This window comes from Lampetra planeri, chromosome 72, assembly GCF_965212315.1.
Source record: "Lampetra planeri chromosome 72, kcLamPlan1.2.h2, whole genome shotgun sequence".
In the NCBI taxonomy this organism is placed as follows: Eukaryota; Metazoa; Chordata; class Hyperoartia; order Petromyzontiformes; family Petromyzontidae; genus Lampetra; species Lampetra planeri.
Genome location: NC_136177.1, coordinates 1,039,292 through 1,161,187, shown reverse-complemented (window position 1 = coordinate 1,161,187; position 121,896 = coordinate 1,039,292). Strand labels below are relative to the sequence as shown.

General features: G+C 51.1%; 2 protein-coding genes across 5 annotated transcripts; both read right to left on the bottom strand.

Annotated features, from left to right (window-relative positions):
- Positions 1-14,638: 14,638 nt before the first annotated feature.
- Positions 14,639-59,592, bottom strand: LOC144737588 (uncharacterized). Its single transcript, XM_078620346.1, has 9 exons — positions 45,775-59,592; positions 44,601-44,762; positions 43,800-44,120; positions 36,986-38,361; positions 33,655-34,022; positions 31,631-31,776; positions 21,093-21,212; positions 20,084-20,335; positions 14,639-19,689 (listed from the first exon to the last, which is right to left on the bottom strand). The coding sequence occupies exons 1-9, from the start codon at positions 45,974-45,976 to the stop codon at positions 18,977-18,979; spliced, it is 3,660 nt and encodes a 1,219-aa protein (XP_078476472.1). The 5' UTR covers positions 45,977-59,592; the 3' UTR covers positions 14,639-18,976.
- Positions 59,593-94,172: 34,580 nt separating this feature from the next.
- LOC144737647 (uncharacterized) lies at positions 94,173-112,642 on the bottom strand. Of its 4 annotated transcripts, none has more exons than XM_078620415.1 (5): positions 112,400-112,642; positions 108,718-108,856; positions 98,733-98,927; positions 97,944-98,270; positions 94,173-95,818 (listed from the first exon to the last, which is right to left on the bottom strand). In XM_078620415.1, the coding sequence occupies exons 1-5, from the start codon at positions 112,625-112,627 to the stop codon at positions 95,175-95,177; spliced, it is 1,533 nt and encodes a 510-aa protein (XP_078476541.1). In that variant the 5' UTR covers positions 112,628-112,642; the 3' UTR covers positions 94,173-95,174. The 4 variants fall into 4 exon arrangements, with proteins under 4 accessions (XP_078476541.1, XP_078476539.1, XP_078476543.1 ...); XM_078620413.1 differs by having other exon boundaries at positions 110,101-112,623; XM_078620417.1 differs by lacking the exon at positions 112,400-112,642 and adding an exon at positions 110,101-110,184 and having other exon boundaries at positions 108,718-108,851.
- Between the last annotated feature and the right edge of the window lie 9,254 nt (positions 112,643-121,896).

The window sequence follows — 121,896 nt, the reverse complement described above, 5'->3', positions numbered from 1 at the left end:
TAAATCGAAATTTAATTGGTTTTCCTGCAGGCAGCTCTGTAGGAAACTCGGTCAACAGGAAGACCACTGAGGGACGTGATCCTTTCAAGGCGCCTCCTGATACGCTTAGCAACCGGGACCCGATGAATGGGCACCTGGAATGGAACAACTTCTGACTTCGTAACAAATTTCACGGGGGGGGGGGGGGGGGGGGCAAATAAACCAATTTCCTTATATATGTGCGCAAAGTGATGGAGTACTTGTTCCTTTTGCAGAAGACCTGGAGATGATAAATGTCTCTGCGGGGTTTGTAGCTCCTTGATTTTCATGGGCCCCCTTTTACAAAGTTGATCAGTCCATCCAGGGCTCGGACCAACTCCTGTTTGGCTGGTGCTGTCGCCCGGCAGGTGATCCATTTTCCCAGTATTGACCCTTCTCACCACCTTTCCCAAGATGAAGACTTCATCCGCTCTTATTTGAATGAGGCCTAGATGCTCACCGTCATGGCTGGATAGAAAATATTTTCCAAACTTTCATCCAGGAGAATCTGAAATGTAAGCATCCCATAGGCACCATCCTGATCATACGGCAGCTGAGTCTGCCCGACTGGCTTGAGGGGCTTCACATTTCCATATGCAAACAATAGGTAAACTGACCGTTTAATTTCGGCTCCCGGGAGGAACAGCCACAATTCCTGCACACATGTATTGCACATAGACAGAGTGTAAATATGAAGTTTGATTGGCTGAATTTTTAACCCGTGGCAGATGGGGATAGATGTGCAAAATACATCTCACCCCCCAACACCCCTCGTGTTGGGGGGTCTCGCACCCTACATGGGCCCCGCCGGGCCCCCGAGACGCCCCGACCCCGCCAGGGGACGGCGCGGACGACGGCCCCTAAACCCCTCCGCTTCTGAGTTTGTACCCCAGCCCGCAGGTACCGAGGTACAGGGAGAGCCGCTGGAGTGGAGGAGGAGGCCGCCGCAGGAGCTGCAGAGGACGGAGCCACCCACCCCGAGACCAGCCACGAGGGCCGGACGGACCCCCCGGACCCCGCAGCGTTTCCTCGTGGGCGCGGCTCAAGCAAGGTGCTCCAGTCAACCCGGGACGGAGACCAGCACCTCAGGGGGCTATGTCATGCCGCCGCCACGAAGCCGTTCAGCAGGCGCCCCATCTAAGACCTCGCCACCACCAAGCGACGGAGCCGACCCCGCGTCCCCCTCACCTCACCTCACACGAACACACCCGCACGCATTCCCCCCCCCCCCCCCCATAGAGCTCCGTGGGGAGGTCACCTGGCCGACCGGTTTTTATCCGAGAAGCCCTTATCGGGATTAAACTTTCACGGTTTCCGGCGACCAGGGAATTGGACGACCTCCCCCGACGCTACTTTGCACCGCGGCGCTGCGACCGGCCTTAAGGTTGCAAGGTCGCAGCGAGGGGCCACTCGGCCACCGCGGGGGAAACGCATCTCACACACCCCACACACGCAAGTATCGACGGGGCAGGCAGAGGGAATAAGCATTGTGATGGAGGAGCATCATTAGAAAACACGCAGGCACCATTGTTAGGGGAGTTAAAGGATAAGGCTGTTAGTATGAGTAATCGGGAGAGCGGGGTCACGCGGGGAGCCGTGCACAAATTCCCACGGCGCACCTCTGTGACGGACGCCGCCGCATAAACTGCGATAATGGGGGGGGGCCTGCGTGAGAAAGGGATTGATTGGAATTTGCGCCGCGCAGGTTGAGCATTAATTAGCATATCAAAAGCGGATTGATTGGAATTTGCGCCGCGCAGGTTGAGCATTAAGTAGCATATCAAAAGCGCCCGGAACGGCGGTGCGCATGCGAGAGGGTCGCGAGCCTATTGTCCAGAGTCGCATTCCCTTTGAGGTAGGGAGGGTAAATGGGGAGCGCAAAGGGGAAATCGCTCTCTTGCTCCGAGAAGCCAACGTCCAGGACTGCCCCAGCTCTGCCCTCCGGACGTCCGTGCGACGTGTCGAGGCAAGCAGCGAGGAAAACCCACGGAACGTCGAGTGCCTCAAACCGTGAGTAAGGAGGTAAAAGTGTTTCGTGAACGATAAATAGGGAATAGGTTCCGGGTTAGTAGAGTAGGCAGCCTCGTCGATTCATACTGACTCAACAACCAGTCCCACGTAGCAGACAATAAATCATTAATAGCTGATCGTGGCCTCGTGTGATCTCGTGTTATAAGTGTGAACGCGTGTGGTACTGTGTATGCGTAAGCTCGCGGCGTGCGTAATCAGCGTACCCCAGGTGCGCGATCATAACGTGAGCGGCGAGCGCGGCGCAGAGCGGCGCAAGAGTGGGTATCGCGTGTGGAGCTGTATGCGTGTGTGCGCGCACGTTCACGACGTGTATAATACAGGTGCGCGATCCTAGCGTGAGTGGTCAGGGTTGAGTGAGTGCCGCGCAGAGCTGTGTGTGGGTGTGCGCGTACGTAATTAAACATGCCTACTACGCGGACCCGCGGGGGAGGGGAATCCTGGAGCGACGGCTCTCACCCCATGGGTGAAGAACGCAGCAGCGGTTCGCCTAGCAGCGAGGGGGCGAGTAATGAGGTTAACCCGGCCGTTAGGGGTACCGAGGGAGGGATCGCGGGGGATAGCGACCCTCACATATTGGTGTCAGAAACGGGACGATCCCCCGCACCCCCAAGGGAAAGAGGCCCCCCAACCCAGATTAAAATCAAATGCACATTTACGGGCAAAGGAATTCCATCATGGAAATCGTTTGCCCGCAGCATCAGAGGGGCTAAAAAAGTTAATGGGTGGTCAGATGAGGAGGCGTTGCAGCAGTTAGAGTTACATTTAGATGGGCGGGCAGCTGACTTTGTGGAAGCTTTGCCCGCAAGCGCACAAAATCAGTGGGAAAAATTAATGTGTGAACTCGAACGGCGTTTCGGCGCCTATGACGAGGAGGATGCGCAGGCGGCCTTAGAGGCACGCCGTCGTCAACCCGGCGAGGATCTGCGAGATTACGCCGAGGATGTACGCATGTTGACCCAGCTCGCGTACCCAGAGTACGAGGCCAAAATAATTGAGGGCCTCGCCGCCGGTAAAATCCAACGATATTTGGCACGCACCCAGTGGTGGCAGCCAAATGTAGACGGTGCACGCCTCTCCTTTAACACCCTCGTCGAGCGCGCGCGAAAATGCGAGAAACTCTCAGGTGAGCGCGCGCAGCCTCGAGGGAGGGGACGAGAGTGCGCCGTGGCGAGCCTACTCTCCGACGAGGAGGAAGAGATCGCCATCGCAGTAAGGGGACGGGCAAGGGAGCCCCAGAGACCCAGCGAGACCACCCCAGGGTGGGTAGCCGGGTTACAGGCTGGCATAGGAGATATACGCGAGGAAGCGAATAAAAATATGACCAAGCTGCAGTCCTCCGTTGAGGCCATCCAGTCCGAGATGGGGGAGCTGCGCGCCACGGTGGGAGGGCTAACGGGAAGGGTAACCCAACTAGAGGTGGAGTCCAGGCAGCGACAAACTGGGAGAGGGAGCGGGCAGGGGGCCCACTACGGAGCCGCCCCCCCTCCCCGGGCATGTTATATGTGCGATCGCCGAGGGCATCTAGTGAGGGACTGTCCTGAAATCACCCGAGCTAGGCAGACGCGGGGGTTAAACTCCAACGCCCCCTAGAGAGCGGACCAACTAGGGGTGCAATCGACGCGGTCCCGATACAAATAGACGATGATGAGAATAATGGCGAGCGAGTGATCTCCACACAGGTTCCAGCAACAACGCCCACGGAAACGGTGACTCCTGGCGACTGGCTACGGGAGCTGGTGGCAGGGATCACGGGGGCCACGTCGCTGGTGGAAGGGGAGGTAAACGGAGTGTGTACCCGAATCCTGCTGGACACGGGGGCGGTGGCCTCGCTCGTGAGCGCAGCGCACTGCAGCGCGATCGGGGTCGACGTGCGTCACCTGCAGGCACCGGACCGCGCGCTGCACACGGCGAGCGGAGCCGGAATGGGGCTGCTGGGGAGAGCCACCCTAGAGGTCCGCATAGGCAGTCAGGTGTGCACCCAGGAGTTCTACGTGTCGAGTGCGTTGTGTCACGAGTGTATCGCAGGTACCGACCTCTTAGAACGGCTAGGACTCAACGTGCAACCCCGCCAGCGATGCGCCACCATGGAGAGCAACGGCGAGCGGATACCGTTCTTGGGATGAGAACCGACGCGCCCCCGCTTCGCACCTGTGGCCGCTATCCTGGCGACGGCAGTCACCATCGGCCCGCTCACCGAGATGCTGGTGCCGGTGGCAACATCCCCCACCGACCCCACGCTCCGACCATCAGGAGAGGTAATGCTAACTCCTCACCCGGAGTTGGCAAAACGGTATGGGGTCGTGGGATCCGCCACGTTGGTAAACGCAGATGGGGACCGATTGTTTATGCGGATGTTTAACCCCCACAGTACCCCAGCGATACTGCGGCGGCGCACCCCGATAGCCACCGTACACCCCCTGCACGCACGCCACTCTAACAACTCGGTGTTCGCACTCTGGGCTGAGGACCCCGGTCGTTCTGAGGGTGACCAGGACCTGGCCTGGCGAGTCGGCCCGACTCCCCGAGCCGAGGTCATTCCCCTGCTCGACGCGTTACATGTACCATGGGCGGATTTACCTAAGGGAGAGGCCGATCGGCTGCGCGAGTTACTGCGGGAGTACGCCGACGTATTCAGTGAACACGACTCGGACGTGGGTCGGACCGATCTTGTTAAGCACCAAATTGACACCGGTGCAGCCCGACCCATCAAACTCCCTGCGTACCGAGTGGGCGCACCCGAACGCGCCCAAATCAAAGAGGCAGTTGGGGACATGCTTCGCGATAACATAATTCAGCCCTCGGCGAGCCCCTGGTCAGCCCCAGTGGTACTAGTGACGAAAAAGGATGGGTCAACCCGGTTCTGCGTCGATTACCGTAAACTAAATGCAGTCACGCTCGGCGATGCCTTCCCCATACCCCGCATCGACGACACCTTCGACAGCCTCGCTGGAGCGCGATATTTTTCCACCCTCGATCTCGCGTCCGGGTACTGGCAGGTGGAGATGGCGGAGGAGGATCGGCCGAAAACCGCATTCACCACCCCGATGGGGCTATTCGAGTTTCGAGTACTCCCGTTCGGACTCACCAATGCGCCCGCGACATTCCAGCGGCTGATGGAGTTGGTGATGCGGGGCTTGCAATGGGAACAGTGCCTGATTTACTTGGACGATGTGATAGTGTTCAGTAGATCTTTGTCTGAGCATTGGTCCAGGCTTCGAGAGGTGTTCCAGCGACTGCGAGCGGCTCATCTCAAGCTCAAGCCACGTAAGTGTTACATCGCACAACGCGAGGTGGGGTACCTCGGGCATCGCGTCAGCGAGGCAGGTGTGCACACCGATCCGGAGAAGGTACGCGCCGTAGTGGAGTGGCCACGGCCAAGGAATCTGACGGAGATCAGATCATTTTTGGGGCTCGCCACCTATTATCGTCGATTTGTAAAGGGATTCAGCGAGATTGCACGCCCCCTCACCCAACTCACCTCCCCTAAGCACCCCTACCAGTGGACGGGGGCCTGCCAGACGGCCTTCACCACTCTCAAAGACCACCTCACCCACGCCCCCACCCTCGCTTTCCCCGATTTTACCACCGATTTTATTTTGGACACCGACGCCTGCAGCAGCGGGCTGGGCGCGGTGTTGTCACAGGTACAGGATGGGACGGAACGAGTCATCGCGTACGCCAGCCGGACCTTGAGTGGGGCCGAGCTTAACTATTGCGTGACCCGCCAAGAGTTGTACGCCGTGATTTTCGCATGTAAGCAGTTCCGGCCGTATTTGTACGGCAGGAAATGTCGCGTACGCACTGACCATTATGCTCTGCAGTTCCTTCTTACATTCAAGGAGCCGCGGGGGCAGATGGCCCGGTGGTTGGCGCAGTTGCAGGAGTACAACCTGCAAATCGAGTATCGGGCTGGCCGGACGCATGCAAACGCGGACGCCTTGTCGAGGCGACCCACGGTGGACGCCGAGACAAGGGCGGAGGAGGCCTGCCCGTGCTTCACGGGGGGACGCTGCCGGCAGGCAACGGACCCCCGAGCGGCCGCGGCCACTGACCCCCCCCCAGCGAGAGAGAGTGCAGTGTGCGCCACAGAGGCCCTCACAGGTGGCACCGAGGATCCCGTCGACCGCACGGCAAGCGCGGGACCCGCGGCTCGGGACCCGATCGGACGGATCCAGGAGGACGTCGGCTGCGCCTTCCCGGGCCTGAACGACGAGCAGCTGAGACAGACCCAGCAGCGAGATCCCGATCTGGCGGCAGTGGAGGCGGCACTGCGGGAGGAAAAGAGCGCCCTACCAGGACCCTGGAGCGGTTTGTATGCCCGGTTGTGTGTGCAGAACGGGGTGGTACGGGAGTTAACCGAGGCCGGCCAGCCGGGGTGCATCTGTGTTCCTGCCCAGGTGCGACCCCAGCTGCTTCGGCTGGTGCATGACCACCCACTCGGGGGCCACGATGGGGAACGACGCACTCGAGAAACCCTGCGTCGCCAGTATCTCTGGCCCAAATTGGCACAAGACGTGGCGGCCTGGGTACAGGGCTGCCGCGCCTGTCAGCAGTGCGGGCCGAAACCGGCACGATACCAGGTACCCCTAAGGCCGTTCCGCGTCAGCCGCACGAATCAGCTGGTCGGGATTGACCTACAGGGGCCATTCCCGCGATCCCATCGAGGCAACCGATATATCCTAGTCGCAGTAGAGTATTTCACCCGCTACGCCGTGGCAGTGGCCATCCCTGATAAAACGGCCTTGGTGGTGGCCCGGGCATTCGTGGAACACTACGTACTTAAGCACGGGATCCCAGAACGAGTCCTCACCGACCAGGGTAGCGAGTTCGAGGCCGAGTTGTTCCAGGCACTGTGCCGAGAGTTCGGAATCCAGAAGGACCGAACCACAGCGTACCACCCCCAAGCGAACGGTATGGTGGAGCGCATGAATCAGACCCTAGCGGGGAAACTCAAACGTATGGCGGCCGCAAATCAACGGGATTGGGACGAACACCTCCCCTACGCCCTTTTCGCCTACGCCACCACCGTACACACGTCGACGGGACAAACCCCGTTTTTAATGATGTTCGGCCGTGAGTCTCGTTTACCCGCAGATCTGCTATTCGGCGTCCCTTCCCCCCAGCCGGAGGAGGGAAGCCGCCCCGTGGAACACCTGTTGGAGACCCTGCGAGAAGCCCGAGGCCGAGCATACCCGCAAGGGGAAGCCGCGCATCGGCGGCAGGAACAGGGCACCCGACCCCGCATGGAACCCCCCTTATTCCTGACAGGCGCTAAGGTGTGGCTACACACCCCTCGCGTCGGGGCCGGGCAGGTGGGGAAACTGACGACCTACTGGCGGGGACCCTGGACCGTGGTGCGACAGATCTCCCCCTGGACGGTACTAATTTATGGCGGGGAGAGGGATCGAGAGACGGTGGTCAACGTCCGCCGCTTAAAACCGTGGAAAGCGGCCCCGGCGAGAGAGAACCCCGTCACTCGAAGGCCCCGTAATCCCGGAGTACCCGCACCCCTCGTGTTGGGGGGTCTCGCACCCTACATGGGCCCCGCCGGGCCCCCGAGACGCCCCGACCCCGCCAGGGGACGGCGCGGACGACGGCCCCTAAACCCCTCCGCTTCTGAGTTTGTACCCCAGCCCGCAGGTACCGAGGTACAGGGAGAGCCGCTGGAGTGGAGGAGGAGGCCGCCGCAGGAGCTGCAGAGGACGGAGCCACCCACCCCGAGACCAGCCACGAGGGCCGGACGGACCCCCCGGACCCCGCAGCGTTTCCTCGTGGGCGCGGCTCAAGCAAGGTGCTCCAGTCAACCCGGGACGGAGACCAGCACCTCAGGGGGCTATGTCATGCCGCCGCCACGAAGCCGTTCAGCAGGCGCCCCATCTAAGACCTCGCCACCACCAAGCGACGGAGCCGACCCCGCGTCCCCCTCACCTCACCTCACACGAACACACCCGCACGCATTCCCCCCCCCCCCCCCATAGAGCTCCGTGGGGAGGTCACCTGGCCGACCGGTTTTTATCCGAGAAGCCCTTATCGGGATTAAACTTTCACGGTTTCCGGCGACCAGGGAATTGGACGACCTCCCCCGACGCTACTTTGCACCGCGGCGCTGCGACCGGCCTTAAGGTTGCAAGGTCGCAGCGAGGGGCCACTCGGCCACCGCGGGGGAAACGCATCTCACACACCCCACACACGCAAGTATCGACGGGGCAGGCAGAGGGAATAAGCATTGTGATGGAGGAGCATCATTAGAAAACACGCAGGCACCATTGTTAGGGGAGTTAAAGGATAAGGCTGTTAGTATGAGTAATCGGGAGAGCGGGGTCACGCGGGGAGCCGTGCACAAATTCCCACGGCGCACCTCTGTGACGGACGCCGCCGCATAAACTGCGATAATGGGGGGGGGCCTGCGTGAGAAAGGGATTGATTGGAATTTGCGCCGCGCAGGTTGAGCATTAATTAGCATATCAAAAGCGGATTGATTGGAATTTGCGCCGCGCAGGTTGAGCATTAAGTAGCATATCAAAAGCGCCCGGAACGGCGGTGCGCATGCGAGAGGGTCGCGAGCCTATTGTCCAGAGTCGCATTCCCTTTGAGGTAGGGAGGGTAAATGGGGAGCGCAAAGGGGAAATCGCTCTCTTGCTCCGAGAAGCCAACGTCCAGGACTGCCCCAGCTCTGCCCTCCGGACGTCCGTGCGACGTGTCGAGGCAAGCAGCGAGGAAAACCCACGGAACGTCGAGTGCCTCAAACCGTGAGTAAGGAGGTAAAAGTGTTTCGTGAACGATAAATAGGGAATAGGTTCCGGGTTAGTAGAGTAGGCAGCCTCGTCGATTCATACTGACTCAACAACCAGTCCCACGTAGCAGACAATAAATCATTAATAGCTGATCGTGGCCTCGTGTGATCTCGTGTTATAAGTGTGAACGCGTGTGGTACTGTGTATGCGTAAGCTCGCGGCGTGCGTAATCAGCGTACCCCAGGTGCGCGATCATAACGTGAGCGGCGAGCGCGGCGCAGAGCGGCGCAAGAGTGGGTATCGCGTGTGGAGCTGTATGCGTGTGTGCGCGCACGTTCACGACGTGTATAATACAGGTGCGCGATCCTAGCGTGAGTGGTCAGGGTTGAGTGAGTGCCGCGCAGAGCTGTGTGTGGGTGTGCGCGTACGTAATTAAACATGCCTACTACGCGGACCCGCGGGGGAGGGGAATCCTGGAGCGACGGCTCTCACCCCATGGGTGAAGAACGCAGCAGCGGTTCGCCTAGCAGCGAGGGGGCGAGTAATGAGGTTAACCCGGCCGTTAGGGGTACCGAGGGAGGGATCGCGGGGGATAGCGACCCTCACAGCTTCAGGTCTCCAGTTGGCAGCTTCGGGTCTTCAAGTATACAACAGCAGCCGGACCCGTTCAGGGGTCCGGCTAATGTAGTAAGTCCCAGCTCTCTCCGTCCCTAGCCATGCCCTCGAATCTTCGAGAAGGAATGGGCTGTGGACACATCATCCCCCCAGCCCCGTCTTGGGGGTCCTGAGGTCCATACCTCCGGTCACGAGCACCGCTGTGTTCAACCTGAGTGCCACGGCCCAGCTCGATCCGGGCACTCTTCCGCCCCCTGTCGTCCTGGGGCTGGCACTACATCCGGGGAGCAGTGGCATCACCCAGTAATGCCACTACACATATACCCACGAAATGGTCGTATCCCTTGCATCGGGAATATTGTTTGCCATTCGCGGGGCATGCTGCCCATAGATGAGCACCTCGTCAGTCGCCACACCAATGGCATAGTCTTGTGTCTTGTCCAGTTGACATGTTCTTCTTTTCCAGAGGTATGACAACTCATAAGTGTATTAGCATCCCTAGCAGTTTCCAGTGCCTTGAGTTCCCCTAACACATCCATCGTGTTCTTCTTCATACTATCCGACTGCAGGTGCATTCTTAGGAGGCTGGACCTAATGGCATCATCCATTAATACAAATACAAACTTGTCCCGACATCTTGCATGGCTCCATATTCACAAAGATGGACTGCCTGCCAAAACCTTTTCTTCCCATTCCTGCACTATATCATATGGTCCATGCATCTCATTCCAAAACTTAAACCTGTCAGCCATCACAGAACTTCCTGCAGAACCTGCGTAATGAGCTATTAACCTCTCCATTCAAATACAGAGCTTCTTCCTGTCTACTTCAGGAACTTGAGGTTCAATAGTGTAGCGAATGGTCTGCAGTACCTCGTCCGACATAGCAGTCATCAAAGCTGCAATCTCCATCTGTGGTTTCTCGTAATGCGCCTCCCGTTTTAGATGGATCCTTGGTCAGGTCACGGTAGTCAATTTGGATGCAATGGTAGTTGAAACCTAAGCTCAACATTTTTGAAATTCTCGTACATGTTCACCTCCAGCTTCAGTTGCAGTCTCTTATCGTTTCTAGCCATCTTATACCGAAGGTGCGGCATGGTGGTAGAATATACAAACTCAATAGATAACAATCTCCTCACGTGGGCTCGTCAACACTTCTGACACCATGTTTCTCAGTCACCTCAAGCAGGAGGGATGAGTCAACGCAATTATATATTTCATATTAAAGTCTCCCTTTTCACTCCCCTGGCTAGGACGGCAATGAAACTGCTGTCCTTAGTCTCTTCCTCTTGCTAACGACCAATACCATTACCAATACCTGCCATTCGCCACTAAGTGACAATGACGTCACCACGGCACCTGTGCCAGGCCAGGTGCACTTGGAGGCCACGTGAAGTGTCGAAGGCTTCCTGACAGGAGTTCCCAGGACAGACCCAGGTACCATGAGTTGGCTGACTGAGATGACTGGCAGATGCACCAGCTGTACCTCCGACTGTGGCTGAGAAGACCTGAAGCTTCGTGCGGAGCGACAGACCAGGTAGCTTCCATTTAGCATTGTGCAGCCGATTCAAAGATAATTCCGCCCTACTGATTCAGAGTGATACCTCTGCTGTCAAACCGGAGCTGGTCATGAGCACACTTGCCCAGGTATGGGAAACTCTCCACTATCTCCACAACTGTAGTCACCCTCTGACATCACCCCCTGGTGATGTCATCCCCTACATGAGACGGGCAATATTTTCGTTTGCCAGTTAAAAAATCGATGCATTGGTCAGTGCTTTCTTTAAAGTCTCCAAGCTCACCCTAGCTTCCTCATCCCATTGAGTGAAATGCGGTTCACCTTTCTTCATCATATGTCGGGTTTTGCAATTTCTGCGACCAAAGGGACACTTTCGGTAGTACCCCACCAACCCTAGAAACAAACTTAGTTCCTTCATTTCGACTATACACGACACTACACTGCTATACACTACACTACTACAAACTACACACACACACTACTATACACTACACTATACTGCTATAGACTACACTACTACAAACTATACACGACACGATTATACACTACACGATTATACACTACACGATTATACACTACACCACTATACTACATCGTAGGCCCTTTCGTTTTTGCAGGCCCTAGGCACAGTGCCTAACTGTGGCCTATTGAATAATATGGCCCTGATGATACTCACCTGACATGGTGGACACCGCGTGCAGCCACGGATGATCACAAAGTCAAATAAGCCCCTCTGATTGGTTACTTCATGGGGCCTGAAAGACGGATTTGGTTAGAGGCAGGCAGTGGGAGGGGGGAGGAATTGATGAAGGGGGATTGGAGGTAGAAATACAAAATAGAAAGAGAGCAGTGAAACAGAGGGATGATTGACAGGGGGAGGACCGTTCGGGGGATCCGTTTGAGAGAGTGGGAAGGCGATTTTGGCTGGAGAAGGGGGAAAGTGGGAAGGTCAAGGAACCTTCGAGAAAGGGGGCTTGAGGGATATTTATAAAGTGGAAGCGTTAGAGTTTGGGACATGCTTGGAGTGAAGGTGGACCCGTGCCTCTGTGTCTCTTGCCTGAGGAAATAAAGACTCCTATTTGTTGAAGACTGCTGCTGTGGTCGTGTTTTCTTACTACGTAAGAGATCAACGGGATCCACCTGCATTTGATTGGCAGCTGCCCGCAACAGAAGCGTGCAAAAAACTTTTGCTTGCGAAAGCTTGACCGAAGGAGGCGTGGAATTGAGCTATACAGAGTCTCCTCTTCTTACGAACATTCGACTTACGAACTTTCAGAGATACGAACAAACCTATCCGTATGTCCAGTTGCCTGTTCAGACCGAGAGTCGTAAGATCAGCCGCCGCGCAATAGACGGCGGTGGTTGTATCTAAATCTGAAAAACATGAAGAACCAGTGGAATCTACATCTACAAGAGATTTTCAACTTTTAAAGTAATTCTCTGTGTTTAGTGTACATGCCATATAACATGTTTGGAATCGACAGGAGGAAAGTTAGTCTTGTGAACAAATGGACTTACGAACAGACCTCTGGAACCTAACTCGTTCGTAAGTAGAGGAGTTCCTTTATGCCATTCATCATCGTTACTCCTTACAAGTGTACTGTCTTGAAATTACTCACACTGACACGGAGTAACAGGTCACCTGCTTACACTGTTTTAATCATACTCTCGCACCTGTTGTAGGCACTCCTATGACTGCCTTCCACTGTCACCACACACTGCTTCTCCTACAACGCACTCTCATTTACTCCGCACCTCACCTACTCTGCATCTCACCTACTCTCTCCCTCTCCTATGCTGCCCCGTACCCACTCACCCGTCATGTTCGGGGCGGGGGGTTCAGCCAACACCCGCCCGGCGACAGCATGAGGGGCGAGGTCCCGTTGACGGCTCAAGTGGCAGCGGCGAGATGTCTTCTCTCTTGGTCCTCGAACACCAACCCCTTTGCTCACGCACACTCCCGCTTATATACCCCTTATTCCGAGTCCTCACGTGCTCTCCACTTAAGCTGTCGCCTCTACGGCGCCTCTCGCACTCATTAATCCCTAATCATCGCCCCCATCTCCCGTCTCTCCGGCGTCAAGCTCATGCCCCAACGTGCACACCTGCTCGTCCTCGATTGCACCCACTCAATGCGCGCACTGCGTACATCTCTCCTCTACACAAGTATAGTCAAGTTGCAATTTAATAATGCGTATTCTGTCTGAAATGTTTTTGTACACGTTAATTATGCCATGTGTTGCACGCAAGTATGTGGATTGCAAATGGGCAGTTTTAAAAAAAAATTGGTGTTGGTCTTCGTATTGTTTGTGTATATGCGTAGTTGCTGGCCATCCACCCACCCCCTCGTGTTCCACAGTGCCAGCCTTCATCGGTGCTGCTACTAACAGCACTTGCCCCAAAAGTCGGTTACGAGCTATACGGAGGATCTTTGTCTTTGGAGTGATGTGGTACAAGAGGATGTGGAGCTGAGTGGACTTGCCGATGACTGGTACCAGCGGTGTCAAGATCGGTCTCTGTGGTGGAGGATCTTGAAGGACGCTACTGGGCAGTTGGAGGCAGTCGTCGTCCAATAACAATGGAGGACAGAGCAATGCTCAACAACGAGCGGAGCGCCGGGTGGCTAAAACACAGCAAGTTGGCACAGTAGGGGGCACAGGTGGTGCATCGGCCAGTCATCTCTGTTAGTCGACCCATAGAACCTGGGTCTGTCCCGTTACCTCCTGCGCGTTTGACACTTTGCGTGGCCTTAACGTGCACATAGCTAGGCACAAGCGTCATGGTGACGTCACCGCCACTTCGTGGCGAATGGCGGTTGTTGTTGTGTATCTGTGTGACTCATTGCGCCCCTTTGGACAAGCATGCGGGACTCAAGTTTTTTTTTCTATTTATGTTACTTTCTTTTATGTTTTATTCATCAGACAGTATTTGTTTTTACAGTATTACATGCAAATGTGCAATATTCCTTACAATTGTTTTGTTGAACCGGAACACATTTCATAACACTGACCGTATGGGTATTGAAATAAACTCATATTATGTTCCGACTTACGAACAGTTTGACAAACGTTACAATTATGTTAGTAAGTCGAGGACTGTCCCATGCACTTCGTTCGTACACTTAACACGCTGTAGACCAGCTCGTACAAACTAACACTGCTGGCTATGTCCAGCGCAATAGAAGTTCAACATAGATACACATACACCACACACTACAGAACACTGTTACAGAATGCACTGGAAAACACACCCTGGCAGACGCACTCATCACATCGATCCTCTACCCTACCGTAACTAACACAATACACAAAGACAATGGTCCCTCATGTAGCCTCTAACAGACTTGGGGCAAGTGCTGTTAGCGAGTAGTAGTGGCGATGTTTACACACCACACCAGGTACTAATTTGAGGCTGAGTCGACCTAGGGGTTGGCCTAGGACCGGTTCAGATAATCGCTATCACCGATGTTGGCCGTGAGCGAGAATCAAACTCGGGTCGTAGCCAGGTTTCGCAGCGCTGCTAACTGCTGCGCCACCACTCCCCAATACACAAGCACACCTATACACATAATCAGAATCTGTATTTTTCCTGGAGAAATCCAACGAGCTATGGAGCTATTTTTCACAGTTGTCCAATAAGGGACGGGTCAGAAAGCCACAACAAATAATAATAGAAACACAATAGGAGTGCAAAGTATAGGGAAGGGAAGCAAATCACAAATAATAAATATACCGCTTGTGTTTCGATCGAAACGTCGTGATTTGTTTTATTTTATTTCTAACTACGTGACTTTACCGAAAGAACCAAACAGTATGTATTCCTGCAGTGACGAAAGCTTCAAATCAAGATCTTTTTTATTTTACCAGGTAAGGCCCTACTGAGCTATCAGCTTATTTTCGAGAAGCGACTTGGCTATCACAAATGACAGCTCAACGAAGTGGGCTTATCATCGTCATGTGGACATTTATAGCAGCAGCCAAATACTCTCTAAATGCGGAGGGAAAAAAACGGAGGATCCCTGAGGAAAAAAAATCCACATGACATGGGGAGAGAGCCGCCGCAAACTCCAAATATACAGCAGGCATAAGGGTCCAGATCAAACCCACGACCTCATGTATGTAGGCGAGGTAGTTATCATCTCTCCACCGTGATACGATACAGCAGACGTCAGGGTCAGGATCAAACCCACGACCTCCTGCATACCAGGTGAAGTAGTTAACATCTCGCCACCGTGAGACATGCAAACAACACTAACACACATACACCAACCTCCTCTGCTTCCTGTACTGATCTGACCCCGAGCTCCTCCTAGGCATCCGGTCTTGTTCTCCTATAACGTGGAGGTAGTAGTAGTTGCATTCCTGAAGAACACTGCGTTATGGAAAAAAAATCGCGTTATGATATATGCTATGATATAGGGGGTAAGCACAGTCCGCGATAATGTGCGTGAGTTGCGTAACGCAGGGCTGGACAAAAACCGAGGTGCGTGGTGGGTAGCATCTAGAAGCAGCATCCAGCAGCATCCCAATGCCTTGTTGTGCGATGATGATGATGCTACGCCGAGGCAGCAGCCGTTACGACCGCCGCTTTTTTCTACTCACGCCGCGTGATGTAGTTCCGTTCACTCCATCGCCTTATATCCAATTCAGCATCCGCGTTATAAGAAAGAAAATTACATGAATCGTGTTATATATCCAATTTGCGTTATGGAAACTACTATGCGTTATAGAGGAGAACAGACTGTAATAAAAAAAGTATGGAATGATGAGGCTTTAGCCTTTCTGGCATGAATACAGCCGTCAAGGTGTTTAACCGCCAAGAAGTAAAATAAAAATTACTTTATCGGTACCGATGATGCTACGACCACTGCTTATTCGTACCCGTGCTGCGCCACGTAGTTCAGTTCGCTCCATCGCATTATATCCAATTTGGCATCTGTGTTATAGAAAAAAATGCGTTTCTTTAATTACATTCAGCGCGTTATATATATATGTTAATTCACATTATGAAAATTTCTGTGTTATAGGAGAACGGACTGTATGTGAATAAAAGCTTCATAGCTCATTGGATTTCCTCCAGTAGAAATAAATATTCTAATTCTACGCTACCATCCCAAGCTACTCAAACACTCGTGCGGTACACAATAAAATATAACTATATAGATATTTATTTTTGGTTTAACACGTAGTAGTAGCAGTCGCGCTTTTACGACCAATATTATCCATAACATAGGTTAGTTTGGGTTAGATCGCGTCAATATAAATGCGTCGTTAAACCCACCACCACCCTGAGACACAGCCAACTAGTAAGGTTTGTCACGTAAACAAAACTCTCTAACACACAACTGGTCAGTGCTAAACTAGTAACGAATTGGCACATTTAGTTTACGTGACAAACCTTATTAATTGGTTGTGTTGGGTGGTGGCGGCTTTAACGACACATTTAGATTGACGTGATCTAACCCAAACAAAACCTCTATTGTGGATATGTATTTCTATTACCACCACGCAAAGGCACTTCACTTCCTAGTGCAGGCGAAACGCCGAAAGAACTCGACACCAAAAAAAAACGATGCGATTTCCCTCCCCATTCGCGCTGCTCTAGAACTGAGGACACCGCTAGTAGAGATTTGCGTTCTCCAACGCACACTTAAGCCTCAATCGGCGAGCGGGGTGGGGGGGGTGGTCTCACCAACGGGGACAGGCGGAAGAAGCGCAAATCGTGTTATACAGGCACCCGCACAAAAGAGGGCTGTTGCGACAATGGTTACGATCTTTCCCCTTTTAAACCCCTCCTTATGGCTCCCTCCCCCCACATCCCCACTTTCACCCTCCGATCGACGTGTCGTACGCACGCGGGTGCGTACGTGGGTGCGGCAGAAGGACAACAACTTGAACGCAGAAAGCATTTCTGAAGAAATGAGCGTAAGCCATCGTCGTCACGCGAACTCCGCTCAGCCTCGCAGCAGCAGCGGCGGTGGTGGCTTTTGGCTGTCCATCGAACAAAGACTGTCACCGCATTGCGTGCTTTCAGATGCTATATACACTACTATACACTGCTTTATATTATGCTATATACTATACATTACACTACACAACTATACACCGCATTATCGCACTGTGCTTTCAGATGCTCTTCTACGGCCGTCTGGAACGCTCTTTCTTCACATATTAGGAAGCCACTGGGAGCTATGCAATTTTCAGATTGACAAACTCATTTCTTTAGAACTGCTTGTTGTTTAGTTTGTCGTCCTTCCCCTGGCACCTCCGATTAGCACGGTTAACTACGTAATGGCGCGAAAGAAGTTCGCCGTATGGGTACATACATGGGGAAAACAACTCTATGCCGAGCCCCACCAGCATTAACGTTTGAGACATGTCTCAGCTCGTCGGATTTACTTTGTTTTCACGTGTTGAGATAGTCAAAAAGAGTATCGGTAAAAGCTCTGATACTTGCATTGTATTTGTGCTGTTCACCTTTTGCCGTTGTTCTCTGGTCAGACGCTGGTAGTGAGACTAGGCCATAAAGAAGGCTGATGTCTATGGTGTAGGCCAGTCAGTTTCAAAGACAACGCATGTATTAATTATCAGAGCATGTTTGTTTGCATGTTCACCACAAGTCCTGAGTGTGGTTAATGCGGCCTTTATTCCTTGCAAAAAGGTATCTATTTGGTATTCTTGGTTCTTTCGCTAAAGTCATACAGGCGAACCCCACGTAGATACGTGACTTTACCAAAAGAACCAAGACTATGAATTCCTGCAGTCACGAAAGTTAAGTCAAAATTTTTCTCTATTTGGTGTTTGAAGATCTTAACACCTCCTCTGTATTGCCAGAAAGGGCAAAACACTCACTGTCACATGGCCTTTCTTTAATATATTATACTTTATCCATCCCATAGAGGGCCTCTCGCGTTGGTCCTTCTCCTCCCTGTGAGTCATCATGTGACACTCAAGCACCGAATTGATTTGTCATCACACAGGGTGGCACTCGAGAAGCCCTATAGTGCCCAGCGTGGGTCATCGCATGCCTCTCTGGAAGTTAAACGTATGAGTATCGGTGGCGATGAATGACCGAGGAAAGATATTCCCGATTTCGATATATAGTAAGGTCTCAGAGTAAGCGGACCCGCTCATACGCGACCGACCACCCCAATTCATTCTTACACTTTGTGACTTTACTTTCGCTACATGCATGGGGTCAAATCACCCCCCGCCATGTGTATTTGAGGGAATGTAACTGTATTGCCCGCGCAAGAAACGTGTCCAAAACAACATCTAGTGTTCTAGTCTCGTGTTAATAATCTCATTTTCTATCTGACTTGGATGCTACCGATGATTAGTGAATCATTTACTGTACAATGCTTTGACTTCAATAAACATTTATGTACATTTATATAAATTTTATATACACTTACATTTTATATATTACACTCATATAGTAGTTTCTAGTGATATAGTAGTATATAGGAGTGTATATATTTCCATGTATATCTATACTCATACAGGCGAACCCCAACTTATGAAAAATCGCGCTTACACGGAGGTACATGGAGCCTACCTACTCCCGCATACTCTGAAACCTTACTGTAGATATAGCAATCTTGTAGTGTTACTCTGGTCTTATAATTTTTCATTTTAATTAAACCGAAAAAAAGCCCAGACTCTCTAAGAATCCACAAATGTCCAACACTGTCACGTGGCCTTTATATTTATACTTTATCCATCCCAGAGGCCGCTCGTGTCGATCCATCTTCCCCCTGTGAGTCCTTACGTGATACTCAAGCACCGACTTGATTTATCGTCACACGGTGGCACCCTGTAGGGCCCCGTGTGGGTCATCGGGTGTCTCTTTGGAAGTCAAATGTAATAGTACTGGTGGTAGTGAATGACGTAGGACTTATAATCCCTATTTCGATATATATGCACAGCAATCTTGTAGTATTGTCTTATCATTTTTTTTTTAAACGAAAGTGAAAAAAGCCCAGGCTATCTAATAATCCACAAATGTCCAACACTGTCACGTGGCCTTTGTTTTACACTTATTCATCCTACCGAGGGACGCTAATGTTGGTCCATCTTCCCCCTGTGAGTCCTCATGTGACACTTGAGCACTGATTTGTAGGCGAAGCCCTTGCCGCACACGGGACATGTGTGCGGCTTCTCGCCTGTGTGCGACCGCACGTGGCACACGAGGTTCAGCTGCTTAATGAAGCCCTTCTCGCAGAAGGAGCACCTGTAGGGCCGCTCGCCCGTGTGCGTCATCAGGTGGTCCTTGAGGAACTTGGCGACGGTGAAGGACTTCGCGCACAGGTGGCACTTGTGTGGCCTGTCGCCCGTGTGCGTCATCATGTGCCGCTGGTAGGGTGACGACTGGATGAAGCCCTTGCCACAGACGGGGCAGACGTGCGGCCTCTCGCCGGTGTGCGTCCGCGCGTGGTTCTGCAGCGACGATGACTGCGAGAAGCTCTTGCCGCACGCCGAGCACCTGTGCAGCTTCTCGCCCGTGTGGATCCACATGTGGCTGCGTAGGGTAGAGGGGCGCACGAAGCCCTTGTCGCACGCAGGGCACTGGTAGGGCTTCACGAGCAGGTGGATCTTCTGGTGGCGCCTGAGGCTCTTTGTCGTCGCGAACGCCTTGCCGCATTCGGGGCAAGCATGAGCCCGCACGTGCCCGCCCTTGGGCGGCGGCCTCCGTCGGGGTTCGTCGTCGTCATCATCGTCGTCGCGCGTCCGTTCGTCGGAGCGCCTCGCGGGTCCGCCCTCCGCTGCTATGCCTCGCGTGGGCGGGTGTTCAAATATAAACGACGACAGGACGAAATACGTCGTGTGTTATTTTGTTGTTGTTGTTGTAAACCCACTACCTACCTGCGCACCGGGCGAGGTAGTTAACATCTCGTCAGGGTCAGGATCGAACCCACAACCTCCTGTACCCCAGGCGAGGTAGTTGAACATCTCATCAGGGTGGGGATCGAACACACTACCTTCTGTACACCAGGCGAGGTAGTTAACATCTGATTAGAGTCGGAATCAAAGCCACGATCTCCTGTGCACCAGGCGAGGTAGTTAACATCTCATCAGGGTCGGGATCGAACCCATGACCTCCCTGCGCACCAGAAGAGGTAGTTAACATCTCCTATGCCACTACTGGCATGCCCCACACACACTCACCATCGCTCTCATTCTCTACCTCCACCTCCACCTCCGCCACACCCGACGAAGGCGCCCAGCCGTCTCCTCGCCAGGCCGATGGGGAGACGTCGTGAACCGCTCGCTCCTCATCGTTCTCCAGGGGCTCTTGTTTGATGCGAAGGCCTCCTCCCACTCCCACTCCGTCTTTTTCGCTCCGCCCCTCCTCATCCTCCTCCTCTTTAATTTGAATGTCAGCTCCCTCGGCTGGGAGATGAATATCACCCCTCACCTCTGTTAACGAAGTCGACGACAAAAATAATAATTATCAAGTGCGACGACGCGTCTACATCGTAAAGGAAGCAAGCGACGTCATCATCGCCGCATAACAGAAGTCATTTTGTTAGGGTTAGAGCGCGTTTAGATATAAGTATAAATGTTGTGTCGTTAAACCCTCCACCACTCGACACAGCCAACCAGTAAGGGGTTCGTCACGTAAACAAAACGTGGGCAATCAAGTTGACGAGTTCAGCACTAAACCGGTAATGTGTGTGTAGGAGAGTGAAATCGACAACACACATTTACAATTCCAGTTCCGTGATGGGTCGCCGGTGTAATTACATCAAAGACATCCACAACAACAACAACCAGGCCTCATCAGGCGATTAGCCAGAATTGTGGAGAAATCCTGCTCCTGTTTCCTGTCTTAAATAAAATACCTCCATTCCTACTATTTCAGAATAATTGGTATCTTTTATTTAAGACTACAGGAGGAGGGGTGGAGAAAGAGGATTAGGAGGAGGGGGGTTGAGGTGGAGAAGTGGAGGAGGGGGACGAGGAGGAGGAGGGGGGGGTGAGGGGGGTGAGGGGGAGTGGGGGAGGAGGAGGGGGGAGGAGGAAGGGGAAGAGGAAAGGGGGGAGGGGGAGAAGGGGAGGAGGAGGAGGGGGGGGGGGGGAGGAGGGGGACGAGGAATCTGATAAACTATAAAGCTCTTTGTCACAAATTGTCTGGGCACGGAGGTCAGAACTTTGCAACAGCAAAGTCACTCACCCCGGTATTCCTCCTCGTCCTCCTCTCTCTCCTCTTTCACCTGGAGCCACGTCTGCCTCCGAGGGTTACGCTCCAAGCGACCACTCAATGCCTTCACGGTCGGATAAGGGACCACTCCTCCTGTACGGGGGAAAAAAATCAAGACACGTGAATGTCAAATCTTATAATTTTATTTTTATTATTATACAAAAATGCAGCATTAGTTTATTATAACTGGAGAAATTAATCCCATGATCTGCACAGCTCTTTTTCTACAGATGTCCAGTAAGGAGGGCACAGGGTCTGAACGTTAAAACAATGCAGGGACTGCTCTACTTACAAACATTCGACTTACGAATTTTCAGAGATGTAATAAAGGACTCTTGCACTGGGTCTGTCTCCGTTGTCCTTTATTGTGGTTCGTACAACTTTGCCCGCACGGCGTCTCGCTCAGAGTCTCCTCCGTCTCCCGCTCGGCAGCCCTACTGCTGCCGTCGCTCCTGCAGACTTGCTGCTGGCTCACTATGCAGCCCCGCTGCTGGCTCTTCACTCAGCCTCTCTGCCTCCGACCTGCAGCCCCACGGCTGCTCTCTATGCAGCCCCGCTGCTGGCTCTCCGTCTCCTCCATGCCCGGACACCGCTGGCTAACGGTGCCGAGTCCCGACCTGTGGCGATCACGCCACTTTCCACCTCCTGCCCTGCGTGGCCTCCTCCTGTCTTTATTCCCACACTCTCTCTCTCTCCCTTCCGGTTCCTGCCCTTAAAAGCTCTCCCTCTCCCCACGTGACCCTAACTCCTCCCACCTATTACGTCACATCCCGCGAGGCCGTTTACGCTCGCATTACACCACCCTCCCCCGTAGAGAAAATTCCAGCCGTCCTCGGCTGAAACAGAACAAGTAATGCGAGCGACCACCCACCCATCAGCCGTGAACGGACAACGGAGAATACAACGAATATAACAATAACAACAAGAACGAGAACAACAATCAACGAAAAGAAAGGGATTTCGAACGCGTGCGGGTCGCCGGCCCGTCCCGGACGAGCGGCGGCCCCCCTACAGACCGAGAACGCGACGGGGTTTTAGGAGCGACAGGATCAAGACCGCCTGTCGCTATTTGAGGCCCGCCAACGCCAAGGTCCCGTTCCCCCGAAGGACCAGAGTCCGGGGTGTCCCGCAACCGTGTCTGTGGTGGGGTTGGAGGGGCGGCGGGGTCAGGTGTCCCCGCAGCCGTGGTAGGCCCACCCAGAGCAGAGTCCGCTGCCTCCTGCAGTGTCACGGCCGGTTTGTCTGTAGAAGGCACGACAGGCGCTCTTGCAGGGTCAACAGGCACAGGCAAGGGTGCGTCGGCGGCAACAGACACCGGCAAGGCAACATCAGGAGATGACGCATCCGTTCGAGGGGCCACGTATGGTTTCAAGCGAGACGTATGGACGTACCAGCGCCGAGATCCGAACCGAACGCGCGCAGACTGCGGGTTAGGAACCTCAATGAGCCTAACAGGCCCCTGCCATGGTTTATGCAATTTAGGGGAGGTTCCTGCTCGCACCTGCGGGCAATGCAGCCAAGCCATGTCCCCCACCTTCCAGGGGCACTTCGCCTTCGAGCGTCGAGCGCAACGTTCGTTTCGGGCCTGGGTTTTGGCAATAGCCACTCGGGCCCCCTCCCCCGCCTCAGCGACGCGGCAAACGGCGTCCTGAATGTAATCGGGGAGAGGCTTAGTAGGTCCTCTCACTCCCGTTCCCAACTGCACATCCATTGGCAGCACGTTTTCGCGACCGTACATGAGAAAAAACGGAGAATATCCTGTGGACGCGTGAGGCGTCATCCGGTATGCCGAGAGTACCCCAGGGATGTGCAAATCCCAATCAGCTTGCTTCTCATTAACCGTGTGACACAGCATGGCTGACAGCGTCCGATTTAGTCGTTCCACCATGCCATCCGTCTGCGGGTGGTAGGGGGATGTCCGGATCTTTTTGGTCCCCAGAGCAGCGCACACCTCCCCCAACAATTTAGAAGAAAAATTCCGGCCCTGATCCGTGAGCAGCCTCTCCGGCGCCCCTTTGTGTCCATGACATATCCAAATAGAAAGGCGTCCGTAATGGACGCCGCCGACTGGTCGGGCAAGGGCCAGGCCATCGGCCAGCGGGAGAGATACTCCACCCCAACTAGCAAGTATTTATTACCCTTAGCGGATGGCGGGAAGGGTCCCAAAATATCCAACGCCACCAACTCGTTAACTTCGAGACACTTGTATAGACTGTATCGGCGGCACGTATAGGTGTTTAGGCAGCTTCCGCCGGGCACACTCGGGACACGCGCGAACGTGCCCGACGACATCCGTCGTCATGCCGTGCCAGAAGTAGTCTCGCTGCAACGTCAACAAGGTTTTCTGCACCCCCAGGTGTAATAGCGTGTCGCAATGCAGAGTCCTAATCAATTCGTACCGTATCGACGACGGTACAACCAGACGCCAGCAATCATGTAACCCCTCCCTCCACATCAGCAGTCCGTCGCGGAGAGCGGCCCCCGGCGTCCCCCCGGAAACCAGTCCCCCCCCTCCCTTTGCAGCCCGACTCCGCAGGGTCCCCAACGAGTTGTCAAGCATTTGTTCACGAATCCACACTGCTCGTGGAAGGTTCAGAACCCCATCGGCCTGTCCCGGGCACACTGGAGCCTCAGGCACCTCGACCGCTAACGCAATAGGCCGAGGGGGCTGCTGGGTCGGCGTACACCTATGCGTACCCGACGCGCAAGCGCAAGGGGATCCTTGCGGTAACCTGGAGAGCGCGTCCGCATTCGCGTGACGCGCCCCCTTCCGATGTTGAATTTGGAAGGAAAACTCCTGCAGAGTGTCCAACCATCGTGCCAGCTGGCCAGATGGTTGGTCTACCCTCAGAGCATATTGTAAAGCCGCATGATCCGTGCGCACAATAAACAAACGGCCGTAGAAATACGGCCGAAATTGGCGGAGAAAATAGACAATGGCCAAAAGTTCACGGCGAGTGACGCAGTAGCGGGTTTCCGCGGGGGACAAGACGCGGCTACCGTACGCCACCACGCGTTCCACACCGCCTTTGGACTGTGACAGAACGGCCCCAATGCCCGTGTCACTCGCGTCCGTGTCCAGAATGAAAGGGTGATCAAAATCGGGATAGTCCAATGTTGGCGCCGTTGCCAAACGATCGCGCAGGCCCTTAAACGCCGCCTCCTCTGCCGGTCCCCAACAGAATTTTCGTCCTTTACCCATAAGGAGGTGTAGAGGCCTAGCGATCGTTGCAAAATTGGGAACGAACCTACGGTAATATGAGGCAAACCCCAAGAAGCGACGCACATCCCCCACCGTGGCCGGGGTTGGCCAGTTGCGGACGCACGCCTTCTTCTCCGGATCCGTGGCAACCCCGTCGGCACTGACTATATGTCCCAAATAGCGCACGGACCGTTGCAATAGGTGACATTTCTTAGGTTTAAATTTCAGATTGGCGGAGCGCATCCTGGCGAACACCGCCTCCAGTCTCTGTAGATGTTCGTCAAATGTGCGGCTAAAGATGATGATATCGTCTAAATATATCAGACATGTCTCCCACTGCAACCCCGTTAATACCAGCTCCATCAACCTCTGAAATGTGGCGGGGGCAGCATTCAACCCCATCGGAAGACAATTAAATTGAAATAGGCCCTGCGGCATACGGAAAGCAGTCTTTTCCCGCGAGGACTCATCGAGGGGAAGCTACCAGAATCCCGAAGAGAGATCCAGCGTCGAAAAGAACTTCGCCCCCGACAAGGCATCGAGGGAATCATCCATACGCGGCAGGGGGTACGCATCCGCCACGGACACTTTGTTTAATTTGCGAAAATCGACGCAAAATCGCAATTTGCCGTCTTTCTTTTTGACCAAGACTACAGGCGCGCCCCATGGGCTGTTAGACGGAGATATTATGTCCGCAGCCAGCATGTCATCCACTGCTCCACGAACATGGTCTCGCTCCGCCGGGCTCATCCGATGCGAGTTCAACCGAATCGGAGCAGTGTCCCCCGTGTCAATATGATGGGAAAGCAGGGAGGTGCGTCCCAAGTCCAAATCGTCGGAGCTAAACACATCGGAATAACTCAACAATAGCGCGCGAAGCGCAGATCACTGTTCCCCGGTCAGGGATGAATTTTCGCCGCACAATTCGGCGACCCAGCGATCATCTTGGCCCGCAGGGCCCGAAACTCCACCAACCACATCCCGGCGGCCCAGATCGTCCTGGGCCGTGAACGCTGTTGTGGCATGGGCCACGACCGTTCCGGCCGGCACTCAAACATTCTCCGTACTCCCATTAAGCACCTGCAAAAACGGCTGCTGGTCCGGCCGGATAATAGTTTGCGCCCCGACCAGCGCCAATCCGCCCGTTATGGTTGCGGACGGCGATAACAAAACCCCAGGCGCTCCTTCCCGACCAGGCACCGGTTTCCGATATCGCAAGGGGATAAGCATCTGTGAACCAGGTGGAATGTCAACAGATATTCTTTGGTTCTTTTCGGTTAAGTCACGTCTAAAAATAAAATAATAAATTAAAATAACATATTACGACGTTTCGATTGCAACACAAGCAATCATCATCAGGCATAAAAGAAACAGCAACAAAAAATCTAACTAGAAAAACTATAGACAGACATACAAGCAGACAGACATCACAACGGCACACAGAGAGAGGACACAAATCGGCACAAAGAGAGGGGTCGTTTCTGTGACGGTCCTTAAATATAGAGAGGGGGGGGGACGGAGAGAGGGAGGGGGCAGAGAGAATTAGCACATCAATGAGTGTACGGCAACGTACTGCTGTGGAACAGGCACGCAAGATTGAAAACTAGGAGGCACACGAAAATGAAATAACCTAGCAAAATATCGAAATGTGATGTAATACAACACAGAGAGTCGGTTAACACACAATTAACGCATAGCCTGGTTGATTACGTGTTTCAAAATTTGCTAAGTTAGAATTTTAAGTGTGAAAATTCCAAAGAGAGGACACAGGCAGAGAGAACAAATAGCCAGAAAGAAAAGGATAAGCTTAAAACTTCCCCGTAGAAGTGGTTCAATCTTAATTTAGGAGCTTTCGTGACTGCAGGAATTATTCTTTGGTTCTTTTCGGTTAAGTCACGTCTAAAAATAAAATAATAAATTAAAATAACATATTACGACGTTTCGATTGCAACACAAGCAATCATCATCAGGCATAAAAGAAACAGCAACAGAAAATCTAACTAGAAAAACTATAGACAGACATACAAGCAGACAGACATCACAACGGCACACAGAGAGAGGACACAAATCGGCACAAAGAGAGGGGTCGTTTCTGTGACGGTCCTTAAATATAGAGAGGGGGGGGGGGACGGAGAGAGGGAGGGGGCAGAGTGAATTAGCACATCAATGAGTGTACGGCAACGTACTGCTGTGGAACGGGCACGCAATATTGAAAACTAGGAGGCACACGAAAATTAAATAACCTAGCAAAATATCGAAATGTGATGTAATACAACACAGAGAGTCGGTTAACACACAATTAACGCATAGCCTGGTTGATTACGTGTTTCAAAATTTGCTAAGTTAGAATTTTAAGTGTGAAAATTCCAAAGAGAGCTCCTAAATTAAGATTGAACCACTTCTACGGGGAAGTTTTAAGCTTATCCTTTTCTTTCTGGCTATTTGTTCTCTCTGCCTGTGTCCTCTCTTTGGAATTTTCACACTTAAAATTCTGACTTAGCAAATTTTGAAACACGTAATCAACCAGGCTATGCGTTAATTGTGTGTTAACCGACTCTCTGTGTTGTATTACATCACATTTCGATATTTTGCTAGGTTATTTAATTTTCGTGTGCCTCCTAGTTTTCAATCTTGCGTGCCCGTTCCACAGCAGTACGTTGCCGTACACTCATTGATGTGCTAATTCTCTCTGCCCCTTCCCTCTCTCCGTCCCCCCCCCTCTCTATATTTAAGGACCGTCACAGAAACGACCCCTCTCTTTGTGCCGATTTGTGTCCTCTCTCTGTGTGCCGTTGTGATGTCTGTCTGCTTGTATGTCTGTCTATAGTTTTTCTAGTTAGATTTTTTGTTGCTGTTTCTTTTATGCCTGATGATGATTGCTTGTGTTGCAATCGAAACGTCGTAATATGTTATTTTAATTTATTATTTTATTTTTAGACGTGACTTAACCGAAAAGAACCAAAGAATAATTCCTGCAGTCACGAAAGCTCCTAAATTAAGATTGTCAACAGATACTTCGGACAGCGCCTGCACCTGGCAGACCGGAGCGGGTCGCCCCCAGGGCGACGGCAAAAATGTAATTTTTCGACCCCCCTGTAATTCAATGCAATTTTGAGTAACTCTTTTTAGAATGGGCATTTTGGCCAGAAAATCAGTTCCCAACAAACACGGAACCGCAAGGGACCTCGAAATCAACACAGTTCCCGAGGCCGACACCCCCCCGATGGATATATTGGCGTCCATCTGGTCCACAATGCCCATACTCCCCCCGTTCGCTTCTACACAGGAATCGTAAACCGGGCGCACTGCGTCCGGCGGGATGCCCAACAGATGGAAAATGACATCCGATATAATCGTCGCGGACGCACCGGAGTCCACTAAAATGCGCACGTCGACCCCTTGTATAGAACCCGGCACAGTGGACGAATCAGTAGCGGCCGCAACAACCCGCCGTGCCAATTTACGCCACTGCGTTACCGAGCGACATAGGCCAGTCGGCGGCCTCCCGTTGTTAACGACACCCGGATCGCGCGGCAACGGTGATGAATGAGGTGCCAAGCCTTGCCGGGTGTCTGGTGCGCACCGACTTGCCTGTCCAGGAGGGTCCTTCCGCGGCACGTCTGTGGTCGAGGCCTCCTGCTGGGGCGGCCCCGGGATACGGGCCCAGCCATCCCTGGCGAAGTGGCCTTTGCGACCGCAGCGGAAACACTCGACGTCATTACGACGCACAGCACTCCCCCCATCCCGACGCTCCCGCGTCGGCGGCGCAGATCGCGGCCCCGGCCCTCCGCGGGCAGGCCACTGCGCAGAGGCGGCCGTCAATTCCTGCGGGCCCCCCCCGTCAGGAACGTACACCGCCTTCTTGGGATCCCAACCCACGGCACCCCCTTCCACGATGGGCCCCCCTGTCCACGCTGTCACCTGCTTCCAACGGCGCAGATTAAACTGGGCATCCAAACACTTCGCAGCAGCCCGAGACGTCAACTTCTCATGGCCGCACACCGGCATAGGGATCCCCAAATCTCTTGACAGCTCAAGCATTTTGCCCAAAATAAGGGGTTCCAATAGGTCAGGCTCCGTCTCAGGGTATGCGGCCATGGCCAATTCCAGGACAGCACCCCTGTATGCCACCGGCGACTCTTCGGGTGCCCGCTGGCGCTTAACGAATCGTCGGTGAGCGTCATCCGGTGGCTCGTACGCATCCGCCATCTCGTCAAAAACCCCTCTCAGTGTCTTCTTCTTCTCGGCCTTGATGGAACAGAAAAATCTGACCGACTCATCGTCGAGAAGAGTTGGCAGAACTTCCAGGGCCTCTGCGTCAGTCCATCTGGCGGAGCGTACCGCCGCCAAAAATCGGCAGGCGAATGCACTCCAGTCGCCTCCAATTGAAAATTCTTTAACTGTTGTCAAGTGACGGCTGCGGGTCCTCGCTCCGCTGTCCTCCGCAGACGGCGCGTCGCGTGGCATGTTCAAGATGGCATCGCACCGCAACGTGTCAAAGATGGCGGCTTCCCGCGGTTCTTCCCCTGCCACGCCCAAGATGGCGTCCTCGTGCCGCGTGGCGGAGGGCGCTGGCGGCGCAGGCAAGGCCCTGGTCTGTTGGTCACCCCCGGGCCTCCCCGAACCCGTCGCCGGCGTGACGAGGTCACACAGTTGCGCCAAGACGGTCTTCAAAGTCTCCAGCTGGGCCGCCATCTGTCTCCATCGCTGGTCAGCGTCCCCCGGCGCGGGCGGATCCACCGAAGCGGCGACCTCTTGCACCCCCGGGCCATCACTCGTTCCCGCGTCGATTTCTCCCTCCATCGTTGGCAGCGCCACTGCCTGAGGAAGGTCGTCGTCGTCGGAAGATGTAGCAGACGATGGTGCGGGGATATTCTTTCTTCTGAGCTGTTTTGACATGCCGTTTCACTTCTGACACCAGTGTAATAAAAGAGTCTTGCACTGGGTCTGTCTCCGTTGTCCTTTATTGTGGTTCGTACAACTTTGCCCGCACGGCGTCTCGCTCAGAGTCTCCTCCGTCTCCCGCTCGGCAGCCCCACTGCTGCCGTCACTCCTGCAGACTTGCTGCTGGCTCACTATGCAGCCCCGCTGCTGGCTCTTCACTCAGCCTCTCTGCCTCCGACCTGCAGCCCCACAGCTGCTCTCTATGCAGCCCCGCTGCTGGCTCTCCGTCTCCTCCATGCCCGGACACCGCTGGCCAACGGTGCCGAGTCCCGACCTGTGGCGATCACGCCACTTTCCACCTCCTGCCCTGCGTGGCCTCCTCCTGTCTTTATTCCCACACTCTCTCTCTCTCCCTTCCCGTTCTTGCCCTTAAAAGCTCTCCCTCTCCCCACGTGACCCTAACGCCTCCCACCTATTACGTCACATCCCGCGAGGCCGTTTACGCTCGCATTACAGAGATACAAACAAACCTGTCTGTATGTCTAGTTACCTGTTTGGACCGAGAGTCGTAAGTTCATCTGCCGGGCAATAGATGGCGGTAGTGGCATCTGCATCTACAGAACATGAAGTGCCAGTGGCATCTACATCTACAAGAGATTATACAACTTTTAAAGGCATTCCCCGTTACTCTTTGGTTCTTTCGGTAAAGTCACATAGAAAGAAAATAAATTAAATAATAAAATACGCTGTTTCGATTGCAACACAATTTAGTTCTACCTGATGACGGTTGTTTGTGTTGCAATCGAAACGTCGTATTGTATTATTTAATTTCTTTTCTTTCTACGTGACTTTACGGAAAGAACGAAAGAGTAATTCCTGCAGTCACGAAAGCTTCAAATCAAGTTTGGCATTCCCCGTGTTTAGTGTACACACCGTACAACATATTTGTAATCGACAGGCGTAAAATCTGGCGTAAACAAATCGAATTACGAACAGACCTCTGGAACCTTCATGCTCTGCAGATGTCATTACACATGTTTAAACTCTCTCCTCAGATTTTCACCATCTGACACTGTTTTAGCCCGATGTATGAGTGTCTTGATGAGAGAAAATTTCTGTGATGATGCGAATATGCATTCAGATAGGCATCAGCGTGCGTTCCCTTTCAGTAAACGCTGTGTGTTATTTTACCATTTAGGCCATGTTCAAGCAAAATATCTAGGAAAGGGAGTGTGTTATTCACATCCCTTTCCATGGTGAACTGGATGGCTGTGTTTTGTGCATTGAGATGATTTAGACATGTATTAAGTGTATCTTTACCATGTGGCTAGACAACCAAAGTGTCATCCACATATCTAAACCAAAAAGATGGTTTTAATGTACTTGAGGCAAGTGTTCTTGCTTAAAAAATTTCCACGTACAGATTCGCTATAGCAGGAGATAAAGGAAAGCCCATTGCTGCTCCTTCCTTTTGTTAAAGAAATCACCTTTCCATAAGAAAATAAGTGTTATTTAGACAATGGTCAGCTAGTTTTGGAATATCTGTTGGTAAACCTGTCTTATTTACTAGTGTGTTAAGTAATTTAAGTGACTAGTTAACTGGAACCTTAGTGAATAGAGAAATTACATCAAAACTCACCAGAATATCATTAGGGTTAAGTTAAATATCTTTAATCACATTCACAGGATATTCTGAATTTCTTATGAAGATGTCCTACCGATGTAGGGCTGTATTTGGTTAGTTACATATCTTGCTAATCGATATGTAGCAGAGCCTATTGTACTTACTATGGGTCATAATAGGATACCGATTTCATGAATCTTTGGTAGCCCATACAGTCTAGGTGGTTTTGAGGCCCTTGGCTTAATTTGGTATTGCTCAGCCTTGAGAATTAATTAATTTGCAATGATTGCAGTAGTCTTACGTTCTAAAGTATTAGTTGTATCTCGTTTAATTTTAATATAGGTATAGAGAAGTGGATAAATCTGATGTCTTCACTTGTGAGAGAATCAGGTGCCAAGACTAGAGAAGAGGGAGGGGTTAATGTATACATAACGTATGCAACAACATCACGCGTGTGTATGTCTAAATTAGCGGCCAGTTTCCTTTCCATCACCGCCCGCATCACCAGGTCGTCTTCTATATACGCGGAACCCTTTTTCTAACTCTCTACGTTGAGTCGCCCCTTTGGCTCCAGCTTAGATGCAGCAGCAGAAGTGGCAGCGGCAAGATCCTTCCACAGCGATAAATTTGGAGTTGCTGATATCTCATCGCCGCCACAGAGCGAGAGACAGCTGTGATAACAATAACGATGATCGTGCGACGCGTCAAACTCACGCCGGTCGACACTGCCGACTCTGACACCCCCCCCCCCAGCGAGAGTTCTGTGGCGAGAAGGAAGCAAAACGCAGAGACACCACTCACCGGGAGCACTAGTAGCAGCAGCGGCGGCGGCGGCAGCGGCGGCAGCAGCGGCGGCGATGTCTTCCCATCGCACGTTGGCTCTGCGTGGCATCTTGCCAGCCCAGGGATCTTCTCTGCAGCTTCTTGTCTGACGGGGGGGAGGGCAACTTCCGCGATCCAAAAAGGGAGAGCCTCAGTGGACGTCACGCGTTTAGATTATTTGGCTGCCATACATTTCTACAAAAGCCACTACTTCGTTGAGCTGTCATTTGTTATGGCCAGGCCGCTTCTGAAAAATCAGCTAATAGCTCAGTGGCCCTTACCTGGTAAGATACAAAATAGCTTAGTTTCATTTGTATATTGTTTTAAGTGATGTGTTTACCTTTCCTATACTTTGCACTCCTATCGTGTTTGTGAGTATTGTTTGTTATTGGTGTAACGTTCTGACCCCCGTGCCCCCTTATTGGACATATGCGAGCAAAGAACTCCATAGCTCATCGGATTACCTCTTCCTGCAGTACAAATACAAGTTTCTGATTATTGAAATTCTGATATCTCTTGGCATTTACATTCTGCCATTCTCTGTCCTCACTTAAACTGACTTATTGGAGTTTAAGTGCGAAAATGTAAATCTTACACAATAATTGCGGTTATTATTAAGTAAAAAAATCTTTAAATTGTGTGGAATATTTTTATGTCTACCGGTCCGAATTGCCCTTTGAACAAAAATAATAATCGTCCTAGCTCAGCGGAGCTTTGCTACGGGAAAGACTCCTCTACTTACGAACGAGTTGGATTGCAAAGGTCTGTTCGTAAGTCGATTTTCTCGTAATGCCCAACTTTACTCCTGTAGATTCCAAACACGTTGTTTGTGGCATATACACTAAACACGGGGAATGGTTTTAAAATTTGTATAATCTCCTGCAAATGTAGATGCCACTGTTTCTTCACGTTCTGCAGATGTAGATGATACTGGTTCTTCACTTTCTACAGATGTAGATGCCACTGGTTCTTCACGTTCTATAGATGTAGATGCCACTGGTTCTTCACGTTCTGTAGATGTAGATGCCACTGGTTCTTCACATTCTGCAGATGTAGATGCTACTGGTTCTTCACTTTCTGCAGATGTAGATGCCAATGGTTCCTCACATTCTGCAGATGTAGATGCTACTGGTTCTTCACATTCTGCAGATGTAGATGTTACTGGTTCTTCACTTTCTGCAGATGTAGATGACAATGGTTCCTCACATTCTGCAGATGCTACTGGTTCTTCACTTTCTGCAGATGTATATGCTACTGGTTCTTCACGTTCTGTAGATGTAGATGCCACTGGTTCTACATGTTCTGTAGAAGTAGATGCCACTGGTTCTTCATGTTCTGTAGAAGTAGATGCCACTGGTTCTTCACGCTCTGTAGAAGTAGATGCCACTGGTTCTTTATGTTCTGTAGAAGTAGATGCCACTGGTTCTTCACGTTCTGTAGAAGTAGATGCCACTGGTTCTTCATGTTCTGTAGAAGTAGATGCCACTGGTTCTTCATGTTCTATAGAAGTAGATGCCACCACCACCTATTGCGCAGCAGTTGACCTTATGACTCTCGGCCAACTGGACATACTGCCAGGTTTGTTTGTATCTCTGAAAGTGTGTAAGTCGAATGTTCGTAAGTAGAGGAGTCATTATAAAAACTCCTGAGAACCTCGGATTCGACACGATTGTCCGCGCAAATAAACCGCAATGGTATTAGGCGTGGGTACACACTGGGAAAGTGCGAGGAGGGGGATGATGTGCAGGAGGAGAGAGATGAGGTGCAGGAGGAACAGAGGAGCAGAATGTGGATCGCCCCCGCGCGCCGCTTGCGCAGCAACAGCAGGAGCAGCAGCAGGAGGATCCGCAGCAGGAGGATCAGCAGCAGGAGCAGGAGGATCAGCAGGAGGAGGAACAGCAGCAGGAGGAGGAGCAAGAGCAGCAGCAAGGGTAGCAGCATCAGAAGTAGGAGGAGCAGCAGTAGGAGCAGCAGCAACAGGAGGAGCAGCAGGAGCCACCCACCGGGTCTCGCCCTCCTCTCGGTTTCCCCGCAGCAGCAATCTCGAGTGGCGACCCCGAAGCGATTGGTAAACACAAGGACGTGACGAGTGGTGGACGTGATGACGTGTGGTGGGTAGATGTGACGAGTGGTGGACGTGATGACGATTATACGTGTTGACTCGGGGACGATGACGATGGTGGGTAGATGTGATGATGAGAGCTGGTAGACGCGATGACGTTGTGGTAGACGCGATGACGTTGTGGTAGACGCGATGACGTTGTGGTAGACGCGATGACGTTGTGGTAGACGTGATAACGAGAGAAGTTGGTGGGAGGAGTTGAGTCTGAGTGAACGATGATGCCCAGCAAGAGGGCGGCACGATGGGAGGCTAAGTTGGTGCACTTGGGAAGCAAAATGCGGAACCTCCAATTAGCACAGCACATACATCTACGATACACTACATTATACACTACTATATACTACACTAAATACTGCATTATACACAACAATACACTACATTATACACTACTATACACTACTATATACTGCACGCTTATACACTACTATATACTACACTATACACTACATTATACACTATAAACTACTATATACTACACGACTATACACTACATTATACACTACTATACATTACATTATACACTACTATACACTACTATATACTAAACTATACACTACTATATGCACGACTCTACACTACATTATACACGACTATACACTACATTATACACTACTATATACTACACGACTATACACTATTCTATGGTTCTTGCGGTAAAGTCACGTAGATATAATTTTTTTAAACAATAATACGTTCCTGAGACCCATTGGTAAGTCGAACGATGGTACACAATTAGGAACCCAACAATGCACCGTTTTAAATGCCCATACGGTCAGTGTTATTAAATGTGTTATGGTTCAACAAAAATGAGAAACATTGTTAAATTGATCAATAAGAAAGTGTACATATGCATGTAATACTGTAATAAAGAATGTATTGTAAAAAAAACATTAAATAAAGTTACGTAAAAAAATAGGGGTTTAATGAGGCGCATAATTGCACACACACAACCGCCATTTGCCACGAAGTGGTGGTGACATCACCACGGCGCTTGTGCCTGGCTATGTGCACTTTCAGGCCACGTGAAGTGTCGAACACCCGCTGACAGGAGGTCACGGGACAGACCCAGGTACCATGGGTTGACTGACTGAGATGACTGGCAGATGCACCAGCTGTGCCCCCGTCTGTACAAACTTGCTGCGTTTTAGCCGGCGCCCCGCTCATTGTTGTGAGCGTCGCTCTCCCCTGCGTTGTTGCTGAAGGGCGACTGCCTCCAACTGCCCAGTAGCGCCCTTGACGAGCCTCCTCCACAGAGGCCGATCTTGACTCCGCTCGTACCGGTCATCGGCGAGTCCACTCAGCTCCACATCCTCGTGTACCACATCACTCCATCTCCTCTCTAGCCCGTGCTGCGTCCGTTTAGCCCCATCTGGCTGAACAAAAGCTGTTTGGGCATGCGGTGACTGGGCATGCGGGCTACATGATCCAGCCATCGCAGCCTTGCCTGCCGGAACTCACCGATGGGACTTTGTCCAGAGCTTTCAAGGAATTGAATTGTGAGCTCCTCACACAATCCAGCCTGGTTAATCCCAGGTTGAATTGTAGGCAGGCCAGCCTGAATGTTTCTAACTGGTAAAGATGTTCCATTAGGGGGGGGTCCACGTTTCGCAAGCATAAACGGAGGGTATGACCATGGCCGGGAAGACCCGAAGCTTCGTGTGGAGCGACAGACCAGGTAGATTCCACACAGATTTACGCAGCTGATGAAAAGATAATGCCGCTCCACTGCCGTTAACCTGGAGCTGGTCATAAGCTCACTGCCCAGGTATGTCAAAAATCTCCACTCTATCCACAATTGCCACATCAGCAATGGGGAGTTGAAGGTGTGGAGTGTGTGATGGCACAAACTACCCAGGTAGGTGCTAGTTTTGGTGGGGCTGATGGTCAGGCCACACCTCTTAGTGGTACACTCCAGGTCTAGCAGCAGTGCCTCCAACTCATTCTCTATGTGAGCAGCAATTACCAGATCATCAGCATACATAACATGGTTAACCAATAGGGAGCCATCCCTCGACCGCACCCGGGCATCAATCATCCTCGCATTGTATCTGCACCAGATGGAGATTCCACCAGTTAGCCATGGAAGGATTCTCAAACTACGTGATTGAAAAATATGTTGAATAATGTGGGAGCCACAGGACATCCCTGTCGCACCCCAAGGTGAACGGAATGGCTCCAACTCCCGGCCACGTAGCTTTACCTGGGCTTTCCCACCATCATGAATGTTCATAATGATTGTGAGCAGAGAGTCAGAGACTATTAAAGCACGAAGAACAACCCAGAGCCCAGGCCTATTGATAGTATCATATGCCTTGACCAGGTAAATAAAGCAGATGTAGGTTTTACATTTTGACTTAAAACTTTCGTGACTGCAGGAATTCATATTATTTGGTTCTATTGATAAAGTCACGTAGATAGAAAATAAGAAAAAATTAAATACAATTATTTTTTTCTACGCCTGCTGACGACCGCTTGTATTGCGATCGAAACGTCGTGAGTTTTTTTTTATAGTTTTTATTAATAATTATTTTATTTTCTATCTACGTGACTTTACCGAAAGAACCAAAGGAGATATAGGTTTTGTTGGAATTTTCTACACCTCTGCTGTTGCAAACAGACAGAAAATATGGCATTGGTACAGGACCGGTGTGATCTCTTGTGTGTTTTTAAGTTGAATCACTATCCCCCAGAACATCGATGTATTTGCTTTAATAGGTTGTTGAGACAGAGACAAAAACAAATTTACGTAGGTTGATACTCGATATTGCATTTCTCCATCGTTATTAAGCATGAGTTGTTCCTTAATACGATGACTTTCCTGTTCTCGTTATGTTAATTTCATGCTATCTTTTATCTATCTACGTACGTACGTACGTTGAACTTCTTTCGCGCCGTACGCAGCCAACCGTGCTAAATCTATACGCATGCACACATACTTCCTCTGAACCGATGGCCTGTACAAGCAGTTTCAAAGACATTGTGTATATATTATGAGGATGTTTGTTGGCATTTTTTGCCACAAGTATGCGTGGTTAGGTGTCTATTTGGTGTTTTAACATCTTAACACACCTCCTGTATTATTACCAGAAAGGATATTATTATTTTTCATCAAAACTTATTTCGTTTGCACCGCGCGAACTTCGCGGAGTCTCGTTCAAAAGCGAGCGAGCACAACAAAACGCTTCCTTCACGATGCCTGTCGGGGGTCTTCATTTTGCCACCTCCTTCGCGTGGGTATCCGCATGACGCTTCAGGACGGATCGGTAGGCGAACCCCTTGCCACACACAGCGCACGCGTGCGGCCTCTCGCCCGTGTGGGTCACAGCGTGGCTCTTGAGCACCGACGCGTACGCGAAGCCCTTGCCGCACACGGCGCACGCGTGCGGCCTCTCGCCGGTGTGCGACCTCACGTGGCACACCAGGTTCACCTGCTTGATGAACCCCTTGCCGCAGAAGGAGCACCTGTAGGGGCGCTCGCCTGTGTGCGTCATCATGTGGTCCTTGAGGAACTTGGGCAGGGCAAAGGCCCTATCGCACACGGGGCACACATGGGGCCTCTCTCCCGTGTGCGTCCTCGCGTGCCTCTGCAGGGCCGACGAGCGTCTGAAGGCCTTGCCGCAGGCGTGGCACGCGTGCGGCCTCTCGCCCGTGTGGATCCTCGCGTGGAGTGCGAGGCCCGACGGGTCCGCGAAGGCCTTGCCGCACACGATGCACGCGTGCGGCCTCTCGCCCGTGTGCGTCATCGCATGGTTCCTGAAGTCCTTGGAGAAGATGAAGCCCTTGCCACAGACGGGGCACACGTGCGGCCTCTCGCCCGTGTGGGTCTTCGCGTGGTCCCTGAGCACTCTCAGGAGCGTGAAGGCCTTGTCGCACACGGAGCACGCGTATGGTCTCTCGCCAGTGTGCATCCTCGCGTGGTTCCGAAGGGCCGATAACTGGATGAAGCTCTTCCCGCACGCCGAGCACTTGTGTGGCCTCTCGCCGGTGTGCGTCATCATGTGATCCTTGAGGACCTTGGAGACTCTGAAACCTCGGCCGCACACATTGCACTGGTACGGCCTCTCGCCTGTGTGCGTCTGGGCATGCTGCTTCAGGGAAGCGGCCCGCGCAAAGCCCTTCCCGCACTCGGTGCACTGGTGGGGCCGTTCCTCCGCGTGCACCCAAGCGTGGCTCTTGAGGGCCGATGGGCGCACGAAGCCCCGAGCGCACACGGCGCACCGGTGCGGCTTCTCCCTCGCATGGATCTTCCGGTGGCGCCCCAAGCCCTTGGCGGTGGTGAACTCCTTCCCGCACTCGGGGCAGACGTGCGCGGGCGACGTCGCTTGCGTGGGCGACAGTGCTTGTGCGGGCATCCCTCCCGCGCCTGCCGGGCTCCGACGCGACCCGTCCAATGCCCGGCGCGTCTCCGTGTCGCCTTCGCACTCCGGATTGCACGGAAAAAGTTCCCACTGCCGCCGGCTCTCGCTGCTGCTGCTGGTGGTGGTCTGTGCAGAGTGGAGCTGCATCCTGGTCTGGTGGTCGTAGTTGAAAAACCCCTTACGCGAATTTTCATTCCGGCGTCTTGCAAGTCCACACTCTGCCATTGTTCCTGCAATAGGGGGGAGAACACAAAGAAGGCAACGTTTGAAAACTCTGTTGCAGTTTCATGCATACGTAGTCGTGAGTAGTTGAGCTTTCGCAACCAATGTTATCCATGAGAGGTTTTTGGGTTAGATCGTGTAAATATAAATGTGTTGTTAAACCCGCCACCACCACACGACATGGCCAATTTAGTTAAGGGGTTGTCACATAAACAAAAAGTGGCCAAATAGTTTACTAGTTCAGCAGTAACCAGTTGTTGTGTTGGAGAGTAAACACACAACACACATTTACAATTCGAGTAGATACGTTTCGTTGGTATGTACAACAACCAGCCCCATCAGGCGACAGCCACAATTGCATTTTGAGATGTTCATGATACTGGACTATTTAAATTATAACAGCCCTTACCAGTTTCACACACACACACCGATTAAAAGTATAGAGTACTTACCTGTACAAACGGAGAGGCAATCAGACACATGCGTGAGCATTATGTGGACTTCAGAGCCGACGAGCAACATGGCTCCCTATTGGCTGAAACGGCACACCTAAGAATAAGCTCACTCACCATTGATGGAGGGAGACAAATTACGTCAGATATACCTCCCGACGCGGAATGTGCGCGCAGCAAATGGGAGATGAGAAGAGGTTGTGACGAGGGACGGGAGAAGAGAATTGATTGGATGGAGAGAAACGGGAGAGAAAGTGTGGGGAAAAAGAAAAAAAGAAGAGGATCAGGGAAGGCTCGGGGCGCTTTTGATGGTGGAAGTTGACATGAACGCACGCTGCAGAAGATAATAACATCTTCTCACACCTTTTCTACAACCAACGTGTTGGAGTCATTACAACAGTATTAGCAGGTAACACGTAAAATTTCTTAACCTTAGGGCGCCAGGGTGGCGAGATGTTAACTACCTTGCTAAGTATACAGGAGGGCGTGGGTTCGATCCCGACCCTGAGTTCTGCTGTATTTTTGGAGTTTGCGTCTCCCTCCCTGTGGTCACATGGATTTTTCTCCGGGTCCTCCGGTTTTCCCTTCACATTTATAATCAACATCAGTACAAGTTTAGAGTATTTGGCTGCCGCTATAAATTTCCGCGTGATGATGATGAAATCACCCACTTGGCTGCGCTGCTATCATTACGTGTGATGGCCAGGTCGCTTCTGAACAAAGTGCTACACACCTCAGTGGCGCCATACACCTGGTAATATTAAAGAAAGTTTAGTTTAGTTTAATTTGAATTCAGTGCTGACATGCCATGGTCATTCAAAGTGCCTTTGCAACTAAACGTGTTGCCGCAAGACACCGATTAGCGTGATTGGCTATGTACAGGGTGATAAGAAGTTCAACATAAGTACACACGTATGTACGGACAAAACACAAATACATTACGGCACGATGTTAAATAGCGCAGTGTCTAAGCGCAACCCCATGTCAAGAAGCTGTACAAAAACGGTGACCCGATTTTATTTTGCAGAGAAGGTTGCAGTCAACCTTGGGGCAAATAAAAAAAGGTAATGTATGTGTGTGTATGTAAAGTAAGGTCTCAGAGTACGCGGCGGGGGTTAGGTTCGGGTGTACATGCACGCAAGCGCGAATTCGCGTAAGTTGTGGTTCGCCTATACGAGTGTAGATATACATTTTATATATATACTACTATACATGTATTACTATATACTACTATACACTACTATATTACTATATACTACTAGCTTCTTACTGGTAGGAACCTCCTGGTTACACCAGCCCACAGGGGATTATTGTGTCCGTCGTGCAGGGAGGGGCTGGGTGGGGAGGGAGGGGCTGGGTGGGGAGGGGAGGGTGGGGAGGGGCTGGGTGGGGATGGTGGGGAGGGGCTGGGTGGGGAGGGGCTGGTCACCCTGTGGTGCCCTTATAAAACTCAACGTTTAACCTATTCACGCCGGCTTGTGCCCGCCCTCACAGTCGGGCATATTTGCGGAATACACCACGCCGCCATTGACCCTGGCCATTGACCGAGCAACCCAACGTTCCTACCAGCTATCTCCTCAGTAATGTGTTGCCCGTCCAAGGACGGTTGTATATTGCAGTAAATCTCAAATATTCAATAGAAATTTTATGTGTCTTTCAGTAAAGCCACGTAGATAGAAAATAATAAAAATATCACGATGTTTCGATCTCAACACAAGCAATTGCTAAAAGGAAAAAATAGCATTCCAGAGTTTCCTGAACTGTTCGGTGCTCGGAGCAACACACACACGCTTGCTTTGAGGCCACCAACACAGAGCCGTCCACACAAGGCTCCCGCTGCTCCAGTCGCTCTCTGTGGCCGACGTGAGTGGACTGTTAAACAAGCGAATGCTCACAAAGCCTGCCGGCCCAGATGGAGAAGCCCGGCCGGCATCCTGGGAGCATGCGCGGATATTTTCAACCCCCTGTTCCCCAGGTCTGTTATTCCCCATGTGGTCAAGATGACCACCATTGTTCCAGTTCCGTAAGTATAATAAAGGTGACTTGTCTAAATGATTACCGCCCAGTAGCACTCATGTCTGTCATCGTGAAGTGCTTTCAGGAGGCTGATCATGGACCACATCAACTCCAACGAACTAGACACTCTAGACCCACTCCAATTTTCATACCGCTCCAACAGATCCACGGATGATGCCGTCTCCATTGCACTGCACACTACTCTACCACACCTGGACAAGAGGAACAACTCACATGTGAGGATGTGATGAACTTACTTACAGCTCAGCATTTAGACACCGTTCCCTCCAAGTTTGTCACCACGCTCAGGGTGCCTGGGTCTGAACACCTCCCTCTGCAACTGGATCTTCGACTTTGTGACGGCCAGACCACCCAGCTTGTGAGGATAGCAGCAACACCTCCTCCACACTGACTCTCAACACCGAATCTCCCCCCCCAAGGCTGTGAGCTCAGTCCACACCCCCTGATGTACTCCCTGTTCACCCACGACTGTGTGCCCCGGCGTGACACCAACTCCATCAGAGTTTGCTGACGGCACCACCCATGGTAGGCCCTGATCGCCAACAACGATGGGACAGCCTACGGGGAGGAGGAAAGAAGAGACTTGGCAGTGTGGCGCCAAGCTAACAACCCTCTCTCCCGTCAACATCAGCAAAACAAAGGAGCTTATTGTTGACTACAGGAGTGGATCAGCAGCAGCTTTAAGTTCTTTGGTGTCCCTATCAAAGACCTGACATGGACCCACAACACCGGCACAGGTTGTCAAGAAGGCATGCGCACCAGAGCCTCCTCTTCCTCCCTCAGGAGGCCGAAGAAGTTCGGCATGGCCCTTCCGATACTCGCTGACTTCTACAGATGCACCATCGGGAGCATCTTGCTGACTGGCTACATCATGGCTTGCTGCTACGGTCAGCCGCCACTGCCCTCTACAGCGGGGTGGTGGCGAAGACTGCCCGGTCCATCTCTGGTGATCGTGCTCCCAGCCACACATGGCATTTAGACTGGGGTGGTGCCGAGGAAGGCCCCCGCAATATCATTAAAGGCTCCAGCCACCCCCATCCACCCCCAGCCACGGACCGTTCTCTCCCTTGCCGTCAGGCAGACGGTACCGGAACTTTCAGCCAACCGCTACGCTAGTGCACACTCCACACACAGACACACATTACACTTTTCACTGACTCTCTGCACCTTACCACACAACACACACACGCCTACACGACCACCAAGACTGCTGCTACTATATTTTACGATATATTCCACTGCTCAATCAAAGCACTCTATTCTCTCCACTTATCCCAATTTATCCCTCTTCCCCCGCATAGTGTAAATGGTATCTACCCTGAATATGTCTATTTGACCATGTTATATTTCTCACCATGGCTTTTGTTATTCAGTGTAATTTTTTTTTATAGCTGCCACGCCATTTGAGAGGAGAGCTTGTGAGTAAGCATGTCATTGTACTGTGTTACAATTCCCTGGATCCTGTTCATATGAAAATAAACTTTGATTTGTATAGTGTAGTGTATACAGTGAGGGAAAAAAGTATTTGATCCCCTGCTGATTTTGTACGTTTGCCCACTGGCAAAGAAATGATCAGTCTATAATTGTAATGGTAGGTTTATTTGAACAGTGAGAGACAGAATAACAACACAAACATCCAGAAAAACGCATGTCAAAAATTTTATAAATTGATTTGCATTTTAATGAGGGAAATAAGTATTTGACCCCTCTGCAAAACATGACTTAGTACTTGGTGGCAAAACCCTTGTTGGCAATCACAGAGGTCAGACGTTTCTTGTAGTTGGCCACCAGGTTTGCACACATCTCAGGATGGATTTTGTCCCACTCCTCTTTGCAGATCTTCTCCAAGTCATTAAGGTTTCGAGGCTGACGTTTGGCAACTGGAACCTTCAGCTCCCTCCACAGATTTTCTATGGGTTTAAGGTCTGGAGACTGGCTAGGCCACCCCAGGACCTTAATGTGCTTCTTCTTGAGCCACTCCTTTGTTGCCTTGGCTGTGTGTTTTGGGTCAGTCATGCTGGAATACCCATCCACGACCCATTTTCAATGCCCTGGCTGAGGGAAGGAGGTTCTCACCCAAGATTTGACGGTACATGGGCCCGTCCATCGTCCCTTTGATGCGGTGAAGTTGTCCTGTCCCCTTAGCAGAAAAACACCCCCAAAGCATAATGTTTCCATCTCCATGTTTGACGGTGGGGATGGTGTTCTTGGGGTCATAGGCAGCATTCCTCCTCCTCCAAACACGGCGAGTTGAGTTGATGCCAAAGAGCTCCATTTTGGTCTCATCTGACCACAACACTTTCACCCAGTTGTCCTCCGAATCCTTCATATGTTCATTGGCAAACTTCAGACGGGCATGTATATGTGCTTTCTTGAGCAGGGGGACCTTGCGGGCGCTGCAGGATTTCAGTCCTTCACGGCGTAGTGTGTTACTAATCTCAGCTCGTTACCTGTATAAAAGACACCTGGGAGCCAGAAATCTTTCTGATTGAGAGGGGGTCAAATACTTATTTCCCTCATTAAAATGCAAATTAATTTATAACATTTTTGACATGCATTTTTCTGGATTTTGTTGTTGTTATTCTGTCTCTCATTGTTCAAATAAACCTACCATTAAAATTATAGACTGATAATTTATTTGTCAGTGGGCAAACGTACAAAATCAGCAGGGGATCAAATACTTTTTTCCCTCACTGTAGTAGTGTAGTGTATAGTATACTGGAAAGTAGTGTAGTGTATAGTGTGTAGTGTACTGTATAGCAGTGTAGTATATCGTAGGGTAATGTGTAGTAGTGTATAGGTTAGTAGTGTAGTGCACAGTGTATAGTGTTTGGTGTAGTGTTTAGGAGTGTAGTGTATACATGATGATTTTAAAAGTGCATTGAGGCTGGCGGGTCCCAACTCGCCCGTAACGACCCCACGCGGGATGTGTCAGTTCCGTCGCCACCCCTCCCTACCGTCGTCGTCGTCCTCCACTTCCACCTCAATCTCGGCCACATCTGACGAGCCCGCGGCCGCGGCCCCTCCTTGGTCTACCAGCGATGGCCTTGACCCTCCGGCCTTCTCCCGGGAACCGCCGTGGCTGACCGCCGGGGCCTGGCGGTCGCCGCCCGAACCGCCGAGGTCCCGCCGCTCGACCTTCGCAACGTACGACGGTTGACTTCCACGGGACGGTCGGTGCGCCGCTCGAAAGTGTGAATGTTTTGCTTCGTCTTTTTCGTCGTCTTCTTCATCGTCCTCTTCTTTGCCCTTTATCCGAATGTCACCCGCTCCCTGCACTGGGGGTGAAAGGTCGCTGAAACCGATGCGAGCGTTTAACTAAAAAATAAAATCAAAACGCGTCGAGGCCTCTGGGTTTTGTCTTCCACCCCGACGGAAATTATGTCGATGGTTGTGCTGTGACGTACGGCATGTACATGCGTGTGTGTGCTGAACTTCTTCTGCAGCACCGTACCTAGCCAACCGTGCTAATCGGAGGTGTGGGGAGGAAGGACTACAAACTAAACACAACAACTAGAAGCAGTTCTACGGAAATTAGTTCTCAATATAGTATAGTGATGTAGTGTACAGTAGTGTATAGTGTAGTGCATAGTGTAGTGTATAGTGTAGTAAAGAGTAGTGTAGTATATAGAAGTGTAGTATGTAGTAGTCAAGTGTATAGTGTAATGCATAGTGTAGTGTATAATCGTGTTGTGACAACAAACTAGGGGTGCTGATGGGCGGCTGTTTGCGAAGGGTTGTCAAGAGATGACACTTACTGCCATCACCACCACCATCACTGCCATCGTCATCATCATCTTCCCTCTCCACTTTCACCTTGGGCAACATCTTCCTCCAAGCCTCCTCCTCCTCGTATTCTTGCTTAATGAATGCCTCCACGGGCAGAGAAGGGTCCACCACCTCCTGCTCCTGCACATTGTCTGTACCAAGTGAAAGACATCAGCAGAGAGCGAGAGGGAGACTCAAGGCAATGGTGCCATTGTTGCTGTCGCTGCTGCTGCTGTTGATGCTGCTGCTCGGACTGCAGCGTCAAAAGGAGCAAATGTGATGCCGCCGCCACGAAGCCGTTCAGCAGGCGCCCCATCTACGACCTCGCCACCACCAAGCGACGGAGCCGACCCCGCGTCCCCCCTCAGCTCACCTCACATGAACACACCCGCACGCATTTCCCCCCCCCCCGATAGAGCTGGAAGGGGAGGTCACCTGATCGACCGGTTTTTATCCGAGAAGCCCTTATCGGGATTGACTTTCACGGTTTCCGGCGACCAGGGAATTGGACGATCTCCCCCGACGCTACTTTGCACCGCGGCGCTGCGACCGGCCTTAAGATGGTATGGTCGCGGCGAAGGGCATTCGGCCACCGCGGTTGAAACGCATCCCCCCACACACACCCCCCACGGGTCGACGAGACAGGCAGAGGAGGGACGGGGCGGCATAGTTTAAGGTGCGCAATTGATAGGGCAGGTGGTGGGGACATGCGGAGGCTCCGCACTTAACTTCCACAGCAGGCCGTTGGAGTGAGCGTCGCGCATAAGCATTGTGATGGAGGAGCATAATTAGAATAAGCACCACACACACACGCCGCACAGGCACTGGAGGGACGGCGTGATTAGCATGACCGCAGGGGCTCTTGCGCGTAGTCGCTGCTGATTGGGATAATTATGCTTGAGCGCGCAGGCACCATTGTTAGGGGAGTTAAAGGATGGAGCTGAAAGTATGAATAATCGGGAGAGCGGAGGCACGCGGGGAGCCCGTACACAGATTCCCACGGCGAGCCTTTGCGATGGACACCGCAGCATAAGTTGCATAACAAAGGCGCCCGGAACCGCCGATTGGTAAAGAAAAACGGGAAGGGGAGCGACGACAGGCGGAGCAACATCCCTTTGATGTAGGGAGGATAAAAAGGGGACGCAAAGGAGAAATCGATCTCACTTCTCTTCAAGAGGCCCGCGTTCAAGTCGGCTCCCAGCTCTGCCCTCCGGACGTCCGCGTGACGTGTCCAGACGAGCATAGAGGAAAAGCCACAGGACGCCGGATACTTTGAACCGTGAGTAGCAAGGTGAAAGGGTATCGTAAGCCGATAAATAGGGAATAGGTCCAGGGGTAGGAGAATAGGCCAGCCTCTTCGATTCATACTGATTTAACATCAATTTCCAGGTTGCAAACAATAAATCATTAATAGTGAATCGTGGCCTCGTGTGATCTCGTCGAGCAGTGTTAACGCGTGTAGTGCTGCGTATACAGCGGCTCGCCTCGTGGGAGCGCTGCGCAGAGCGGAGCAAGAGTGGGTGTCGCGTGTGGAGCTGCGTGTGTGCACGTACGTTCGCTCCGTGTGGGTTGCAGGTGCGCGATTAGGAAAGGGAGGTATCGTGGTAGCGTAAAGGGGGGCATAATACCACTCGGTAACTAACCATGCCTACTACGCGGACCCGCGCTGGAGGGGAATCCTCGAGCGACGGCTCACACCCCATGGGTGAGGAACCCAGCAGCGGTTCACCTAGCAGCGGGGGGGCGAGTAACGATGTTAGCCCGGCCGTTAGCGTTATCGAGGGAGGGATCTCGGGGGCCAGCGACCCCGACAAATTGGTGTCAGAAACGGGACGATCCCCCGCACCCCCAAGGGAAAGAGGCCCCCCAACCCAGATTAAAATCAAATGCACATTTACGGGCAAAGGAATTCCATCATGGAAATCGTTTGCCCGCAGCATCAGGGGGGCTAAAAAGGTTAATGGGTGGTCAGATGAGGAGGTGTTGCAGCAGTTAGAGCTACATTTAGATGGGCGGGCAGCTGACTTTGTGGAAGCTTTGCCCGCAAGCGCACAAACACAGTGGGAGGAACTAATGTGCCAACTCGAAGAGCGCTTCGGCACATATGACGAGGAGGAGGCGCAGGCGGCATTAGAGGCACGCCGCCGCCAACCCGGCGAGGATGTGCGAGATTACGCTGAGGACGTACGCACGCTGACCCAGCTCGCGTACCCGGAGTACGAGTCAAAAATAATTGAGGGCCTCGCCGCCGGGAAGGTCCAGCGATATTTGGCACAAACCCCGTGGTGGCAGCCAAATGTGGACGGTGCACGCCTCTCCTTTGACACCCTCGTCAAGCGCGCGCGCAAATGTGAGAAACTCTCGGGTGAGCGCGCGCAGCCTCGAGGGAGGGGACGAGAGTGCGCCATAGCGAGCCTACTCTCCGACGAGGAGGAAGAGCTCGCCATCGCAGTAAGGGGACGGGCAAGGGAGCCCCAAAGACCCAGCGAGACAACCCCGGGGTGGGTAGCCGGGTTACAGACCGGCATGGGAGATATTGCTGGCCGGGTAGACCAAATGGACGGTAAGATAACCCAAGTAGGTGAGAGGGTAACCCACGTAGGTGAGAATATGACCAAACTGCAATCCTCCGTTGAGACCATCCGATCCGAAATGGGGGACCTACGCGCCACGGTAGGAGGGTTATCTGGAAGGGTAGCCCGACTAGAGACGGAGGGTAGACAGCGGCGTAATGGGGGAGGAGGGAGTGGGCAGGGGGCCCACTACGGAGCCGCCCCCCCTCCCCGGACATGTTACATGTGCAATCGCCGAGGGCATCTAATGAGGGACTGTCCTGAACTCACCCGAGCTAGGCAGACGCGGGGGTTAAACTCCAACGCCCCCTAGAGAGCGGACCAACTAGGGGTGCAATCGACGCGGTCCCGATACAAATAGACGATAATGAGAATAATGGCGAGCGAGTGATCTCCACACAGGTTCCAGCAACAACGCCCACGGAAACGGTGACTCCTGGCGACTGGCTGCGGGAGCTGGTGGCGGGGATCACGGGGGCCACGTCGCTGGTGGAAGGGGAGATAAACGAAATGCGTACCCGAATCCTGCTGGACACGGGGGCGGTGGCCTCGTTCGTGAGCGCAGCGCACTGCAGCGCGATCGGGGTCGACGTGCGTCACCTGCAGACCCCGGACCGCGCGCTGCACATGGCGAGCGGAGCCGGGAATGGGGTTGCTGGGGAGAGCCACCCTAGAGGTCCGCATAGGCAGTCAGGTGTGCACCCAGGAGTTCTACGTGTTGAGTGCGTTGTGTCACGAGTGTATCGCAGGTACCGACCTCTTAGAACAGCTGGGACTCAACGTGCAACCCCGCCAGCGATGCGCCACGATGGAGAGCAACGGCGAGCGGATACCGTTCCTGGGACGAGAACCAACGCGCCCCCGCTTCGCACCTGTGGCCGCTATCCTGGCGACGGCAGTCACCATCGGGCCGCTCACCGAGATGCTGGTGCCGGTGGCAATATCCCCCACCGACCCCGCGCTCCGACCATCAGGGGAGGTAATGCTAACTCCTCACCCGGAGTTGGCAAAACGGTATGGGGTCGTGGGATCCGCCACGTTGGTAAACGCAGATGGGGACCGATTGTTTATGCGGATGTTTAACCCCCACAGTACCCCAGCGATACTGCGACGGCGCACCCCGATAGCCACCGTACACCCCCTGCACGCATGCCACTCTAACGACTCGGTGTTCGCACTCTGGGCTGAGGACCCCGGTCGTCCTGAGGGTGACCAGGACCTGGCCTGGCGAGTCGGCCCGACTCCCCGAGCTGAGGTCGTTCCCCTGCTCGACGCGTTACATGTACCATGGGCGGATTTACCTAAGGGAGACGCTGCCGGCAGGCAACGGACCCCCGAGAGGCCGCGGCCACTGACCCCCCCCCAGCGAGAAAGAGTGCAGTGTGCGCCACAGAGACCCTCACAGGTGACACCGAGGATCCCGTCGACCGCCCGGTAAGCGCGGGACCCACGGCTCGGGACCCGGCGGATCACCCTGCTCCGATCGGACAGATCCAGGAGGACGTCGGCTGCGCCTTCCCGGGCCTGAACGACGAGCAGCTGAGACAGACCCAGCAGCGGGATCCCGATCTGGCGGCAGTGGAGGCGGCACTGCGGGAGGAAAAGAGCGCCCTACCAGGACCCTGGAGCGGTTTGTATGGCCGGTTGTGTGTGCAGAACGGGGTGGTACGGGAGTTAACCGAGGCCGGCCAGCCGGGGTGCATCTGTGTTCCTGCCCAGGTACGACCCCAGCTGCTACGGCTGGTGCATGATCACCCGCTCGGGGGCCATGACGGGGAATGACGCACTCGAGAGACCCTGCGTCGCCAGTATCTCTGGCCCAAATTGGCACAAGACGTGGCCACCTGGGTACAGGGCTGCCGCGCCTGTCAGCAGTGCGGGCCAAAACCGGCACGATACCAGGTACCCCTAAGGCCGTTCCGCGTCAGCCGCACGAATCAGCTGGTCGGGATCGACCTACAGGGGCCATTCCCGCGATCCCATCGAGGCAACCGGTATATCCTAGTCGCAGTAGAGTATTTCACCCGCTACCCCGTGGCAGTGGCCATCCCTGATAAAACGGCCTTGGTGGTGGCCCGGGCATTCGTGGAACATTACGTACTTAAGCACGGGATCCCAGAACGAGTCCTCACCGACCAGAGTAGCGAGTTCGAGGCCGAGTTGTTCCAGGCACTGTGCCGAGAGTTCGGAATCCAGAAGGACCGAACCACAGCGTACCACCCCCAGGCGAACGGTATGGTGGAGCGCATGAATCAGACCTTAGCGGGGAAACTCAAACGTATAGCAGCCGCAAATCAACGGGATTGGGATGAACACCTCCCCTACGCCCTTTTCGCCTACACCACCACCGTACACACGTCGACGGGACAAACCCCGCTTTTAATGATGTTTGGCCGTGAGTCTCGTTTACCCGCAGATCTGCTATTCGGCGTTCATTCCCCCCAGCCGGAGGAGGGAAGCCGCCCCGTGGAACACCTGATGGAGACCCTGCGAGAAGCCCGAGGCCGAGCATACCCGCAAGGGGAAGCCGCGCATCGGCGGCAAGAACAGGGCGCCCGACCCCGCATGGAACCCCCCTTATTCCTGACCGGCGCTAAGGTGTGGCTACACACCCCTCGCGTCGGGGCCGGGCAGGTGGGGAAACTGACGACCTACTGGCGAGGACCCTGGACCGTGGTGCGGCAGATCTCCCCCTGGACGGTACTAATCTATGGCGGGGAGAGGGGTCGAGAGACGGTGGTCAACGTCCGCCGCTTAAAACCATGGAAAGCGGCCCCGGCGAGAGAGAACCCCGTCGCCCGAAGGCCCCGAAATCCCGGGGTACCCGCACCCCTCGTGTTGGGGGGCCTCGCCAACTACATGGGCCCCGCCGGGCCCCCGAGACGCCCCGATCCAGTCAGGAGACGACGCGGACGACGGCTCCTAAACCCTTCTGCTGCTGAGTTTGTGCCCCAGCCCGCAGGTACCGAGGGACAGGGAGAGCCGCTGGAGTGGAGGAGGAGGCCGCCGCAGGAGCTACAGAGGACGGAGCCACCCGCCCCGAGACCAGCCACAAGGTCCGGACGGACCCCGCAGCGTTTCCTCGTGGGCGCGGCCCAAGCGAGGTGCTCCAGTCAACCCGGGACGGGGACTGGCACCTCGGGGGGCTATGTGATGCCGCCGCCACGAAGCCGTTCAGCAGGCGCCCCATCTACGACCTCGCCACCACCAAGCGACGGAGCCGACCCCGCGTCCCCCCTCACCTCACCTCACATGAACACACCCGCACGCATTTCCCCCCCCCGATAGAGCTGGAAGGGGAGGTCACCTGATCGACCGGTTTTTATCCGAGAAGCCCTTATCGGGATTGACTTTCACGGTTTCCGGCGACCAGGGAATTGGACGACCTCCCCCGACGCTACTTTGCACTGCGGCGCTGCGACCGGCCTTAAGATGGTATGGTCGCGGCGAAGGGCATTCGGCCACCGCGGTTGAAACGCATCCCCCCACACACACCCCCCACGGGTCGACGAGACAGGCAGAGGAGGGATGGGGCGGCATAGTTAAAGGTGCGCAATTGATAAGGCAGGTGGTGAGGACATGCGGAGGCTCCGCACTTAACTTCCACAGCAGGCCGTTGGAGTGAGCGCCGCGCATAAGCATTGTGATGGAGGAGCATAATTAGAATAAGCACCACACACACACGCCGCACAGGCACTGGAGGGACGGCGTGATTAGCATGACCGCAGGGGCTCTTGCGCGTAGTCGCTGCTGATTGGGATAATTATGCTTGAGCGCGCAGGCACCATTGTTAGGGGAGTTAAAGGATGGAGCTGAAAGTATGAATAATCGGGAGAGCGGAGGCACGCGGGGAGCCCGTACACAGATTCCCACGGCGAGCCTTTGCGATGGACACCGCCGCATAAGTTGCATAACAAAGGCGCCCGGAACCGCCGATTGCTAAAGAAAAACGGGAAGGGGAGCGACGACAGGCGGAGCAACATCCCTTTGATGTAGGGAGGATAAAAAAGGGGCGCAAAGGAGAAATCGATCTCACTTCTCTTCAAGAGGCCCGCGTTCAAGTCGGCTCCCAGCTCTGCCCTCCGGACGTCCGCGTGACGTGTCCAGACGAGCATAGAGGAAAAGCCACAGGACGCCGAATACTTCGAACCGTGAGTAGCAAGGTGAAAGGGTATCGTAAGCCGATAAATAGGGAATAGGTCCAGGGGTAGGAGAATAGGCCAGCCTCTTCGATTCATACTGATTTAACATCAATTTCCAGGTTGCAAACAATAAATCATTAATAGCGAATCGTGGCCTCGTGTGATCTCGTCGAGCAGTGTTAACGCGTGTAGTGCTGCGTATACAGCGGCTCGCCTCGTGGGAGCGCTGCGCAGAGCGGAGCAAGAGTGGGTGTCGCGTGTGGAGCTGCGTGTGTGCACGTACGTTCGCTCCGTGTGGGTTGCAGGTGCGCGATTAGGAAAGGGAGGTATCGTGGTAGCGTAAAGGGGGGCATAATACCACTCGGTAACTAACCATGCCTACTACGCGGACCCGCGCTGGAGGGGAATCCTCGAGCGACGGCTCACACCCCATGGGTGAGGAACCCAGCAGCGGTTCACCTAGCAGCGGGGGGGCGAGTAACGATGTTAGCCCGGCCATTAGCGTTATCGAGGGAGGGATCTCGGGGGCCAGCGACCCCGACACAAACGCAGAGACATTGCGCAATACAGAAACTATTTTATTTTATTTGATTGCGAGCTCATGTAGATGCAGAGCAGCAATGACTACAACTTCAGGTGGTCATGCCAGCAGATAACCGCATTAGGAGCAGCGGAGCAGTGTATCATCATCGCTGTGATGTCTATTAGTCTATGGATCTATGTTTTTCTATGGGTTTCTATGAGTCTATGGATCTCTATGGGTCTCTAAGCCTGGGTCTATGCGAGTCTCTGAGTCTGAGTCTTCACGGATCTCTGTGAGTCATTATGGGTCTCCGAGTCTCTGTGTGTCTCTATGAGTCGCCGAATCTCTGTGCATCTCTATGGGTCTCTATGCGTTTCTATGAGTCTGGATCTCTATGAGTTGCTGTGTGTCTCTATGAGTCGCTGAATATCTGTGCATCTCTATGGATCTCTATGGGTATCTATGACTCTCTTTATCTTCTGTACGGCTGCTGATGTAGATGCAGAGCAACGACACAATTTCACAATCAGGTGATCAAGCCCAGACTACAACTAGAATCAGGAGCAAGCAGAGTAGTGTATCATCATAATCACCGTAATGTCTCCTTACTATTTGTGGATAGGGCAATGTTATTTTTTGTATTTTACCAGGTGTAAGGCCCCATTGAGCTGTGTAGCTCTTTTATTTCATGAGCGACCCTGCCATCACAAATGATAGTCTATGGGTGGCAGTGCTGATTGTATGGGTGGCAGTGCTGAGTCTATGGGTGGCAGTGCTGATTCTATTGGTGGTAGTGCTGAGTCAAGGGGTGGCAGTGCTGATTGTATGGGCAGTGCTGAGTCTATGGTGCAGTATTGAGTCTATGGGTGGAAGTTCTGATACTATGGGCAGTGCTGAGTCTATGGTGCAGTGTGGAGTCTATGTGAAGTACCGGTAAATACGCTGGACACCCAGGTTGAGGCACACGTATCTTTATTACAAGTTGTCGGTACAGGACAGCACTAGAGGGGGTAGCGGCCCCCTCACCCGGATAACTGGGGATACACTCTAGCTAATCCTGACCTACCCCCAAGTCCTCCACTAACGGGCTAGGGGAGGCTAACTGGCCCGACACTGGTGAGTCGGGCTACAGTCTCCGGAGTCCCAGGGTACTGACCCTGGTTCACGGAACCACGCCTCTGGCTCGATCCTCCGCAGCCCTTACAAGGGCGGCGTCGAGGGGAGTCCAGGGCTTCTAACTAGAAGATCTTCCTTCTTCCTCCTTCGTTCCCAGACTGAGCCACGAGCTCTCTCTGTCCTCCCCCTTTATACCCCCCCATCAGGATCACAACCCCCCAGGCTGCCTGATGCGGACGTCGCTGCGGGCACCCCCCCGTGTACTCCCGGAGCTCCGCCCACTGTGTTTATTCCCCGTTGGATCCTATGCACCTACAGCCCTCCCGTAACAACCCTACATCACTCCCCCCATTACAGCTCGCAGCCGTCCCGGCTGCAACAATTCCAATAAAGGAACATTTACCCCTCGACCCCGTGTGTGCCTCATTTTTTTTCAACAAAATGCAAATTGAACAACAACAACAAGAACAACAACCACACCCCCGAAGGGAATGTCCGACGCACCCCCCCCCCCCCCGTATAAATACGAAATCCGTAAAAGCACGTATATACAACTAGCCAGGAACTCCCCCAGCACACACAGCACACCCACGACACACAACGCACCCACAACACACACACCCCGCCCACACACACAACACAACACACACAATGTGCCAGGAGCGCACCACCGACGCAGCATACAGTAACCATGACACGTGAAATAAATGTTATTTTTTCTTCCTTTCATATATTATAAGAGTCTGCGCATTTTAGCGCGCGTCCTTGCCGCAGGCCCGTCACACGGGGCAACCCCGGACGGCGGACCATCCGGTGGCGGCTGTCCCTTTCGAGATGAGGTCGCGATTAAAGTGGCGCGACCGTCGGCATCACCCGTGTGGGTTGTAGGGCATGAGCCCGTCATTCCCGGTGCACCTGTGGGTGGGACAGCCGGCAACACATCAGGCGAGAGCAGCGACGGACCCTCCGAGTCGGTCGACCCCCCACATGCTTGGCCCCGCGTGTGTGGAGTGGGCCCTCGCACCGCAACAAACGGTTTTAGCCTAGAGGGGTGTACAAACCACCGGCGCCTCCCCCATTTGATTCGAACGCACTGAGGCCTCAACACCTCGACAACCTCGACGGGGCCCTGCCACGGGCGTACGAGTTTAGAGGAGGTCGCGAGTGGTACCTGGGGACAGTGCAGCCATGCCCTGTCCCCCGGCTTCCACTGCAGCACATGCGCGCGAGCCAGCCTGAGGCGCTCGTTCGCCTTTTGACGCCTGTCAGAATTTAGCCTCGCAGCATCCCGCGCCTCAGTCAGTTTGTCAAGGTTAAATTTAACGTGTTCGTCCAATTTAGTTTTACCCAGCGGCGCGGGGATCTGCAGCTGTGCCGGAACAGGTGGGTCGGGTTCGCGGCCATACATAAGAAAGAAGGGTGAAAATCCCGTCGCAGCATGGGGAGCCAATCTGTATGCCGCTAGAACCCCTTGAATTTGTAAGTCCCAATCAGTCTGTGAGTCCGAAACTTGCTGCGACAACATAGACGAGATGGTGCGATGCAGACGCTCGACCATCCCGTCCGTTTGCGGGTGATAAGGAGAGGTTCGAATTTTTTTCGTTCCTAGGAGATCACAGACTTGTTTTAGGAGTTTCCCGGAAAAATTTCTACCCTGGTCGGTCAGCAACCGCTCCGGAGCACCTTTGTCCATGACATAACCCTGGACAAAGGTGTCGACGATGGCTGCTGCCGACTGATTTGGCAGGGGCCAGGCCATAGGCCAGCGCGTAAAATATTCGACCCCAGTAAGCAAATATCTATTTCCACTGGGGGTGGCGGGGAATGGCCCCAGAATGTCCAGTGCGACCAGTTCATTTACTCTGGAGACCTGGATGGACTGCAAGGGCGGGTTCGACTCCCGTGCCGGTGGTTTGCGCTGCGCACACCGAGGGCATGCTGCCAACAGATCAGCGACATCCCTTGTCATGCCCGGCCAAAAAAAATTCAGCTGGAGCAAGGCGAGAGTTTTCTGGGTACCCAGGTGGAGGAGGCGCTCATGAGCAGCCCACACCACCTTACCCCGTAATCCCGAAGGGACCACCAGCCGGTGACGGTGGGATTTGCTGTCCCAATGCATGAGCAACCCTGCGTGCATCCCCCAAGCGTCGGCCTCACCCGTCCCCCGCCCCCTCTCCCCGGCGCGACGACGCAGCGCGAGGAGGGAGGTATCCTCCATTTGGAGGCGCCCCCATTCATTAACGGGCAACCCAAGCAGGGAATCTTTCCCCTGTTCCGCGATATCATTGGTGACCAATGTTTCGTCATTGGCGGCGGCCGCCAGGACCGGAACCATCATGTCCCCTGCTGGCTTGCAACGCCCAGACCCCAGGAGGCATGCGCATTCGGAGGCGGTTGGCATCCGTGACAGAGCGTCAGCGTTGGTGTGGCGAACGCCCTTACGATAGGTGGTTTCGAAATCGAAATCCTGGAGGACCTCCAACCATCGGGACAATTGTCCCGATGGCTGTTGAACCTTCAGGGCGTACTGCAGTGCCGCATGATCTGTGCGGACGGTGAAATGCCGACCGTACAGATATGGGCGATACTGTTGGATGAAATAGACAATTGCCAACAGTTCCCTACGGGTGACACAATATCTTTGCTCCGCTGGAGACAACACCCGACTGCCGTACGCAACCACCCGTTCCACGCCGTCAACCACCTGGGAAAGCACGCCTCCAATACCCGTGTTGCTCGCGTCGGTGTCGAGCAAAAACGGCCTCGAAAAATCTGGGTAAATCAGGGGAGGAGCCTTTACCAGGGCGTCCCGAAGGGAGCAGAAAGCAGCTTCCTCATCCTGACCCCAGTGGAACCGAACCCCTTTAGATGTTAACGCGTGTAGGGGTTTGGCAATCGTTGCAAAATTAGCGACGAAGCGTCGGTAATATGATGCGAAGCCAATAAAACTCCTGACCTCTCCCACCGAGGTGGGAGTCGGCCAGGAGCTGACACACTGCGTTTTGGCGGGATCGGTAGCAATACCCGAGCGCCCTACGATGTGCCCCAAATAACGCACCGACTCGTGTAACAAATGGCATTTCTGGGGCTTAAATTTCAAATTAGCAGCCCGCATCTTTAGGAAAACCGCCCGCAACCTCTGGAGATGTTCGTCAAAAGTTTTACCAAAGACAATAACGTCATCCAAATAAATCAGGCACGACTCCCATTGCAATCCAGCCAAAACCAATTCCATCAATCGCTGGAAAGTTGCCGGCGCTGAGTGTAAGCCCATCGGCAACCGGTTGAATTGGAACAGGCCGTGCGCTGTACGGAAAGCAGTTTTAGGCTTAGAATCATCGTCCAGAGGAAGCTGCCAGAATCCCGAAAGTAAATCTAGTGTGGAGAAGAATCGCGCTCCCGCCAAGGCGTCCAGCGATTCGTCCATCCGTGGGAGCGGGTATGCGTCGGCAACCGAAATTTTATTAAGGCGCCGAAAATCCACGCAAAACCGCAACGAGCCGTCCTGCTTTTTAACCAGGACGATCGGCGCTCCCCAAGGGCTGGTGGAGGGAGAAATGATGTCGGCGGCTAACATGTCATCAACAACCGATTTGACATGGTCCTTTTCGGCGGGACTTAACCGAAACGGATTTTGGCGAATTGGTGCGCTGTCACCCGTGTCAATATGGTGACGCAGCAGGTGAGTGCAACCCAAATCATATTTATTCCGACTGAAAACGTCGGAAAATTCCCTCAGTAGCGTTCTAAGCTGTTGGCGCTCTGAATTTGTCAGGTCCGTCGATCCCGCACAAAGCGCGTCGAGCCACCCTTCATCGCTGTCCGAATGTGGGAGCATCCGGGAAGCAGTGCCAACATGGTTCGCGACAGGTTCCTCGCAGGGCACCGGCGTCGCGTGAGCGAGCACCGTCCCTTGAGGAACCACCACTGTCTGCGACCCCACATTGAGTACCGCGATGAAAGGGTCCCCGTCCCCTCTTACGACGGTCTGGGCCGGAATCAAATGAGGTGCATTAACCCCGGCCCTAGACGGTCCCAGCAAAACACCCTGATCCCCTACGCCCTTAGCGAAGGGCTTACGAAGTTTCAGAGGCACTAGCATTTGAGCTCCCGGCGGCACACGAACTGTTCTGACGACGAACGCCGGTACCGTCGCGAACGCCGTCCGAGCCGCCGCAGGGGAAGGCAGGAACGCCATGCGTCGCCCCGACGGAAGCTCAATGCATCCTTGGTCGATCAAAATACGAATTGGCATTTTGCCTAAGAAATCCGTCCCCAGCAGGCACGGAACCGCCAGCGAGGAGGAAACGAAAATCGGCCCCGACAATTTGATGTCCCCGATACAAATTTGCGCTCGAATCTGTCCCATGATGCCCAGAGAGCCCCCGTTAGCGGCATAGAATGGGACGTTAACCGGCAGTAAAGGCCGGCTTTGTACAGGCAGAATATTGTAAATTAACTCCGAAATGATTGTCGCCGATGCCCCCGTATCGACCAGGATGCGTACCTCTACCCCGTCAATGTGTCCGACCACGGCCGACGACCCGGACGACGCGGCTACCACGCGATGGGCCAACACGGACCACTGTTTGGGCTCGATTTGAGTCCCCGCAGTGATCCGCGTTGGCCCGTCGCAACGCAACATCGGCCCCCCGTTCGTTGTGGTGCGAGAGTGTGCAACGGGTGGGTGCTTTGGCCAAACATGTGTGGTGCCGCGACTCGCCGGATCATGTTGCTGGAGCTTGGGAGGAGGAGGCCCGGCGTCCCGTCGAGGCGTCGTCCCGCGCTGTCGAGGCGAGCGGCACCCCGAGGCGACGTGGCCCCGAACGCCGCAGTTGAAACACCGCGGGAGCCCCGGTGGAGACGATGGACGGTCGAAACGGCTTGAGCCGTCCCGGCCCGACCGTGCTCCTTGCGCCTGTTGCCGTCGATGGTCGACGGCGTAGAGCTCCTCCGTCGGAAGGGTGGCTGCAGCCACCGCACGCCCGGCCGATGCCCTGCTGGCTTTCCGCCGCAGGGACAGAAGGTTGGCGTGAAGGAGGCGCGCCGCCTGAAGAGAGGTCATCTCGGCGTCCTCCTGTGCGACGACAGCGATGTCCAGGTCGTCTGCCAGGAGGAGGATTTTCTCCGTGACCATCGCGTCCACGCCGTCGTCGTCCATACGGGGAAAAGCCGTCTTGGCCAGCGCCAGGAGGCTCGTCCTGTATGCCAGGGGCGACTCTTTTTCACCCCGCTTGCGGTCGTAGAACTGCTGTCTGCATTCTGCTGATGGTCCATAGACCCCAGCCAGCAGTTGTAGCGCCCTCGGCAGAGTAGAACGCTTCTCTCTTGGCGCCGATGTGAGGGCGGCGAGCGCGTCGGCGTCGAGGAGCGCCGGCAGCGCGCAGAGGGCTTCGTCGTCCGACCACCTTGCCATTTCTTGGTGGGCGATGAAGCGTCGCTGGAAGCCGCCCCAGTCGCCCTCCGCGCCAACAAATTCCTTCAGCGGAGGCAGCCGTTGTTGCAGCGCAGCGTTCGCCTTGGAAGTCTGCAGGCTGCTATCCCCAGGACTCGGCTGTGCGTCGGCGCGAATGGCAGATGGAATCGCCTGTCGCAGCCGTGATGACGCTCCCGCCGCTGGCGATGATGCGGCTGCCCCAGCGAGAGCGGTGTCGGACCCAAGGTTGAGCCCGGCCACGCCCTCTGCAGCTGCCGTGGCGATGGCGGGAAATTCAAAGTTGGAGTCTTCCGAAATGGCGGGAAGGCGCTCTGGTCGTCGACTCCCCTCGCCCCGTGGTGGACCACCAGCCCCCAGCCGCGTGATGTTTTCCAGCGTGGCGGCAGCGGCATACAGTAGCTCCGCCAGCCTCTCGTGAGCCAGCCGTAGCGCGTCTGGCTGCGGCCCCTCTTCATGCCGATGCCCCGGCAGGAACGCGTCAGGCCCTGGCTGCACCATGTCTTGGTGAGCCGTCTCGGGCTCAACGAATTCAGCAGTGTCCTCGTCCGGTACTCTGGCTCGAGCTGTCTGACGTGTTTCCATGTCCGTAATTCTTCTGACACCAGATGAAGTACCGGTAAATACGCTGGACACCCAGGTTGAGGCACACGTATCTTTATTACAAGTTGTCGGTACAGGACAGCACTAGAGGGGGTAGCGGCCCCCTCACCCGGATAACTGGGGATACACTCTAGCTAATCCTGACCTACCCCCAAGTCCTCCACTAACGGGCTAGGGGAGGCTAACTGGCCCGACACTGGTGAGTCGGGCTACGGTCTCCGGAGTCCCAGGGTACTGACCCTGGTTCACGGAACCACGCCTCTGGCTCGATCCTCCGCAGCCCTTACAAGGGCGGCGTCGAGGGGAGTCCAGGGCTTCTAACTAGAAGATCTTCCTTCTTCCTCCTTCGTTCCCAGACTGAGCCACGAGCTCTCTCTGTCCTCCCCCTTTATACCCCCCCATCAGGATCACAACCCCCCAGGCTGCCTGATGCGGACGTCGCTGCGGGCACCCCCCCCGTGTACTCCCGGAGCTCCGCCCACTGTGTTTATTCCCCGTTGGATCCTATGCACCTACAGCCCTCCCGTAACAACCCTACATATGGGTAGCAGTGTCGAATGTATGGGTGGTAGTGCTGATTGTATGGGCAGTGCCGAGTCTAGGGAGCAGTGCTGAGTCTATGGGTGGCAGTGCTCAGTCTATGGGTGGCAGTGTTCGGTCTATGGGTATCAGTCCTGAGTCTATGGGTAGCAGTGCTCAGTTTCTGGGTGGCAGTGCTGAGTCTATGGTGCAGTGTTGAGTCTATGGGTAGCAGTGTTGAATGTATGGGTGGTAGTGCTGAGTCTATGGGTGGCAGTGCTCAGTCTATGGGTGGCAGTGCTGATTGTATGGGCAGTGCCGAGTCTATGGAGCAGTGCTGAGTCTATGGGTGGCAGTGCTCAGTCTATGGGTGGCAGTGTTCAGTCTATGGGTATCAGTCCTGAGTCTATGGGTAGCAGTGCTCAGTTTCTGGGTGGCAGTGCTGATACTATGGGCAGTGCTGAGTCTATGGTGCAGTTTTGAGTCTATGGTTGGCAGTGCTGAGTCTATGGGTGGCAGTGCTGAGTCTATGGTGCAGTGTTGAGTCTATGGGTAGCAGTGTTGAATGTATGGGTGGTAGTGCTGAGTTTATGGGTGGCAGTGCTCAGTCTATGGGTGGTAGCGCTGATTGTACTGGCAGTGCGAAGTCTATGGTGCAGTGCTGAGTCTATGGGTGGCAGTGCTGATTGTATGGGCAGTGCCGAGTCTATGGAGCAGTGCTGAGTCTATGGGTGGCAGTGCTCAGTCTATGGGTGGCAGTGTTCAGTCTATGGGTATCAGTCCTGAGTCTATGGGTAGCAGTGCTCAGTTTCTGGGTGGCAGTGCTGATACTATGGGCAGTGCTGAGTCTATGGGTGGCAGTGCTGATTGTATGGGCAGTGCCGAGTCTATGGAGCAGTGCTGAGTCTATGGGTGGCAGTGCTCAGTCTATGGGTGGCAGTGTTCAGTCTATGGGTATCAGTCCTGAGTCTATGGGTAGCAGTGCTCAGTTTCTGGGTGGCAGTGCTGATACTATGGGCAGTGCTGAGTCTATGGGTGGCAGTGCTGATTGTATGGGCAGTGCCGAGTCTATGGAGCAGTGCTGAGTCTATGGGTGGCAGTGCTCAGTCTATGGGTGGCAGTGTTCAGTCTATGGGTATCAGTCCTGAGTCTATGGGTAGCAGTGCTCAGTTTCTGGGTGGCAGTGCTGATACTATGGGCAGTGCTGAATATATGGTGCAGTTTTGAGTCTATGGTTGGCAGTGATGAGTCTACGGGTGGCAGTGCTCAGTTTATGGGTGGTAGTGCTGAGTTTATGGGTAGCAGTGTTGAGTTCATGGGTGGCAGTGCTTGGTCTATGGGTGGCAGTGCTGACCGTATGGGTGGCAGTGCTGAGTCTATGGGTAGCTATGGTGCAGTGCTGAGGATGTGATGTGTCAACCTCACTCCCCGATGCTGCCACTTACCGAGGGTTTGCAGCGCAAAGAAAACTCAGAGAGATACTCACCAGCAGCAGCGGCAGTGGTGTCATCTTCCCATTGGACGTCCACTCCGCACGACATCTCACAGCCAAGATGTCCCATGGCTTCTCGCTTGATGAGCGGAGATCCTTCTTCAGGCAAAGGAGCCTTGGACATCCTGAGCTGAGAGACACAGGGAACCACATACTCACTAATGTAAGGCCCCACTGAGCGACTTAGCTATCACAAATGATAGCTCAAAGAAGTGACTATTATCATCATTAAGTAGTTAACCATACTAAAACTAAACTATTTTCTGTTTTATCAGGTAAGGCCCCACTGAGCTGTGTAGCTTTTTTGCAGAAGCGACCCTGGCTATCACAAACGATAGCTTAACCAAGTGGGCTTATCACCATTATGTGGAAATGTATAGCTGCAGCCAAATACTCTAAAGGTGTGGTGATGTTGATAATAAATGTTCGAGGGAAAAAAACGGAGGACCCGGAGAAAATTCCACATGACCACCACGGGGAGAGAGAGAGATACGCAAACTCCAAATATACAGTAGGTGTCTGGGTCCGGATCGAACCCACTCCTGTATACCAGGCGAGATGATGATATCAGCCACTTTGTTGAGCTGCTATCATTGTGATGACCAGGTCGATTCTGAAAAAAATCTGGTAAAATAAAAATAGTTTAATAGTTTTAATCTTGATAAATCCGACTTTTATAATGAATTCTTTATTTATATTTAGTGACTTGCTTTCCAATTTCTCTATTGCACTTCTATCCTGTTTTGTGTATTGTGTGTATAGTGTGTTCATTCATTCGTTCATTTCTCAGTCCACTTGTCCTGGTCAGGGTCGCGTCAGCAGCATATTGAGGAGGGTGGTCCAGACCTCCCTTTTCCTGGTGACAGACTCTAGCTCTTCCTGGGGAATTCCCAGACGTTCCAAGGCCAGCTGAGTGACATAGTCCCACCAGCATGGCATGGGCTGGCCCCAAGGTCTCCGCCCAGTGGGACGTACTGCCGCCGGTAGAGTGCCGGGGGAAGTCTACCTTACAAGGTGCCCGAACTACCCCAATTGGATCCTCTTGATCCGGAGGAGCAGCTGCTCAACTCCTGAGGCTCTCCCGGATTACAGAGAGTGAGCCCAGCAACCTGCTAAGGAACCTCATTTCGGCCCCTTGTACCTGCAATCTCATCCTTTCGGTCAGTACCCATAGCTCATGATCATAGGTGAGGGTAGGAATGCAGATCAACCTGTAAACCGCAAGCTTTATTGGAGAACTCAGCTCCCGCTTCACTAACATGGAATGGTACAGCGCCCGCAACACTGCACATGCCGCCCTCTTGGAAAGACAGTACCTCTCAATCGAGTCAGGAGACCTTTTTCCGAGCATAGCTCAGATAGTCTCCTTCTTCAACTTGACTGCTTCCCTCACTACTGGTGTACACCAGCAGGGCCTAGAGTTGCCGCCAAGACAGGCACGAACTGCCTTCAGGCCAGTTTCTCGCAGCTGCAACCATAATCGAGGTTCTGAACACCATCCACTCGGACTCAATGTCCACGACTTCCCCATTAGTGCAGGAGAAGTTTTCCCAGAGGTGGGAGTTGAAATTTTCTCCACTGGGTCTTCCGCCAGACGTTCCCAGAAAACCCGCAGTATTTGTTTGGGCCTTCCATGTCTATCTGTTCGGTGCCCCAAGTGCCAGATCCAACTTACCACTAGGTGGTGATCAGTTGACAGCTCTTTCCCTCTCTTCACCTAAGTGTACAAAACATACAGCCTAGTTCTGTTGATACAAGTACACTTATGAGCATCCATGTATTCTAACATGGTATTTGTTATTGATATTCCGTGACGAACGCATAATTCCAATAACATCTCACCATTCTCCGGCACTCTGTCGAGCACTGCTACCACCGTTTCCAAGAAGGCTGAATACTCTGAACTCTTGTTTGGTGCAAAAGCACAGACAACAGTCAGAGTTTTCCCTTCTGAGACCCAAAGTCTTATTGAGGCAACCCTCTCATCCACTAGGACAAACTACAGCATCCACCCAGGGGCTTGTGAGTATCTCCACACCTGCCCCGGGCCTCTCACCAGGGGTTACTCTGGAATAGAAGACCACCCCCGATCGAGAAGTTTGCTTACAATGCCAATGCTGTGTGTGGAGGTGAGACCGACTATATCTAGTTGGTGCCTTTCCACCTCCTCCACTAGTTCTGGCTCCTTCCCCCCCAGTGTCATGATATTCCACATCCCAATAGCGAGTGTCCATTGCCAAGGTCCTTTCCGTCTGAGACCATCCCTCTCCCTGCCATACTGGCATCGCACCCGATGCTCACCCTTCGTCTTGCGGATGGTGCCACCGACAGGACGGCACCACATAGCCATTTCAGGCTGGGCCCGACCGGGTTACGTGGGTCACCTGGCCACCAGGCACTTGCCGGTGAACACTACCCCCAGGCTTGGCTCCAGGGGTGTGTCCCGGTATCCTTTATCCAGGCAAGATGTATAGTGTTTATTGTGTTATAGTATGTATAGTGTATTGTGTGTATAGTGTGTATTGTGCTGCATTGTGTATTTGTGTGGATAGTGTGTCTAATGTATTGTCTTGCACTCTTTATTGTGTGCAGAATACGATAAGCTATAAAGCTCTTTGTCACAAATTGTCTGGGCACGGGGATCAGAACATTTCAACAGCATAGTCACTCACCCCGGTATTCCTCCTCGTCCTCCTCTCTCCTCTTTCACCTGAAGCCACGTCTGCCTCCGAGGGTTACGCTCCAAGCGACCACTCAATAACCTTCACGGTCAGATAAGGGACCACTCCTCCTGTACAGGGGGGAAAAAAATCAAGACACGTGAATGTCAAATCTTATAATTTTATTTTTATTATTATACAAAAATGCAGCATTAGTTTGTTATTACTGGAGAAATCAATCCGATGACCTGCACAGCTCTTTGTCTACAGATGTACAGTAAGGAGGGCACAGGGTCTGAACATTAAAACAATACAATGCAGGGACTCCTCTACTTACGAACAGTCGACTTACGAACTTTCAGAGATACGAACAAACCTGTCTGTATGTCTAGTTACCTGTTTGGTACGAGAGTCATATAAGTTCAACTGCCAGGAAATAGATGGCGCTGGTGGCATCTACATCTACAAGAGATTATACAACTTTTAAAGGCATTCCCCGTGTTTAGTGTACACACCGTACAACATGATTGGAATCGACAGGCGTAAAGTTGGACTTACAAACAAAGCGACTTACAAACAGACCTCTGGAACCTTCACGCTCTGCAGATGTAGATGCCACCACCGCCATCTATTGCGCGGCGATTGAATTTACGACTCTCCGAACAGGCAACTGAACATATGAACAGGGTTTGTTCGTATCTCTGAAAATTCCGAAGTCGAATGTTCATAAGTAGAGGAGTCTCTGTACTCTGTTAGAGTCTTCCTCTCTTTCCCAGTTCCTTCCATTCTTTTCCAAACAAAAACACCACCACTACAGTTTAACACGCAGGAGTAGTAGCAGTAGGGCTTTCGTGACTAATATTATCCATAATAAAGGTGCTTGGGTCAGATCGCGTGAATATAAATGTGTCATTAACCCGCCACCACCCTGAGACACAGCCAGTCAGTAAGGGGGTTGTCACATAAACAAAACGTGCTAATGAGTTACTAGTACAGCACACTAACCGATAGTTGTGTGTTAAAGAGTAACCCACTACAATATTTACAATTCCAGTAGCAGTGACGTTTCGGCAGTAATTACAACAACAGCAACAAGCATCATCAGATGACAGCCACATAGTTGTGGGGAAATCCTCCTGTTTCGGTCTTAAATAAAGAGGGTTAACACGTAGGTTTTCGCGACCAATATTATTAATAATAAAGGTTTTTGGGTTAGATCGTGTAAGTATAAATGTGTCGAAACCCTCCACCACCCGATGCAGCCAATCAGTAAGGGATTTGTCACGTAAACAAAATGCCAAATAGTTACTAATTCAGCCCACCGGTGTGTTGAAGAGTGAATCCACAACAATCTGAGTACGACCTTTTCGCTGGTAATTACATCCAGCATCATCGGGCGATTTGCCAGAATAGTGAAGCCATCCACCTGTTTCCGGTCTTACATAGAGCAGGGTGACGTCATCACTGAACCCAATCAGGTGTAGAGATCAGAGGCAGAGGAGGGGGGGGGGTATTGTAATTATATACTAGATTAGTAATCAGTGAATTACTGTATGTTTTCTTATAAGGAATTGTAATTGTAATACGTATTACTTATTATTTGGGTCTTTCGGTAAAGACACGTAGCTTTACCGAAAGACCCACAGAATATGAATTCCTGCAGTCATGAAAGCTTTAAGTCACGTATTACTTAATAATACGCTTCCAGGCTGAACTAAGCCTGTAGCTGTCAGAGCGGTTAAAATTATTTGTATTTCTCTCAATTTCAATGGATTATCTAATTAGTCTTGGCCAGTCATAATTAATTTTAATTTCAATGTTATCAAAATCAATAGAGTGTCCTTGTTGGCAAGCATGTTCTGCAACTGCCGACAGTTGTGTTTGAGAGTATTTAATATTTCTTTGGTGTTCTTTTTTTGAGTCTTACACGAATGTTACCGCGTAAGAAATTAATCTGATACACAGTCTGTTGACAACTTAGGTAATTCATCTTTAGTACAAGATACTAGTTTTTAAATTTTGTGTACCATACCAAATCTTACTTTAATGTTTTGCTTTTGCAAAAGACGAGCTATTTTGTAAGTTACTTCTGAAATATATGGTATTTTAATTGTTTTAATAATCTGATTTGTTTCAGCAGTATTGCTGTTCGATCTTGGTTTGGCATTCAATGCTCTGTTAATTTGAGCATTATTGTAGCCATTCAGTCGTAGTGATTCTTTAACATGTTTAATCTCTCTCCCTAGACTTTCACCATCTGACACTGTTTTAGCCCGATGTATGAGCATCTTGATGAGAGAGGATTTCTGTTTGGGGTGATGATGCGAATATGCATTCAGATAGGCATCAGTGTGCGTTCTCTTTCGGTAAACGCTGTGTTATATTTTACCATTTAGGCCAGGTCCAAGCAAAATATCTAGGAAAGGGAGTGTGTTATTCACCTCCATTTCCATGGTGAACTGGATGGCTGGGTATTGTTTGTTGAGATGATTTCTAAATTCATTAAGTCTATCTTTACCATGTGGCCAGACAACCAAAGTGTCATCAACATATCTAAACCAAAAAGATGGTTTTAATATACTTGAAGCGAGTGCTCTTGCTTCAAAGTTTCCCATGTACAGATTAGCTATACCATGAGATAAAGGAGATCCCATTGCTGCTCCTTCCTTTTGTTAAAGAAATCACCTCACCATAAGAAAATAAGTGTTATTTAGACAATGGTCTGCTAGTTTTGGAATATATTTTGGTAAACCTGTCTTATTCACTAGTGTATCAAGTAATTTAAGTGACTCGTTAACTGGAACCTTAGTGAATAGAGAAATTACATGAAAACGCACCAGAATATCATTAGGGTTATGTTTAATATATTTTAATCACATTCACAAGATGTTCTGAATTTCTTATGAATGAAGATGTCCTACCGATGTAGAGCTGTATTTGTTTAGTTACATATTTTGCTACGGAGAGAGAGACAGCTGTGACGACGACGATGATTGTGCGACGCGTCAAATTAATGCCGATCGACACTGCCGACTCCGACACACCACCCTCCCAGCGAGAGTTCTGTGGCGAGAAGGAAGAAAAATGCAGAGACACCACTCACCGGTAGCACCAGTAGCAGCAGCTGCAGCAGTAGCAATGGTAGCAGCGGCGGCGATGTCTTCCCATCGCACGTTGGCTCTGCGTGGCATTTCGCGTGCTCAGGGATCTTCTCTGCAGCTTCTCGCCTGACGGGGGGGGCGGGGGCAACTTCCGCAATCCAAAAAGGGAGAGCCTCGGCAGACAACCTAAGCATGCGGATGTGAGGAGACGTGGTCACAAACGGGCATGCACCTGGAGAATGTACGCACGTATGTGTGTATTGCACTTATTTTGCACCGCCGTACGTAGCCGACTGTAGCTAATCAGAGGTGTGGGATGGTGACCCCAAAAAAACCTTTATCACAAATAACATTGGCCGCGAAAAGGTTCCGTGTGAAAACCGAGAACGCTACTGATGTTGAATGTGATCTGTAACCTTTGATCACCTGCCGCGTAGTAGTTAGTAGTAGTCGTATCGATCGTTGAATGTTAATGCTGTGTGTGGTTCTTATCTTGGTGTGGTCTGGGACTGTGTTTGTGGTTATTGTCTTTGCGGCCTTTCCCAATCTTGATAAATCAGATAAAATAATTAATTAAAGTAGTCGACTCTCGGTTATCCGTGTGCGGTTATCCGATTTTGGAATTAACCGCGGCACCTGAGATTTTTATGTAAATTAATAACTCGTGGAATTTCCCTTAAGCCCAAATTAATAATCGAAAAACAGTTCTAAGTTGTTATTCTTGAAAATCTTTAATAACAAGTCACACGGTGCTTAAACCAAACAAATATGTTGCTCCGGTTGAATCCGAAATCCACTTGATCGCCTCTACAGTACAGTAGTTGCAATATATTTACAAAAGTGGGCGGAGTTTGATTGATGTTGATTGGCTGTGGTTCTGCTATCATCCACTTATTGGGCAGAGTCTTCTGCTGGATAGGAGCCAGGAAAGTGTTAATTATCACTGAGCACGCGCATCATCGATCAGTCGATCGTTAGTATTCATTCTCAATCGAAAGAATAACAATCGAAATTGTCAGTTGTGCTTCATTTTGAGCAATTTATCATTTATTTTGTGAGTTTACATTTTTACTAATCTGCGCGATGGCGTAGAAACGTAAACATTATTTGTACCTATATTAATGGTTTTTGGCAAAATGAGCTTTACTATTTTTTCCTGATTCAGAATGAAGAGAAGTCTAACCCCCTGTAAACTAAGTGAACTATCAATCTAATTCGGTAGGCCGCAATTATTGGTGCTAGAAAAACTCGGGTTAAGAAAATATACAATGTCAGAAGATGGATAAAGACATTGAAAGCATCATTCATCACAAATGCTGTTGTTTTTTGTTGTTCTTATTTTAATTATGAACAGCAACTCACACGTTATGTATCTCAGCTTACACAGATTTATATCGCACCTTCTTCTATGTCAAACTATCATGGAAATGTATGGTAGCCAAATAATCTAAATGCGTGATGTTGATTCTACACTCAAAGAAACTCATATAGAACAAGCGAGACCCATACTCATATCGAACTATAGAGACCTACAGAAACCCACAGAGGCCCATAGAGACTCATGCTCATCGAAACCCACAGTAAAACTAAACTATTATTTTACCAGGTAAGGCCTCACTGAGCTGTGTAGCTCTTTGTCAGAAGCGAGCTGGCCATCACAAATGATAGTACAACGAAGTGGCTTATCTGGTGCAAATGTATAGCAGCCAAATTCTCAAAATGCATGAAGTCGATCCTACACTCATAAACTCATATAGAACAATAGAGACCCATGCTCATATAGAACCAGAGACCCACAGATGCCCACAGAAACCCACAGAGACCCATAGAGACTCATACTCATTGAGACCCATACTAAAACTAAACTATTATTTTACCACGTAAGGCCCCACTGAACTGTGTAGCTCTTTTTCAGAAGCGACCTGACCATCAGAAATGACAGCTCAACGAAGTGAGCTGATATCATCATCACGTGAAAATGTATAGTGGCAGCCAAATACTTTAAACGCGTGGTGATGTTTATTCAAAATTTTGGGAGGAGAAAAACCGGAGGATCTGGAGAAAAATCCACGCAACCACAGCGGGAGAAAGACACGCAAACTCCAAATATACAGCAAGTGTCATCAGGGTCGAGATCGAACCCATGACATCCTGCATACCAGGCGAAGTAGTTAACATCTCCTAGCCACTGTGGCACCCATGTATTTGTGTTGATCCCCTCCGATTAGCACGGTTGTTGAAAGAAGTTCAACATACATACAGAATCAGTATTTATACTGCAACAGGAGAAATTCGATGAAATATGAAGCCCTTTGTTGACATGTCCAGTCGGGGCATGGGATAAGAACGTTGCAACAATAAACAGTACAAAGACACGATAGTAGTGCAAAGTACAAGAAAGGTAAACAAATCACCCAAACACATTCAGATAAAACTAAACCATCCTCATCCGACATAGGCAAAGCCCACTGAAGTATTAACTTAGTTTTCAGACGCAACCTGGCCACAAATGATAGCTCAACAAAGTGGGCCCATTCTTTTTACATTTATAGCACCAAAATACGAACATGCAAACTCCAAATATACATGCGTCAAGGTATGAATTGAACCCCCGACCTCCTGCATACCGGGGGAGGAAGAAAACATCTCACCACACCACACTACACACGTACAAACGTATTTAGCACGTGTGTACCTGTCAACCCATACGGTTTACCCGTATTCTTGTACAGAGAATTTTAGTTTACAGGTCCATACAGCCGTTTTAATTATGGGCAGTTTTTTTTATATTTGTTTGTGTTTCTCCCTTGTGATGCCACTTTGTAGGATGAACGTTGAGATTTATAAGGGGCACGGGGTGACCAATAAGGTCTGAATTGGTCTGTAATAAGGTAGGCACTGATAAGGGATTGACAGGTGTGCGTACGTAGCTAATCGTGGCAATAGGTGCGGGTGGGGGGGGGGACAAATTGATCACAAGCGGTTCACATTAGATCAACGTACCAGGTCAGCAACAAGAGAGTCAACAACAAAAACAGTTCTAAAGGTCATTCCGCGATGGGTAAGCGAGGAGCAGAACAGGTCAATTGTGGTAACGTGCGTTTAAAAGGATTTCCACGTGATGATGAGCCCATTCATTGAGCTGCTATCATTTGTGATGGCCAGGTCGTTTCTGACAAAATAAGCTACGCAGCTCAGTGAGGCCCTTACCTGGGAAAATAATAGTTTAGTTTTAGTATGGGTCTCTCTGGTTCTATACGAGTCCCTATGAGTGTAGAATCAACGTCACGCACTTAGAGTGTTTGGCTGCTGCTATAGATTTTCACGTGATGATCAGCCCACTTCATTGAGATATCATTTTTGATGGCCAGGTCGCTTCTGAAAAAAAGGTAATAGCTCAATGGGCCTTACCTGGTACAATAAAAAGTTTCGTATTGGTCTCTAGATGAGAATGAGTTTCCATGGGTTTCTGTGGTTCTATTTGAGTCTGGGTCTCTGTTGCTCTATAGGAGTCTCTGAGTGTAGAATCAACGTCACACGTTAAAGAGTATTTGGCTGCCATACATTTCCACATAAGCCACTTCGTTGAGCTATCATTTGTTATGGCGAGGTCGCTTCTGAAAAATCAGCTAATAGCTCAGTGGCCCTTACCTGGTAAGATAAAAATATTTTAGTTTCATTTGTATATTGTTTTAAGTGATTTTTTTTTTACCTTTCCTATACTTTGCACTCCTATCGTGTTTGTGAGTATTGTTTATTGTTGTAACGTTCTGACCCCCGTGCCCCCTTACTTGACATATGTGAGCAAACAACTTCATAGCTATTCGGATTACCTCTTCCTGCAGTACAAATGCAAGATTGTGATTCTTTAAATTCTGACATCTCTTGGCATTTCCAATCTGCCATTCTCTGACCTCACTTAAACTGACTTATTTAAAAAACAATCACTGGAGTTTGAGTGCGAAAAATGTTAATCTTACACAATAATTGCGGTTATTATGAAATATAAAAAAAAATCTGTTAATTGTGTGGAATATTTGGATGATGTCTACCGGTCCGAATTGCTCTTGAACAAAAAAAGAATCGTCTTAGCTCAGCGGAGCTTTGCTCGAGAAATAGAACGAGTTGGGTTGCAGATGTCTGTCCGTAAGTCGATTTGCTCGTAATTCCCAGCAGGAGGAGCAGCAGCAGCAGGAGGAGCAGCAGCAGCAGGAGGAGCAGCAGCAGCAGGAGGAGCAGCAGCAGGAGGAGCAGCAGCAGCAGGAGGAGCAGCAGCAGCAGGAGGAGCAGCAGCAGCAGGAGGAGCAGCAGCAGGAGGAGCAGCAGCAGCAGGAGGAGCAGCAGCAGCAGGAGGAGCAGCAGCAGCAGGAGGAGCAGCAGCAGCAGGAGGAGCAGCAGCAGGAGGAGCAGCAGCAGCAGGAGGAGCAGCAGCAGCAGGAGGAGCAGCAGCAGCAGGAGGAGCAGCAGCAGCAGGAGGAGCAGCAGCAGCAGGAGGAGCAGCAGCAGCAGGAGGAGCAGCAGCAGCAGGAGGAGCAGCAGCAGCAGGAGGAGCAGCAGCAGCAGGAGGAGCAGCAGCAGCAGGAGGAGCAGCAGCAGCAGGAGGAGCAGCAGCAGCAGGAGGAGCAGCAGCAGCAGGAGGAGCAGCAGCAGCAGGAGGAGCAGCAGCAGGAGGAGCGTGGAGCCACCCACCGGGTTTCGTCCTCCGCTCGGTTTCCCCGCAGCAGCAGCCCCGAGTGGCGAACCCGAAGCGATTGGTAAACACAAGGACGTGACGAGTGGTGGACGTGATGACGTATGTGGTAGACGTGATGACGTGCTGCGGGTAGACGTGACGAGCGGTGGACGTGATGACGTGATAGACGTAATGTGTAGTTGGTGGGAGGAGTTGAGTCTGTGAGTGAACGATGATACCCAGCAAGAGGGCGACACGATGGAAGCTAAGTTGGTGCACTTGGGAGACGAAATGCGGAACCTCCAATTAGCACAGCACATCCATCTACGATACACTACATTATACACTACTATATACACTACATTATACACGACTATGCACTACATTATGCACTACTATATACTACACTATACACTACTATATACTACACTATACACTACATTATACACAACTATAAACTACACTCTTCTTGGTTCTTTCGGTAAAGTCACGTAGAAGGGAAGTAATAAAATAATAAAAATAAAACATAATAAAATAATTCTCACGACGTTTCGGCCACAACGCAAGCAGCCGTTCTCAGATGAAGAATGAAACAACACCAAGCTTGGAGCGTATATTTAAGCTGGGTTGGAGGGGGGAAGAAGAGCGCCTTGACAAAATAATTTGCATATCAAGAGGAATTTAGCATATTTATGGGAAATGCGTAGGAGGTGGGCGGGGGTTTCAAAGTCATATTATGCCCGTCCATTATGCAGGATTAGCAGCATCAAAGGGAGGGGATGGGGGTAGCATTAACAAAGGGAAGGAATGTTAATAGTATGTTACTAAACAACCAAGTAAAAAACTAAAGTATAAACTACATAGTATCATCAGTATACTAAATATACTCTCCAATAAGCTGAGCTACTAACAGTAAGTAATACATTACAATTCTATGTCGCAAAAAATATAATATGCTTCCAGCTAAACTTTTTTCTCTTACATCACACGGGTCTACCCCGTACTATATACTACCATAGACAAACCCAACATTAAATTATATACTGTATTACTATACACCACTCTATACCTTCGTCTATAATATTACCATAAGTATTATTCTACCCACCCTACTGTATACCACACTGCTGTATATTCACTATACAATTACGATACTGTATATTACCTTATACATTGTATTAAACATTACAATTTTATACTATTTATACAATCTGCTATACACTATTCCATTGACCGTCGCGTGAAAGATAATCGAGTCTCTCACCTTTCTGAAGAGATACCGCGACTCTAAGGTAATACCAATCGCATTTACACTAACCTCTGCTGCTGTAACTTCTTCTAATGCTAAACGAATTCTGTCTAGAACTAGCTTAGCTCTTATCTCAGAGAAAATCAGACTTACGCGCACCGAACTAGATCAGTTAGACAAGACACTCTACAAATCACACTTATCTTTGACTGCAACAATGTCCACATCGGATTGGGAACATGTAGACAATATGACTGCCTCTTCAGCTGCCGCTATGTCGACCAAATGTAAGGACAACTTGATTTCCAAATTCAACCGCCTCTCAAATAAGAGACCGGACCCACACACTGAAAAGCTAGACGTTAACAAAGTCGTAATTAATCGCAGTAACGGTTCTATTTCTGATGGTCTGAAATCCGTTTTAGCTAAAGGACTAAACTTTGCAGTCACACCTAGACACATACCAGTTAATGATATCATTGCCCGAGTAGATGTGGCTCTCAAGGGCCTGGGTCACATCGCTGCAGACGTAGCAAGATCTGAAATCGCTGCAACCCTCAAAAACGCTAAGATGCCAGCTAGTAACATCAGCAAAGATGAGCGTTTTGAATTAGCTCAATTAAAAAAGAGGGATGACATTGTCATCCTCTACAAAGGCAATGCCACTATCATCATGGACAAAATAGAATACAACAACAAAATTCAATAACTACTCAACGATGGCAGCTATACAAAAATAAAAAGAGACCCCACCAATAGCCTCGTCATTAAAACCAACAAAATCATTTCTGATTCAACCGCATTAATTGATCAAACCAAACAGTTCTCGTTGAAACCTTCTGCAGCCAGGCCACCAAGATTATATGGCCTTCCAAAGATACATAAAGAAGATACACCTCTTCGTCCCATTGTCTCTACTATCAACTCCCCCACCTACAAACTGGCTCGTTTTTTGTCTGAAATCCTGCGGCCTTTCACTGGAAAAACCACCTCTGCGGTACTAAACTCTACTGGCCTGGTATCGACAATTAAGGGAATTTCCATGTCCCCAGACGACCTGCTTGTCAGTTTTGATGTGGTTTCCTTATTCACCAAAGTTCCTGTACCTAACACCATCGCAATCATTGAAGACTTGGTTCATCAAGGACTGCATACTGGGGTACCCCCCCTGGGGAGACAATGCTTAACCAATACATACTTCACCTGGAATGGAACTTTCTACAAACAAATTGAGGGCACCCCAATGGGCTCCCCCCTATCTCTGGTTGTAACCAACGTTTTCATGGAGAAATTTGAGACTGACGCCATCCAGACTGTCACTCTACGCCCGACCTTATGGAAGAGGTACGTAGATGACACTTTTGTCATCTGGCCACATGGCCGTCCTGCTCTAAACCAATTCCTCGACCACATCAATTCCATTCACCCAGCCATCAGATTCACCATGGAAGTCGAAAAAGATGGCAAGCTACCCTTTTTGGATGTCCTAATTAAAAGGAGACCTGATGGTTCAATGAGCCATTCTGTCTACAGGAAAGCCACCCATACGGATGCTTACCTAAAACCGGATTCCTACCACCATCCATCTCAGAAGAACTCCCTCATCAAGACTCTATACCATAGAGCCCAATGCATCTCCGACCAGGAACACATTGCCAGTGAACTCAAACACGTACGCCAAGCTCTTAAGGCTAATGGTTACTCCGACTACACAATCCGCAAAGCCATCACTCCATCAAGAAGGTTTCTGTTGAGGAGCCTTTCAAAACCATCACCTTACCCTACATTGCTGGGGTCACAAAAAATATCTCCAAAATCCTGATTAAACACAAGATCCAGGTCCGATTCAACACAGTACATAAAATCCGTGATCTGGTCCCGTCTGTAAAAGATGTGGTTCCAGACATACAGTACCCTGGCATCTACAAACTAAGTTGCCTCTGTAGTAGCATACGTGAACATAAAGCAGACTTGAAACACGGTAGGACAAACACCTCAGCCGTGGCAGATCAGTGGGCTCACATGATATTGACTTCTCCAAGACAGAGGTTATCTGCAAGCCATCTGGCTACCATGAGAGATTCGTTCATGAGGCGACCCACATATACAAACACAGAGACAATTTCACCCGAGAAGATGTATTCTGGCTCAGCAATCATTGGAAGGACATAATAAACCATTTCGGATCTTAACTGATTGTGTTCACGTTTACGGTGCCTTTCAGACCGCAGTCCACTCACTGCCATTGACTATATATCTTGTATTCTCCACAGGGAATGGATTCTTTGCTCCGCTGCAAGTTTCCTACCACCACTCTCCCATTGACATTTCGTTGCTTCATCGTAGTATCTTTCACGCGACGGTCAATGGTATAGTGTATAGCAGATTGTATAAATAGTATAAAATTTAATACAATGTATAAGGTAATATACAGTATCGTAATTGTATAGTGAATATACAGCAGTTTGGTATACAGTAGGGTGGGGAGAATAATACTTAGGGTAATATTAGTAATACAGTATATAATTTAATGTTGGGTTTGTGTATGGTAGTATATAGTATGGGGTAGACCCGTGTGATGTAAGAGAAAAAAGTTTAGCTGGAAGCATATTATATTTTTTGCGACATAGAATTGTAATGTATTACTTACTGTTAGTAGCTCAGCTTATTGGAGAGTATATTTAGTATACTGATGATACTATGTAGTTTATACTTTAGTTTTTTACGTGGTTGTTTAGTAACTGTAGCTACATACTATTAACATTCCTTCCCTTTGTTAATGCTACCCCCACCCCCTCCCTTTGATGCTGCTAATCCTGCATAATGCACGGGCATAATATGACGTTGAAACCCCCCGCCCACCTCCTACGCATTTCCCATAAATATGCTAAATTCCTCTTGATATGAAAATTATTTTGTCAAGGCGCTCTTCTTCCTCCCTCCAACCCAGCTTAAATATACGCTCCAAGCTTGGTGGTGTTTCATTCTTCACCTGAGGACGGCTGCTTGCGTTGTGGCCGAAACGTTGTGAGAATTATTTATTATGTTTTATTTTTATTATTTTATTACTTCTCTTCTACGTGACTTTACCGAAAGAACCAAGAAGATGAATCCCTGCAGTCACGAAAGCTTTAAATCAAAATGTATACACTACACTATACACTTCTATATACTACACGACTATACACTACATTATACACTACTATATACTACAATATACACTACATTATACACGATTATACACTACATTATACACTACAATATACTACACTATACACTACATTATACACTACTATATACTACACTATACACTACTATATACACTACATTATACACTACTATATACTACACGACTATCCACTACATTATACACTACAATATAATACACAACTATATACTACATACTGTAATACACTACGATATCCATAAGAGTTTTTTTGGGGTTAGATCGCGTTCTTACATTTACATGCTAATTTCTCACATTAACATCACTAGCCCCGCCCACTTTTTTTATTACCCTTGGGCTACACCCATTTCAAACCTTTAAAGCAGTCTGCCTCAGCAGCAGACCATGCTTTCCCACCTGATGATGGACGCTTGTGTTGCACCCGAAACACTGTGATTTATTTTATTTTATACCGACGTGACGTACCGAAAGAACCACAGAGTATGTGATGAACATGATGAACGCTTGAGAGAACGAGGCGATTCCGTGTTAATTTCCAAAACCGACTATCAAAATCGACTTGGCCCCCACCGACACGACTTTGCCATTTGTTTTGCGACGACGACAATTTCCCATTCTCCCCGCATACGCTATCACAATCAACAAGTCGCAGGGACAGACGTTCGATTACGTTGGTAAGTGCACTATTGATGAATATGATGAACGCTTGAGAGAGAGAAGAGCGAGGAGAGGCCAAGGAGAGGTAGCCCGCTCTTCTCTCTCTATTTGCCTTCATAATGTTCCTTAAAGATTTTTTTAACTTCCAGTAACAAATTATGGACGAGGACGAAGATTCTGTCGCAATAAAGCGTCGAAAGGCAAACGAACAAAAGCAAAGATGGTTGGCCAAGCAAAGTCAGGAGTCGCTCGAGAGAATTCGTGCTGCACATTGTGAATCTCAACAACGTTACATCAATCGACAAACTGCTGAACAATCGCAGTCGCGGCATGAAGCAGATGCCACAGCCCATCGACTTCGAATCGCGGCAGAAACTCCTGAACAATCGCAGTCGCGGTGTGCAGCGGTTGTTCAGAGTCAGCGCTTTTTTTCAGAGCGTCAGAGACAAGCGTTCTGCAATGAAGCCATTAATTTCGACGACACTCAAGTAGAGGCGCACAATTGCAGTCCACTGAACATCATCTGCCAGTTCTGCGGCTCGAGGAACTTCATCTCAGAATGCCCTGTTGATCGGAAATTCACTTCATGATGCCATAAGGGAAAATTCAAGTTGCCAAAGCCAAAGGACATCAACGGAGTTGAGCTGGAATATCCTGAGTTTCTCAGCGCATTGCTAACTGACCCAACTCATCCGAATCACGCTCACTTCCGCGATCACATACGAACCTACAATAGCGTCGTCTCCTTCGCGTCGATGGGAGCGAAGATCATCGATTTGCCAGGACGAGGCCCATATGTCTTCAAGGTCCACAGCCAGACATTTCACCGCCATCTCACCTGCAGCCACATGACAATCAAGCACCGCAGTACGTGCAGCTGTACATGCTTGACAGCACGCAAGCAACGGAGATCCGTCAAGAGCACACCGCAAATGCTCAGTGTCGTCAACCTTTCCTGAACGAAATTGACAGTTTTTTTCCGCCGGCACAACTATTACGCCAACAGCTACCAGTTGATGCGCGAAGCCGAAGCACGAGAAGTTGACCGTGCACTTTAAGCGGGAGAGGAAATTCTGTTGGTCAGCATGGTGCTGAGACGTGATCGTCAGTCGGATTAACGACGATACAACGCACCAACATCAAACGAAGTCGCGATGGTCTTCGTCAATGAGGATGGCGAGCCGCCGTTCGAGCGTGACATTCGCATCTACCCGAGGAATCCACAGAATTCCAATCAGCAGTTCATCAACCTTAATATTTTGAGTCCCAACGCGATTCTGTATCCGTACGCGATTCTGTATCCGTACGGCGAGCCTGGATGGCAACAAAACTGGCAGTGCGAGGCTTACGAGGGAGCACAACTGAATAGAGTTCAGAACAACGTCAGCATGCTTCAGTGTAAAGCAGCTCAAACGGCGATTTGAGGCAACTTCAATCCAGTCATGAGTGCTGTAAAGCTGACTCAACAATGGTTGTTGGATTCGTACCTGCAAGTCGAGGCCAACAATCTCAACTATAACCGCCAAAATCAGAAGTGACTGCGAGCAGAGCAGTACCAAGGTCTCGCAGACCACGTCGCAAACTTAGTCCAAAAAGCAAACATTGCAGCTGGCGTCGCAGTCATCCTCCCTTTGAGCTTCAAGGGATCACCGAGAAACTTGCGCGAGCGATGCTGCAATGCAATGTCGATCTTTGCGAGATGGGGTGCACCCGACATCTTCACCGCAAATCCGAGCTGGCCAGAAATCACCGACAACTTTCGACCGGGCGAGCAGCCATCAGCTCGACCCAACTTGGTGGCACGTGTATTTAAAATCAAATTGGATGCTCTGATCAACGATCTGACCAAACACGGCGTGTTTGGAGAATTGAAGGTGCAAGTCTACACCATCGAGTTCCAGAAGCGAGGCCTTCCGCACACCCACATCTTGGTGACTCTGCGAGCTCAGGACAAGTTCACAACCGCCGAACGGTCGACCAGTTTGTGTGCGCCGAAATTCCAACGTGGGACCATCAACGACTGCGCGAGATTGTTACGAGATGCATGATGCACGGTCCATGCGGCACTGCAAATCTACGCGCCCCCTGCATAAACGACAGAAAGTGCAGCAAGGAGTTCCCTAAAGTTTTCAACAACACCACAATCCCGAATGTGAGCGGCTACCCACTCTACCATCGTCGATACGCTGAGCTGGCAGAAGCCAGAGGCGTTTCGATGGACAATCGATACATCGTGCCGTACAAGCCCTACTTGACGCTCAAGTACAATGTGCACATCAACGTGGAAATGTGCACTTCCCTTCAAGCCATCAAGTACATCTATAAATACATATTCAAGGGATTCGATTGCGCCAACATTGCTCTCACTTTTGACGGACAGCCGGAACTGCGCTACGATGAAATCACCAATTTCATTGATTGCCGGTATTTGAGCGCTCCAGAGGCGATGTGGTGGCTCTTCGAGTCGAAGATGCACGATCGCTCACACATGAGACTGCCAGTCCATCTGCCCAACCAACAGACGATAATATTTGAAGCCGGACAAGAGGAGGAAGTCATACTCTTAGTTCTTTCGGTAAAGTCACGTAGGTAAAAAATGAAATAAAAATTAATAGAAATAAAACAATAAAATCACGACGTTTCGGAGGCAACACAAGCTTCCGTCTTCAGGTGAAACCGTCACAGCAAAATATCTGTACCTTATATAGTGGTTAAGGGGGGAGGAGCCAGGAAGGGCAGCGGGGGAGGAGGAGTTGTGAAGTGGTCAATTACTGCTTTTTGTTATACTGCTGGGTGGGTAAATGAATTAGATACGATTAAGCCGCTCTTTGTTATGCTGTGATGATATCCTCGTTAGTTTTGATGTAGTATCTCTGTTTACCAAAGTTCCAGTGCCTGATACCCTAACAATAATTGAGGACTTGGTCCAACATGGATTGAATTCGGATGTACCTGCGCTGGTTAGGCATTGCCTCACCAACACTTATTTTACCTGGAATGGCACCTTCTACAAACAGAATGAGGGTACCCCTATGGGCTCCCCCTTGTCACCAGTGATAGCCAACATGTTCATGGAAAAGTTTGAATCAGACGCCATCCAGACATCCACCCTGCGTCCTTCCCTGTGGAAGAGGTATGTGGATGACACTTTCGTCATTTGGCCACATGGCCTCCCAGCATTAAACCACTTCTTGGACCACATCAATTCCAGACATCCGTCCATCAGATTCACCATGGAAGTGGAGAAAGATGGCAAACTACCATTCTTAGATATTCTGTTTGAGAGGAGACCTGACGGATCATTGGGACATTCTGTTTACAGGAAAGCCACCCACACAGATTCCTACTTGAAACCGGATTCTCACCACCACCCATCTCAAAAGAATTATCTCATCAAAACGCTATACCACAGAGCTCATGGCATTTCTGACCAACACCACCTGGCCAGTGAATTGAGACATGTACATCGGGCCCTCAGGATGAACGGATACTCTGAACTCACCATCCGCCAAGCTGTTTCTCCCACCATACAGAAACAGCCACTTGAAACTCCGATCAAAACTGTCACGTTACCATACATAGCAGGCGTGACCAAAAAGATCTCCAAAATTCTAAACAAATGAAGTACCGGTGAAGACGCTGGACACCCAGGTTGAGGCACACGTATATTTATTTTCAGCTTATCGGTACAGGACAACACTAGAGGGGGTAGCGGCCCCCTCACCCGGATAACTGGGGATACCCCCTAGCTAATCTCACCTATCCCCAAGTCCTCCTCTAACGAGCTAGGGGAGGCTAACTGGCCCGACACTGGTGAGTCGGGCTACGGTCTCCGGAGTCCCAGGGTCTAACCCTGGTTCACGGAACCACGCCTCTGGCTCGCTCCTCTGCAGCCCTGACAAGGGCGGCGTCGAGGGGAGTCCAGGGCTCTAGCTAGAGGATCTTCACTCTTCCTCCTTCGTTCCCAGACTGAGCCCCGAGCTCTCTTTGTCCTCCCCCTTTATACCCCCCAACAGGATCACAACCCCCCAGGCTGCCTGATGCGGACGTCGCTGCGGGCACCCCCCCCGTGTACTCCCGTAACTCCGCCCACTGTGTTTGTTACCCATTGGATCGTATGCACTTACAGCCCTCCCGTAACAGCCCTACATCACCCCCCCCATTACAGCTCGCAGCCGTCCCGGCTGCAACAATTCCAAATAAAGGAACAATTACCCCTCGACCCCGTGTGTGCCTCATTTTTTTCAACAAAATGCAAATAGAAGAACAACAACAAGAACAACAACCATACCCCCGAAGGGAATGTCCGACGCACCCCCCCCCCGCATAAATACGAAATCCGTAAGCACGTATGTACAACTAGCCAGGAACTCCCCCATCACACACAGCACACCCACGACACACAACGCACCCACAACACACACACCGCGCCCACACAACACAACACACTCAGTGTGCAAGGAGCACACCACCGACGCAGCATACAGTAACCATGACACGTGAAGGAAAATAAATTTTTTTTCTTTTTCTTCCTGCTGTATATTATAAGAGTCTGCGCATTTTAGCGCGCGTCCTTGCCGCAGGCCCGTCACACGGGGCAACCCCGGACGGCGGACCATCCGGTGGCGGCTGTCCCATGCGAGGTGAGGTCGCGATTGAAGTCGCGCGACTGTCGGCATCACCTGTGGGGGTTCCAGGGCGTGAGCCCGTCATTCCCGGTGCACCTGTGGGTGGGACAGCCGGCAACACATCAGGCGAGAGCAGCGACGGACCCTCCGAGTCGGTCGACCCCCCACATGCTTGGCCTCGCGTGCGTGGCGTGGGCCCCCGCACCGCAACAAACGGCTTCAGCCTAGAGGGGTGTACAAACCACCGGCGCCTCCCCCATTGGATTCGAACGCACTGAGGCCTCAAAACCTCAATAACCTCGACGGGGCCCCGCCACGGGCGTACGAGTTTAGAGGAGGTCGCGAGTGGTACCTGGGGACAGTGCAGCCATGCCCTGTCCCCCGGCTTCCACTGCAGCACGTGCGCGCGAGCCAGTCTGAGGCGCTCGTTCGCCTTCTGACGCCTGTCAGAATTTAGCCTCGCCGCATCCCGCGCCTCAGTCAGTTTGTCAAGGTTAAATTTAACGTGATCGTCCAATTTAGATTTGCCCAGCGGCACGGGGATCTGCAACTGTGCCCGAACAGGTGGGTCGGGTTCGCGGCCATACATAAGAAAGAAAGGTGAAAACCCCGTCGCAGCATGGGGAGCCAATCTGTATGCCGCTAGAACCCCTTGAATTTGTAAGTCCCAATCAGCCTGTGAGTCCGAAACTTGCTGCGACAACATAGACGTGATGGTGCGATGCAGACGCTCGACCATCCCGTCCGTTTGCGGGTGATAGGGGGAGGTTCGAATTTTTTTCGTTCCCAGGAGATCACAGACTTGTTTTAGGAGTTTCCCCGAAAAATTTCTACCCTGGTCGGTCAACAACCGCTCCGGGGCACCTTTGTCCATGACATAACCTTGGACAAAGGCGTCGACGATGGCTGCTGCCGACTGATTCGCCAGGGGCCAGGCCATAGGCCAGCGCGTAAAATATTCGACCCCAGTAAGCAAATATTTATTTCCCCTGGAGGTGGCGGGGAATGGCCCCAGAATATCCAGTGCGACCAGTTCATTTATTCTGGAGACCTGGATGGATTGTAAGGGCGGGTTCGACTCCCGTGCCGGTGGTTTGCGCTGCGCACACTGAGGGCATGCCGCCAACAGATCAGCGACATCCCTTGTCATACCCGGCCAAAAAAAATTCAGCTGAAGCAAGGCGAGTGTTTTCTGGGTACCTAGGTGGAGGAGGCGCTCATGAGCAGCCCACACCACCTTACCTCGTAGGCCAGAAGGGACCACCAGCCGGTGACGCTGGGATTTCCCGTCCCAATGCATAAGCAAGCCCGCATGGGTTTCCCATGCGTCGGCACGACCCGTCACACGCCCCCTCTCCCCGGCGCGACGACGCAACGCGAGGAGGGAGGCATCCTCCAACTGGAGGCGCCCCCATTCATCAACGGGCAATCCAAGCAGGGAATCTCTCCCCTGTTCGGCGATATCAATGGGGACTACCGTTTCATCGTCGGCGGCCGCCGCCAGGACCGGAACCATCACGTCCCCCACTGGCTTGCAACGCCCCGACCCCAGGAGACATGCGCATTCGGAGGCGGTTGGCATCCGTGACAGAGCGTCAGCGTTGGTGTGGCGAACGCCCTTACGATAAGTGGTTTCAAAACTGAAATCCTGGAGGACCTCCAGCCATCGGGACAATTGTCCCGATGGCTGTTGAACCTTCAGGGCGTACTGCAGTGCCGCATGATCTGTGCGGACGGTGAAATGCCGACCGTACAGATATGGGCGATACTGTTGGATGAAATAGACAATTGCCAACAGTTCCCTACGGGTGACACAATATCTTTGCTCCGTTGGAGACAACACCCGACTGCCGTACGCGACCACCCGTTCCACGCCGTCAACCACCTGGGAAAGCACGCCTCCAATACCCGTGTTGCTCGCGTCGGTGTCGAGCAAAAACGGCCTCGAAAAATCTGGGTAAATCAAGGGAGGAGCCTTCACCAGCGCGTCCCGAAGGGAGCAGAAAGCAGCTTCCTCATCCTGACCCCAGTGGAACCGAACCCCTTTAGAAGTTAACGCGTGTAGGGGTTTGGCAATTGTTGCAAAATTAGCGACGAAGCGTCGGTAATATGATGCGAAGCCAATAAAACTCCTGACCTCTCCCACCGAGGTGGGAGTCGGCCAGGAGCTGACACACTGCGTTTTGGCGGGATCGGTAGCAATACCCGAGCGCCCTACGATGTGCCCTAAATAACGCACCGACTCGCGTAACAAATGGCATTTTTGGGGCTTAAATTTCAAATTAGCAGCCCGCATCTTTAGGAAAACCGCCCGCAACCTCTGGAGATGTTCATCAAAAGTTTTACCAAAGACAATAACGTCATCCAAATAAATCAGGCACGATTCCCATTGCAATCCAGCCAAAACCAATTCCATCAATCGCTGGAAAGTTGCCGGCGCTGAGTGTAAGCCCATCGGCAACCGGTTGAATTGGAACAGGCCGTGCGGTGTACGGAAAGCAGTTTTAGGTTTAGAATCATCGTCCAGAGGAAGCTGCCAGAATCCCGAAAGTAAATCTAGTGTGGAGAAGAATCGCGCTCCCGCCAAAGCGTCCAGCGATTCGTCCATCCGTGGGAGCGGGTATGCGTCGGCAACCGAAATTTTATTAAGGCGCCGAAAATCCACGCAAAACCGCAACGAGCCGTCCTGCTTTTTAACCAGGACGATCGGCGCTCCCCACGGGCTGGTGGAGGGAGAAATGATGTCGGCGGCTAACATGTCATCAACAGCCGATTTGACATGGTCCTTTTCGGCGGGACTTAACCGAAACGGATTTTGGCGAATTGGCGCGCTGTCACCCGTGTCAATATGGTGACGCAGCAGGTGAGTGCAACCCAAATCATATTTATCACGACTGAAAACGTCGGAAAATTCCCTCAGTAGCGTTCTAAGCTGTTGGCGCTCTGAATTTGTCAGGTCCGTCGATCCCGCACAAAGCGCGTCGATCCACCCTTCATCGCTGTCCGAATGTGGGAGCATCCGGGAAGCAGTGCCAACGTGGTTCGCGACAGGTTCCTCGCAGGGCACTGGCGTCGCGTGAGCGAGCACCGTCCCTTGAGGAACCACCACCGTCTGCGATCCCACATTTAGGACCGCGATGAAAGGGTCCCCGTCCCCTCTTACGACGGTCTGGGCCGGAATCAAATGAGGCCCATTAACCCCGGCCCTAGACGGTCCCAGCAAAACACCCTGATCCCCTATGCCCTTAGCGAAGGGCTTACGAAGTTTGAGAGGCACTAGCATTTGAGCTCCCGGCGGCACACGAACAGTTTCAACGACGAACGCCGGTACCGTCGCGAACGCCGACCGAGCCGCCGCAGGGGATGGCAGGAACGCCATGCGCCGCCCCGATGGAAGCTCAATGCATCCTTGGTCGATCAAAATACGAATGGGCATTTTACCTAAGAAATCCGTCCCCAGCAGGCACGGAACCGCCAGCGAGGAGGAAACGAAAATCGGCCCCGACAATTTGATGTCCCCAATAGAAATTTGCGCTCGAATCTGTCCCATGATGCCGAGAGAGCCCCCGTTAGCGGCATAGAATGGGACGTTAACCGGCAGTAAAGGCCGGCTTTGTACGGGCAGAATATTGTAAATTAATTCCGAAATGATTGTCGCCGATGCCCCCGTATCGACCAAGATGCGTACTTCTACCCCGTCAATGTGTCCGACTACGGCCGACGACCCTGACGACGCGGCTACCACGCGATGGGCCAACACGGACCACTGTTTGGGCTCGATTTGAGTCCCCGCAGTGATCCGCGTTGGCCCCACGCAACGCGACATCGGCCCCCCGTTTGTTGTGGTGCGAGAGCGTGCAACGGGTAGGTGCTTTGGCCAAACATGTGTGGTGCCGCGACTCGCCGGGTCATGTTGCTGGAGCTTGGGAGGAGGAGGCCCGGCGTCCCGTCGAGCCGTCGTCCCGCGCCGTCGAGGAGAGCGGCACCCCGAGGCGACGTGGCCCCGGACGCCGCAGTTGAAACACCGCGGGAGCCCCGGTGGAGACGACGGGCGGTTGAAACGGCTTGACCCGTCCCGGGCCGACCGTACTTCTTGCGCCTGTTGCCGTCGATGGTCGACGGCGAAGAGCTCCTCCGTCGGAAGGGTGGCTGCAGCCACCGCACGCCCTGCCGATGCCCTGCTGGCTTTCCGCCGCAGGGACAGAAGGTTGGCGTGAAGGAGGCGCGCCGCCTGAAGAGAGGTCATCTCGGCGTCCTCCTGTGCGACGACAGCGATGTCCAGGTCGTCTGCCAGGAGGAGTATTTTCTCCGTGACCATCGCGTCCACGCCATCGTCGTCCATACGGGGAAAAGCCGTCTTAGCCAGCGCTAGGAGGCTCGTCCTGTATGCCAGGGGCGACTCCTTCTCACCCCGCTTGCGCTCGTAGAACCGCTCTCTGCATTCCGCTGAAGGTCCATAGACCCCGGCCAGCAGCTGTAGTGCCTTCGGCAGAGTAGACCGCTTCTCTTTCGGCGCCGATGTGAGGGCGGCGAGCGCGTCTGCGTCGAGGAGCGCCGGCAGCGCGCAGAGGGCTTCATCGTCGGACCACCTTGCCATTTCTTGGTGGGCGATGAAGCGTCGCTGGAAGCCGCCCCAGTCGCCCTCTGCACCAACAAATTCTTTCAGCGGAGGCAGCCGTTGTTGTAGCGCAGCGTTCGCCTTGGACGTCTGTAGGCTGCTATCCCCGGGACTCGGCTGTGCGTCGGCGCGAATGGCAGATGGAATCGCCTGTCGCGGATGTGATGACGCTCCCTCCGCTGGAGATGACGCAGCTGTCCCAGCGAGAGCGGTGTCGGACCCAAGGTTGAGCCCGGCCACGCCCTCCGCAGCTGCCGTGACGATGGCGGGAAATTCAAAGTTTGAGTTTTCAGAAATGGCGGGAAGGCGCTCAGGTTGACGACTCCCCTCGCCCCGTGGTGGACCACCAGCCCCCAGCCGCGTGATGTTTTCCAGCGTGGCGGCAGCGGCGTACAGTAGCTCCGCCAGTCTCTCGTGAGCCAGCCGTAGCGCGTCTGGCTGCGGCCCCTCTTCATGCCGATGCCCCGGTAGGAAGGCGTCGGCCCCCGGCTGCGCCATGTCTTGGTGAGCCGCCTCGGGCTCAACGACTTCAGCAGTGTCCTCCTCCGGTACTCTGGCTCGAGCTGTCTGACGTGTTTCCATGTCCGTAGTACTTCTGACACCAGATGAAGTACCGGTGAAGACGCTGGACACCCAGGTTGAGGCACACGTATATTTATTTTCAGCTTATCGGTACAGGACAACACTAGAGGGGGTAGCGGCCCCCTCACCCGGATAACTGGGGATACCCCCTAGCTAATCTCACCTATCCCCAAGTCCTCCTCTAACGAGCTAGGGGAGGCTAACTGGCCCGACACTGGTGAGTCGGGCTACGGTCTCCGGAGTCCCAGGGTCTAACCCTGGTTCACGGAACCACGCCTCTGGCTCGCTCCTCTGCAGCCCTGACAAGGGCGGCGTCGAGGGGAGTCCAGGGCTCTAGCTAGAGGATCTTCACTCTTCCTCCTTCGTTCCCAGACTGAGCCCCGAGCTCTCTTTGTCCTCCCCCTTTATACCCCCCAACAGGATCACAACCCCCCAGGCTGCCTGATGCGGACGTCGCTGCGGGCACCCCCCCCGTGTACTCCCGTAACTCCGCCCACTGTGTTTGTTACCCATTGGATCGTATGCACTTACAGCCCTCCCGTAACAGCCCTACACAAACATAAGATCCAAGTCCGATTCAGTACAGTACATAAAATCCGTGATCTAATTCCATCTGTGAAGGATGTCATCCCTGACTTGCAATACCCTGGAGTCTATAAACTGAGTTGCAGCTGTGGTGACTGTTACATTGGGGAAACGAAACGTCATGTCTCTGATCGTGTCCGCGAGCACAAGTCAGATTTGAAACACGGCAAAATTGAGTCGTCCGCCGTTGCCGATCATTGCTACAACTCGGTGGGCTCTCATGCGATTGTTTTCTCCGAGACTAAGGTGCTTTGCAAGCCTTCTGGCTACCATCAAAGATTTGTACATGAAGCCATTCAGATATACAAACACAGACATAATTTCAACCGTGATGATGGGTACAAACTTAGTAATCATTGGAAAGATGTTATCAACCATGCAAAAATAAAAGATTTAATTACACATTTTTGGACCATCTTATCTGACAGGCACTATTTTACTTCACCGAGTGTTAACATCCCTAACGTTTAACAGTACTCTTTATTGTCAGCCAACACTGGTATAAACATGGGCATTTCCGCTCCTTTTCTATTATGTACATCCACAGTTACTTGCGCAACACGTCCCTGACCACGAGTCCATTCATCCCACAGTGACTTGCGCACAAACAGCATAACAAAGAGCGGCTTAATCGTATCTAATTCATTTACCCACCCAGCAGTATAACAAAAAGCAGTAATTGACCACTTCACAACTCCTCCTCCCCCGCTGCCCTTCCTGGCTCCTCCCCCCTTAACCACTATATAAGGTACAGATATTTTGCTGTGACGGTTTCACCTGAAGACGGAAGCTTGTGTTGCCTCCGAAACGTCGTGATTTTATTGTTTTATTTTTATTAATTTTAATTTCATTTTTTACCTACGTGACTTTACCGAAAGAACTAAGAGTATGAATCCTTGCAGTCACGACGGCTTCAAATCTAAGAGGAGGAAGCTCTGCTAGCAGCACAAACCGGTCGCACAAAGCTGGAATCGTGGTTCTTGCTAAACGGAAGCGATTAAGACGCACGTCAGTGGCTCTACACCAGGGGTCCTCAAACTTTTTAAACAGGGGGCCAGTTCACTGTCCCTCAGACCGTTGGAGGGTCGGACTATAGTAAAAAAAAAACTATGAACAAATTCCTATGCACACTGCATATATCTTATTTTGAAGTGAAGAAACAAAACGGGAATAAATACAATATTTAAAATGAAGAACAAGTAAAGTTAAATCAACAAACTTGCCAGTATTTCAATGGGAACTATGGGCCTGCTTTTGGCTAATGAGATGGTCAATGTCCGGTTCCATATTTGTCACTGCTAGTCGTAACAAGTGATGCAAGTGTGCATCCGTTAGTCTAGATCTGGTTGGAGATTTCAAATGTTTCATTCTGGAAAAAGTCTGTTCACAGACATAAGTGCTGCCAAAGATGGTTGCCATTTTGAGTGCATGGTTCCTGAGATGAGGATATGTCTCAGAGAAGAGAGATGCATATAAATTATGAAGGCTGCTTGACTTGAATGCGTCTTTCAGAGAGTCACAATTCTGCAGTTCAGCCAGTTCCATTTGGTAAATTGTATCCACATTTTCAATGTCAATAGAAAATGGGTTACGGAAAAGCTGCATGTCCTGTTCATGGAGATAAAGCTCTTTAAATCCAAATTGGAACTCCTTTTGCAATTTTTCCAGTGAATCCACACATGTTTTGTTTGGGAATGCAACCAATGGTTTTTCCGCTAACAGATTTTGAGTTGTAGGGAGATGGCAGAAGTTTTCCTCCTTCACTTGTTTGATGAGGAGGCCTAATTTTACTTCAAATGCTTTGACATGTGATTGCATATCACAGATGAGCTTCCCCTTTCCTTGAAGTTGCACATTGAAACTGTTGAGTAGCTCTGTTACATCTGTCAGAAAGGCAAGGTGCAATTTCCATTCTGCATCATTGAGCTCTGGTACTTCTTTGTTTTTTTTAAAGCAGAAAAGCTGTAATCTGTAGAAGTAAGTCATAGAAACGTTTCAAAACTCTCCCTCGACTCAGCCAACGGACATCTGTGTGATACAGAACATCTTCATAGTCAACATTTAGCTCAGACAGAAATTCCTGAAATTGTCTGTGGTTTAGTGCATGAGCTCTAATGAAGTTAACACAAGATACCACAAATTTCATAACATCCCACTTCAGTGATTTACTACACAGCGCTTGTTGGTGGATGAGGCAGTGTATGGCTATTGGATGAGAATGGTTATGTTTGTCCATCTCTTGGTTAATGCGAGCAATTACTCCTTTCTTAGACCCCACCATGCTAGGAGCACCATCAGTTGTCACACTGGCTAGTTTAGCCCAGTTCAGCTCCAAACCATTCACATTTTGGCAAACCTTTTCATAGATATCCTCTCTTCTTGGTTCTTTCGGTAAAGTCACGTAGAAGGGAAGTAATAAAATAATAAAAATAAAACATAATAAAATAATTCTCACGACGTTTCGGCCACAACGCAAGCAGCCGTCCTCAGGTGAAAACCAGGTCTGTCGGGGAGACAGCGTCTGAATGAAACAGCACACGAGTTTGGAGCATATATAAGCTGGGTTGGAAACGGGGGAAAGAGCGCCTTGACAAAAGAATTTGCATATCAAGAGGAATTTAGCATATTTATGGGAAATGCAGGAATGTTATTAGTACTACATATGCAGCACGGGCATATGTAGCACGGGCATATGTAGTACTAATCACATTCCTGCATGTCCCATAAATATGCTAAATTCCTCTTGATATGCAAATTATTTTGTCAAGGCGCTCTTTCCCCCGCTTTCAACCCAGCTTATATATGCTCCAAGCTCGTGTGCTGTTTCATTCAGACGCTGTCTCCCCAACAGACCTGGTTTTCACCTGAGGACGGCTGCTTGCGTTGTGGCCGAAACGTCGTGAGAATTATTTTATTATGTTTTACTTTTATTATTGTATTACTTCCCTTCTATGTGACTTTACCAAAAGAACCAAGAAGATGAATCCCTGCAGTCACGAAAGCTTTAAATCGAAAGATATCCTCTCCTGTAGTTGTTCCTTTGATGCTTTGCAGTGCAGCAAGCTCTTCTGTGACTTTGAAATAGTCATTGCAAATGCTGATGCAAATTGTCTCCCATTTATTCAATCCTCCGTGTAATTGTAGGTCCTGAAAGACTCACTGTACTAAATAAATCGGCCTTCTCTGGACACATCTCTTTGGCAACAGAAAGAAGGCATTCTTTAACAAATTCTCCCTCCACGAATGGTCTGCCAGTGCACGCTATTAGCTTGGTAACTTGAAAACTTGCTCGTAGTGATGAAATATTTAGCTGCTTCTGCTTCACAAAAGTATTTTGCTGAGTTGTTAATGTATTTTTCAGTTTAAATATTTTATCTTTTCTCACTTCTCCGACCAAACAATCATATTTATCTTTATGTTGAGTTTCATAGTGTCGACGTAAATTGTATTCTTTGAACACAGACACTATATTCTGGCATATCAGACACACAGCTCTTTCCTTGTACTGCATGAAAAAGTAATCATAAGTCCACTGTTCTTTGAATATCCTACACTCCGAGTCAATTTTTCTCTTTCTTGACATCATTGTTTCCTAGGGAGTCAAAATTGCTATTAGTAAAATACCAATATATATACAGCGCTACAAAAACAATATACCAGCAATAACTTTGCCCACACAGAGACATACAGACTGCACTGCCCATCAATGCAGTCTGATTGGGGGGAACTCCGCCCCCTCTCCCTCTTCCACCAATGACCGTCCTTCTCATGTAGAAAAAAGTAACAGACAGGCAGCGGCGGCAAAAACACCCGGCGGGCCGGATAAATGTCCTCGGCGGGCCGCATGTGGCCCGCGGGCCGTAGTTTGAGGACCCCTGCTCTACACGGACATCCCGCAGCACTATGTCTACTTTTTGAGGCAACTGGCAGAAGCGGCAGAGAGGAGCCGACAAGATCGTGTCCCGCATGTACACGGTCAGCATCAAAAACTAAGAACCTTTCTATCTTCGAATGGTGCTGTTGCATGTTCGAGGTGCGACCAGCTTTGAGTCGCTGCGGACTGTCTACGGAGAGGTGTGCGAGAGCTTCAAGGCAGCAGCTTCAGCACGAGGTCTTCTTGATTCAGACGACGAGTGGGATCGCTGCTTGACGGATGTCAGCACCTACATGATTCTGAAGCAGTTGTGAGATATTTGCTTTCATCTGCTGCTTCACTCAGCCCGCATCACCTCTCAAGCTGTGGGAGGACCACAAATTGGACTTAACTCTCGACTACATGCGAAGAGATGCCAAAGACACCGCAATCAACAAAGCACTTCACGACATCAACAGCGTTCTGCAGCAGCACGGATTCTCTTGCAACGCAATTGGCTTGCCAACACCAAAGGGAAACCCACCGGAAGAAGATGTGTATGACCAAGTTGAGCAAGCAAACAAGGGCGCACGACGTCTCGCGATGCTCAACGAGAAGCAGCTCGACGCATTCAACAAGATCATCATGGCCGTCGATGTCGAGAATGTGACGAACCGATGCTTCTATCTCGATGGTCCCGGAGGTTCGGGCAAGACCTTCCTCTACACAACTCTCATGGTATACATCCGGGGTTGAGGACAAATTGTACTGCCATTTGCAATGACAGGCATCGCCGGAACAATGCTCAAAGGAGGACGTACTGTTCACAGCGGATTAAAGCTTCCAGTTCCCTTGCTCGACACTTCAGTCTCTTCCATGCGGCCTGCATCGCCACAAGCCGAAGTTCTACGCAAAGCTTCGCTCATCATCATCGACGAAATTACTATGTTGCCGAAGAACGAACAGAGCTGTCTGAAAAACAGCATCGTAATGAACACCGCTAAGCTTGGCAGCGTATATTTAAGCTGGATGGGAGGAGCAGAGTGCCTTGACAAAGGAGTTTACATATCAACAGAGGAATTTAGCATATTGACGCTAAAGAACTGTAACTACCCTACTTCCATACAATAAACCGATGTGAAAAAACTAAATATAAAATACATCAATACAGTGATCCCTCGTTTATCGCGGTTAATGGGGACCGGAACCCCTCGCGATAGGTGAAAATCAGCGAAGTAGTATTGGCCCCCTAGGAATTTCCGTATATGTGTGTGTGGGTACCAGAATGTTTAAAATATGTATATTTATACTTTATATATATATATTTTACTTAAATCTATTTAATTATAAAACCTTAATATTATACATTCACTCTCTCTCATACGATACGTATTATGGTGTTCTACACTCACCAATGACAGTAGTATCTTGAGACTTGACTCCAGTAATGACGACGACGACAATGACGATGACAATGACGACGATGACAGACCTGTGCAGTTCGATGAATGTGATGATGAATGATGATGATGATGGTGTTACTGCACAGGTATAATGAGGCCTTTAAATCAGTTCGAAAAATCCGCGATGCACTGAGGCCGCGAAACTTGAACCGCGAAGTGGCGAGGGATTACTGTATAATCAATGTACTCAATATACTCTCCAATAAGCTGAGCTATTAACATTAAGTAACTGGGTATACACTACACTATATAATGACTACCATATAGTGAGCCGATAAAAAACTAAAAAATAAACTACATCAATATCATCAATATACTCAATATACTCTTCAATAATCTGAGTTTACATATCAACAGAGGATGGGTTGACTGACTGAGATGACGACGCTGTTTTTCAGACAGCGCTGTTCTTCACCTGAGGACGGCTGCTTGTGTTGTGGCCGAAACGTCGTGAGAATTTTATTTTATTCTGTTTTATTTTTATTATTTTAATATTTCCCTTCTACGTGACATTACCGAAAGAACCAAGCAGATAAATCCCTGCAGTCACGAAAGCTTTAAATCGAAAAATACTGTATTGTAAATAAAACATTAAATAAAGTTACGTAAAAAATATAGGGGTGGAATGAGTCCGCACAATTACACACACAATAACCGCCATTTGCAACAAAGTGGTGGTGACATCACGGCGCTTGTGCCAGGCTATGTGCACTTTAAGGCCACGTGACTGAGATGACTGGCTGATGCACCACCTGTGCCCCCGTCTGTGCCAACTTGCTGCGTTTTAGTCGCCCGGCGCCCCGCTCATTATTGTGAGCGTTGCTCTGCCCTCCATTGTAGCGGGAGGGTGGCTGCGTCCAACTGCCCAGTAGCGCCCTTCACGAGCCTCCTCCACAGAGGCCGATTTGACACCGCTCGTACCAGTCATCGGCGAGTCCACTCAGCTCCACATCCTCGTGTCCATCATTCCATATCTTCTCTAGCCAGTGCTGCGTCCGTTTCTCTCCCTCTATCCTGCCGAATAAAAGCTGTTTAGGCACCCGGTGGCTTGGCATGCAGGCTACATGACCCAGCAATTGCAGCCTTGCCTGCCGGACCTCACCGATGGGACTTTGTGCAGACCTTTCAAGGATTTGTGAGCTCCTCACACAATCCAGCCTGGTTAATCCCAGGCTGAATTGTAGGCAGGCCAGCCTGAATGTTTTTAACTGGTGAAGATGTTCCATTAGGGGGGTCCACGTTTCGCGAGCATAAAGGGAGGGTATGTATGACCATGGCCGGGAAGACCTGAAGCTTCCTGTGGAGCGACAGACCAGGTAGATTTCACACAGCGTTACGCAGCTGATGAAAAGATAATGCCGCTCCACTGCCGTCAAATTGGAGCTGGTCATAAGCACACTGCCCAGGTATGGAAAAATCTCCACTCTATCCACAACTGCCACATCACCAATGGGGAGTTGAAGGCGTGGAGGGTTTGATGGCACAAACTACCCAGGTAGGTGCTTAGTTTTGGTGGGGTTGATGGTCAGGCTCCACCTCTTAGTGGTACACTCCAGGTTCAGCAGCAGTGCCTCAAACTCATTCTCTAAGTAAGCAGCAATTACCAGATTATCAGCATACATAACATGGTTAACCAATAGGGAGCCATCCCTCGACCGCACCCGGGCATCAATCATCCTCGCATTGTATCTGCACCAGATGGAGATTCCACCAGTTAGCCATGGAAGGATTCTCAAACTACGTGATTGAAAAATATGTTGAATAATCTGGGAGGCAGAGGACATCCCTGTCGCCCCCCTAGGTGAATGGAATGGCTCCAGCTCCCGGCCATGTTGCTTTACTTGGGCTTTTTCACCATCATGAATGTTCATAATGATTGTGAGCAGAGAGTCAGAGACTATCCTCTTTGGTTTCAAATAAAAATGTTTTATTTTATTTTATAAAATACATTTATTTTTATTTTATACCTACGTGACTTTACCGAAAGAACCAAAGAGTATGGATTCCTGCAGTCACGAAAACTTCAAATATTGTCAGAGTATTAAGGCACGAAGAACAACCCAGAGCCCAGGCCTATTGAAATAAAGCAGATGTATGTTTTAAATTTTGACTTTAAACTTTCGTGACTGCAGGCATTAATATTCTTTGATTCTTTCGGTAAAGTCACAGATAGAAAATAAGATAAAAAATCAAATACAATTCTTTTTTTCTCCGCCTGATGATGACCGCTTGTGTTGTGATCGAAACGTCGTGAGTTTTTTTTTCTATCTACGTGACTTTACCGAAAGAACCAAAGAAGATGTAGGTTTTGTTGGAATTCTCTCCACCTCTGCTGTTGCAAACAGACAGAAAATATGACATTGGTACAGGACCGGTGCGATCTCGTGTGTTTTAAGTCGAATCAATATCCCACAGAACATCGATGTGTTTGCTTTAATAGGTTGAGACAAAGACAAAAACAGATTTACGTAGGTTGATACTCGATATTGCATTGCTTCATCGTTATTAAGCACGAGTTGTTCCTTAATACGATAACTTTCCTGTTCTCGTTATGTTAATTTCATGCTATTTTTATCTATCTATCTACGTACGTATGTACGCTGAACTTCTTTCATGCCATCCGTAGCCAACTGTGCTAAATCTATATGCATGCACACGTACTTCCTCTGAACCTATGGCCTGTACAAAGACAATGTGCATATATTATGATGTTTGTTTGTATTTTTGTGTGCTTAGGTGTCTATTTGGTGTTTTAACATTTTAACACACCTGTATTATTAGTAAAAAGGGTATTATTTTTTTGTCATCAAAACTTATTTCGTTTGCACCGCGCGATCTTCGTGGAGACTCGTTTAAAAGCGAGCGAGCGCAACAAAACGCTTCCTTCACGATGCCTGTTGGGGGTCTTCATTTTGCCACCTCCCTCGCGTGGGTCTCTGCATGACGCTTCAGGACGGATCGGTAGGCGAACCCCTTGCCACACACAGCGCACGCATGCGGCCTCTCGCCCGTGTGGGTCACAGCGTGGCTCTTGAGCACCGACGCGTACGCGAAGCCCTTGCCGCACACGGCGCACGCATGCGGCCTCTCGCCGGTGTGCGACCTCACGTGGCACACGAGGTTCTCCTGCTTGATGAACCCCTTGCCGCAGAAGGAGCACCTGTAGGGGCGCTCGCCCGTGTGCGTCATCATGTGGTCCTTGAGGAACTTGGGCAGACCAAAGGCCCTGTCGCACACGGGGCACACGTGGGGCCTCTCTCCCGTGTGCGTCTTCGCGTGCCTCCCCAGGGCCGACGAGCGTCTGAAGGCCTTGCCGCAGATGTGGCACGCATGCGGCCTCTCGCCCGTGTGGATCCTCATGTGAGCCTTGAGGACCTTGGAGATTCCGAAACCTCGGCCGCACACGGTGCACCGGTACGGCCTCTCGCCCGTGTGCGTCTGGGCGTGCTGCTTCAGGGACGCGGCCCGCACGTAGCCCTTCCCGCACTCGGTGCACCGGTGGGGCCGCTCCTTCGCGTGCACCCAAGTGCTACAGTTCAGTGGGGCCATACCTGGTAAAATAAAAAATAGTTAATAGTTTAGTTTATGATGTCGAGGTCGCTTCTGAAAATGAAGCTACACACCTCAGTGATGCCTTACACCTGGTAAAATTTAAGAAATAGTTTAGTTTAGTTTTATTTGAATTCAGTGCTGACATGCCATGGTCATTCAAAGTGCCTTTACAACTAAACATGTTGTCACAAGACACCGATTAGCGTGATTGGCTATGTACGGGGTGATAAGATGTTCAACATACGTACGTACGTACAAAACAAATACATTTCGGCACGATATGAAATAGCGCAGTGTCTAAGCGCTACTCCATGTCAAGAAGCTGTACAAAAACGGTGACCTGATTTTATTTTGCAGAGAAGCTTGTAGTCAACCTTGGGCCAAATCAAAAAAAGGTAATGTATGTGTGTGTATGTATAGTAAGGTCTCGGAGTACGCGGCGGGGGTTAAGCTCCGTGTACCTGTGCGCAAGCGCGAATTCGCGTAAGTTGTGGTTCGCCTATACGAGTGTAGATATACATTTTATATATATACTACTACCATCCCCAGCCACAGACCGTTCTCTCCCTTGCCGTCAGGCAGACGGTACCGGAACTTTCGGTCTCAAAAAACCAGGCTCAGAGACGGCTTTATCATCCAGTCTCATTGCTTGTCTCCGCAGTGGCGATGTTTACACACCACATCAGGCACTCATGAGGCCGAGTCGACCTAGAGGAGGAGGCCCAGGACCAGTTCAGATAATCGTCACTGGTGTTGGTGGGGAATTTAACTCGGCTCGTCAGTTTCGTGGCACAGCGCGCCAACCACTACACTACTGCACACTACACACATAGACACACATCAGACTGTTTTCACTGACTGCACCTTAACAGACTATTTGCACTGACTCTCCATCTTACCACACACACTCCACACACACAAATCAGACTATTTTCACCGACTCTCTGCACCTTACCACACAACACACACACGCCTACACGACCACCACGACTGCTGCTACTATCTTTTACGATACATTCCACTGCTCAATCAAAGCACTCTATTTTCGCCACTTATCCAAATTTATCCCTCTTCCCCCCTACCCTGAATACGTCTATCTGACCATGTTATATTTCTCACCATGGCTTTTGTTAAATGGTGTTCTTTTTTGTACTTCTAAGACTTATTTTTATTGACGTAGTATTTTTTTCTTGATGCTGTCTACTTATTGCCTGGATTGAATATTTTTTTGATAGCTGCCACACTGTTTGAGAGGAGAGCTTGCAAGTAAGCATGTCATTGTATTGTGTTACAGTTCCCTGGATCCTGTTCATCTACATATATAAAAGGGAAATTTGTGAATGTGTCTGTTCAAAATGTTTAGCGTACTTCCATGTGGGTACTTTCCAGACTGCACACCATGCAAAAATTATAAAAATAGACTTTTGTCTATTTTTGGGGGGGGGGGGGGCGGGCGCAATTATGCATATATTTTGCACGGCAAGTGAGCTGTAACGTCACATCTCTGTCATGTCACCCGCGGCATGCGCAAGCGTAACGGAGTGTGCCTGCTCATGTCACCCCCCCCAACCCTCCGCGAGTCAAGTGCCATACAAATGTGTTGCAGGTCTAAGGTGTTCTTCGCGCAGAATTGCTTTATTATTTCAGTCGTTTACTGCTGTACGCACCCTGAAAGTTGTGTGTCTGCAGCAAGCGTGTGTATGTGTACCTATGGACACGCGCGCCGATGTGTGTGTGGGGGCAGCGGTGGTGTAGCGGTTAGCGCGCTGCGCTACGAACCCGGCGACCCGAGTTCGATTCCCGCTCACGGCCACCACCGGTGACGATTATTTGAACCAGTCCTGGGCCTCCCCTAGGTCGACTCAGCCTCAAACGAGTAACTGGTGTGGTGTGTGAACATCGCCACCGGGTAGTAAAGCGAATATGAAAATAAACTTTGATTTGTATAGTGTAGTGTATAGTAGTGCAGTGAATAGTAATATACAGTAGTGTATAGTGTTTGGTGTAGTGTTTAGGAGTGGTGTATACATGACGATTTTAAAAGTGCATTGAGGCTGGGGGGTACCAACTCGCCCGTAATGACCCCATGCGGGATGTGTCAGCTCCATCGCCACCCCTCCCTACCGTCGTCGTCGTCCTCCACTTCCACCTCAATCTCGGCCACGTCTGACGAGCCGGCGGCCGCGGCCCCTCTTCGGTCTATCCGCGATGGCCTTGACCCTCCGGCCTTCTCCCGGGAACCGCTGTGGCTGACCGCCGGGGCTTGGCAGTCGCCGCCCGAACCGCCGAGGTCCCGCCGCTCGACCTTCGCAATGTACGACGGTTGACTTCTACGGGACGGTCGGTGTGCCGCTCGAAAGTGTGAATATTTTGCTTCGTCATTTTCGACGTTGTCTTCTTCATCATCGTCCTCTTCTTCACCCTTTATCCGAATGTCACTCGCTCCTTGCACTGGGGGTGAAAGGTCACTTACGTGAGGGCCGCACTGAAACCGATGCAAGCGTTTAACAAAAAAATAGAATCAAAACGCGTCGAGGCCTCTGGGTTTTGTTTTCCGCCCCGACGGAAATTATGTCGATGGTTGTGCTGTGACGTACGGCATGTACGTGCGTGTGTGTGCTGAACTTCTTCCGCAGCACCGTACGTAGCCAACCATGCTAATCGGAGGTGTGGGGAGGAAGGACTATAAACTAAACACAACAAGAAGCAGTTCTACGGAAATTAGTTATCAATGTAGTATAGTGGTGTAGTGTGTAGCGTAAAGTCGTGTATAGTGTAGTGTATAGTGTAGTATATAGACGTGTAGTGTATAGTAGTCAAGTGTATAGTGTAGTGTATAATCGTGTAGTGACAACAAACTAGGGGTGCTGATGGGCGGCTGTTTGCGAAGGGTTGTCAAGAGATGACACTTACTACCATCACCACCACCATTGCCATCACCATCACTGCCATCATCGTCATCATCGTCATCATCATCTTCCCTCTCCACTTTCACCATGGGCAACATCTTCCTCCAAGCCTCCTCCTCCTTGTATTCTTGCTTAATGAACGCCCCTGCGGGCAGAGAAGGGTCCACCACCTCCTCCTCCTGCTCCTCCTCATCGTCGTCTGTACCAAGTGAAAGACAGCAGCAGAGAGCGAGACTCAAGCCAATCGTGCCGTTGTTGCTGTCACTGCTGCTGCTTTTGTGCTACTGCTCGGTTTACAGCGTCAAAAGGAGCAAACGCAGAGACATTGTACAATACAGAAACTTTTATTTTATTTGATGGCGAGCTCATGTAGATGCAGAGCAGCCATGACTACAATTTCAGGTGGTCAAGCCAGCAGATAACCGCATTAGGAGCAGCGGAGCAGTGTATCATCATCGCTGTGATGTCTATTCGACTATGGATCTATGTCTTTCTATGAGTTTATATGAGTCTATGGATCTCTATGGGTCTCTAAGCCTGGATCTATGCGAGTCTCTGAGTCTGAGTCTTCACGGATCTCTGCGAGTCAATATGGGTCTCCGAGTCTCTGTGTGTCTCTATGAGTCGCGAATCTCTGTGCATCTCTATGGGTGTCTGTGCGTTTCTACGAGTCTCTGGATCTCTATGAGTTGCTGTGTGTCTCTATGGGTCTGGATCTCTATGGGTTTCTATGAGTCTCATTGTCTTCCGTACGGCTGCTGATGTAGATGCAGAGCAATGACACAATTTCACATTCAGGTGATCAAGCCCAGACAACAACCACAATCAGGAGCAAGTAGAGTAGTGTATCATCATAATCACCGTAATGTCCCCTTACTATTTGTGGATAGGGCAATGTTATTTTTTGTATTTTACCGGGTGTAAGGCCCCATTGAGCTGTGTAGCTCTTTTTTTATGAGCGACCCTGGCGATCACAAATTATAGTTTATGGGTACAGTGCTGATTGTATGGGTGGCAGTGCTGAGTTTATGGGTGGCAGTACTGATTCTATTGGTGGCAGTGTTGAATAGATGGGGTGGCAGTGCTGAGTCTATGGGTGGCAGTACTGAGTCTATGGGTAGCAGTGCTGAGTCTATGGGTAGCTGTACCGATACTATGGGCAGTGCTGAGTCTATTGTGCAGTGTTGTGTCTATGGGTGGCAGTGTTGAATAGATGGGGTGGCAGTGCTGAGTCTATGGGTGGCAGTACTGAGTCTATGGGTAGCAGTACTGAGTCTATGGGCAGTGCTGAGTCTATTGTGCAGTGTTGTGTCTATGGGTGGCAGTGTTGAATAGATGGGGTGGCAGTACTGAGTCTATGGGTAGCAGTGCTGAGTCTATGGGTAGCAGTGCTCAGTCTATGGGGTGGCAGTGCTAATTGTATGGGCAGTGCTGATTGTTTGGGCAGTGCGGAGTCTATGGTGCAGTTTTTAGTCTATGGGTGGCAGTCCTGAGTCTATGGGTGGCAGTGCTGAGTCTATGGGTAGCAGTACCGATACTATGGGCAGTGCTGAGTCTATTGTGCAGTGTTGTGTCTATGGGTGGCAGTGTTGAATAGATGGGGTGGCAGTGCTGAGTCTATGGGTGGCAGTACTGAGTCTATGGGTAGCAGTGTTGAGTCTATGGGGTGGCAGTGCTAATTGTATGGGCAGTGCTGATTGTATGGGCAGTGCTGAGTCTATGGTGCAATGTTGAGTCTATGGGTGGCAGTGCTGATACTACGGGCAGTGCTGCGTCTATGGTGCAGTGTTGAGTCTATGGGTGGCAGTGTTGAATGTATGGGTGCCAGTTTTGAATGTATGGTTGGCAGTGCTGAGTCTATGGGTGGCAGTGCTCAGATTATGGGTATAAGTCCTGAGTCTATGGGTAGTAGTGCTCAGTCTATGGGTGGCAGTGCTGAGTCTATGGGTGGCAGTGCTGAGACAATGGGCAGTGATGAGTTTATAAGTCAGTTTTTATTCTATAGGTGGCAGTGGTGAATTTATGGGTGGCAGTGTTGAATCTATGTGTGGCAGTGCTGAGTCTATGGGTAGCAGTGCTCAGTCTATGGGTGGCAGTGCTGATTGTACGGACAGTGCTGAGTCTATGGAACATTGTTGAGTCTGTGGGTGGCAGTGCTCAGTTTATGGGTGGCAGTGCTGAGTCTATGGGTGGCAGTGCTCAGTTTATGGGTGGCAGTGCTGAGTCTATGGGTGGCAGTGCTCAGTTTATGGGTGGCAGTGCTGATACAATGGGCAGTACTGAGTCTATAGGGCAGTTTTGAGTCTATAGGTGGCAGTGGTGAATTTATGGGTGGCAGTGTTGAGTCTATGGGTGGGAGTGCTGATACAATGGGTAGTGCTGAGTCTATAGGGCAGTTTTGAGTCTATAGGTGGCAGTGGTGAATTTATCGGTGGCAGTGTTGAGTCTATGGGTGGCAGTGCTCAATCTATGGGTGGCAGTACTGATTGTACGGGCAGTGCTGAGTCTATGGAGAAGTGTTGAGTCTGTGGGTGGCAGTGTTGAATGTGTAGTGGTATAGCGCTGGCTGCTGGCGGAAAAGGGTGACTGCGGTGTACGGCAGTACTCACGTCAGCAGGCCACGATATATACGAGGGGGACATCTCGGGGAAAGGTCACAGAAGGGGCCCAACGAGAAGTCCCGGGAACCCGCTAGTAGGTTCCAGATAGGGGGCATGGCCGAGGCGGAGAAATGTCATGCTGAGAGAATAAGAGGGGGCCTCGAGTGGGACCTCAGGGCTGTTGTTGGAAGTGGGATCCCCGTCGTGCTGTTCAAGATCATCGTTGTCACCATCTCGTCGTCATCACCATTTCCTCGTCGTCATCTCCATCTTCACCAACCCGGGGTGCTGTTAGTCAGACAGCTTAGCAACTGTTCTAACTAAGTAGTGCTACCGACAATAGACGGTCATAATAATAATAGTGTCCACCCACGTCGGGTGTCTATTATCCCGATGGTGCTTGTTAAATGAAAGAAGTGCCTCCAGTTATTACTATCTCCGATCTGCGTCACTACAAATGTGTAATGTGAGGATATATTCGGGTCGCTGACTGATCACAACTCGTCACGATGATTGGCTCTGCCGGTCCTGGTCCATAGCCAATGGGGGGAAGCCTAGGGGCGTGGCCCTGACGTAATGGGAAGGTGACATCTGTAAGTAGAGGATTGGTTCTGCTGGCTTTAGCCACAGCCAATGGGGAGACGAGTCAGGGGCGTGGTCCCGGGAGCCTACGATGGAGTCTAGAAGATTTCATAGAGGCTAACCAGGATTGGTGGAAAGGTACCACGTGACCCGGGTATTAAATAGGGGTGGAGATGAACAACACGTGGTCAGAACTGGAATGAACGGAGGGAGAGGCCACGCGGGAGCGGGGGTCTAGGCTGCCACATGGCCGCACGTGTCTCTCTCTCTCTCTCTATCCCTCTCACGCTGTCTGTCAGCAGCGTGAAGGAGTGTTGTAAAGAAAGACAAATAAAGACCGGATTCCAGAAGTCGCTTACACGACCTTTATTACACTGGTGAGAGAAGTGTCTCTTGAGACCGTTTGGACGATTATTAGAAAATGTCCAAGCACCTCAAGAAAAGAAACCCACCAGACCCTCCGTCGGAGGAAGATGTCGAGGCGGACGAGGACGAGCTGCTGGGAGCCACGGGTCCTCTACCGCCGTCTGCCGCTCTCCCCGACGCCGCGCATCGACGACAGGCCGGCGAGATGACGTCTCCGGCTGCGGACGAGGGGTGGCGTCGGGTGGCGGAGCAGATAGAGTCGCTCCGTGCGATCCTGCTAAATCTTGTAACGGCGGTCGCGTCATCAGCGGCCCTCAGTTGGCTGCGTGGAACTCACCCAAGGGCCGATGACCAAGATCTTCAGCGGGAAACGCCGTCCGCCATTACTCCTGCCGCGGAGGGGGAGGCCTCCATCTTGGGCGGGGCTGCTGCAATGGAGCCGCCAGACGCCATCTTGGGCGGGGTTGCTGCCACGCGGCCGCCGGACGCCATCTTGGGCGGGGCTGCTGCGAAGCGGCCGCCGGACGCCATCTTGACGGAGCCGCGTGCTACGCAGGGAGCGGGATCGGAGACGCCCGAGGCCTCGGATATTTACCGCGGCCATCGCCTTCCTTAAATTTAAGAATTTGTCGCCGGGGGCGACTGGAGCGCGTTCACGTGGCGGTTCAAGTCAGCCTTTCGGTCGATGCGATGGACGGAGGCAGAGGCGCTGGAGGCTCTGCCCACGCTGTTGGACGATGTTTCCTTGGCATTCTTCCGATCCATCCCGGTGAGTAAGAAAAAGACGCTGCATGATGCTTTCACGGAAATGGCGGAGTTCTACGAGCCGCCGACGGCGGCTACCAGGAAATTCATGCAGCGCCATCGAGGAGCGGAAGAATCGCCCTTGGCCTACCGAGGGGCGCTGTTGGCGCTTGCCATGGCCGCCTACCCCGATTCGTCAGCCGATCTCCTGGATCCTCTCATCCTTTCCAGAATGATTGAGTTGGCCCAGGAACTTAACATCTCATTACCGGTGTGCAGCCACGAACCGCTAACGTCTCGATGGGCGGCGCGCTGTTCAGACGCCAAGTTCAACCTCAAACGCTGGGATCAGATAGCTGCATGGATGGGAGATCCTGAGATAGACGGGCCACCGTTGGGATGGGCTCCACGTCGGGTCGTCCACGGCTCCAACGACTCCAGCGACGACGAGGTGATGGCTGCTGTTCCTTGCTGGGTTCCGAAACGCCGGCCATGCGAGCAGCGTGATGGGGCCGGACGACCACGAGCGGGGACTGGGGCGACCGACCGCCGGGCGGTGGTGGCCACGTGTTTCAAGTGTGGCCGATGAGGCCATTTCACCCGGGATTGCCGCTGCCGACTTCAACTTCCTCAGCTCCCGTCGGGCTGACTTCCATCTCCTCCACCGGACGCGGATCCACGGCACCCTTGGGCAAGTCGGCACATATCGGACACCCGGCAGGTCTTGACACATCACGCATCCACTCGCACCCATGTTTGCACTCCTGAAGGGAATTGTGGGTCACCTGGGTCGATGCCACACTCGGTTACATAATGGAAAAAATTGGCTCGAAGGGTGGTGGCAGCCGCGTCGGGGTCCTCGACGGTACGGGGTACCATCGATGGGATCGATGTCCGTATTTTGGTGGACACCGGCGCGTCTGCAACCATCATTTCCGATGTTATTTTTCATCTCCTGTCCATTCCTACGTCGCGGATCTGACCGGCTAACGACGCATGCGTTGCTGCGAATGGGGGTAGCATGGGTATTTTGGGGCAAGTAGATGTGCACATTGCTATAGTGAATATCACCGCGGAGGCACCAGTTTTGATCTCGCGTTCATTGGCCGTCCCATGCTTATTGGGCACCGATTTCCTTCTCCGGATGCCCGTTAAAATACTCGTCGATCAAGGTTGCTTGGAAATGCCAGGGGGCCGTAGAATGTCCTTCCTGCCGTCCCTGCTGGGCCGTTCGCCCCCAGGAAACGCTGTTAGTGCGATTGTTGCTGTTACGGTGGAAGTACCATCAGGCTCACAAATGCTTATTGCACTGCGTTACCGAAAGCACTTGGAAGCCGCGGACGATGTCCCCGTCGAACTCGGTGGCAAAATCCTTTTCCCTAGTGGCGGCTCAAACTATCGTTCGGCCTGGTCAGGCCCCGTTTATACAAGCGTTAAATGGGGGCCCGGACCGGGTCGTCGTCCTGGCTGGCTCGGTGTTGGCTCACGCCACTACCGATTTCACCAGCTTTGAGAGCGACCAACCTACCAAAATGGCCGCTGGCGTGCCACGATCCGATCGTTCGGATGATCGATGGATCGCAGAATTGTGCGGGGAAAATACGTCCTTGTCGACCACGCAGCGGAGCACCTTGCGTTCACTATTGTCGGAGTACGCTGACGTTTTCAGTAAAAACGATTTGGATTTGGGCCATACCTCGCTCTTATCGCACCATATCGACACCGGTACGGCGGGACCGATTTGTATGCACCCGCATCGCATGAGCCCTGCAGAAAGGGAACACGTGCGTGGCGCGGTGGACGACATGTTGGCGGCCGATATAATTTCGCCGTCCAACAGTCCTTGGGGCGCGCCAGTGGTGCTGGTTAAAAAAAAGGATGGCGGGACGAGGCTTTGTGTAGACTTCCGCCGATTGAATAAGATATCCGTGGCGGACGCATACCCCTTGCCACGGATGGACGACTCGTTGGACGCTTTGTCGGGGGCAAATTTTTTCTCTACCCTCGACCTGTCGTCTGGGTTTTGGCAGCTTCCCCTCGATGACGCATCCAGACCGAAAACGGCGTTCCGCACACCACAGGGCCTCTGAGTTTAACCGCCTACCTATGGGCTTGAATGCAGCACCGGCGACGTTCCAACGCCTGATGGAACTGGTGCTAGCGGGGCTGCAGTGGGAAACGTGCCTCATATATTTTGACAATATCAACGTATTCAACCGCACCTTCGAAGAACACCTCCAACGACTGGAGACTATCTTTCAGAGGATGCGGTCGGCTGACCTAAAATTTAAACCAAAGAAGTGCCACCTTTTGCAATGATCCGTCCGCTACTTGGGACACATCGTCAGCTCTGACGGTGTGTCCATGGACCCTCAGAAAACGTCATGTGTCCGAGAGTGGCCCACGCCCACTTCGGTGGACGACGTATGGCGGTTTATAGGGTTCGCATCCTACTATCGCCGATTTGTTAAGAATTTCGCGACGCTGGCTAAGCCGCTGCATGTTCTGACGGGGAAAAATCAGAGATTTAAATGGGGCCCGGAAGAGGAGCACTCTTTTCAATCCCTCCGGGATCGCCTGGCCACCGCTCCGACACTCGACTACCCAGACTTTTCACAGCCGTTCATCCTTGACACGGATGCTAGCGATATCGGCATAGGGGCCGTTTTGTCGCAACGGAAAGACGGAGTCGAGCGAGTGGTGGCATACGGCAGCAGGGTTCTGTCTCCTGCCGAGACGCGATATTGCGTGACGCGACGGGAACTGCTGGCAATCGTACATTTTGTTCGCCAGTACCGGCCGTACCTGTATGGAAGGAAATTCCTCGTGCGCACTGACCACGCTGCCTTGCAATATTCTTTGAAATTGGAACAACCGTCCGGTCAATTGGCTCAGTAGTTGGAATCGCTACAGGAGTTTTCCTTCAATATCACGTACCGCAAGGGTACTCGCCATGGCAACGCGGACGCTCTCTCTAGGTTGCCCCCGACTCCTCCCTGTGCCTGTCTGACGGGTATGCACCGCTGTGCGGTGCTGCCTACCTCGCCCTGTCCGGTCATGGGGGAGATGTCGAATGATGAAGGCCAGGATGTACCCATTGGCGCCGACGATACGCTGCATTTGCCGCACTCGGTGTGGCTACGCGAGCAAGAGGCTGTTGCCTCTCTGGCTCCACTGCGGGAACTGATCGGGAAACCGAGATCTCATTTGGCAGGATGAAAATGGCAGTTGTTTCGGGGCCAGGCGGGATTACTGATGTATACAGATGGGTTGTCGGACCGTTCACGCCTGGTTGTGTCGACGTCCCTTCGCCACGATCTGGTCTGCGCACTGCACGCCGACAAGCTGATGCACCTCGGCGTGCAGAAAACATTAGCCGCGATGCAGCAGGATTTCTTTTGGCCTGGCATGACAGCGGATATCACTAACTTTATCCGGTCATGCCATGATTGTGCGAAGCGGAAACAGCCACGTCAAAATTATGTCCCGCCCCTACGATCGATCGAGGTATCCCGTATTAATGAGCTGATTGCTCTGGATATCCTGGGCCCGTTCCCTCCATCGGCTAGGGGAAATAAATACCTTTTGGTCGGGGTCAAATACTTTTCTCGCTGGCCTATGGCCTGGCCTCTACCTCACCAAACGGCCTCATCCATCACCGAGGCTTTCTTGAATGGGTACGTCATGGATAAAGGAGCACCCGCAGGGCTGCTCACGGATCAAGGACGTAACTTCTCCTCTAAATTGCTCAAAGACGTGTGCTCTGCCTTGGGTACAAAGAAAATCCGCACTTCCCCTTACCATCCGCAAACGGATGGCATGGTGGAACGATTTAACCGCACCCTTTCGGCCATGCTTTGCCACACGGTGAGTGAAAAACAAACCGATTGGGACTTGCACATACCGGGCGTCCTGGCGGTGTTCCGCACGCGTCCACAGGATATTCGCCATTTTTCCTGATGTATGGCCGTGAGAATGTACCCCCGATTGATGTGCAACCATCCCCTTCCTTGCCTGACCACGTGTGGGACTCGCTTAAACGGGTTACGGAGGCGCGAGAGGCCGCCAGATGTGCGACGGCCCGTACGCAGGCAAGGAACGAGAGGTATGCGCGTCGATCGCGAACTGACATGCCTTGGTCGGTGGGCGATATGGCATGGCTCCATTGCCCTCAGGTGCCAGTGGGTACGTCCCCTAAACTGCCTTGGCGGGGGCCTGTGAGGCTGGTGTACATTCGGAATCTCCAGAGTGTTCGCATCCAGCATGGCCAACGTCGTTGGTATGTCCATTCCTCGCGGCTCAAGCCCTACGTTGACCCGCGTGCTGGCCCTTCATCTCCACTTGTTGACCTGCCCGGGGTCTGGCGTGCCGAATGTGCCACTTGCCTCGCCGATTGATCCCCAGCGGGGCTGTGTTATACTCCCCGCAGACGAACAGGTTTTGAAGGACGACGAGACCCCGGACGTTCCACCTCCAACGGGGCCTGTCCCAGACACAACGGAAACAGAAAATTCTTCTTCTTCTCCACGGCAACCGCCTCCTGCTGAACAGTCGACGAGGCAACCACGCGCGAAGGGAGGAGAGGGTCCGGCGTCGCGTATGCGGTCGAAGTCTCTCCCATTTCGCTAATACTGTTTTCCTTGCGGTCTGTCACCCTGGTGTTACTGCGCTACAGGGGCACCCTAATGTATGTCTGTTGTTTTAATGTTTTAAATTCCTCTGCGCATTGACGCCTACTCCCCCTTACCTTGTTAATGCGTCATAGACGCCCTAAGATGTTATTCAAAGGGATTCGGGCTGTCACTCCTTTCCCAGCCGAGACGGCTGACTTTTTACACCGGGGGGGGGGGGGGGGGGGTGATGTAATGTGAGGATATATCCGGGTCGCTGACGGATCACAACTCGTCACGATGATTGGCTCTGCCGGTCCTGGTCCATAGCCAATGGGGGGAAACCTCGGGGCGTGGCCCTGATGTAATGGGAAGGTGACATCTGTAAGTAGAGGATTGGTTCTGCTGGCTTTAGCCACAGCCATTGGGGAGACGAGTCAGGGGCGTGGTCCCGGGAGCCTACGATGGAGTCTAGAAGATTCCATAGAGGCTAACCAGGATTGGTGGAAAGGTACCACGTGACCCGGGTATTAAATAGGGGTGGAGACGAACAACACGTGGTCAGAACTGGAACGGAGGGAGAGGCCACGCAGGAGCGGGGGTCCAGGCTGCCACGTCGCCGTGCGTGTCTCTCTCTCTCTATCCCTCTCACGCTGTCTGTCAGCAGCGTGAAGGAGTGTTGTAAAGAAAGACAAATAAAGACCGGATTCCAGAAGTTGCTTCCACGACCTTTATTACAAATGTATGGGTGGCAGTGTATAATGTATGGGTGGCAGTGCTGAGTCTATGGTGTAGTGTTGAGTCTATGGGTGGAAGTGCTGAGTGTATGGGTGGAAGAACTGAGTGTATGGGTGGCAGTGCTGAGTCTATGGGTAGCAGTGCTGAGTCTATGGGTAGCAGTGCTCTGTCTATGGGTGCCAGTGCTGATTCTATGGACAGTGCTGAGTCTATGGTGAAGTGTTGAGTCTATGGGTGGCAGTGCTTAGTCTATGGTGCAATGCTGAGCATGTAATGTGTCAACCCCACTCTCCGATGCTGTCACTTATTGAGGGTTTGCAGCGCGAAAAACACTCAGAGAGATACTCACCAGCAGCAGCGGCGGCAGCGGCGTCGTCTTCCAATCGGACGTCCACTCCGCGCGACATCTCACAGCCCAGATGTCCTGCGGCTTCTTGCTTGATGAGCGGAGACCCTTCTTCAGGCAAAGGAGCCTCGGACATCCTGAGCTGAGAAACACAGGGAACCACATGCTCACGAATTTAAGGCCCCACTGAGCGACCTGGCTATCACAAATGATAGCTCAACGAAGTGGCTATTATCATCATTAAGTAGTTAACCATACGAAAAACTAAACAATTTTATATTTTATCAGGTAAGGCCCCACTGAGCTGTGTAGCTCTTTTGCAAAAGCGACCCTGGCTATCACAAACGATAGCTTAACCAAGTGGGCTTATCACCATTACGTGGAAATGTATAGCTGCAGCCAAATCCTCTGAAGATGTGGTGATGTTGATAATAAATGTTGGAGGGAAAAAAAGGGAGGACCTGGAGAAAATTCCATGTCACCACCACGGAGAGAGAGAGACGCAAACTCCAAATATACAGTAGGCGTCTGGGTTGGGATCGAACCCACCCCTGTATACCAGGCGAGATGATGATGATTATGATATCAACCACTTGGTTGAGCTGCTATCATTGTATTGTGTTGTAAAGTATGTTTCGTGTGTATTGTGTGTATGGTGTGTATTGTGTCTTGTGATTGTCCCACATGATCCCTGGGACAGAGTAATCAAGAAGGCTGGAGCAAACACTCCTCACTCTGATTGGTTAGGGCACCGGGAGCAAGAGGATTGGCCAGAACATTCAAAAGGGAAAAGAGCTGGAGGTTTGGGTGAGCGTCAGGTGGGACGGTTAGGCCAGGTGAGGGTAAGAGAGAGGCGACGATTGATGGAGACGGAGTGCGACGAGGGGCGGAGCAAAGAAGAAGTTAAGAGAGGGAGTGGGTGAGTGGGTGGGTGAGTGGTTGGGTGGGTGGGTGAGCGTCAGGTGGGACGGTTAGGCCAGGTGAGGGTAAGAGAGAGGCGACGATTGATGGAGACGGAGTGCGACGAGGGGCGCAGCTAGGAAGAGGTTAAAAGAGGGAGGGGGAAGGCAGAGTTAGGGGCGTTGCGGGAGAGATTGCGAGGATGGTGTGGACCTGTGCCATGAAATAAAGACCTTAACTTGTGGATAAAAATAAAAGGGCCAGAGTCTTCTTTCATGTATATAGTGTGTATTGTGTTTGCTGTGGTAGTGTGTATTGTGCATATCGTGTATATTGTGCATATTGTGCGTAGAGTGCATTGTGTATTGTATGTATTGTGTTGTAGTGTGTATTGTGTACCGTGTATATTGTGTATAGTGTGCATTGTGTATAGTATGTAGGAGAGGAGGAGGGTTATTGTGTAGGGCGACTTTCACTGTCACTCACGGAATCACTGCAATATGTTGGCTCACTGGAATATTTTTCTTTTTGTGCGACTTTAACAAGGAACCTATCAAATGACACTTGCTTTTGCTTCCTTTTGAGGATTTCGCGGAAATGTGACATTGCATTGTCGTTAAACAGATTCATCACTCGCCCTGCTACAGCCTTATTCGGGTGGTGCTTTTCTACAAAATTTTGCACTGTTTCCCACATTTTACACATCTCCCTAATCTCATTTGAAGTGAGGGATTCCTCCGTCTTTTTCTGCTCCTCCTCAGACGAGATCTCCTCCATAACCTTTTGCTGTTGCTCGCGATGCAAATCCATCAGTTCATCGGTGGTCAGCTCCTGGCCATGTTCCTCCACCAGCTCTTGAATGTCGTCCTCATTCACCTCCAGTCCCATGGTCTTCCCCAAGTACATTATTTCATCGACAACTGGCGGCTCCTGTTCATGCGCAAACCCAACGCAATCAGACCACAGTTTTCTCCAAGCAGAATTGAGGGTTCTCTTGGTGACCCCATCCCAGGCATTATCGATGATCTTGAGGCAGTTTACGATGTGGAAATTATTTTTCCAAAACTCTCGGAGGGTAAGGTTTGTTCCTTCGGTCACCTCGAAGCATCGCTGAAATAGTGCTTTGATGTAAAGCTTTTTAAAGTTCGAAATGACCTGCTGATCCATGGGCTGGAGTAATGGAGTGGTATTGGGTGGAAGGAACTTGACCTTAATGAACTCGAATTCCTCCAGTAAGTCGTCCTCAAGGCCTGGAGGGTGAGCAGGAGCATTATCCATAATCAGCAAGACTTTAAGTGGCAAATTATTTTCTAAAAGGTATTTCTTCACTGTGGGACCGAAGACCTCGTTGATCCACTCAATGAACAAGATACGAGTGACCCAAGCCTTGCTGTTGGACCTCCACATAACATTTAACTGGCTCTTCTGCACCTTGCATTTCTTGAAGGCTCGTGGATTCTCGGAATGATACACGAGCAGGGGCTTGACTTTGAAATCACCGCTTGCATTAGCACACAACAAGAGGGTGAGACGGTCTTTCATGGGCTTGTGACCGGGCATTGCATTCTCTTCTGCTGTAATGTAGGTCCTCTTTGGCATCTTTTTCCAAAAAAGCCCCGTCTCATCGCAGTTAAAAACTTGCTGCGGCAGGTAACACTCGGAAACGATGAGCTTCTGGAACTCGGCAGTGAACGCCTCAGCTGCCTTAGCGTCCGAACTCGCAGCCTCTCCGTGCCTCACAACACTATGGATGTCACTTCTCCTCTTAAAGTTGTCAAACCATCCCCTGCTCGCCTTGAAGCCTTCTTCGTTTTCTGTCGACGTACCTGGCAGTTTACTTACGAGGTCGGCGTACAAGGCCTTTGCCTTCTCGCAGATAAAGTTCTCGGTCACAGTATCACCTGCTAGTTGCTTCTCGTTTATCCACACGAGAAGCAACTTTTCTACATCTTCTAGAACACGTGGCCGTTGCTTTGATACTCGTGTGACTCCTTTTGCTGCATCTAACTCCCTTATTTCTTCTTTCTTCTTTAATACTGTGCAAATCGTCGACGTAGACTTGTTATAAAATCTTGCGATGTCGGCCACTCGCATACCTCGTTCGTGCTTCTCGATGATTTCTTTCTTAACTTCCACCGTAATCATCTCCTTCTTCTTACCGCCTTCCTTTTCAACCTTTTTCTTCATGGGGGCCATTGTTGCAGTACAGTTACTAAAGAACAGTCACTACACTATAGTAAACAGTATACGCTCGCACGGATGTTGACTATACGAGTGAGGCACGCCCGAATTAGACCGAAGCATGGGAGACGATTACCCACAATCCCGCAGCGAGAGAGAGAGAAGAACCATCGGCTCAGTTGTGATCACGTGACGCTCGGCAGACAAAGCGTAGACGTACTACTCGTATTGCAAGACCTCGCTCGTTTATCAAGTTAAAATGTACAAAAAAAATTGCTCGTCTTGCAAAACACTCGCAGACCAAGTTACTCGCAATCCAAGGTTTTACTGTATAATGATCAATATCATTATTCCATCATCATTATTATCATGATACCATCGTCATCATCGTTATTATACCGAGCACGGGATCACAGGCTTACGATGGACAACCGCTGAGCAGGAGGGGAGCAGCAGGAGAGGGAGTAGGAGGGGGAGCAGCAGGAGGGGGAGCAGCAGGAGAGGGAGCAGGAGGGGGAGCAGGAGAAGCAACAGGAGCAGGAGGGGAAGCAGCAGCAGGCCGAGTGGTCCCGGCCTCGTGAGTTCCGCAGCGAGAAGCCCCAACCTGGAGCAGGCGGCAGCTGATGCTGGAGGGGGGCGAGCGGAGTTCAGTCGCAGGACGACCTCCCTGCAGCAGCAGTAGCAAGAGGAGCAGCAGCAGGAGGAACAGCAGAAGCAGGAGGAGCAGCAGCAGGATGAGCAGCAGCAGCAGGAGGAGGCAGCAGCAGGAGGAGCAGGAGGAGCAGGAGCAGCAGCAGGAGACGGAGCCGCAGCTTCCCTCCGCGACTCGCATTAAGTGGGACGGACTTTAGCAGCAATCCAGCAGAGGGCGCTAGAGCCGAGCCGAGCCAAGCGGGCGGCTAGATCCAAGGACATCAGGGTGCTTGTGACTTGACCGATAGTGGGAATAATTTTGACTTAAAACTTTCGTTGACCGCAGGAATTAATATTCTTTGGTTCTTTCAGAAAAGTCACGTAGATATAAAAATAACGATAAAAAATAAAGTGAATAATTTAAAAAAAAATAAAAATTCTAAAAAACAAAAACCACTAATGTAGACTGTAGCCTGGTTCTTAATTAAGCTTTTTAAGCTTAATAATCATTGCTACAGTCGACATTATAGACTGCCAGTACACTCACTCAGACGAAGAACCAGGCTACAGTCTACATTAGTGGTTTTGTTTTTTTTATTATATTTTTCATTTTTTATTCATTTTATTCAGTATTATTATTATTTTTCTTCTATTTACGTGACTCTGTGATATGTCTGCTTATATGTCTGTCTATATGTCTCTGGTTCTGTGTTTTATCTCTCTCTCAAATTTAGCATTCTCAGGGAGAACGTAATCAACCAGGTAGGGTGTTGACTGTTATGTTATCCGACTCTCTGTTGTATTACATTACATTTCTAAGTATACTAGATTTGTGTTTCTATTTCATTTATACCTGATGATGATTGCTTGTGTTGCAATCGAAACGTCGTATGCTATTATTTAATTTATTAATTTATCTTTATACGTGACTTTACCGAAAGAACCAAAGAGTAATTTACCGAAATAACCAAAGAATAGTGGGAATGATGGTTATATTCTTAGGTTTTTTTCGGTAAAGTCACGTAGGTAAAAAAATTTAATTAATAAAAGTAAAATAAATAAAAAATCACGACGTTTTTCGGAGGCAACACAAGCTTCCGTCTTCAGGTGGAACCGTCACAGCCACGACAGCTGTATCAAGTAAATGAGAGATTACTAGAGCTACCACTCCGTATATATAATGGTTGAAGAGGTGAAGGGCCAAGTACGGCACACTTTTTATTAATATGGTAAGGTGAGGCTTAAGACTAAGAATAGACTGCATAACAAAAGACTGAGCCTTTGTTATGGAGAGGTGTGGTTTGTGACTACGCCTGGCCTACATAACAAAAGTGTGAAAAAAGAAAAAACTAAACCTGGTAAAACAAAACTGGCTGTCTATCAATAACCTGTAATAGTTGTCTGTCAAATAAGATGGTCCAAATAAGTGTAGTTAAATCTTTTTTGCATGGTTAATCATGTCTTTCCAATGATTACTCAGTTTGTAACCATCATCACGGTTGAAAGGTGTGAGCGAGCCGGTGCGAGCGACAACATCTAACCGCGCGGAACGGGAGTGGAGCCGTGTCAGACTGAAAAGCGCAGAGCTGTCCAGCTGTCGAGAAATAAATAATAAAGAAGACACAATTCACAGATCGTCGTCGCAGTGGTTTATTACACATTGATTATATTGATGTATTTTATATTTAGTTTTTTCACATCGGTTTATTGTATGGTAGTTGGGTAGTTGCAGTTCTTTAGCGTCAATATGGTAAATTCCTCTGTCTGCAGCCGTCCCCACTCAGCATGTGTGAGACCCACCGTGCCATCACTATGCGCAGCCACCGCGAGTGGTGCTGCCACAACTTGAGGCGAACCAGCCAGCAATGGCTTACACTTGCCCGCACCCATAGAACACACACACTGGTTATTCAGTGGCAGGCGGGACAGCGCATCTGCATTGCAGTGCCGCACACCCTTCCTGTAGATGACAGTGAAGGAATATTCCTGCAGTATTCCCAGCCAGTGAGACAGCTGGCCGGAAGGCTGGTCAATACACAGGGAGTATTGGAGGGCCGCGTCATCCATGTGCACAAAAAAAGTCCCGTCCATAGAGGTACGGCCGAAACTGTTGGACAAAATCAACCATGGCCAACAGTTCCCTGCACGTCGCATAGTAGCGCTGTTCTGCGGGGGATAACACACGGCTACCATAGGCCACAACTTTCTCCATGCCGTTTACGACCTGGGACAGCACAACACTATCCAAGTGTCGCTGGCATCCGTGTCCAAAATAAAGGGCAGAGAGAAATCGGGGTAGCCGAGAGGGGGCGCGTTGGCAAGGACACTGATATCTCTGGCCCTTAGCAGTCAACGCATGGAGCAGGTTTGGCGATCGTTGCAAACTTCTGGACAAATCGGCAATAGTAGGACGCAAACGCGACAAAACTGTGAACCTCACCCACTGACTTGGGGGTTGGCCACGTGCACATGCACGCAATTTTATCGGGATCTGTTGCTATCCTGGACGCACTAACAATATGAACCAGATGTCGCACTTTAACAAACACTGACCGCATTCGACGCAAATGCTCCTTAAATGTAAATCCGAACACAATGATGTCGCCCAGGTAAATGATGCATGAGTCCCATTGGAGACCAATTCCATCAGCCAAACTCCCGCCATTTGCGGCAACGCAAGCACTCGCGACCGGGCTGAGGCAACAGGCTTGCGGTGGAAACAGATAAAAAATTATCTCTGAAATGATTGTTGCCGAATCTCCCATGTCGACCAGAACACTCACCTCTACACACTGAATAAACCCAACTACAGCCAACGAACCCACCACAGCTGTGAAAACATGGCGCGTCAACTCACTCCACTGCTTTACACAACACGGCTACCCCTCCGACGCCGGAGTCCGCTGCCTGCGCACCACGACAAGATGAGGGATGGCGACGTGCGGAACGGAAGAGCGTCATGACTGAGATGCGCGTCACGACTGAGATGCGTAAGGTGACAATTGCGCCTGAGTGCCTGATGTATTGCGACTTGCCTGTGAGGCCGGGGAGGCAGATGTTGGCGGGGCGGAGGACGTTGAAGCAGGGGCGGTTTCGTCATTAGGGCGATTGGGCGACGCACCACCAATGTCATTCAACCACAGAGTCACGCTAGCCGTCACTGTGCCTCTGGATATAGTCCAATCAGCGTCATGTCACGTTCTGTGGAGTACCGCCTCTTTTTGGGCGATTTCACTCCGGCTGAGAATCGCCCCGAGTGGCCCCATAGACTTACATTCAAAGATGTTTTTTTTCGAACGGGGGGAGCTGCAATGCATTCTCTATGGCTTCCGGGAGGGCTCGCACTAACGTGCTTACGTCATCATACGTAAGCACGTTTCATCCAACAATATAATTTGTCGCCACCTAGTGGAATCTTTAATAAAGAAACTTGAATGGATTGTATTAATAGTGAGTATAGAAACAAACAAGATATATTGTAAGAGTCACTTTATTTTTCATTAATATTAAAGAAGTGAAGTTGCCTTTACATGCTTAAGCTGTTAATTTATCCATTGCATGGGTGGACCTTATCCTTATCAATCATCCAGACATTTGCCCCCCCTGAGAGATTTTGCAGGAGCCGCCACTGCGTTGAAGGCGAGGTGGACAATCCATCACTGTTCCGGCACCCCTTTGGCGATGTGGGCCTACTGCTCCGGCTGCCATCCCTTGACTCTCCTCCCATGTAGGCCCTGGATGAACAAAGCGCAGACCCACTCCGGCTCCCTCGGTGCAGGCCCCTCCAGATCCGCAGGCTCTCTCGCACCAGCAGCCACTCTGAGCCACTGCCGCAGGATAAGGTGCGCCTATATACAATGGGCCACCTTCAAGGATGACAGGTCGTCTTCCTCCATGACAGAGAGGGCGGCGCTCAACTCCTGTGCCAGTGACAGCAACCTCTCCAGTGCCAGGGAGTCGAGCGCCGCCCGATCCATGTGAGCATAGGCTGTTGTTCCTGCACGGAAGGCAACCTGACCGTAGGGAGGCCCTGCACCGTGACTTCTCCAACGGGTGAAGCCGCAGCAAGCTAGATGACCAGCTGTGTGGCGGAGGATAGCAGCAGCCCAAGGCGCCCGGTGAGCTCGTGCCACCCCTCCTCTAAAGGCAGCAGCGAAGAACCGGCATGCGGCTCCCGTAGCTCTGCAGGTGCCATTCCCGCGGAAACCATGATCAGGGTCCCGGACTCCGGGGCTGTTGGGGGGATAACATCCTCGCCGTCCTTATCCTCTGACAACACTACAGGCGGGTTCTTCCTCTTTGCTGATTTCGACATGAAGACTTCCTTCTTGACACTTTTGACACCAGATATAGTGACACAGTTTGGAGACAGGGATAGTTTACGGCACCTTCTTTATTCTCACATGCAAGGGGCCTACAACCGCCCTATGTGGTTACATACAAATTATATATATCGCACATTTGTCTAATTCGACGGCACTATTTTTCTAGTACAGTTGGCTGGCTGTCTAGCTAGAGATGGTCAAGACGGCAGTGACGAAGGTGATGAACAGCAACACAGCGAGGGGATCCACTTCCAGAAACATCCCTGAGCTCTCGCCCAGTACTCCCTTTTATCCTCCTGGCGTTGCCTCGCTCTGCCCTTGCCACGCCCCCCTTCTGCAACTTACTAGCAGGTTCCCGGGGCTTCCAGATGGACCCCTTCCTGAGCTTTCCCTTAGTTCTCTTCTCCCCCGTAGAAACTATCCCTGCTGACGTGTATACTGCCCTCTGCTGTCAGTACCACTTTCTGTCAGCAGCCAGCGCTATTACTCTATATATGTATGTGGAATGACACCCGACAGTATTTATTTCAGCACGATACACGCGCAGATCTTCAAGGATGCCCTTCACTCCAAGTGTTTCAAACCCTCTCGCTTCTCCCCTCTTATAGATCCCTGAAGCCCCTTTCTCTAAGGCTCCTTCACCTTCCACCTTCCCTCCAGTAAATCACCTTCCACTTTCTCTAACGGATCCCAACCGACCTCCCTGTCAATCATCCTACCGTTTCCAGCTATTTCCATTTGTAGTTCTCCAATACCTTCAGTATTCTTGCCTCTAACCAATCCCCTTTCAGGCCCGTTAAGTACCAATCAGAGGGCTTGTTTCAACTTTTTGATTATCCGTGTCACATGGTGTTCACCACGTCAGGTATCGTTGGTAGTGATGCAATCTATTACATATGTATGCATGCGTGTAGATACAAAAAAAATAGCATGAAATTAACAGAATGGGAACAAGAAAGTCATTGTACGAAGGAACAACTCATGCTTAACCAGGTGGGTAATGGGGGAAACCGATGGAGAAATGCAATGTCGAGTATCAACCTATGTAAATCTGTTGTTTGTCATTGTCTCAATCTATTACAGCAAATACATGTTAGTCTGGGGGATAGTGATTCAACTTAAACACACACAAAAATGCCCTTAATTACATTCCTAGCATTTATATATTTACGGAAAATACATATTTAGAAATTTAATTACACCAGAAAATACCTGACGTTATGGACACGGCGTGCATGACATGTACATTCAGGAAGTAAAACAAGCCCTCTGATGGGTTACTTAACGGACCTGAAAGGGTATTGGTTAGAGGCAGGGAATTGAAGTGATTGGAGGAGAAATACAAACATGAAAAGAGCAGGAAACGGAGAATGATCGACAGGATGAAAGGTCGAAATCCATTAGGAAAAGTAGAAGGTGATTGGCTGGAGGGAAAGTGGAAGGTCAAGGAACCTTTGGGAAAGGGGACTGGAGGGATATATAAATGAGAGAGTTCAGGGCGCTTGGAATAAAGGGAATCCTTGAAGAGCGGTTCTTGTGCTGGAAGAAATAAAGACTCCTGTCATTCAAGACTGATGTGTTGTGTGTCACTACAAATATATCCAAATTCGCATTGTGAAAAATTACGCCATTAAAGAGAACGGACCGCAACCTCCATCCGTTGCCTCTATATCCTGAACCCCACGCTGCCACCTGTATACTGCTGTGGCCACAGATGGGGTGGTTTTTACGCTGTCTCCAGGCCGTCGTAGGTGCGGTTCTCCTGCTCTCCCAGGTCATTGTAGATATTCATGGGTATCTGTTCCAGTTCAACAATGGATAATAACAAAAGGACGCATAAAGGTACCACAAGTTTGTTTCAGAGAAGCGACCTGACCATGACAAATGACAGCCGCTCAACGAATTGGACTGATATCATCACGTTTAAATGTATAGCAGCAGCCGAATACTCTCTAAGCGCGTGGTGTTGATTCTTAAAGTGGAGGAAAAATAGCTATTATCATCACGTAGGTGTACACTATACATTTTGTAATTTTTTCCACTTTCCTCTGTCTTGTAGTGCCAATAGGCTCAGTCAGTGCACTCCATAGTAGTGTATTATATAGTAGTGTCGTGTATAGTAGTGTATAGTGTAGTATATTGCGTAGTGTATCATTGTGTAGTGTATAGCGTATTGTATAGAGTAGTGTATAATAGTGCAGTGGATAGTGTAGTTTATAGCGTAATGTATCATTGGGGCACATAGCCCGTAGTAGGTGTCCACTGCACATTTCGTTATTTGCTGTTTCCAATTTCCTCTGTCTTGTATCGCAAATGTACTTAAGCTGTGCCACATATGCTCAAGTAGTGACATCTGGCGAGGGATCGCCCTACTCTCTATCCCAAGCAAGGTCTTCTGCAGAATCATCCTCAATAGGATGGAGTCTGCTATCGACACCAAGCTGAGGCAAGAACAAGTGGGATTCAGAACAGGAAGAGGATGCATGGACCAATTTTTTGCACGACGTAACATCATTGAAAAGTATATCATGGGACATTTTTTTCCAGTATAAAAGTATGAAAAATAAGAATAGATTTGTATCCTTTCTGGCAATAAAACAGGCGTTAAGATGTTCAAAAACCAAATAGAAACCTTTTGCAAGGAATCAAGTCTGCATTAACCACATACAGTACTTGTGATGAACATGCAAACAAACATGCTGTCTCTGGTGTAGGCCAATCAGTTTAAAAGACAATGCATATATCATTAGAGCATGTTTTGCCGACGTGTCACAGATGCCCCACTATGAATCACATCCATTGCCTGCGTAACCAACTCGTGCGATGACGAATGTTGCGGTGGTTTCCTGTGCACAGTGGCGTTGTGTTGCGTTGCGTGGCTTACACTTTCCGTGGCAACTTTCGGATCTACGGGAATGGGGTTGACATGAGAGTGCGTACATTATACAAAAAACAAAGGCAAAGATCTCCCATATAGCCTTAACAGAGTGTTGGGACAAGTGCTGTTAGCGAGTACCACCTTTGAAAGATGGCACAGTAAACGAAGGGATGGGTGGCCAGTACCACGCCTGACCACCTTTGTCTCCCCTAGTGGCGATATTTTTACACACCCAGGTATTCATTTGAGAAGTCGACCTAGAGGAGGCCCAGAACCGGTTCAGATAATCGTCACTGGTGTTGGTGGCCGTGAGCGGGAATCGTACTCGGGTCACTGCCGGGTTCGTAGTGCAGCAAAAACTGCTGCACCGCCGCTCGTGCGCATTACTTTGCTTTGGTAACATGCACATCACTGTGCTATGTAGACATTGTGGGGTTGTATGTGTAGTGGTGGTATTGACGTGCGCCGACTGTGACAGTGATGGATCACGGGGCGGCGCGGGGTGCGGGGTTGGGCACGCGTTGTGGGCGTGGTGTGGACGCGCGCGCCGGGAGTGACAGATGACGGGGCGGCGCGGAGTGAGTGGTGAGGCACGATGAGATGTGGGAAAAGAGGATCGTAGCCAGCGCCCGGCGATTGGTCGAATAAGTGGGTGCTCGCAGCGACGTCCGCAGGTGGGGTATAAAGGGGGACGCGCGAGAGCACTCGGGGAGAGTTACCCAGTTGAAGACCCGAAGACGGAGCTGAAGACCTAGTGAAGCCGAGTAGCTCAGTGGCGTTAGTCGCCGAGTAGCTAAGTGGATGTTGGTCATCCGAGTAGCTCAGTGGCGTTAGTCTCCGAGTAGCTAAGTGGATGTTGGTCATCCGAGTAGCTCAGTGGGCGTTAGTCGCCAAGTAGCTAAGTGGGTGTTTGTCACCCGAGTACTAAGTGGATGTTGGTCATCCGAGTAGCTCAGTGGCGTTAGTCGCCAAGTAGCTAAGAGGATGTTGGTCATCCGAGTAGCTCAGTGGGCGTTAGTCGCCAAGTAGCTAAGTGGGTGGTTGTCACCCGAGTACTAAGTGGATGTTGGTCATCCGAGTAGCTCAGTGGGCGTTAGTCGCCAAGTAGCTAAGTGGGTGTTTGTCACCCGAGTACTAAGTGGATGTTGGTCATCCGAGTAGCTCAGTGGGCGTTAGTCGCCAAGTAGCTAAGTGGGTGTTTGTCACCCGAGATACAAAGTAGGTGTTAGTCACCTGTAACCAAGTTTGATAAAATAAAGAGTGTGTTACCCGTGAAGTCGTCTCCCGCCGAGTTACTACATTACAACTGGCGTCAGAAGTAAACCTGTCTTCAAGAAGTATGGACACAAGGAAGACTACCCGTACCCACGAGCGAGGTCGGGATGACGACGGCGTACCGGGGACACCGACCTCGGGAGTAGAGGACGAGGAGTTGCCGCCGATGCAGCACTTCGCGGTGATGGCCAACGCTCCGCTTGCCTCCGACACCAGCCTCCAGGACGCGCACTCCCGGTTGGCGGAGTTGCTGCTCGCCGCCGCTGCAATCTTGGCCGAGATCTCCGTTCCAGCGGGCGGGAAAACGGCTGCGGGGTTGGAGGAAGGAGCGAGGCTGGCGGGATCCCGCCAAAAGGCGCTTCGCGCCAAAAGTCTGGAAGTTCCCGCCGTTTTTGAGGGGCCGCCATTGATTGGCGGGAAACACGGACGCCACGTGGCCGGACACCTCCGCGCAGCGCAGCCCACGTCATCAGAGCGCGCCGGAGCCCTCCATTTTGCGCCTGACAACCGAGCCGACATTTTACACAACTCCAGCGGAGCGCGGGAAAATCTCTCCGACGTCGACGACGATCGGGTCCTCCAGCAAAGATTGCCCGCGCTGTCGGCGTTCAAGGCGGATGGGGGCGACTGGGGAGCCTTCCAACGAAGGTTCCTCGCTCATCAGGAGATGTCGGGGTGGTCCGACACCACTGCCCTGCGTGCGTTGCCAGCGATGCTTGACGACGACGCGCTTGCAGCCTTCACATCTGCTGCAAGGTCGTCCCGCTCTACGCTCCAGGCCGCACTACACCTGATGGCGAAGGTGTTCGGGCCGCCCTCCACGTGTCGCCACCAGTTCTACGATCGGCGGAAGGTGGCTGGGGAAACGACGCTAGCCTACCGCACGGCACTACTCGCCTTGGCGGACGCAGCTTTTCCCCGCATGGATAAGGAGGGGAAGGACGCCATGGTGACGGAGCAGCTGCTGGTGTTGGCCCACGAGTTGGGGGT

What these genes read in the sequence shown, in the direction of transcription:
- LOC144737588 (XM_078620346.1), bottom strand. Translation starts at nt 45,976, where the DNA reads ATGAATCGAAGAGGCTGGCCTATTCTCCTACCCCTGGACCTATTCCCT. An exon ending in CGAGAGGAGGGCGAGACCCG is followed by an intron (nt 31,777 to 33,654) that starts GTGGGTGGCTCC and finishes GGATCGCGGAAG; the next exon opens with TTGCCCTCCCCCCCGTCAGA. An exon ending in TGCTGCTACTAGTGCTCCCG is followed by an intron (nt 21,213 to 31,630) that starts GTGAGTGGTGTC and finishes TCCCCCGTACAG; the next exon opens with GAGGAGTGGTCCCTTATCCG.
- LOC144737647 (XM_078620413.1), bottom strand. Translation starts at nt 111,810, where the DNA reads ATGGCCCCCATGAAGAAAAAGGTTGAAAAGGAAGGCGGTAAGAAGAAG. An exon ending in CAACATATTGCAGTGATTCC is followed by an intron (nt 108,857 to 110,100) that starts GTGAGTGACAGT and finishes TGTGTTTCTCAG; the next exon opens with CTCAGGATGTCCGAGGCTCC. An exon ending in AGTGGAGGACGACGACGACG is followed by an intron (nt 95,819 to 97,943) that starts GTAGGGAGGGGT and finishes TTATTTTACCAG; the next exon opens with GTATGGCCCCACTGAACTGT.